Here is a 144,179-nt window from a genome sequence, read left to right on the forward strand (position 1 = left end):
GATCGGTGAAGGATTCGGCATCACTCCCAACCCTACCGTATTATTGGCGATACTTTATATCATGTCAGTGTCGATTTAGTTCTTTGTCAATGCCTCATGATTGAGGAGGCTGAAAGAGTTCTCAATGACTACCACTCCAGGTCATGTGGTGGTCATATGTCTGGCTATGCTACCGCTCAAAAAATCTTTCACGCTCGTTATTTCTGGCCGTCCATTTTCAAGGGTTTCATCCTTGCTGTTCGCAAGTGCCATGAATGCCAAATTTACCAACGCAAGATGCGTGCCCTACCCGCTCACCTACACCCCGTCATTACTATTGGTCCTTTTGCTAAATGGGGCATCAATTATATGACATGTAATCCTCATTCGGCCGAGGGGCATGGCTATATTATTGTCGATGTGGATTATTTCATCAAATGGGGCGAAGTGATGCCTACATGCTCTACAGAAGGTAAGACAACGACTCAATTCCTTTTCAACCATGTTATTTCCAGGTTCGGTGTACCTCAAGCCATTGTCACAGACCATGACTCCCATTTCATAGATTACATGATGGCTGAGCTGACATCTGCATTGGGCTTACGCCATGATGGCTCGACCCCATATTACCCTCAGGCCAATGGCCAAGTTGAAGTCATAAATAAGGTTTTGGTTACAAAGCTTCAATGTACTATTGGGATGCACAAGTCAAATTAGCATCTCATGCTCTTTTCAGCTAGGTGGGCTTATCGAACCTCGACCAAAGATGCACCTGGTTTCACACCATTCCAGCTAGTCTATGGTCTGGAGGCAATATTTCCGATCGAATGCGAGATTCCTTCACTCAAGCTAGTTTTTGAACTTCTCCCCGAAACATAACCTCAAGAAGAACACCTCTTATATTTAGAACGACTGGATGAGACTCGTCATCTTGCCGCATTGGTTATCAAAGCACAAAAGAAATGGGTCAAGTCCCATTTTGATCAGTTGATCTCCCCTCGCGCATTCTCTGAGGGTGATTTGGTCTTACTATACGACCAAGCTAATGATAAGCTAGGTGCAGGCAAGTTCGAGCCCATGTGGCATGGGCCCTACATTGTCAAATGTGTTTTGAAAAAGGGGCATATGAGCTTATTAATTATGAAGGAAATCTCTCTAGATAAGCCTTGGAATGGGCTTTACCTCAAGAAGTACTATGCTTAGGTCATCTTGCATGGTTACTTGTGTACATTATGTTAGAAAATTATATATTACGGAGCAATGGAACACATAAAATATTGCAAAAATATAAACACAGAAAATGCACAAAACAAGAGAGACACAGATATACGTGGTTCACCCAGTTTGGGCTACGTCCACCCCGAACAGCCAGTGCTTCCTTTCTATTATCCAGCAAAATGAAGAGACACAACCTACAGAAAATCCGCTGTAATATCCTCTGTTTTCTCTCACAGTCTCACCTCTCTGTTTCTCGCTCATAGAATACACGTCTATCACACAGCCTCAAATACAATACCCTCATACAAAGAGAGGGGGTTTCCTTCTAGGGAAAAAAACCCTAAACTAAACATAAGTTCTACCGTCAGATCATTCGCCTAATGAACGGCCCAGATTGACTAGAAATTACTATACTTTTACAAGGCAATTTTACAGCTGTTTTTAGCTTCGAGGGTGCTGCCCTCGAAACCCCCCGCCAGGGGGGGCTCCCAAAGGTCGCAGCCACCCCCCCTGGACCCCCCCTGCAACGAATATTTTACGGGCGCCGTTGCCGCCCCCATTTCGAGCTGGGGTCCTATATGGCGATACCTTTGAATAGAGAAGATAATCAGACTCCACACCCAACAATCTCCCACTTGGAGACTGATTGTAGCAACTCCACCGCTGCTCCATTTGCTGGACAATGACTCCTCTTTGGACTTGGTTGTTTCTCATCTTCATCGTCATCCTTGAAGACCAACTGAAACTGAGCATATTCTCAGTTTCTCCCTGGTTACAACTTTTGTTAGCATATCTTCAGGATTCTGGCTAGTGTGTATCTTTTCCAGCTTCAACTCTCCATCTTCCAACACTGATCGTATGAAATGGTACTTGAGCTGTATGTGTTTAGTCCTAGAATGAAATGCTGAGTTCTTTGCAAGATAAATGGCACTTTGGCTATCACTGTATAACGTGCCCATATCATGCTCCTTACCCAATTCACCCATGAACCTTTGTGACCAAATCATTTCTTTACTAGCCTCTGTAGCAGCAACATATTCTGCTTCTGTTGTTGAAAGTGCAACAACACTTTGGATTTTTGAAACCCAACTGGCAGCTGTTCCTCCAACAGTAAATACATATCCTGTAGTGCTCCTCCTATTATCTCTGTCACCTGCCATATCTGCATCAACATATCCTTGTAGGGAGATGTTTGAACCACCAAAGCATAATGCTTGATTTGTGGTACCTTTCAAATATCTGAGAATCCATTTCACTGCCATCCAATGTTCCTTTCCTGGATTGTTCATGTACCTGCTTACAACTCCCACTGCATGTGCAATATCAGGCCTTGTGCAGACCATTGCATACATTAAGCTTCCAACTGCTGATGCATATGGAACTTTAGACATATAATCCATGTCTTCTTGGGTCTTTGGGCACATTTCCTTGCTAAGTTTGAAATGGCTAGCAAAAGGTGTACTAACTGGTTTTGCATTGTGCATGTTAAATCTTTTCAACACCTTTTGTATGTACTCATTCTGAGACAATGTTAATTTACGATTTTTCCTGTCTCTAGTTATTCTCATACCAAGGATTTGTTTTGCAGCTCCCAAATCCTTCATTGCAAATGAATTTGCCAATTTTCTTTTGAGCACATTTATTTTCTGCATGTTAGATCCTGCAACAAGCATGTCATCTACATACAATAACAATATAATATAGCTGCCATCATTTTGATTTTTCAAATAAACACAATGATCAGAGTGACATCTAGTATAACCTTGTTCAGACATAAACTTGTCAAATTTTAGATACCACTGCCTTGGAGCCTGTTTTAAGCCATACAAGCTCTTCTTCAACCTGCACACTAGTTTCTCCTTCCCTTTCACCTCATATCCTTGTGGCTGCTGCATATATATCTCTTCCTCCAAATCCCCATGGAGAAAGGCTGTCTTTACATCTAACTGCTCAAGATGCAAATCTTCAGCTGCTACAAGACTTAGAATAGTTCTGATTGAAGTCATTTTAACAATAGGAGAAAATATTTCATCAAAATCAATACCTTTCTTCTGTGCAAACCCCTTCACCACAAGTCTAGCTTTATACCTATGTTTTCCTCCATCTTCTTCCTTCAGCTTGTAAACCCATTTATTCTTCAATGTAGTTTTTCCTACAGGAAACCTGACTAAATCCCAAGTCTAGTTATGCATTAAGGAGTCCATCTCTTCTTCCATGGCTACCTCCCACTTCTTCCTGCTTTCAACCTGCATTGCTTCTTCATAACTTTTGGGTTCACCGGAATCAGTCAACAATAAATAATATAATGAAGGAGAGTATCGTTCAGGGGGTCTACTTATCCTGGTAGATCTTCTAACACCACTTTCAGGTGTTTGGGGTGCTTGTTGTTGTTGTGGTTGTTGTTGTTGTTGTGGTTGTTGATTATTATTATTTTCAGGCACCTTTCCCTTTTAAGTGATTTCATCAAGAACTGCGTATTCCTTGTTTTCCTTTTCCTGTTTCTTTTCCTGCAACTGATTCTTATACAAGATATTTTCATTGAATATTACATCTCTGCTCCTAATGATTTTGTGATTTTCGTAATCATATAAGCGATAACGAAAATCATTAACACCATATCCAATAAAGGTACATTTCTTTGACTTTTCCTCAAGCTTTGTTCTATTTTCTTTATCAATATGGACAAAGGCCTCACAACCAAAAGGCTTTAAAAGAGATTAGTTTACCTTTTTACCTGTCCATGCTTCCTCTGGAACACCACCATCCAAGGAACTTGAAGGCCCTCTGTTTATTAGATAAACAGCAGTATCTACAGCATCTGCCCAAAACTGTGAAGGCAATCCTGCATGCAATCTCATGCACCTTGCACGCTCCATGATTGTTCTATTCATCCTTTCTGACACACCATTTTCTTGTGGTGTTCTTGGAACTGTCTTCTCTCTGCGAATTCCATGCTCTGAACAGTACCTATCAAACTCTTTGCTGCAATATTCACCTCCATTGTCTGATCTAAGACACTTCAATTTCTTTCCTGTCTCAATCTCAACCAAAGCTTTCCATTTCTTGAAAGTATCAAATACATCAGATTTATTCTTAATACAATAAATCCAAGTTTTTCTAGTTGCATCATCAATAAAAGTAACATAATAACGAGAGCCACTGAGAGATGATACCAGAGAAGGTCCCCATACATCTGTATGCACAAGCTCTAATTTTTCATTCTTCTTTTCTTTCCCAACTCTGAGAAATCTGACTCTCTTCTGTTTTCCATAAATGAAATTCTCACAGAAGTCCAAATCAACATTCTTCAAACCCGGCAACAAATTCCTTGAGTGAAGAATCTTCATCCCCTTTTCACTCATGTGTCTGAGCCTATGATGCCATAATGCTGCATCTGCTCCTTTGGAAGTTAAAGCATTAACAGAGTTAGAAATACCATTGCATAAATACAATGTACCAACCTTTTCGTCTTTTGCTATTACCAAGGCTCCTTTGGTGACCTTCCAAGCTTTATCTGTGAAAGTTGTCACACAACCTTCACTGCCTAACTGCCCTGTTGAAATTAGATTTTTCTTTAGATCTGGAACATGCCTTACCTCCTTTAATAGCCATTGGTTTCCATTTTGCTGTTTTACAAGAACCTTACCCATTCCAACGATTTTACAGGGTTTATAATCACCCAGACGAACTTGTCCAAAATCTCCTTGAACATAGTCATGAAAGTATTTCTTATCAGGTGTGGCATGGAATGAAGCCCCTGAATCTACCACCCAGGAATCAGTAATATTTTCGAAAGAAAGAATCAAAGCATCTTGTAACACCTCACCTGTCACATTTGATTCATGATTGTTTTCTTGCTGTGCATCTCCTTCTTTTCCCTTCCGAGATCTACAGTCTTTCTTTAGGTGTCCTTTCTTTCCACATTTCCAGCACACTATCCCCGATCGGGACTTGGATCTGCCTTTCCTTGATTTACTGCGATATCCTGAGCTCTTTCCTCTTTCCACTTTTCTTCCTCTAGACTCTGCACTCAAAGCATTTCCCGATGTCTCACCAGAGCTTTTTCGTCGCATTTCCTCGCTAAGGATAGCACCGACAACATCATCAAAATTTAAAGTACTAGATCCAGAAACGAAGTTACTAATGGCCATTACCAAACCATTCCAACTTTCTGGTAATGAGCACAAGAATAACAGATCTCTAACTTCATCATCAAAGTTTACCCCTACAGAACTTAACTGACTTGTAACTGTATTAAAATCATTTAAATGGTTTGCAACAGATCCACCTTCCGACATATTCATGTTAAATAACTGTTTCATAAGAAATAGCTTGTTTGAGGCCGAGGGTTTTTCATATAGTTTCGACAACGTCTACATCAAACCCTCTATCGTGGTTTCCTTCGAAATGTTGAAGGCGACTGACGCAGCAAGGCACAACCGTATTGTTCCGAGTGCCTTTCTATCGAGAAGGTTACATTCTTCGTCTTTCATACCCGTCGGCATCTTTGTTTTTCCGCCCAATGGTAGGTATAGATCTTTCTGATACAGATAATCTTCCATCTGCATCTTCCACAGTGAGAAGTTTTGGCCGTTAAATTTCTCGACCCTAAACTTACCATCTTCCACCATTGCTCCCACTCGAACCAGGAACCCTTCTTTCCTGCGAGTTTATCAGCCAAATAGACCTTCGGCTCTGATACCAGTTGTTAGAAAATTATATATTACGGAGCAATGGAACACATAAAATATTGCAGAAATATAAACACAAAAAACGCACAAAACAAGAGAGACACAGATATACGTGGTTCACCCAGTTTGGGCTATGTCCACCCCGAACAGCTAGTCCTTCCTTTCTATTATTCAGCAAAATGAAGAGACACAACCTACAGCAAATCCGCTGTAATATCCTCTGTTTTCTCTCATAGTCTCACCTCTCTGTTTCTCGCTCACAGAATACACGTCTATCACACAGCCTCAAATACAATACCCTCATACAAAGAGAGGGGGTTGCCTTCTAGGGCAAAAAACCCTAAACTAAACATAATTTCTACCGTCAGATCATCCGCCTAATGAACGGCCCAGATTGACTAGAAATTACTATACTTTTACAAGGAAATTTTACAGCTGTTTTTAGCTTCGGAAACCCCCCGCCAGGGGGGGCTCCCAAAGGTCGCAGCCGCCCCCCCCTGGACCCCCCCTGCAGCGAATATTTTACGGGCACCGTTGCCGCCCCCATTTCGAACTGGGGTCCTATGTGGCGATACCTTTGAATATAGAAGATAATCAGGCTCCACACCCAACACATTAGTGTGTCATTCATTTTTGTGAAGTGTGGTTTGGTGTGTTAGTTTTCAAACAAATTTCTTGTTTACTATGTTTTCCTTGTTGTGCAGATGTCTACGACTCCTCACATCGGTTTCACTAATGGTGCTTGCCATAGTACCCGGAACCTATCATCTGCCACATGAGCTATCTATGACCCTCACGGTGAGTTGATTGACCTTGAAGGTATCTGTTTAGGTCGTACAACTAACAACATTGTTGAATACAGTGCGGTCATCAAACTGTTGTCAGAAACCATTACCATATTCTTTTTATTGAATCTAGCCTTTCTCCCATTGAAAGCATGGCTATGTTGAGGTATCTAATGTGCAAGAAGAACCTATACAACATGGAAGCCAAGAGTCTCCCCAAATTTTCTTCTAACTCTAGTAAAAATCCCCACCTCTAGCGCAAGTGAGCTTGGCATAAGGATTTCTAGTCCTAGTTCGATCATTGGAGGATAAAGGAGGAGATCATCTTGGAGAATAAGGATAATATTAAAAATAATATTACTTCCAAATTTAAGGATAAGTTGTTGGATGATAAGGAGTTAGAGGGAAAAAGGAAGCTAAGATATTTTAAGAAGGTAATCAACCCCACTCTTGTTAACCAAAATTATCTTTCTGCTTTGACCAATGCTAAGAAATGAACATTTCAAAGATAAGAACTAATTTGCATGAGCTTCAAAGTGAAACTAGGTATTGGTTTATTCCCAAAATACCTTGGGATGAAAGAATCTGCCCCTTTTGTGATACTAAGAGAGTTGTAGATGAAAAACACTTTCTCTTGGAATGCTCGACCTTTACTCACATTTTTTCTTCTTTTCAAAACATTTACCACACTACCAAACTTCTTGACTTGTTAAGTCAACAAAACTACAATGACCTTAGAACACTTCTCTCCCATATTTTTCATCATAGAAATAAACTATTAAAGAGTCTCAATTAATCACTCACTTTCTTAGGGTTTGATAGAGCATATTGGTCTTAGTGGATGTTAACAATCATCATCATCATCATGATCGTTGTTGACCACTCTGTGTCAAGTACCCTATAGAAATACACTTTTTTGCAAATGGATTCCATCATGTTTGAGCATTCAATTTATCTTGGATTCATCACCATCAGTCGTCAGTTTGTCAGAGTTGTAAGCCCATTCTACATGATTTTAATGTAAATGATGCTAGTAAGACCATATATGTATGTGACAATCTTGGTAAGCCTATTATTTTGGCAACGAATTTCATCCTAGGAGGTTTTTCATCTCACTGATTTATTTGTGTTTCTAAACACGGATGATCGGCAAAGTTTTTCCCTCTAGCCTCACCCCAAAGATAGGGTGAAATTTATCGCCAAAGTTTTAGGTGGGTCCTAGTGTTTTAGTCGAGTCTTTTGTAAAAGTGGTTTGGGAATAATTTAAGCTAAATGGATAAATTATTTTATTACAAATCACTTTCCCAACTAGATCATATTGGGTCGCAAAATTGGGTAATATATTGAGGTTCTATAACAAATGGGTGTTCCCCCTTTGAGGGTTGAAATGTAATTATCCTTTGTAAAAGATAGTTTGGTGCATGGTCCCTCATACTTAGACACCATAGCGAGAATATTAGAGGGTGGAAAATATTATTAATCCCCTCAAGTGTCTATTAATTAAATTTTCTGACAAAATAAATTAAAATCCTAGGTCAAAAATTTAATTAATTAGAGTCAAAATTAAGTCCTAGAGAAATTAAATTCTCCAAGTGGAAAATTTTGTGGGTATCAAATAAATTAATTTTTGGAGGTCCCCCACCAAGGGAATATTGGAAATTTCAAGAAAAATTGGACCCTTGGGCCTTGGTGGTTAACTCAAAGTCAAATGTTTGAGGAAATTAACTTGGGCCTTGGTGGTTATGTCAAAGTCAAATTTTCGAGGAAATTAGTTCAAAATAATTAATTTTGAGCTAATAAAAAGTGGTTTTTATGAGAAATTAGAAAATTTCTCAAAAATAAATATTTTTGATGGTGGAGGTTAAAGGATGATCAAATATTTATCAATGGTCAAGATTAGTTTGACGTGGATCAAGCTAACTAGCCAATATTTTCCACTTGGAGGATTTATCTATAAATTAGAATTCATTTGCTTCTCAAGTTATCGAAAATTTTGTAAAGAAGCTCTGAGTCAAGCTCTGTTGCAATATTTTTCTGGAAATAATAAAGAAGACTTTGGGGTTTACTCATGGTGGTGTTCCTATTCTGTTTCTTATGGTAAATTCTGGATCATGTTCTTAATGCTCTATTGAATAATATTTTAGGAGTTATTTTTTTTTAGCCATTGAATGGATTAACTATTTGCATAGGTATCTTGCATTATTTTATGGGTTTAGAGAAGGCATTATAACTTGATCAATCTAGCATGTATCTATAGATCTTGAGGGTTATGGTGTTTATCTAGCCCATATTGATCTAATAACTTGATCTTAAGTGTGTAGAGATTTCAGGGATTCAAATTTTGGGCGTGAAGGGAAATCTTCGGTTGGACCAACCAACTCCTAAGACAAGAAAGAGTAAGAGCGCACTTTGTTAAACCTTAAGCCTTATCTAACGATTGGTTTTGCAAAGATCTTGGCCATTGTACACCCATTTAAAATATTTCACTCATCTATTTTTATCTATTGTCCATTTAAAGAATACATATGCTTATAAGAGCCACCAATCATTGTGAATATTGTAAAATAATTTTTTACAGATAATTTTATTTTCTAACCCTTGTGGGAAAATGGGTTTTATTTTGTTTTTTTGTATATATTGGGGTTTTGGGCTTTTGAATTTTGAATTTTTGCAAGTGAAGTTCATGCTAGATCTGAAAAATTATTGAAGGTTTCAAGGGTTTCAGACCTTGGAAAAAATTTAGAGGGTTTTTAGAGGTGGATTTAGACCTAGGAAGGTAAGATTTGCTATCTATTTATCCTCCAAGCTCAATGCTCAAGCTCAAGAAGAAAATGTCAGCCTTCAACAAATTTTTTGTGATCATTTTGAAGATCTAGAAATTTTTTTTTGAATTTGTTGAGGGTTTCAAGGAATGTTAGGGCTTCTAAGCCCAACGTGGACCCTAAGACTTGTTTGCAAGCCTCTCCAAACCTGGCCGCGACCCCTCTTAACCCTTCCCAGCCATTCACTAGCCTTTCTCTTCCCTACCGCTTCCTTTTCTAACCTTATTTTCGCTATGGCATCCCTCTTTCTATCTCCTGCTTCTCCATTCATCCCTTTGTCATTAGATGCAAGGCCTTCCCTCCCCTCCTAACCTCTCAACCTTGTCTATCGTGTCCCCTAAGGCCCTCACCTCCATAACACTACCCCTTCTAAGCCCTCTCTTCTCCTTTGCTGCCCTTTGGCAGCCCTCCTTACCTCTGCTGCAAACTTGGGCAAGCCTCAAAACCTCACAACATCCCTCCATTTCCTAGTGGTTGCTCCCAATCAGCCTTTTCCTATCCCACGTTGCATCTTTTAGCCATTGTTATGAAATCAAATCTTGGTGCATCGCAGATTTGTAGGTTTCAAACTTGTGTTGTAGGTGGACCCGCTTTAGGAGAATTTCGTTGACAACTTTGGCAAGCATCTCTAAGCCCTTGGGCTCACTGGTTTTCACCTCCTAAACCTTAACCATCTCACTGTTTGCTACAACTGCATAAGATCTTTCTAACAGTGATTGAATACATATCTAAGGGCATCAAACAAGTTGATAATTTATCTAATACATTGAAGAGTCATTAAACATTGGGGTATTATTTGTTTAACTTAATCATAAGTTCTTTGATGACTGTCATAAGAATTTCAGAGGTCTAAAATACATATGTGATACAAGCACATTTTTTTTCTCTCTGATCCAAGCAAAGACAAATAAGTAAGCAATTTGGAATATTTTGACTAGTTAACAGAAAAAATTGCTCACTATTGTCATAATTGTTCGATAAGATCTAAATACATAAGTGGCTTTAAGTTCTCTCATTAGATAAAAAAGGAGGTGAAATTTTTAGATTGGTTTGACACATTTGGCATTAATTTGGCACTTGAGGTCTTGTTTTTGTCCTAAAGATAGTCTATTTTTTTTAACAACCATTGAAATATAAGTGAAATCAAAGATTTTGCTCATTGTGAAGGGAACTGTTTGTGTTGATTGCATTAATAAGATTGGTGAAGTATTTCATGTGTAAATATTGGCATTGGTGAAGTTGGATAAGAAGACTAACACTTGTTGTCTTATAAGTTCCATAATTTAAATTTGTGCACACATAATCTCACTCCCTAAAGCACATTCATCTGTCATCTTTGGAAGTAAATAAACCTAAGGAGTTATTGGTACCTATTATTCTAATTGGAACATGGTCATTCTTGTTCCATTGATGAATAACCACTTGTGAATGATAATTATGCTAAGATCTAGTTCTCTCTAAACTAATTAGCATTGAAAGTAACTTACTCTAATTGTGCATCATTGAGTAATTTGTGATCTTGGGTATTTGTTTGGTTGTGATCTAATTGAAATATTTTGGCCAATTGATCATCTCTTGGATAATTAGTTGGAAAATCTCTAATTTTTTCAAGTGATTGTCATTGGCATTCTTACATGTAAATTGGATAAGTATTCCATTGTGGATCTGTGGAAAATTGTGCATCTTGTGGGTATCTATTACATCTTGTCAACTTGGTGCATTCTCTTATGGTTAAGATTGTCTTTTGAATATCAATGGCAAGTACTTGTTTCCCTAACTCAATTTTTAATTGTATCCTAAGTAACTAATCATTAAGCAAAATCTTAGCCTAAGACTCACTAAATACCTTTTCATTGCATCCTAAGTTTAGTTGCATTAAAAAACTTACCTCCAAGCATAAGCTTGGTTGATAGAATTCTAGGACCACCCTTCTCATCTAGCTTGAGGGGCTTAGAAACTCTTCGGTGGTTAACATGGAGAGATTGCAGTCATTAGAGCCGCAATCTCTGCAACGTCAGAGGCATTAGGTGATAGGAGCCCAACAAAAGGTATCGTTAACCAAGCCCTTTCCCTCTTCCTGTTGGCCTCCTTCCCACAACCTACCTTGGAGCCTAGATTCAAAACACGTAAGGGAAGGTCATATCTAGATTAGGCATCTAATTAAAACTAACCAAAATCCTTGCATCACACCTAGGTCTTAGGATCTGCATTTCATACATGTTAGAAAAGTGTCAAAGGAGCAGTTTTCCATCTGATCACTTGGTCTTAATTTTATAAAGCAAGAGTGTTGACTCCATAAGGCACTGGTATTAAATACGAATTCAATCTAATCCTCAAAATCTTGCTAGATTTAACCAAGTAACTTGGCCACTCAACTGTGTCTCCTGGACTCTTTGGTTCCCAACTTGTACTGCATCATTTCATTTCCATAGGGTCTACCCCCCATAGCTTGTCGTTGGGAGACAAATAGCGCGAAGAGGTTGGGGATCAAGGTGAAAAGCCTCGACCTGAGTCGTTCTCGTGGTGCCTATACATTTTAAGCGACAACAATCATCACACACACACACACATATTAAATTTGTTGTGTTTTACTTTTGGTTTTTTGGTTTAAATATGTTCTGAAATTTGTTTTAAATTTTTAGTTTTTATCCATATTTTATTGTTTTTGATTTTGGAAAATGCATTTTTGAAGTTATTTTATTTTTTTTTAATTAATTTTTTGTGCTTTTAATTAAAAATGAAAAAAATTGCATCACACACATACACACACATATAAGAGAATGCACACATATAAGAGAATGTTTTTCATGATTTTTTGTAAATTAATGATGATTTTGTAAGATTCTTAAAATTCTTATTGCAATTTTAGTGCCCTATTGAAAATGGATTAAGTTGTCTTAGAATAAGATCCCAAAAGAGCTATTCAAAGTAGCGGCAACTAAGAACAAAATCAAAGGACTTCAATTTTTTGCATCATACTTTCAATTAAATCATCAACAATTTGTTGATGATTCAATGAGCATGGGCAATCCTACCATCCATGAGGCGAGGAGCTTCATGCAAATCCTAGACGAATTCTCCCAAGATTTAACTGTGGAAATCAACAAAACCAAATCTCGAGTATTATTTTTAATACCCCACCTTCTGTCCAAAGACACATAGCAAGAATCCTTGGGTTCCAAATACGCAAACTCCCCTTCAAATACTTGGGCACTCCACTAGTCAATAACTCACTTAAATGGGGTCTATGGGAGGAACCTTTAATCAAGATCAATAACAAGCTGGCATGATGGAAATTGCATTCCCTCAATGTAGCAAAATGATTGGTACATCTATAAGGGGTTCCTCAATCCCTCCCCATTTATTGCTTCTCTGCACTCATGGAACTAACCTCGATTATATAGGAAATCCATTAGCTACAACACTCTTTCCTATAGGGAGGGACCAACTTGGAAAAAAGATAGTCCTTAGTTGCATGGGACAAACTCTGTTTGCAAAAAATGAAAGGAGGATTGGGATTGAATGACACCACCACCATGTTAAAAGTCCTCAGAGATGAAATATGGTGGAGATGGATACAAGGAGGCTCATATCTATGGAAATGCATATGGCATCGTAAATATGCCCCTCACACTCCACCTTAGCATCTCATCTTAATGCATTTCCCCCTTTTTGGTTCATCCATATGGACATTGGCCATAAAAATAATGCACCTAATCCAACAACATTTCATTTGCGAAGTAAGGGATGGACACACAACTTTGTTATAGGAAGATTCATGGCAACATCTCCCTAAGCTCCAAAACCAACAACAACTAGAAAATATACACCTGCAGATGAATGCTCATGGTCTAACAAAGATAACTAACTACTGGAGAAACCTCGACACAAGTCAACAATGGATACAATGGATACCACAGGAAGAATGGAACCCTAAGACAGAGTAGGAATTGTGGAATCAATTTTGTTATAACATCCAACAAATTTTAGTCCCATATTCTTCCCAGATAGACAAACTCATATGGGGCTACAATTCAAAAGGCTTCTTCACCATTTGAGAAGCATATCATCTAGAAGTAGGGCATCAAGAGATACCAAAAGAAGGTATCTAGAAAAACATATGGAAAAAAAAATACTTGGACAAAAATCTTCTTCTTCCCATGACTCCTATCTCAAAATAAAACCTTCACATAGGAAAATATCCAAAAGCGCAACCATGAAGGACCATTTATATTCCCCCTTTCCCTCAACTTTGAAATTCTTGAACATCTATTTAGTAGATGTACCTACCCAACTTCTTATGGCTTTCATTAGAATACTGGTTTGACTTCTTAGATCAGGACCCACTTAGCATTCAAAATACCGTTGCTCAATACATGAATCACACCTTCTCCAATCCAATTCTCAATGACATGTGGACACTCTTTCTTGGCTTCCATCTATGGGTGATATGGAAGGAATGTAACCTCCACATAAAAAATTATTCTCTTCCTCTCGATTCTCTTTAGAGTATTATCTAAAGGAACATCAGAGAAACCATTATCACACTCCCTTGGTCCCCTCAAGATTGGAAAGCACATGTCCATGAAGCCAGGATCCTTAACAACTGAAACCTTGTTCCATCACCCCTTCCTTCATCCTCCCCCTCTGTTTGACCATCTATTATGGCTACCCTAACCTCATGGTCCCCACTTCCCTTCTCATTCTCAAAATGAATATTGATGGTGCATTAAAAGGAAATCCTTATCCAATTAGCTATAGCGAAATATTTAAAAATAATCTTAGCCTTCCACTCTTCATATATTTTGGCATAACTGGGATCAATAGCAAAAATGTTTCAAAACTTACAACTCTCATCAAAGGAATGGAAATAGAACAAAAACAAGGATTCTTTAAGCTCTTCATGGAAGGATACTCCCGAATCATAGTCAATATGCTTTGCAAACTCCAAAATGGTACTCGTGTGAACAAAGTTTGCAAAATATGGTGACTGGAAGAATTACTACACCGAGTCTTCTCTCAAATTACTAATATCCTATTCATTATTCTAACCCACATTCAAATATCGAGGAACAAGGTTGTTGAAATTCTTGTTATCCATGACTATCTGGACTCTTCACCCAGGATATCCTCCACCTAGAATCTTATAACAGACTCTCCTCTCAAGAAGGTAAGTTGGATACTTATTCAGAAGGATATACAATCTCTTGATGGGGTGTTTTGCACTTGAGAGGGTGGGGAGAGGGCCTCTGTAGTACCACCAAATCATGTTACCAGGGTATTTGGCAACATTTACCCTTAGATGGTTATTCAAAGCTTTATATTGACACTAGGAGTATCACCATCCTACAGTTTAGTGCCATGATTGTCGAACACCACCTCCATCGCTTAGATGCTTGTAACATTTGCCTCATTTGGCTCAAAATATCCTTAATTATTCACCCAAGTTTCTCTCATGTGATTGATCATACCCTACAACAACTAAAAATGGAATTTAATGCCTCGGTCATCGTTATTTAGAGCTATAACACCACCGACCACCTTGGATAACAAGTTACCAGGTGTATCAAGGAAATTGAAAAAAAAATTCTAGTTGTCTTATTGGTTCATTCCCCTCTCTAATGTGAAAGTTAATTTGGTGAAGAGCAGCTTACACTGCTTCAATCCCATGGGTTGATCTTGTGGAGTTTTTTAGCTCTACCTATCTAGATAGAATTGAAGAATGTAAAAACTAGTTTTTTAGCAAACTTTTCTTCACAAATATGACATCTACCCTTTGTAGTCTTGTCAGGCATTTAGTTTAACTCATGAATAAGGCTATCTATGTTGAGGTCTATGTCAATAACCAAAAATAGTTAGAGAAATCTATAGAAACGAAGCAACACTGCACCTATTAGGCGACTTCTCTCTGTTACATGTTTACCTTATTCCCCTCTCAGTTTCTTCTCAAGTTTGTTTTTCATGGCATTAGTGCTCGGTCTATTATTTCTAGAAACCACTTGGTCTTCTTTCCATTTCTATTCACTCCCAACTCCTTGTACCTATGGGATATTCCCTTCCCCACATTGCACTCTTTTTCTCACAACACTCCCCTCTATCGGCACTTACCTTTCTGTTGTAGCGGCTACAACCACCCTCCAAAATTTTGGCTCACATGCAAATTTTGGAGCCTACCATGGATCTTATGATAAATCCTTGCTTGGTCACTTATTGGTAATCTAATGATTGCATGCCCCCCTCCTTGATCTTAAGAGTTGTTTACATTCTCATATTAATGTAGCATGTGTCATCTTTGGGCATAGGGATTATTGTTTATGATGCAAAGGGAATGTTGTTCTGCTTCAAGGGGCAATCTTGTGAATATGGTTGTTATCATTATATAGACATGTTTCACACTCACTTCATGCATTCTTGTTATGAAGGTTGTTGCATTAAGAAGATTATTTATTATATGTTATAGAGGGTCTATGTTGTATCACTAAGTGTTCAAGTGTGTGATCATAGTCAAGTTATATCACCGTTTACATCAGTTTCATTGATCTCACACTTAGCTAGTTTCTCGAGCAACCTAACCTCATCCAGCTTTCCAGAACTGCACACATTGCTTCTGCAACCCTCAACCCTTTTCCCTTGCTTGTTGGAATTGCACAATGAACAAAGACCCCAGCCTCCCTTGGCATCCAAAACTGCACAGTGGTTTCCTCTAATGTCCTTCCCCAGCTAGAACCCACTGTCTTCAGAAACTGTGCAGTATTGTCCCTTAGTTGCTCAGTCTGCATTGCATTTAGAAACTAAATAGATGGGCCTCCTAGGGCCTCATCCCAATAGTAGTCACTATCCACTAAAACTTCGTAAATCTATCTCTCAGTGACCATAAGGAAAGATGACATGCTAGATGACTCTCAAGGAGTTGAGGAGGAATACCAAGGAATTAATTTATGACAAGAGATTAGGACTGCATGCAAGATCCGTCGGATGCATAACCACCTAGAGGGTAAGAATGGTACATAAAGTACATCTCTTAGTCTAGCTTGAAGTACCGTTGATCATCGTAATATCATTATGTCTTCAATGGCATGCATGTTTTCAAGCATTGAAATTCATTCCGCATGATTCCTTTACATGTATTGCTCCCTTTCGCTTGTTGGACCAACTCTCATCTTTGGCATGTTGATTTCTATGCCATGCTTGTGATCTGGTTATGGTGATTTCGAAGGTTTGTCTTAGCTATGTGAATACCTGTCGCACTCACACACAAAGTCATAAGCATTGTCGCACAAGTGTCATCATGGTCATCCAAAGGTTTATCCCATGTGTCGCACTTGTCACTTTCACCTATAGAAAATCCCACAGAGGGTCATGCTTTGCTATGTTGTCCCGGTGGTTAGTGTCGTTATGTTGTCAAAATATGCTAAGTGTGTGATTACAATATCGAAGTCATCACCAATTCACTTTCCTCTCACACAACCATTTTCTTGAAAACAATTCGACGGAACAAATTCACTTCCTCAAACCTTGATTGAGATGCCTTCTGCAGTCTCAACCCTCAGTGGTGTTTCTTTGCTATATGGAACTGCGCAATGCTTGAGGCTATCCCCTAGGTCAACTGCACTGTGCAATCCCTGAAATGAGAAGTTGTATTCCTTCCTAGAACTACACATAAATTTCCTCCATGACCAAATTGAATTGTGCATTTCTCAACCATATTCATTAAGCACCCATCTTACCTGTTGAAATCCTGCATGCTTTGAGACCCGGGTCAGAACTGTTCCCAAAAACTGTGTAGACATGCCCAGTTGGTCATCTGCTTCCCTGTCCTGCATTGTTCTTAGAAATTTCACAGAACTATCTAGCTGACTCTTGTTGCCTTGATCTACATTTCTTGCAGAAATTAGACAAACATGTCTAGAAGTCCCCTTGCTGCCTGTCTTGCATTGTCCTGGAAAACTTTTCAATCATGTCTAGACATTCCCCCTTGCAGCCCTATCATGCACTATTCTTGAAAATTGTGTAAAGCTATGGTGTAGGTACCTCTACAACCTTTATCTATCTTCCCTCTGGAAACTATGCAGAACTATCGAGTAGTCCCCTACATTGCTCTCTTTTCTTCCCTCTAGAAACTACGTAGAAGATGCTTCCCTCAGGGTCCCATATTGTAAATGACACTGGTGACTTTCACTTCACAACTCTACCTCACAATGATCTCTGCGCAATTTTTCCTGGTAGTACAGGTTGTCCCCTCATAATGCCTCATTACGGCTTGAGCTACGCTCTGCACTATCTCAGTGAGTTGTCCTCCCTCTCCATCACTTGGAACAAAAGAACAATGCATCATGCTAGACTAGGAGGTTTTGGATTTGATGTCATCTCGCTATGAGTGATTCCAGGAAAAGGTATATTGATGGAACGTGGTGCGACGATGAACAAGATGAAGAAGGAGTGCATGCTAGAAGACTTGCATGCAATTGAATGAACAAACGAAGCACATCAAGTGGTAAGCGAAAGAAACACATGCATGGAATCATCTTGCGAAGACCAAGACCATTGAAGGCCCCACAACACCAAGCTATGCGGAGATGAAGACAATGTACATCCAAAGACACATCCATCACTTAACAACACAACAACTTGATAGAGACACCACAGTCAGCCAATACATGTCAATAGTGTCATGTTGAGTTGTATTATGAGTTGTCTCAGCCACCTCACTACTGTGAGCCACAAATATTGTAATGAAATGTAATGTAAAGTGAAATTCCAAGTGTCATTAGTGCAATGCAAACAATCATATATAATAAAGTTCAAGAGTCATGAGGGTAGTCCAAGAGTCAAAGGGGAATGCCAATGATCACCCCACCCTTTGCTATATATAGAACCTCATAACTCATAGAACAAGATTTTGGGAGCCAAGCTTTTTATAGGCATTTCTTAGAGAGGGCTTGGAGAGTATTGTGACGAGCATTGGCTTCTCCACAGTGCAGAGTGAGTACATCCTTTGGAGGAGCAGGCGACATTGACTGTAACGTTCCACTACTGGGGCTAGTGGCTGTCATGCTGTATGTATAGATGGAAATTTCACTTTATAATATAATAGAGCCAACATGTTTCATGCATATGTTGTTATTGTAGTTCAACTATTTTGGTTACTTTAGTAATTGATCACGTGCTAAAAAATAAAAGTTTCAAAATCTTGTCAAACTCAACTTCAAATTGAAGATCTCATCATTCTAAATCCAACGGTGCAAATGACACTCAAATCTGAGTTCATATGCAAAAGTTAGAGCAAGTCAAAGTTCAAGTTTCACTTGTTTATGTGGCAGGATTGGATGACATGGAAAGGGTCCCAACGAATGGGGAAGATTCAAGTGGCAGGTTTCCGTTGGGTCCCGCATATCGCATATTGGAGGAAAACAAAGGATGCAGGACATGAATTGACCCCCGACATGTTGGGTTGTGAATTGAGATAATCTCATATCGTACCCAAAACCCTAAGGTTATTTGTTACCACTGATAAAGTTCCGATTGTGATGATTGCCCGAACACGATACTTTATTGTGTTATAGTTTAATGACCTAGTGGGTTCGTGATATCACATCACAACATTTTTCTATATTAAGATTCCACAGCCGATTTCGGATTGCGATGAGTGATAAGACCCTTGACACGAGAATTTTATATGACACAATTTAATACCCCAGCAGGTCCGCAATACCACAATCACAGTGTTCCCGTGATTAAAAAAACCTTTGGTTGCTGAAATTCGCTAATTGTGATGAGCGATGGGTTCAGGAAGCATGATTTTATATGTTGCAATTAATTATCACTGACAGGTCTACAATATCGCAATCACAATTTTTTTGTCATTCGATAAGAGCCCGCAACACTTGCTGATTGCGATTTGCAATATGGCTGACAAGATATAGCCTGTTGTGCAGAGAATTTCTCGCTCTGTTACCAGTTTTTGGAGGGGAAATGGGGTTTTGGTTGGTTTTAGAGAATTTTGTGGAACAAATAGTGGAAGAACTGGGAGAAGTCATAACTTCTTTAGATCTTATCCAATTTTGAGTATTCTGAACTCATTGAGACAGGGTTCATAGGCATTTGAGCATTGTAAAGACACTTTTGTTGTAATTAAAGCATAATAGAGAGGCCCAAGCCATTGGAAGTTGGACCAAGGAGATGTAGCTTAAGGGGTGAACTCCTTTATCATGTGCTTTCTTTGTGTTGTATTTGGATGTTCTTTGCTGTTATATTGCCACTGTTCAGCATATGTTTTATGTTAAATTGTTTCTAACATTTGCATAAGAAACTCTCATGGGAATCAATTGATTAAGCAAAAATATCGAATCCTTAAGAAACTGATAAGAAATTGATAAGCATCTTGGGTGTTAATCTGAATGGGGAATTAGCACATAATTACTAATTTGCTCCATTTGAGATCAAGTTGGTATCAAAGCACTGGTTTTTACTTACTAGATTTTCTTTGTGAAATAACGATTTAATTGTTTGCAAGTTTATGTCATGCTTACAAGGTTAAAGCTCAAACGAGGTGAAGGAAAGCTGGTTGAAAGCCGTGAAGTTGGGTCAGGTGGAAGAAGAGAAAGGTTGCCAAAGTATTCTACACGAGTACATCCTCAAGTTGCAGAAGTTGCAGTTGAGATTCCAACACCAGTACAACCTCAAGTTGCAATTGAGACTCCTAAGATAATGTCTCATGGAGGAGAACCTTTTTACATGACATAAGATGAGAAGACCTTTAGAAATGCTTTCTTTGATATGAAATAGATGGTTAAGGCCCTCTATGAAGAGAGGAATAACAGATTGTAAGGAGAAAGTTCCAATCCTCCCAATGGAGAAGGCTCTTCAGGAGGAGGTAATGGAAAAGGAGGTAATGGGAATGGAGGCAAACCTCCACCATCTCCACCATCTTCTTCGAAAGCATCTTCACACTCTTCCACTAATACCACCACTACTCATACTCATCATCATTCTTCAAAAGGGATTGGTAAATCACCTTTTCTAAAGCTTGATGTTAAATTCGAGTTGCCTATGTACAATGGTGAAGTTAATGGAGAGAAGCTGGATATCTGGATACGTCAGTTGGAGGTGTCTTATAGAATTCAGAACCTTCAAGAGGATGATATCAAAATTTAGCTGGCTTCATTGAGAATGGAGGGTACAACACTTGTACGGTGGGAATCAAGGACTCAAGACGAGATCAAAAAACATGGTAAGATCTCTACTACTTGGATGATTTCATTGTTGCTATAAAAAGACAGTTCTACCCTTTAATTCATATGCAAAAATCTGTCATGAATTGGAAAAAAATTAGATAGTTAAAAGGTCAAAATGTGCAAGAGCATACTCAATATTTTAGGAAAAGAGCTCTATGCTAGGAGTAGACTTACATTCACAAGATACTTTGCTAAAATACATAGGAGGGTTGCATAGCTATCTTCGACATACCATTCTTATGTTTAGTCCCATGAATATTGATGAGGTTTGTGTTCAAGCTACACACCTCGAAGCAAGAGGGAAAAATGTGCAAGAAGAAGGTATGAAGAAGCCATTCTAGAGTGGTGAAAAAGGGAAGAAATTAAAAGGAAAGAAGAAGAAAAATGCTTCTATTAAGAAAGAAGGGGAGAAACACGTGTGCAAGAATTGTTCCAAAGAGGGTCATGATGAAGCGCATTGCTAGAAGCTTCATCTTGAATTAAGACCGAAGAAATCTAACAATAAAGGGAAACAGAGGATAAACGTTGCTACACAACAAGATTTGGGTTATGACTCAAGTGATGAAATGAATATTGCAGCCACAGTCACTAAAGGGAAAGCTGTGGAAAAGATAAGAAAAGAGGAAGCTGTGGAAAGCACCAGCACAACAAATAACTCCAATAACATTTCAAATGGGGAAAACATAATAGAGTTGTTCCATATCCGATTTATTTCCATACCCACCAAAATTGATACGTTGTTTGAAGTGGATCCAAGGAAAATTTAATGTCTACATACTTGGTTAAGAAGTTGAATATGGAAATTGTGCCTCGTCATAAACCGTATTTCTTGGGTTGGATAACCAAGGATTCCAATTTGCAGGTCACACGGGAAATGCGTTTTCAGTTTTGTAATCACTGCCGATTGCATTGATGAAGTCGAATTAGACACTGTCCCATTGGATATTTTTGGGATTGTGTTGGGAAGCCCATATCTGTATGATAGGAAAGCTGTTTTCCACCGATTTGAGAAAAAATATCATTTTTTCATAGACGGAGTGGAGTATATTGTGAGATCCCATCGCCAAAAACTTAATCCGCCTTTAGCAAGCGTAGGGCAAAAGAAGCGACTGGTCAATTCCAACAAGAGTCTCGTGCTCCTTATGATCAAGCAGAGGAATGACACAGAGCAAGAATCCTTTGTAGGCTGTGATATGAAGTTGAAATTTGAATTGGTTGATGTGGTCAATCAATATGGAGACATGTTTCAAGAACCAAAAGGATTGCCACCAAAGAGAGGAATTTTGCATGAAATTCAGCTACAACAAGACTTCCCACTCCAAACATAGGTATGTATTGAATGTCAATTCTGGAAAGTTTAGAAATTAAGAAACAGTCCAGGAATTATTAGATAAAGGTGTAATTCATCCCTCGAATTCGCCATGTGGTTCACCAATTGTATTGGTACCCAAGAAAGATGGAACCTGGCACATGCGTGTATATTATCGAGCTTTGAATAAGATTACAATAAAGAATCGATACCCATTACCTAGAATAGATGATTTTCTAGATCAGTTGAAAAATGCAAAATATTTCACTAAATTAGACTTGAGAAGTGGATATCATCAAGTAAGAATAGCTGAGGAGAATATTTGGAAGACTACTTTTAAAACCAAAGAAGAATTGTTTGAGTGGCTGGTTATACCTTTCGGTCTTTACAATGCTCCAGCTACCTTCATGAGAGTTATGAATGATGTTTTAAGATCATTTCTTGATGAGTTTGTAATTGTCTATTTAGATGATATTTTGATATTCAACAAATCAAGAGAAGAGCATGTCAAGCATGTGAGGAAAGTTTTGGATATCATGAGAAAAGAACAATTATTTCTAAAGATGTCTAAATTTGAATTATGGAAACCTTCCTTAATGTATTTGGGCCACATAGTTGGAGGAGGTGAGCAGAAGATTGAACCCTCTAAAGTTTCAGTCATTGTGAATTGGCCAATACCAAAATCAGTCATAGAAGTAAGGAATTTTATAGGAACAATGCAGTACTAGAGGAAATTAATTGCTAATTTATCCTCCATAGCAGATCCACTACATGCTTTGACAAATATGAAGGTTGTCTTCCAGTGGGGAGGCAAACAACAAAAAACATTCGATGCCTTGAAACAAAAGATAAGTTCAGCCCCAGTTTTAGCATTGCCAGATTTGGAACAATCATTTTAAATACAAACTGATGCAAGTGACTATGCCATGGGTGCAGTTCTTTTATAGCATGGTAAGCCCATTTCATTTCATTCTGAAAATTTTAATGGTGTTGTTATTAATTATCCTACGTATGATAAAGAGCTTTATGCATTGGTGCAAAGTGTGAATAAATGGAAGTATTACTTGATGGGAAAAGAAACCATTATTCACACTGATCATCAACCTTTGCAATATCTTCAATCTCAAACAAAATTGCAGAAATCAAGGCACTTTTGTTGGATGGGATTTTTACAACAATTCCACTTGGTAATCAGTTACAAGAAAGGTATTTATAATAGAGTTGCTGATATGCTTTCTAGATCGATTGTTAATGCAACCATTTTACTCAAGAATCATTATGTTTTGCCTGAAAGTTATGTTGAGCAATATGCACATGATGTTGACTTTCAAGAGGTATATTTAAACTTGAGTCAAGGCCACCAAGTTGAGGAATTAGACTACCATGTTCATGATAATCTGTTGTATCATTTGGGAAAACTTTGTGTTCCATAGGGAGAGAGTAAATGTCACAAGGGAAGCACACACTTCTCTTATTGTTGGAAATTTTGGTGTAAGTAAAATAGTGGAAAATTTCCAAAGGTATTTTTATTGGCCTCGTATGCTCTAAAGTGTGTCATGTTTTATCATAGGTTGTTCATTGTGTGCAGTCAGTAAGCCTAGTAATAGGAAACTAGGATTGTACACACCACTTCCAGTGCCTTCACGACCATGGGAAAGTGTTTCTATGGATTTTGTAGGAGGTCTTCCTTTATCAAGGAAAGGTCATGATTATTTGTATGTAGTTGTGGATAGGTTCAACAAGATGTGCATATTAATGCCTTGTAAAAAGAAAATTACAGCTGAACAAACAACTCAACTTTTCTTTCAAAATGTATGGGTTCATTTTGGATTGCCTACTTCTATTGTAAGTGATCGTGATTCTCGATTTGTTGGGAATTTTTGGTCAAGTTTATGGAACTTGATGGACACCAAGTTGAAGAAAAGTACAACCTTTCATCCGCAAATAGATGGTCAAACTGAAGTGGTTAACAAGACAATTATTCATTTTCTAAGAGGATATTGCAACAAACATCCTAAGTTGTGGGATGAACAGTTGCATTATATTCAACATGCTTACAACCGAGAAAAACACTCTTCTACTCTAACTTTGCCTTTTGAGGCATGTCTTGGTTATTTTCCTAAATTGCCTTTGGATTTCATCTTTGAGAAAGATGTAGCTGTAGATGGACATAGTGACATAGACATAGCAAAGAAATTCATTGAGCAAATTCAGTTGATTCACCAAACAGTTCAAGAACAAATAGAAAAGAGTCAAGGAAAGTATAAGGTAAGACGTGATAAGAATCGTGTGGAACATCAATTTCAAGTAGGTGATGAAGTTTGGCTATACATTAGCAAGGAAAGGCTTCAAGGTGAAGGTAAAAAGATGAAACCAATTCGTTATGGCCCATTTAAAATTCTGGAAAAGATTGGTAATAATGCTTTCATTCTTGATTTGACTTCATATATGAAAATCTATTCCATTCTTAATGTTGAAAATTTGAGATTGTATGAACCTCCTTGGATTGAAGATCAAGGAGAGAATGTTCAAATTCCATCTTTTGAATATTTTTCTCCAGAATTCCTTGATGTGCTTCAGCAAGACAGTATACTTGACAGAAGGACAAGGACAACTAAAGGGGAAGTATTGATTATCTTTAGGTGGGTCTCAAAAGGTACAAATCCATCAAAGGCCAAATGGATTGAAGTGGGGAAGGTGAGGGAACAATACCACTCATCTGTTAAATAAATGAATATAAATCTTTTGGGGTCCAAAAGGATTCTAGTGGGGAGGAGTGATCGGGTGCTCAAAATTATGCTAAAAAAATCAAAGTGTCGGAATCTTCTCAAACTCAACTTCAGATTGAAGAGCTTGTCATTCTGAATCCAATGATGTGAATGACACTCAAATCTGAGTTCGTATGCAGAAATTAAAGCAAGTCAAAGTTAAAGTTTGATTTGTATATGTGGCAAGATTGGATGACATGGCAAGGGTCCTAGAGAATGGGGAAGTGCCAAGTGACAGGTTTCCACTGGGTCCGCATATTTCATATCGGGTAAAAACAAAGGATGTAGGACAAGAATCGAACCCCATCAGGTTGGGTTGCGATTTGCGATAATCACATATTGCACCCAAAACCCCGCTGTTATTTTTTACCATTGATAAAGTTCCAATTGTGATGATTTCATGAATGTGATACTTTATTATGTTATAGTTTAATGACCTCTCGGGTCCACGATATCGCATCATAATGTTTTTCTGTGTTAAAAGCCCACAGCTAATTGCCGATTGCAATGAGCGATATGATCCTAGACATGGGAATTTTATATGACACAGTTTAATACCCTGGCGGGTCTGCAATACCACAATCGTAGTGTTCTTGTGATTAACAAAACCTTTGGACGTTGGAATTCACCGATTGTGATGAGCGATGGGTTCCGGATGCGGGATTTTATATGTTCTAGTTAATTACCCCCAAATGGTTTGCAATATTGCAATCATAATGTATTTTGTTCCATAAAAGCCCACAACACTTGCCGATTTCGGTTTGCGATATGGTCGACAAGATATAGCTCGTCATGGGGCGAATTTCTCACTTCATTTGTAGATTTTGGAGCGGAAATGGGGTTTTGGTCTATTTTAGAGAATTTTGTGGAACAAATAGTGGAAGAACTGGGAGAAGTCATAACTTCTTCAATTCTTATCCAAATTGGATGCAAAAAGAGGCTACATTGCCATTTTTGGGTATTTTGAATTCATCGAGACAGGCTTTAGAGGCATTTGAGCATTGTAAACACACTTTTGTTGTAATTTGAGCATAATAGAGAGGCCCAAGCCATTAGAAGTTGGACTAAAGAGACGTAGCCTAGGAGGGGTGAACTCCTTTATCATGTGCTTGTTATGTGTTGTATTTGGATGTTGTTTGATGTTATATTGCTGTTTTTCAGCATATGTTTTATGTTAAATTGTTTCTAACATTTACATAAGAAACTCTCATGGGAATCAGTTGATTAAGAAAAAATATTGAATCCTTAAGGAAATGATAAGCATCTTGGGTTTTAATCTAAATGGGGAATTAGCATAGCATTACTAATATTCTCCATTTCAGATCAACAATGTATGTTGTTTTAGCTTACGAATTTGTGTACAAACTATTTCGTATATGATTACATGAATCTTGTTGAAGCGTATTGTTGGTTTAACCCATCACCTTGGATTGTGGACTACCCCGCTTCCAACCCATGATGTCATTCAGCTTGTTTGTTCCTTTTAGGCTGCGCACTATTATAGGCTTCTAAAGGACTCACTTCCTTTTCCCTCTGTGTGATAGAACCCCCATGCATCTCTCTTGACTTGCTGCAAGGTCACACTCTTGCTTCTGACAAAGATATCCTTCTTACCGCTGCACGCTATCATAGTCAAGGGAATACTGTACTACCCACTACTGGGACTCCTACGCCAAATGGTTTGAGGTCTAGTTGGGACTTCTTATTGGGGAGATCCTCTAACATGTCGGTGGGTCCAGCACTGTCAACATTTTTGGTGCTAGAAGGAGGGCCAAATGACAAGCTGAGTCCTCGAAGTCTGTTTTGAATATCTACACATCTATCATGACTAACTATACAATTTATCCTCCGAGATGTATGTCTTATGGAAATGAGTTTGAAATCTTAGAGAATCTCTAAAATGACTTGTCACAAAACACATACGAAGGTGAATGCGGAACATCCTAGCATAGACACAGAGTTGTCTTTGCAAGTCTCTATTACATGTATGGAATCTATGAGGATTACATGACCTGCTCGCCGTTCGCATTCACGCATCGAGGGAACCCATTGCAATGGTGTATCACACTGCATGATCAATCTATTCACTCTCATAATCATTTGGTTATAGAGTTGGATCATGCTTTCCATCAATTTGACTGTAAAGCACTCAATAAAGAAATTTTGAAATTACGAAATCACCTGATGAATCCGTTAGGAAATTCCACACACATTTTTGTAATCTTTCATTTTGATTTCCTGAAGATTAAATTGATTGGGAATTTATCATTTGAATATTTCAGTAGATTCTTCACATATCCAAAAATCTCCAAATTTTAGAATCCTTTGAACCCCTCCCAGCACACCTTGCTGTTAGAGTTTCCAAATCCAAGATGGACAGGGTCACTGTCACAAGAGAATGTCTCTCATCTTCTCATCAAATAGCTCTGACTCCATAGTGCAAGGTGGGAGAAGGTGCACACCCATATGTTGAACTGTCACATCCTCCCACCCCACCTGCTCTGGATATCTACACAGACTTGGCTTGCAAGCCTTATGGTTGTCACGTGAACTTGTTGTCTCAACCTTCGTCTTTTGGTTCCCTTGGTCCTCTAGATTGTACTATGTTGTTTTCTCCTGTTTGAGACTCCATATCTTATGTTCACGAGGATCAATTTCTCAACGGAGTTGATGTTGTGCAACCAACCTGTGTTGTCATTCATGATGAGTGTGTGTGGGAATCTAAAAAAGAACCCGCGGTGAAGGATGACCTCATTCTATCTGTGCCTCCTCCGCTCTATCGTGACATCTCTTGTGATTCTACCACTTTAGATTTTCCTTGTGAAAACTAACCGCCATATGTTTCTACTTCCGATCATTCACATGACACACCGAATTTCATTCTGCCATTACATTGTGGAGAGGACACATATTTCTCTGAAAATCTATTCAACCTTTCATCTATCATTTCTGGAAATGCAGAGGGTGAACACCCTTGTTTCTCATCAACCCCTTTGTATGATTCGTCAAATCATGAGGATGTCAGTGAACATCTCAAATTATCTGATCGTGGTTTTTGTGATCTCTTTACTCGGACCATTTTATCATGATGCTAACTCACTCATTATTGATCTTTCTAAGCCACTAGTATTTGATGATCTATCTGCTGATGAAGTGAAAATGCCTCAAATTGTCGAGGCACTTTATCCTGTGCTGATGGTTTTGTCAGGCCCTCGCCGTCCTGAGGTAAGCTCCACTTCTGATCATAAATCTGTTGAAACACTCCAGGCTCCTCATCACTCTCATGTTCAAATTAAAGATCAATATAGTTCACAAATTTCATTCCCTCCACTAGAATCATGTGATCCCATTGCTCATGCATTGGAGGTGTCATACATAACAAGCACTCTTGTGAAATGTAAGTTTTCTTCTCTCTTCATGTTTTCTCGTCAGTCAAGGTTAAAAGAGTGTACGTGCTTATCGTCTGTGCACAACGTGTTGCAACACCATGGTACATTTGCATAATGTTTATATTGTCCATTTACTCTTTTCTTTTCTGTGGACTCTTTCAAACTCTGAGCGTGTTGGTCTTTACTGTCTTATCTTTTTTGTTTGCTGATTTACATGCTTATCTTTCTTGTTAACCATGCCTTCACCAGCATGGGCCAACCAATGCACCTGTGACTGCATTGGAAATATCACTTGATATGATCAGGCCCATTTATTGTTTAGTGTAGGAGTAGGAGTAGCGTTTGCTTTCTTCATTTTCTTTGCTTGCATGTTTTGCTTTGTGTGCTTGTTTTTCTTTCGCTTTACTTTTTCCCTTTTCTTTCTGGTTTGTTTGCTTGTTCGCACCCGTAGGTTAGTTTTACATGAAACCATGTTTGGATCTTGAGACAAGACAGACAAATATAAGAGAAATTGTACAACTATCAACATTTGGTTATATTCTGTCCTCTTTCTTTATGAAGGGCTTGTTATCATCCGTCAATGATACCCTGATGGAAAATGCATTTTGTTTAGAGTGAGTCTTGGTGAAAACACAATGCTTGCACTGTTAACTAGTACCACCTACTCTAATCAGTTCTTTTGGGTTAACCCTTGTCAGCTCAGTCAAGTAGAGTAAGGTGAGGGGGAAAACCTTAACAATTATGTCAGAGGTATATATAACATACTTATCTAAAGGGACAACCTCTTCTACTCTCAATAAGTCGGGACCCCTTTTCCTCCTCATGAAAAATAAATAAGTGCCTATACACAGTTCTTTGGAAATGAAAAAAATGAAAAAATGTAAAATGAATAAGGAGAAAGAAGAGAAAGGCTTCATGCGTAGAGAGGTGATGCAAGTAACTCTGTTGGGGTACTGTCCAAGCTCACTAGTAGTGGAGCAATGCTTGTGTTCCTGTGTGACTCTGCCGGGGTACTGTCCAGGCCTATTGGAAACAAAGAAATACCAGAGATGAAACTAAAACTCTGATAGTTATATTACTTGCGCATCAATACACCCTTCATCCCCAATCGAACAACTCAGTTGACTTGGCTTGGTATGCTTGCTAACCGATCAAGAGAATGGTAGGACTTTCACTTAAGCTGGTGAGGAAGCCATAACAATCAAAGAATCGAACAATAATTTCGGAAGGGTTAGACTCGCCTTTCACGAGACAAGGTCCATACAGAGAGTTGGAGTTCTACTAGTGTGTCACCAATGTTGTAGCGGCTACAACCACCCTCCAAAATGTTTTCTCGCATGTAAATTTTAGAGCCTACCGTGGATCATATGATCGATCGTTTCTTGGTCAATTAATGGTAAGATGATGATCTCGTGCTCCCCTCCTTGATCTTAATAGTTGTTCTTTTTCTCATCTTTATGCAGCATGTGTCATATTTGGGCATAGGGATTATTGTTTGTTATGCAAAGGAATTTTTTTCTACTTCAAGGGGAATTATTGTGTGTATGATTGTTCTCATTACATAGACATGTTTCACACTCACTTCACCCACTTTTGTCATGAAGGTTCTTGCATCAAGTAGAGTATGTATTATATGTTATGGATGGTCTATGTTGTATCACTAAGTGGTCAAGTGTGTGATCATAGTCAAGTTCTATCACTACTTACATCAATTTAACTGATCTCACACTTAGCTAGTTTCCCGAGTAAACTAGCCTCATCCAGATTTTTGGAAGTGTACACTTCGCTTCTGCAACACTCAAGATTTTTCCCTTGCCTACTGGAACTACACAATGCACAGAGACCCCAACCTCCCTTGGCATCCAAAATTGCGCAGTGGTTTCCTCTAGTGTCCTTCCCCATCTAGGACCCACTGTCCTCAGAAACTATGCAATATTGTCCCTCAGCTGCCTAGTTTTCCTTGCATTTAGAAACTGCGTAGATGGGACTCCCAGGGCCTCATCCCGCTGCAGTGTCTTGCATCTCAAAACTGCACAATGTTTTCCTAGAAATCCAATATTCCTTGAATTAAGAAACTACGTAGATGGGCCTCCCAAGGCCTCATCTCGATAGCAGTCATTGTCCGTTGAAACTGTGCAGATCTATCTCTCAGTGACCATAAGAAAGATGACATGCCAGATGACTCTCAAGGAGTTGAGGAGAAATACCAAGGAATTGAGTTATGACAAGAGATTGGGTCCGCATGAAAACTCTGGCGGATGCATAACCATTTGGAGGGTAAGTATGGTAAGTAAAGTAAATGTTTTTGAAGTACATCTCTTAGTGTAGCTTGAGGTACTGTTGATCATCATCATATCATTTTGTCTCCAATGACATGCATTTTTGCAAGCAATGAAAGTCATTTCGTGTGTTTCCTTTATAGGTCTTGCTCCCTTTCGCTTGTTGGAGCAACTGTCCTCTTTGGCATGTTGATTGTTATGCCATGCTTGCTATCTGGTTCTGGTGATTTCGAAGGTTTTTCTTTGCATGTTTGGCTTGTCTTAGCTATGTGAACACTCGTCACACTCACACATAAATTCGTAAGAACTGTCACGCAAGTGTTGTCACGATCATTCGAAGGTCTATCCCAAGTGTCACAATTATCACTTTCACCTATAGACTGTCCCACAGAGGGTCATGCTTTGCTATGTTGTCTTGGTGGTTAGTGTCATCATGTTGTCGAAATATGCTATGTGATTACAATGTCGAAGTCATCACAAGTTCAATTGCCTCTCACACTTAGCCATTTTCCTAAAAATATTTCGATGAAAAAACTTCACTTCCCTGGACCCCGACTAAGCTACCCTATGCAATTGTAGCCCATAATGGTGCTACTATGATTTTTGGAACTACACAGTGCCTGAGGCCGTTCCCTGGGCCAGCTGCACTACGCAATCCAAAAATGAGTAGTTGTCTTCCTTCCTAGAACTGCGCAGAAATTTCCTCCCTAACCAAACTGAACTGCTCATTTCTCAAGCATAGTCATCAAGCCTCCCTCTTTCCTGCTGGAAGCCTGCACTGCTCTAATACTTGGGTCTACATTATTCCCCAAAACTGTGCAAACATGCCCAACTGGTCATCTGCTACCCTATCCTACACTATTATCTGAAATTGCAGAAAACTTCCCAACTGACTCTTACTGCCTTACTCTACACTACCTCTAAAATTGCGTAGACATAGCAGTCCCCTTGTTGCTTGTTTTGCATTGTCCTAGAAAACTGTGTAGTCATGTCTAGCATTTCCCCCTTACAACGTTGTTATGCAATGCTCCTAAAAACTACACAGATCTGCCCGACAGGTCCCTTTGCAACCCTTCTCTGTCTTCCTTATGGAAACTATGCAAAACTACCCAACAGTCCTCTGTAGCCCCGTCTTGTCTTCCCTATGGAAACTACTCAGAAGTTGCTCCCCTTAGGGTCCCATCTTGTAGCTGAAACTAGTGACTTTCACTTCACAATTTTTCCTCCCAGTGATCTCTGTGCAGTTTTTCCCGACAGTGTAGGTTGCCTCCTAAGAATACCTCATCCCGGCCTGAGCTATGCTTTGCACTATCTCAGTGAGTTGTCCTCCCTCCTTGTCACCTGGAGCATCAGAACAATACATCATGCTAGACTAGGAGGTTTTGGATTTGATGTCTTATCTTCATGAGTGATGGTAGGAACAGGTACATTGATGGAACATGGCACAACAATGTACGAGGTGAAGAAGGAGTGCATTCTAGAAGACTTTCTTGCAATTGAACAAATGAACGAAGCACATCAAGTGGTAGGTGAAAGAAACACATGCATGGAACCATCTTGCAAAGACAAAGACCAATGAAGACCCCGCAAAACCAAGCTATGCGGAGCTGAATGCAAAGCACATCTAAAGACACATCCATCAGTTAACAACACAACAACTTGACAAAGACACCACAGTCAGCCAGTAGATGTCAATAGTGTCATGTCAATTTGTGTTATGAGTTGTCTCAAACACCTCATTATTGTGAGTCGTAACTCTTGTAATCAAATGCAATATAAAGTGAAATTCCAAGTGTCATTAGTGGAATGCAAACAATCATATGTAATGTAAAGATTTATACGTAATGAAGTTCCAGATTCATGAGGGTAGTCCAAGAGTCAAAGGGGAATGTCAAGGGTCACCCCACCTATTGCTATATATAGAACATCATAACTCATAGTACAAGATTTTTGGAGCCAAGCTTTTGATAGGCATTGCTTAGAGAGAGCTGGAGAGTATTGCTATGAGCCTTGGCTTCTCCATAGTGCAGAGCGAGTACATCTCTTTGGAGGAGCAGGCAATGTTAACTGTAATTTTCCACTACTGGGGCTAGTGGTTGTCATGGTGTATGTATGGATGGAGCTTTCACTTTATAATATAACACCGCCAACACATTTCATGCATATGTTGTTATTGTAGTTCGACTATTCTGGCTACTTTAGAAATTTATGTTGTTTTAACTTACACATTTGTGTATGAACTATTTCATATATGATTGTATGAATCTTTTTGAAGCGTGTTGATGGTTTAACCCATCACCTTGGATTTTTCACTACTCCGCTTCCAGCCCGTGATGTCATTCATCTCGTGTGTTCCTTTCAAGATGCATAATCTTACAGGATTCTAAAGGACACACTTCATTTTCCATCCATGTGATAGAACCCCCATGAATCTCTCTTAAATTGCTTTAAGGTCACACCCTTGCTTCCAACAAAGATATCCTGCTTACTTCTTCGCAGTATCATAGTCAAGCCATTATTGTACTACCCACTGTTGGGAATCCAACTCCAAATGGCCTGAGGTCTAGTAGGGACTTCTTACTGGGGAGATCCCCTAACATGTTGGTGAGTCCAACATCATCAACACTTTCCTAGAACCCCCTTAGCCTCTTCAAGTTGTTTCTGACCACATTCCTCTATTTGGGACACGTACATGGCTCCATCCCTCTTTCTTGGCCCTTTCCGATATACACCTTTTCTCTTTCATGACACACTCCCATATTTTCCTTGGAATTTTCCCATCCCTATGCAACTTGTTGACAAGTTTAATCCTCTTTGCGGATAAAGAAGATCCGTATAGCCCAATGAGTGGGTCTAGAAACTGAAGTGACAATCAACTAGACATCTTCCTAGATTATAATTGAAAAGTATAATGAGAGAGATGACCTACCTTGCTTTGATGCTATTCTAATTTCCTTTATTGAGATCCTCGAACCGCTTGTGTCATGGATTTGTTCCTGCTTCTTTCAGCGCTTATGTACCCACACAAGTGATCAAGAGACAACAAAGCATGCCAAAACCAATATCAAATCCAATAATAACCTACTTAGCTGATTAAGGAATGCCAAGCTAATACATACCTAAACATATATATTTTGGGAAGATGATCCAGCAGTTGTATATTATTTAAAGAATAAAGTGAAGCTTACAACCATAGCCTTGAATTGAAAGGATCTCCTTGAGTGGTAATCCAAGTCCAAGCCAATAAAATCTCCAAACACTCCTTCTCCAAGTCTAATGAATAACCTCTAAGTACAAGCTCAACATAGGGGTGCAAATGGACATAGATCAACCATTTGGGAATGGGAGAGGAGGAATTTATAGGTTGGGAGAGGGAGTTAGGACTCCTCCAAAGATATAATTAGGCCCACCTATCAAGGAGGTAGCTCATAGGGATGAGACTAAGAGGTCAAATTAGGAGGATTCGACCTCATCTATGCGAAACCACCTCCATCTCACCGCTCTAGAAGCTTCTAGATCACGAAGCTTCTCATCCTCTTTGGGAAAAATTCCTTTTTGAGACCATCGCGGGTATGAAAGAGAACAGAGCGATTCCATTGCTGGCTTAACATGATGCAATAGGTAATCATCGTGGTTTTGAGCTTCATAAGGGAGATGACCCTCAATTTAGGGTTTTAAGAGCTATTTCTTCAAGGAAAGCTCCAAAGATTTTCCAAGAAAATTTGGAGGGATATGAACTGTATACATCAGTGAGTATAGTATATAATGATCATGTTTCGAGCACTTCAGGGTATTTCACAGTGAAGTGCAGGAGGCATGACAAAATACTATGTAACAGATGCCCCCTAAAGCATGAAGGCAGAATGAGGAGTGATGGCTGAGATGATTTACGAGTTTTTGGCAAGGACGAGGACACACACTGTCAGGAGACTTGGAAACAAAGGATGCATATACATATACATATATGAGATCAAGACATGAATCCATGACATGGATGCAACCATTCAGATGATAAAGACTATATGAAAAGATCCATGGTATGGGCACAACCATCTAGATAACAAGGATCTTCATAAATATAAAGTCTCATGGTATGGTCACAGCCATCCATATAGTAGAAACATGTGTACAATCATGAATGACATATAAATCCATGCAGCCTGAGCCATAACAAACAAGACTCAGGGTCTTGCGCTCCATCCTGACCCGATCAATGTACGAATCATAACGTGTGAATAAAAGTGTTGAAGTCAAACATGCTAGAAAACCACCTGATTACTGACCAATGATCTGGACCGTTAACAGGTACAAGAGAAAACCAATAATGACAATGGATCTAAAGGTACTATAGTACAATCTGTGAATGTGATAATGAAGATGAGGTCGAACACTTAGAGAATCACTTGATCAAAAGCCAATAATGAAGACTTGTAGTCAGACGTGAAGAACTGGCCATTAGGGCATGCCAGCTCTAAGGTACTGAAAGGGAGTTCCTAAGTGATATTCCTGGATAATGAGCTAGAGTCTACATGAAGTGACCCATCGAAGGAGGGAAATGATGAATCCCCCATCATCAACACAAAACAAGGAATAAAGTGGAATAATATTCAGGACTGTAGCAATGACTCAAATAATGTATAGGTAAATAACTATAGATTGGACTTCTCTTGAACATATTGACAACACGACTCTGGAGTGTGGCAGCATCTAACTCAACATAGGAATAATGTTCATGATGACAGTGTGGAATAGTCAAATGAGAGGCAAAATGGATCACCCAAACCTAGGAGGACAAGTGACTGAATTAGGATATCCCAAACCCGACACGAGAGCAGAAGAGTGTCATGTTCAAGAGCGACATGTTGCCTATAAAAAGTATGTCTCATCTTCATTTTTCCCACTATTTCTAGCGAGTACCCCAATTATTTTTATCAAAATATTGAAGGGGGTAGCATATGCTTGTCATGTAAGTTCATTCTTCGAATGAATACACCCTAGTAAGTTTTACGAGTCCTAGGAAGGAGAAGCTCAGTCTCATCATGGTGATGAGTCTTTCGTCGCAAAGTTTTAACGAGCTCGACGTAAGAATAGCTCGGTATCTTTTTCACATTTAGAGAGTTTGAAAAAGAAATGGAAAATAAAACTCCAACATGTCCCTTTTTGTAATTTGTCCCTCGAACCTGGAAAGGTAGAAAACAATATCAGAGGGAACCTCTTGACCATGTCAACCAAGGTGCACCTTTTTCGTAAATAGTCAATCTCAGCCCGAAAAAGGGGTAAACTTATGCTAAGGTGACGATGATTCATTTACATTAACGAGTTCAAAACAATAAGTACTCGACAATATTTTCAGTTTTCGAGAGTCAAAAAAGAGCTAAAATATGCCTCTAGGGGGTTCCTTGTTCGTTTGTTTAATGATTCTGAAAAAAATATAAAATAAAACTCCCAGAATTAGTCAATAATGATCACTGTTCACATTGAAGGCACCTGTAATTGCACAAGAAACACACCCATCACTGATATCGAGAGAAAATATTAAAATATTACGAAAAATATTGACAACATGACTTTCAAAACTTTTAAATAGGTAAAAGTAATTTCATTTTTTACCATTTTACCACACTGAGCTCTAAAAGTGCCTTTTGTGCCCTAATTCTCTTGATTTTCCAATGGCTACTATGGGAGATCCAGGGTACCATTTCACAAACTGTCTGCGATAGGTAAGAGCCTCATCCTTGCTTTTGCATTTTATTATTATTTTTTTTCATTTTAAATGGTTATTTTTATGCTAGAAAGGAGGATTTCTAAAAATTTAGGGTGTCGGCGACCATTGCAGGTATGGTCATTGGACCCGCGATGGTCACGCTGGAGCCTGAAGGCTCGCATGATGCCATCACACTATTTGTAAAAATAGGCACGATGGCGGCAAGGGTGATTTTTAAAGAAATAAAACTCTCTTTTAAGCAAAAAATGATGATTTTGATCCATGAAGAAGGCATTAATAAGTGTTTAAATGTTGTTTTGTAGGAGAATATGATATTGGAGTGGAAAGAAAGAGGCCATGAGGCCGATGATAATCAAGAAGCTCAAGATCCTGCATGCATAAACGCTTTGAGTGATTGTGGGCTGCTAAATGTTTTCAGGACTATAGGGTTAAGGGCTTAGATGGATTTGCTGCCCTATCTGATCAGTCTCTAGGATGTAGATAGAGAGATATTCATCATAAAAGACCAGGAACTAGAACTGGAGGAGATGGATATCTACTTCATCATGAGATTGTCCTGATGAGGGGAAGAAGTTCAACTCTTTGGATCTCGCCAATGAGGGGAGAGTACGAGGGTTTTAGTCTAGAGGTATTGTCTTGGTGCCAAAATAACCAATGGAGGTAAGGTGAAGATTGCGAAAATCACCAACAACCTTGTTCTGAGAATGATTTTGTCCACTATGGCATGTGTCTAGCATGCAAGCCTTGCATGAGGCTTCAAAATCCTAGTTCCAATATGTTATCACATGCTTGACCCCCACTGTCTTCAATAGGTGTGGAGGCCTTTTGGCAAACATGAAACATCAATTGACCAAGGGGAAGCATGGACACCTGAAGAAATTCAGGTTCGTCTCTATACTGGTGACCTTATTTTTGGAGCGAGTTCCCCTATTCTGGTATTAGTGGGCAGAGGTACCAGATCCTACCCCTCGAGATCCGAGACTCGTGAGATGGAGCCAGCTCATGCATCGAGGAGGCATGGGTCAACATATGCATTATCCACCATAGTTCTTCGCTTGGCTAGAACACAAACTACTTGTAGTGGATGACTATGCTTATGCTGGCATAGATTTCAGGAGGGATCCAGATCTACCTCTGCCACCAGGCGAATAGTGGACCGATGTAGGTAAAAACTTTTTTTCTGGATTTTTTCAAGTTTTATGATTTTTTTAGAAAATGTAAACTGAGACTCAAATTACGATAAATGTGCAGATGTGGGACTAGAGAGACCACCAGGCATGTCGCAAATAGCAAGGCGAGCTTCTCATCCGATAGTGGGTGTGGACTACAAAGAAGGGGTTGACCCCTTAGCTGAGATGGAGTGCAATATGGAGGCAATAACTCGAGGGGTTCCAGATTATGCCACTATCGATGATGTTCCACTGCATTGTGAGAGACACACTGTGGGAGTCTCTGCAAGAATGCGTCGACTTCTAGGCCGAGTGATAATAGTGGTCTCGTGCTATCATGAGCATCGTGCAGTTTGATAGTTTATCTAGGTCTTTTACACATTTTGTAGGCTTTGAAAGCCAAGTGTCTTAGAACACCTTATTTTTTGACATTTTGATGTAACACTCTGGTAGACGTGATATATAACTATATATATATATATATATATATATATATATATATATATATATATATATGTGTATATATATGTGTATATATATATATATATATATATATATATATATATATATATATATATATATATATATACATATATATATATATATACACATATATATACAGATATATATATATATATATATATATATATATATATATATATATATATATATATATATATATATATATATATATATATATATGTGTATATATATGTATATATATGTGTATATATATGTATATATATATATATATATATATATATATATATATATATATACATATATATACACATATATATATATATATATATATATATATATATATATATATATATATATATATATATATATATTGTTTTATTTCTACTTATGTGTTCATAACATGATTCAGTTTTATAAAAAAAAAATGTCTATCAAGAACAAAATTTGCTAATGCATTGGTTAATGTATTTAAATTACGTGGAATATGTTGATATGTAATGTAATCAAAATTTATTTCCAACAATCTAACACGTAGATAAATACACAAAATTTGTGGATTTCTCACTGAGTAATGATTGTTTAATTGTAACACAAGGAGCTATGTATCCAACTTGACAACTAAATCCCTAAAGCCAAGAGCAACTGCTTCTGACAAGAGTTCAATAAATGTACTATATTCAACAATATTATTGGTTTTTCAACCAAGATAGATACCTTGTAAGTTAATTAGCTCACCATTAGGGTCATAGAGTAACCATGCTGCGGAAGAGAGGTTCCATGTGCTACGACAAGCACCATCAACAAAACCAACGTAATGGCTTGATGACATCTGCAAACCAAGTGGAACACAGGGTAAGCAGAAAAAAAACATGTCTACAAAGCAAACAAACACACCGAAAATAAAACAACACACATTAATGAATTAACACACTAATGTACAAAAGTTATTACACGAATTTCACGTATAATACTTTTTGAAATACAACCCATTACGGGGCTGTGAAAATACATTTCCCTCATACTCACATAGCTCATAGGCACCTTTCTATAAGACACACTTGACAATGTGGGGCCCATGCCACATGGGTTCGAACTTGCCTGCCCCCAATTTATCATTGGCTTGATCATAAAGAAGGACCAAGTCACCTTCAAAAAAAGTGCAAGGAGGAATGGTTTGGTCAAAATGAGCTTTGAATCGCTTCTTTTGAGCTTCAATGACCATCGCAATAATGCGACGAATCTCTTCAAGTCTCTCAAGATAGAGTATTCACTCCTCTTTAGGCGAGGTATTCAGAAGAAGTTCAATAGCTAGCTTAAGCGAAGGGATTTTGCATTAGATTAGAAGAGTTGCCTCTAAACTGTACACCAATTAGAATGGAGTGAATCTAGTGGCCGTCTTAGCAGAAGTTATATAAGCCCAAAAAGCTGAGAATAGCATTAAATGCCAATCCTTTTTGTGCTTCAAAATAGTACGATGAAGCATAGTAATCAAAACTTTATTGACTACTTCAGCGTAGCCATTGGCCTGTGGATAATAAGGAGTTGAGCTATCATGTCGAAGGCCCAACTGAGCAATTAGCTCTGCCATCATTTTCTGATGAAAATGTGATCCATGGTCAGTCATGATAGATTGAGGGACACCAAAACGTGCTATGACATGGTTAAAAAGGAATTGAGCAGCAGTAATACTATCAACATTATATGTAGGCATCGCTTCAGCCCATTTCGTAAAATAGTCGACGATGACGATGATATAACCATGCCCACGAGACGAGCGAGGGTTACATGTCATGAAATCAATGCCCCATTTGGAAAATGGGCCAATGGTAATTACTGGATGTACGTGTGCGAGTGGGGCGCGCTGCTTCCGTTAGAAAATCTGGCATTGATGACATTTTTGGACAACTAGAATGCATTATTTGAAGATAGAAGGCCAGAAATAACCGACACAAAGGATTTTTTGAGTAGTGGCATATCTAGACATATGACCACCACATGAAACATAGTGGAAATCATTTAGGACCTGCTCAGCCTCTTCAAGGGTGAGACATATGCGAAGAATAGAGTCCACACCGACCCCATAAAATGTATCACTGAGGATCCGATAGGGTTGGTATTGATGCCAAATGCGGCATCGGTCGGATCGGGACAACTCAGATCAGAAAGTTTGGGTTTGGAGATAAACAATAATGTCTCCATACCATGTGTCAAGAGTATTGATCAGAAACAAAGTTTTGTCAGGTATCTGTTCAGTAAAATCAGTTGGAGTGCTTGAAGATGGAAGAGCACATATTAACTTAGCAAAAACGCGCAATTTCTTTGATTTGGCAGCAGTAAATTTCAAATCAAACTCTTGTAGGATCATGATCCGTTTGGAGTATTTCCCCCCCTGTAACTGACGAGTGAGTATATATGTCATGGGGTTACAATTAGAAATCACGATGGTTTTTCTTAAAAGGATATAGTGTCGAAATCTTTGAACGACATGCACTGCCACCAAGGCAAGCTTCTTGAAATGAGAATGTCGGGACTTAGTATCAAGAAGATTCCGACTCAAATAATAAATCACATGCTTGTTGCCATTTTCATCGTCCCAAACTAACACCATAGCAATAGTGGTATCAGTTGCAGCCAAATACTGGAAGTAATCACGATGATAATCGGGGGGAAGTAGTAAGGGAGCACTAATCAGTGCGTTCTTTAAAGCATCGAAGGATGCATGGGCAACTTCATCCCAAATAAAATGGATCCCCTTCTTGAGTAAGAGAGTAAAACCCATGGCAAGTTTGGTGTAATTAGGGACAAATCAACAAAGAAAATTAGCTTTTCCCTATAGGCTCTGAAATTTGCAATAATGATGTGGTGGGGGGGGGTAAATTGACTATGGCCTCAACTTTTAAAGGATAAATCCTGATACCTTCATAAGACACCACAAAACCTAATATCCAGCCAAACTTAATTCAAAACACACACTTGTGTGGATTGAGACTGATATTGTAATGCTGACATCATAAAAAGATGGCTCTTAAGTGATTTGGATGGTCACAATGTTTATACGAATGAGCTACTAAGTTGTCGAGGTATGGCTGAACAATGTGTCGAATGTCGTGAAATGCATAAGGAATTTCTCATTGGAAGGTAGCGCCAGCATTCTTCAAACCAAAAGGAAATGTTTTGTAAGCGAAAGTACCCCAGGGACAGATAAAGGTCGTTTTATGCTGATTGACAGGTGAAATGTTAATATGGCTATAGCCAGAAAAATCATCCATGAACGAAAAAATATCACTCCTAGCGCATTCGTCGATGATTTGGTCAATAAAGGGAGTAGGATAATTGTCCTTAGGACATACGAGATTGATATCACGGTAATAAACACAAACACATATCATGCCCTAATTTTTGCCAACAGGGACAATATTGGATACCAAATCCGTCAATGGAATAGGATAAATGAAACTCACTTTCAAAAGCTTCTCTACTTCTGCTTTGATAGCCGTAGCCTTTCAAGGGTGCACAGGGTGAAGCCATTGTCGAACAGGCTTAGCACCCAGATAAGTCAGAATCTAATGCACCACTATGGTTGGATCAATACTAGAAATTTCCTTGTATGACCAATTGAAAATATCTCAGAATTCTTTAAAACGCTGAGTATAAATCCTGGTCTCATATGGAGAATAGGAAACCCCAATATGAATGTTCTCAACAATTCCCGGTTTAATGGAAATTTCAAGAGGCATTGTAGTAGTGATGTTTCCCATGTTACCCTCCAACAAGACTTCATGCACCAAGACAGGTGTCTGAAGTGGAGGTGTAGGAGAATAAGAAAAAGACACTTCAAGATAGGAACGCATCTCATAAAGGCTAGGAAGAAAAGAAGAACGATGATGTATACTTTTCCATGGAATTTCATCCACATACATGACCTCAATGATACTCTCTTCAATGGGGAATGTCTCATTCAAAGGATCCAGAGAATCCCAAGAACCCATCCAGGGAGATGGCACGTAAGTGTCTAGGTTCATACTGAAGACAATATGACTTTCTGAAGTGGCCATTGAAGCTAAGACAATTTCTTGATAATTTATCTCCAATGGACTTAAAAACATCGCCAAATGAGTCAATTTGATCGTCGGTATGGATAATCCAAGGATCCATAGAGTCTGCTATCATATTAACCGAATGAACATTCGGAGGTGGGAGAGAAAAGGTACCCATTAAATCATAATCTTTGAAGAGACCTGCCCCACACTCTCGTAAGGAATCTAAGTATTTCCCACGTAAGGAACATTGTCATTTGATGAACCAGAAGAAAATAAGGACAATTGATAAACCATGACAATTTTTCCTTCATGAGGAAAACGAAGTACGCAGAACAAAGAATACAACACACAAAACATGGCGTGACTCCAGCTTCGCTTGAGAAGAAGGTTGCAGTTGAGATTGGCATCTACAGCTTCTACTTCTAATTCAATAGTATTTCCTTCTAATGTAATCAGAAATTTTGTGAGAATACCGTATGGACGTGAACCTCTAGCATCAAAGGCTTCCAAGGTAGACTGGTTAAGAGAAGGAGAGCCAATGGATTTCCAACAAAAACTGACATGATGCAGGTAGAGGAACCTTCATCAATAACCGTTCGATGAATCATCTTTCCTTTAATAAGGACCTGTATCAGAAATGCAATCTGACAAGGAAGATGAAGCACATGATTTTGTAGATCAAAAGTAATCAATATCGAATTAGAAGGATCGATAACACCTATAACAAACAACATTGACTTATGTTGCATTGGATAGGATTGAAGAACCTCCAAGGCAGACATCTCCAAAGGTGCCTGAGCTAAATCCTCAACAATATTGTAATGTTGTGCAGCTCTAACATTCAGATTAAAAGATGACTTCCGAAGAACACCTTTGGGAGGTGGCTGGATGACAGACTCACTTTTAAGATGCTCGGTATGGAGCGGACCAGAACTGGATGGAGTAGAAGTAGAAGGAGTATTAGTGGCTTCTTTCTCCATCGTCTGCTTAGACATGGCTTTATGGTCCTTAGTTTGAGTAGCGTTCAAGATAGGTGATGAACCTTGCATCATGAACACTTGGGAACCTGAGGAAGAAGAAGACTGAGGTTGGTCTACCAACTGGGTTTGCTGTGATGGAAAGGGTTCTCTTAAGACAGTCGGAGTCCCTTTTAGTAAGTGACTAACTTCAGATCGTCAGGGACAATACTTAGTGTAATGATCCTCCTCACAGATGAGGCAAGGATATTTCGGCTTTCTTCTAGAAACATCATCAACAGAGGATTTAGGAGGGTCCTATTTTGGGGCATCGACTTTGGCCTTAACTTTTCCCTTATTTTTACCTTTAGAGGTCTTATCTACTACGGTAGACTAGACAACATGTACGTCAGAGGTTTTACCAAGACTGGATAAATTTTTGGAGGGATTATTGGAACCAGTGTTTGAGATAGATTTCTGCTTCGAAGAAGCTTTTGTGGAAGTATGAGACACAGAACTAATCACGCCGTCAGCAGGTGGTGTATCCTGAGAATTTGATGTTGTCATATATGATGATGGTCTTGGAGCATCAGGTAACATCTCATACAATGTGCCAGATTGTGAATAGACCAAGTCTAAATACTGGGCACGAGCGATAGACTACTCTTTAGTAACACATCCACCCATAGCTATATCCTTAGCAATTTCGATGACAAATGATTTTGTGAACCATTCTGTCAACAACTCATCAGCAATATCAAACTTGATGAGGTGACATCAACGTCTCCATTCATGGATATGATTGGAAATGTGGGTCGCGGTGTCTTTCTTAGGGGATGTAAGCAAATTAGTGTCAGTTTCATACCAAACTGCCAATTGGAAATGAGTGAGGAAAGCCATAGCGAGAGAGTTGAAATCACCATATGTACCTCGAGGCAATTCGATGTACCACTTAGCAGCAACACCCATGAGAGTTCTTTGAAAGAGTCGAAGACAGATATAATCATTGACATATGAATTGGAAGAGCACCAGAGGTGATATGTCATCACGTGGGCTTGTGGATCCTCCTCTTTTCCCTCAAATTTGGGGCAATTGGTTAGAATTTTCATCGAAATTGGAGGTGAGTAAGGTGAATGAAGAATGGGATAATTTGTGAGCCTTGAGACATTAGGAAATTCCAACGTAGCCAAGAAAGGAAATTGTGTGTTAAACGACATATAGGGCCTTTGAGGAGACCCAAATTGCGGAGCCCATCCTTGTTGGTAAGGATTTTTCCCCCACAATGGAGGATTTTGTCCATATGGAACCTTGTTTTGTCCCCACTGAGGGTTACCTTTCCCGTAAGGTGGGTTCAGTCCAGGGTACGCTTGATACTTCCCTGCCATAGGCTGCTAATAAGCATTGTACGTGATGTACAGGTTATAAGGTTGTTGAACCTGTTGACCCTGAATGTAAGGAGATTAACCCTGCTACTACAGGGGCTGACCCTGACCTTGCAAAGGCTAACCTTTATAATACACATATAAAGCTTGTTGCTGCCAAGGCTAACCTTGTTGCTACAAAGGCTGACTTTGATGCTACAAAGGTGGACTTTGCTGCTGTAAAGGTTGACCTTGTTGCTGCAAAGTTTGGTCTTGCGAGGACAAAGGTTGGGAGGACTGTTGAACAAACTGAGTTTGCGGCTACAAAGGTTGCTACGACTGTGGCAAAGGTTTCCCTTGCTGTTGTAGCAGTTTCCCTTGCTGTTGCAATGCTTTCCCTTCTGTTTGCAAAGATTGCCCTTGTTACTGCAAAGGTTGTCCTTGTTGCTGCAAGGGTAGCTGGATAGTTCCTGGGGTTATACCCTGAGGGTATTGATAGTTCCCAAATTGGATCTAGCCCTATCCACCAGGAATAATGGATTGACCATGCTAAACATATGGTCCATCTTGAGGAATGTAAGGCGGATTAACCAAAGATTGTGAACCATTTGGGACATAAGCCTGTCGGAATGGGACCTGAGCCATATACGGCTGTTGATATTGGACGTTACCTGACCCAGAAGGACCAACAGGGTTAGGAATAACGACATAAAAAGGTTGATTCATTCCAACCATGTGAATTTGTAATCCACTCACATTGGTTTCACCTGACATGAGAGGAATATTTAGATCTTGCCCCCCAGGAAGTGGCACAGTTTGTCCACTCGATGGAGGGATAAAAGAACTTACCAAGACTTGACCTGAGACAGTCGGTTGAACCGAAAGAGAGTTGAAATGATGAAACAAGTTGAGATGGAATGGTATGTTGAACATGAACTGAAGTGACTATTGTTTGTACAGTGGTTCGAGAGGTCGTGTTCGAAATGAACGAACCTGATGTAGGCATAGCATTGGAAGACCAGATGGGGTTGATACATTGATGAGGCACTAGGAGTACTCGAGACTAATTGAGCTAAAGTGGTATAACCATGTGGCAACATGGGTCCACTAGTTTTAGGATAGGAGAGAGATGAGACTCTTCCTGAATAAGGAAAGCCTTCTGGAGGGAATTCATATCCTTGCTCATCATCCACGTGAGGAGTATGGGTAGCGGAAACTTCCGAATGACCCTGAGAAGAGATTGGTATTTCACCTTCTAACTCCATAGACGGAAACAAGTGGTGATGAGGAACTCAAGATGTACGAGGAGATAACTCCAAAGGAATACCAGGCCGATCATATGGACTGTAAGGGCACAGAGGAGATTTCATAACAAGATCGAACAATGGATTCGATGAATAGACAATAAGCCTCTGTAGAATTTCAGGAGTCTGCGGACTCTCAAAGGTATGAGTAGAATTGTTAGAGGAATTTGGATCAGATTCTTGAGGTGACTAGGAATCTGATGGAGGCAGATGAGAAGACAAGGTTGGATACTCGGAACAATTCCAAGTTCAAAACCTTGATCCTCAAGCAACTGAGGAAGATCCGGATGAACTCCTTGGGAGGACCCTTTAGTATCAGACAATGAAGGGGAACTATGAGATGGATTCAATGGTTCAGCCACAGTGACTTCCTCTCAACAGAAAAAGGAAAGGAAAATTCGCTTAGGGCTTTAACAATCTTGAAATTAACATGGAATTACTCAATATTGATCTAAGAAGCAATTGCTTGGGTTTGACATGTTTATCACGGGAAGTTATTTTTTAGAAACAAAAACATTGCCTTTTCATCTTTTAAGAGTTGAGAAAAGGGTGAAAAGATGACTCAAGTCACTTTCAATATTTTTACGAGCTTGAAAGGACAAGTTTCTCGATGATCTTTTCAAATTTAAAGAGTCAGAAAAGATCAAATGACTGCTTAGGTGAATCTAGGTAAAAGGAGTACCAAGTAACTGTGAACTGCAATATACACCTCAACAAATAAATTTACCAAGGACTTGACATACGTGCAGGAAATCTCCTTGAATGTTGTGTTCGGTGTATTACATTTACAAGGCGGCAAACTCAGCTTCCTATGGATAAAGGTTTGCAACCTATGGGGGTATCCCTTTCTATACACGATGGTACGGGGAGCACAAGTCCATGCTAGTGTTGTCTAATGATGAAGCGAACGATAACTATTAAGTTTTAAAGATGTCGGAACACGTCTCTAACCTAGACCACTAGATATGAACGTTAATGTTTCAAATACTCCTTAAATTAATTGATAGATTTTAAAGTTAATCCTATAATTATGTTTCAATTTCAAGTCCTTAACGATGTTGCGTGTTCCTAAAATGAAAAATATACGATGAAATGAAATCCTTCAATTTGATGAAATCTATCTATGTAGGGAAAAATATCACTCAAATCGTGCACCAAACCAAATGTAAAAATGTACCCATGAAAATATCCAGACACTAAATGCAAAATATGAAATCTAATCTTTCATATGATAAGCAAATGCAATGCTAAACAATCTTAAAGAAAAATTTCTTTAACATATGATGACGATTTTTTCTCTTTTTCAAAATGCAACTAATATAATCTAGTGCAAAGTAAAAGAGAATGCAAGCAACCCAACAAATATGAAAATTTATTTCACATGAATGATTTGAATGAAACTCAAAATTCTTCGAAAACTATGAAAATAATAACACTTTCACTTTCACTTTGAAACACAAAAACTTCAAAGAAAACACTTCCTTTTGATTCCAACAAGACAATAGATTTTTAAGCTATTGTTCGTCAAATGAAGCTTAAGTAACTTGCACAATATCCACTAATGAAAACAACTTAAGGCACAAGAACCAAAAATTGATCTGCAAAGTATGTCTGAACACACAAAGACTCTTTAACGCAGGCAATGGATATGTGATCTCTGATGGGAAGACCAACCAGTGGACGAAGGTTAACCTAGAAGACCTAGAACCCTAAAAGGATAATCAAACTTCAAACACACTGAAACCAAGTTAAAAGAAAATTGAAATCAGATAATGATAGAGTCAATGAAGAGCACACAAGTAAATCACTGGGAGAAGTAAAATAGAATTAAAAATAAGAAAGAAAACCCTAAATTTTTTAATTTTCTGCAATCATCGCAAAGTAGCAATCATCGCTACTATAACTATAAAACCCACGATATCATCGTGACTGTCAGGGTCAAACCCACGATGATCAAGGAAACTCAAAATATTCAAGAACAATTCAAATTAACAACCTTCAGAGATCTACTATAAAGTGACATTGTCTCTAGACAAGCAATGAAGTCCAAAAATGAATCGTTGATCAAACTCGTCAAAAGAAAAGGTGAAGAAAGGGACGGAAAGGGTCATAGGCTCCCCAGTGGAGTCGACATTTTGTTGACAAGGTTAATCCTCTATGTGGACATAGATGATCCCTCTAGCCCAATAAGTGGGTCTAGCAACTAAAGTGACAATCAACTAGACATCTTCCTAGATTATAATTGAAAATAAGAATGAGAGAGATGACCTACCTCGCTCTAATGCTATTCTAATTTCCTTTATTGAGATCCTTGAACCGCTTGTGTCACATACTTGTTCCTTATTCTTTCAGTGCTTATGTACCTACACAAGTGATCAAGAGACAACAAAGTATGCCAAAACCAATAGCAAATCCAATAATCACCTACTTTGCTGATCAAGGAATGCCAAGCTAATACATACATAAACATATATATTTTTGGAAGATGAACCAGCAGTTGTATATTATTTAAAGAATAAAGGGAAACTTACAACCATAGCTTTGATGTTGAAAGGATCTCCTTGAGTGGTAATCCAAGTCCAAGCCATGAAACTCTCCAAACACTCCTTCTCCAAGTCTAATGAATAGCCTCTAATCACAAGCTCAGTATAGGGGTGCAAATGGACATAGATCAACCATTTGGGAATGGGAGAGGGAGTTAGGACTCCTCTAAGATCTATTTCTTCAGGGAAAGCTCCAGATATTTTCCAAGCAAAGTTAAAGGAGGGATCTGAATTGTATACATGGATGAGTATACTGTATAATGATCATGTTTTGGGCACTTCAGGGTATGTCGTAGGGAAGTGTAGGAGGCATAACAAAATACTGTGTAACAAACCACCATGCCACATTTGCAAGCCTGGATTTGTAGGGGCAGAATATATCAAATAATGGGCTAATTTTGGTAACATACAAACTCACCACAGATTTGAGGAAACAACTACTCATTTTTGGGAGCTTATATCAACCCTCATTAAGGAAGAATTCGTTCATGCTCAGCAGGAATGGACCTCCTTGAGGCACCTCCTCTTGGTACCGAGGTACTTGAAAAATTGGTTGATTGGGTGCTTGACATTAGGCACTCTTGTGGGCACTTCAATCAATATATGCACATGGTGGACCTGTAGTGGCACATGAAATTCCTTTTAGGTTGGATTATCCTAGATCGACATGAGCATAGAAAGGACATCCTCCTCTCCATGGATAATTTAGATCGGCGCATGAAACACTTGGATCAATGATTGGAGTACACCAAGAAGCACCTTGGCACTCCCCCCTCATCCTAGTCTCTTGTTATGTCCTTGGTTTTCAAATTATTGTTTACTTAGTTTGCTTTGATGGCCTTGAAGGATCATATGCATGGTAAATTTTTAACTATGAGGAAATTTTTTGTCTTCTGCCTCTCTTAGCAGGGTACCTTTCTTGATATGGTCGGGTTTTCCTAGCAACTGACCATTCTAAAAACTTCAATATTTTCATGTAATTTCTTGTTTTGAAGGCAATATACATTTTATTCCACCAAAAAAAGACCTCAAAAGAGCTATCTTTTAGCCTTTAGAAAAAGAAATGTTCTTGATAGAATGACTCTTTAATTTATGCGTTGATTTTTAGGATTATAATGCCATGGTTAAAAATTGTTGAAATTTTAAGGTTTTTTGTACTTTTTGTATTTGGTTTCATTTACAAGGTTGGAAAATGTTAATTTTAATGTTTTTCATAGTCATGTTATTTGGCCTTTAATTCCATGGTTGAAATATTTTGGAATTTTAAAGTTTTCCATGATCATGATTTTGGTTGTGCCATGGTTGAAAAATGTTGGAATTTTAACCTTAAAACAAGGTGATGCAACATCAACAATTTTTTATTTCAGGGTGTTTTTTCATTTTATGTGAAAAAATAGCGGTTTTTTGGGCTATAGTTCTCGTTTTGAGGTTATAATTTTCATTACGTTGGTAACATTGTTGAGGAAGTGACTAAGGATGATTGGAAACGATGAATTATATAATTTTAAAGTGTTAAGATGAGAAGTTATGAATACTTGTAATTGGTGAGGAATGACAAATGATAAATTGGGGAAAGTGTTTAAAGGTTCCATATTCAAGGGTGACAATTGTCTGTTTTTGACAAAGGAAATAGACTATGTGATAGGTTGACTTTTAGACATGATGATCCAACACCTAATATGAAGAGTAAGAAGCTTATCTACCCATAATGAGTTATGTAATTGGATTAGACAAACCAATATGCCTAGGAGAACAATGTTATCTTAAACAAAGATGACCTAGTGTTTACATGTTATTAGGTATAATGGTCAAATGATATAAAAACCACGGGTAATTAACAAAATATCTTCAAGGCCAAGAATATGAAATTTTGATGATAATAAGGAAATTCATCAAATTTCATTATGGTAGAAGAATATATACTTAGAGATTATAGCTCTAGATAATGTTGACCCACTTGATAGTTAACAATGTACTTAAATGAGCAAATATATGAAAGCATTAACATTTTATTGAAAGGGGGACTATACCTACCATATAAATTGTCAACTTCTTAAAATAATACGAAATGATTATCGATGAGAAATTTGTATCTTATAACAACATAACACTAATAATATTGATGATCTAGATGAAATCCTAGAGGGATGTTAAATAATATTACTCATTAAATATAATATTTGGTATTCGTTATTTATACAAGCTAATGAATTTGATTTTTCTGATGAAGAATGATAAGAGTACTTATGTTGTATTATTACATTACATCTTATATGTGTTGATATGATTAGCTATGATGTTTGATATGATGTTATATTAACATGTGGTTCCATTTTATATGTGACATAATGATATATCTTTTATACATATATGTTGATGTTCAAATTTATGATAACATTTCATGATGTGATGACATGTGGTAATTGGATGAAGCTTTTATAATGAGATGTATACAAATGGGATGCATAAGTATGTGGTCCCTTACTATTCAAGATGTGATGATAAAAATCATTTTGTATTCATGCTGGCATGTGGATACTTTTTATGAGACGATGATGCTATAACTAATGCATTGGTTGCATGTTGTGCGGTCATGATTGACAATAAATCTACCATTGGGATGAGAGGGTTGATTTATTTAATGATCTTGTGGAAGCCCATAACTATGAGGGAGGATATGTGACACCTTAGGCGATGGGGAAAACCTCAATCAACTACTCATGCTAGTGTTTCTTTTGCCTTGTATAAATCTCAATGGGATATGAGACTATCTTGAGAAGGTCAAGTGCATGATATTGGAGTTATAATCTCAAAGTATAGAAGTAGGATGGAATTATGTGTGGGACATTGATTCCTAGGATGTACCTAGTTGGATTTTTGGAGGGAGTTTGGGTCAGCCTTTTAAGATGACTGAGGTACATGAGTACCAAAATGGGTGCTTTCCTTGAGGAAAATGAGGTTTGATCCTTAGGGCTCTGGTATAGACCGATGAGGCTTTAAATTAGGTTATGAAAGTTGGGAAATAAGAGCTTGAAAGTACTTGAACTTACCCCTGCGTTGTGATGTAACTTTTGATACTTGTTGTGGTCACTTGGGTGGCCCTTATACTAGTTATGACAGAGGGTGTTGGATAAGAGATGAGAAATAAATAAATAATTTATAAGTTATATCATTAAACCTAAATTTGGGACAAAGTTCCTTGAAGAGGGAAATATGTAATGACCTATATTATCAAATTAATAATAATAATAATAATAAAGTGGAGTCCATAATAAACAAATAAAAGAAACTATTTTATTAAAAAAAAAATAAAAGCATAAAAATAGTAAGAATAAATTAATGGAAAAAAGTAAAATTAATAAAAACTAGAAGAATAAAATAAGTAAGAGTAAATTATGGAAAAAAGGAAAGAGTTAAGAAAAACTTAAGATAAAAATAGAAATATCATGATGACATATTTATTATGTGCATGAAGAATTTCCTTCCATTTTTGGAAAAAAAAGTTCTATTTAATAGATGAGAAAGAGAATGTAAGGCATTATTTTTCCAAGGATAATTCTAGAAAAAGAAGATTCACTGGGTAAGGTAGTTTATTGATGGTTTGGAGGTAGGTAGTTGTAGAAGGACATAGTACAACTCAGCCTATGCTCAGGTCAAAATTCACCCCCAAATGTTTATTGCAATTAAAAGGATCATAATTACAATATTCATAAGTTGTAAGTAACTTGGGTTTGCTAACTCCCAGGTATGATTCTTCCCACTCATTTGTCATGTGGATTATGTAATTATTAACTAATTTCGTTCTTCATGTTGTTAATTAATGGTCTTGAAATGTTGTAATTAATTTCGTATTCTATTATATTTTTAATTTCATGCCATTACTTGTAAGGTAATAAGGGCGAGGGTGGTCATCTAGCATGCTCAAATTTTTAAACGATCAAGAACTCATTTCACCTATAACAATGATAATGGATCTACATGGATGTGAATGGGACTATATTAACATGCCTTTCCTAATATTGATTTCTAAAAGAGCTTCTACAAATGCTTGGCCAAAATAGTATGTGAAAATCCATCATGCAATGGCTTATATGGTTATTATTTTGGTTTCGTTAGGAAATCGCTTAGTTTCCTTTGAGGTCTGGAAAAGAGGATTAGGATTAGTGCCCTTTGTCCTTGCTCTATATAGTTATGGTTATAGATATTAAGATAGTCAAACTCTAGAATAATTCCTAGCATTAAATGGTTTTGAGTCTCTAATATCACAAAGCCATATGTAAAATAAGGAGTCGATGAATGTTGTGGTTCTTCCTCTTGAAGAAAATTGTCCTCCGCTAGCTCTAGTTATTGATTGAGACTAGGTTTTAAGAGAAAAATAACTGATACAAGCCCCTCAAGGATCCTTTATCTATCTATAAGTGATAGGGGGAATTAATGACCTATGTCTTCTAGTATGAATGATAGGCTTGACAAATATAAATCAATGATAGGAAACAATAATTCCTCTAAACTGATTAGAAGAGGATGACCTAGATCCTGCAAAAAGGAACCCAAATATCTAATGGAGGTAGAAAAGCAGTTTAGATATGTAACCATGCATTACCATAGGTGGTTTCTTGCCAATATTAAAGCTAAGGTGGAAACAATTGAGTAGGAGAAATGAAATTCTAAACCTTCTTAGGGTATTGATTCTGAACTTGTGCATTGGATCGTTGACACAAGCATTTTCACACAATACAAACATAAAATACTTTAAAAAAATTGTCAAATGCATTGTAGCATAGTATATTAGAAACTAGGGAGCTTAACGAAGGGCCATTCTGAAGAAACTATAGTTTTTGGACAAGAAATGCAAGATCCTAGTTGAATCCTTCTAGAATATACAAGCTTGGGGTGAGCACGTGACAACGATTTTTTATGTCTATTTAGTTGCATCAATAAACATGTTTATTTTGGAATAAAGTTTTATAATTTTAATTTGATTTACTAATTAATAGATGGATGGTGTTAGCACTTTGTAGTTTTCCTAGGCTGAAAAGGAAACTGCAGAGGTAACCACAAACCACTTTTAAAGCTAGGATCTAGCCCTTCTAGCTTCAAAGAGGGCTCTCTCTGTATGATTTTAATTTTACTGTTTAGATCTTAGGCTAGATATGAAAGGTCAAGATAGGTTTTTTCAAAGTTTTGGTTGTAGAATGAAATAAAAGTCCATTGGGCATGGAGTCATAAAAATATTCAGTAATCAATCACAAATAAACAGAGTAGTTGAATAGGGTGAGGTAGGAAAACTCTTAGATCTCATGAATTATGTGTGGTATGGATAAGATGAATATAAGGTGAGAATAAATTAAATATAAAGCATACTTAAATGAATTTTATATTTAATCTCAGAAGGAAAACATTAAGATTGTTTAAACAAGCCAGAGTAGAGTACTACAAGTAAATTCAACTCATAATCTTCTTGTAACAATCAGGAAAGAACATTCATGTCAAAACCTAGAAAGAAAAGCACATTAATAGAGAGGAAAATATCACCATTTATTTGACACAAGATTCCTGAAGCAATACTGCCTCAGTGTTTCTGAATTGATTACTTCAAAATAAAATTCACAACTTACAATCAAAGAAATATCTTCTCTTTTACATAATCCAACCCTTTCTAATTATTTTAAAAAAATACTTATAGAGTATATCTTGAACTAATTTGGACTTCAAATAAATTATTTACAAAATAATATCTACTAGAAAATGTAGATATTTCAAAAATAAAACTAAATGATAACAATGTTGGACTAATTTGGATGTTCTGTTCACGATTTGAGGAGTGTTTTTGTTGACTGTAGCTACATTTCTATTGCTTTTGTTTGACTACTCCTAATCTGTAGGATTTCTGTTTGATTTTACTAAATGAGCTCCAATCGTTTATCCCATCTTTCTTCACTAGGAATAGAGAACTTTACCATATTTCGAAATCTTTCATCCACTTTTGTGTATGTTTGAAAAGTTGGTTTATTGAGGAACATATGATGAATTTCATGTTGAATGAAGAGGTCATATTGTAGCTCTTCCATGAAATCTTCTCCACTTATTATTCCTATCACTTTGGAAAATTTGGGTGTATTTCCAGCTATATTTCACAACTGGTCTTGGTAGTTCTCTAATCGAATCAATTTTCCATTCAAAGTTCTCAAAGATGGAAGCCCTTTATCCTGCAAAAAAATAAATTTTAGGTTAAATATTTTCATTGTTAGTTCTAACTCTTTCCATTTGTTTTCAAGTTGTATCGTCAGGTTCATCTTTGTTAGCTCTATCCTTCTATGACTATGCATGTTCTATCTTGTATTTGAAGTTCTTCGAGCTCATCTATAGTCCTGGAGTTCAACATCTTGATAATTATGTGTGCTTCTGCAAGCCTGTGTTCAATTTCAACCTTTTTTCTTTCAATTGTTGCTTTGACAATATGTATTTTATCCTCCTGCTCAAATATAATTTGGAATTATGACCACAAATCTGTGATGTTTGCATTAATGTTATGCCATATGCTTTTCTTAGCTTCTGCCAACATTTTTGTTGTCAATGACTGATTTTCATAATTTCTAATCTGTTGAGTAAGCTTTAAATTTTTCTGCACTTCTGTTAAATAAGCATTGCCAGCTTTGATCTTATTCTCCTCCATTCTTTTCAATGATGCTAACAATCTTTCATTTTCTTAGTTGGTTAATGATAAATCTCCCATAGCTTTTACTAGATTTTCAAAAGAATCTGCAGTGGATGTTTCTGTCCTTTTTGTTGAGGTTGTTTCTGCTATTTGTTGTACTATCTGCTACGTTTATGTACCTGTCACTGCTAACAATTCTTTTTCTTTCAAAAGTGCCTCCACGCTAGTCTCCATTTTTTGAATTTGAATGTTTTGTTCAACTATCAACCTGAACAATTTTTCTTTCTTTACCTCCAGCTGAGTGATTTCTTTGGTCTATGGGTACTATGTGGCTGGAAGCCCTAACTTCTTTCTCAGAGCTTGAATATCAACAATCTTATTTTTTATCATTTCCTCAGTTGCTTTGATATCACTAGGATCATTTCCTGGTTTAATTACCAAATCTTCAAGAGCTTTGGTTCTAGTGTCTTTGGCCAAGGATGAAATTCGCTCTATCTTTAGTTGTGAATGCATGTTGTTTAGAGAGGCCTGTAGCTTGGAGGCTGCCATGCCTGAACTTATTAATGTTGAGTATATCAATTCACTAGTCTGTTTATGCAAGTCAATTTGGTCGACTGCATGAATATTGTTGGTATCAAAAGAAAATACAAAGGATTTGTAGTCTTTTGTACCTTTAGGGATTGGAATTATAGATTCCAAGAGGGCTAATTGAAACTTTCCCTTCTCTGTGTCAAGTGCATACAACAATCTGTGCTTAGTAGTAGAAGTCTACTTCTAAAGTTCTGAGTATGTATTGGCTTTCAATGCTTCATTCTTCTTCTTAATCTCTCTATATATGGAAAAAATGTTATGTTGTGTTGCAATTTGGGATGTAGAAGATACAAGGGACTATGTTGTCTCTTCAATGTGTGAAAAGGAAGTGGTGGGAAGATCTATTAAAACAATTGTAGCTTGATCCTATGAGCCCTTTTCGTCAGATGATTCTTCTTGAGTATTTGTATAAGTATAATTTTTAGTATCAGTCTTAGTATTTTTCTTAGGATCTATCTTATTTCTTCTTTTGAAAACTCAAAAGTCTGCAGCTTGAGACCGTGAATTTGTAGGAGACATACTTTCCCTTGTTCCCTTATCTTCTTTTTCCTTTGAAATAAGAGTCTGTAGAGAAGTATGACTGGAAATTTTCTCTTCAGCCTCTTGCAGTGTATTTTCTATCCACTCTTCTTGATTAACATACTACTCTATTTTTGGTCTAGGTGTATGTGCATACGGTGTGGTCTTCTGCTCAACTCTCAATTTTGAAATTATCCCTAATGGATCATAAGACCATGTGAAAATCAGCTTGAAATTCATCTTCTTTAGTAACTCATATGCTTCCTTTGTTGCTGCTCTGGTGTTGACGATGTAAGGACCAATATGTGCCTTCAGTTTAAACTGTTCTTTCTGATTTCTTGACACAAGCTGCAAGTCATCCATATTTAACATTTTCCTTATATATATCAAGGTAAATATTTTTAGTGGTACAAAAACTAACAACTTGTAGGGAGGGAGTTCACATCCATAGATTCGAATTTCTATATAATTCTAGTAAAGATACCAGCCGTCAACCTTGGCTTGTTCTATAAGATGTAAAACTCTTTTGATTTCTAGTTAAATCCTTAGTATAACATTGTCGCTAAGAAAACACAAGGATACATGCGAAAACGAATCTATAAAACTACTAAATGAATATTCCTCCGTATACTTTTTAACCAAGGAAGTCCAGTGAATAACTAATAGTGGTCTTCCTTGTTCATCCATTTTCTGCAACTGAAATTTGAACCTGTCTGTTTGATAGAACATCATCAAATACACAAGGATTGACTAGTGTTTGAATGCACCTTCAATAGTAAACTTCAGAAACTGGTCATGAATGACATTTGATAGATATTGACTATAGTTAAAAATGACTAATGGCTTCTGACCAATTGAAAATACTGACAAAAATCCTAACACTACTTCATCTACCCATTGATATGTGCGATAACCTAATAGGCAAGTAACCATAGAAATAACTTGCCTTGACATTTTAGGGAAAATAGAAGTAGAATACAAGGGATTATGTCTGGGTAACTAAAAATTTTCAGGCATAAAATATTCAAAAATATAGGCTCGTTGAGAGAAAGTAAGCTTTTGGTATATTTACACGAGTGAATCAGTGGAAAATGGATGTAAGGGAGCTTGAATATTAATCTAAAGATCTTGACAGATAGATTCTCGTGTAATTAGGAATAAGATTTCATTATTTTGGGCAATTACAACCTGTTGGATAGGGAGATACCTAAGATGACACCATGTAACAAATTCCTAGAAAACATGAGTTTGGGGAAAAATAAATTGAGGTAAGAATGACTCCCAGATACTCAACTCATCACTGTTATCTAAATATTTTTTATTTGCCTAGTTATGAAGCTCATATAAGTCAAACTCACAGTATGTTTCTACTATTTTATACTAAATGTTGACCAGAGGGAATTCATCTAGGTTATGAATAGGAGGTAACACAAGACTTTCAACAACCATTTTCTCCTTTCCTTTATGAGATGACATCTTCGATTGTAATGGAGGATAAGGAAATAGAGTTACCAGACTGAAATTGCTCGATTATAGATGGGAATGATGCTGCAGAGGGTGCTGATGCACTTGAAAATATTCGGGTAAAAAATCTACACATATCAAATGAATGGCAAAAGGGACTAATGCACAGTGATGTAGGGTTTTTAAAATAGGAGGGGGATTTATCGAAAATATTACCATTTTTGGAGTGTTGCATTAAAAGAAATAATCATTGGCGGGAGTCATTAATGGTCAATGTCCATATGACTATTGGTAGGAATATTTAATGGTTAACAATAATATGACATGGAAGGGTAATGTGACATGGAAAGATGAATGGATGACGGATGGCGTGAGGTGAATGGAGCGAAAGTAGGCCGAGCATAGGCGGGAGCGGGCGATGGTTTCTTGTGGGATGCAAGCGATAAGAGGTAAAGGAGGGGAGGCCCACGAAATCATCGTTAAGTCCCGAAAGCTCGGGGGAGGCGGGGCGGGAACATCGTCCTCCACCGTTGATCCGGGCAGAGATGATATTGTCCACTCAATCTTACAAGTAATTTATCAAAAGTGACAAAACCTCAGATCCACTTTTTATTTACAAATTAAATGAAATATTTTTCTAATTAAGCAAGCTTAACATAATCAAAACTTAAGGCAACATTTTAACTCGCGCGCCCCTTTGGGGATTTTTTATTATTATTTATTTTTCACGTATTTTCTTTTATTCCCTTTTTATTTTTCCTTTATTTTTCTTTCTTTTTTCTATTTTTCTTTTTTCTTTTCTTTTCTTTTCTTTTTCTTTCCCTTTTCTATTTTTCTTATTTTTTTCTTTTCAAAAGCTAAAAACAACTTAAAGTAAAAAATAAGTTTACATCATCCCATTGGGATAAATATCCAGACTAACATACCTTGATTACTATATTTATAGGACCCTAGCAGATGGTAGATATTTAATCTTTAAAAAATATTTATCGAATATTTTTAATAATATTTTTATGCCAACATTTCAAATCCCAACTGGGATCCATCATCAGGACTTATGAATGATGATAAAAGAAGAGCTGCTTAGAAGGACATAAATAATAATGAGGATAATAAATTATTAGGATCAGCAGAATGTCAGCTGAATATTTATTTTTAATTTATTTATTAATTAATTATTCATTCAATTATTTATTTTTAATAAATTATTTTTATTTTATTGTTGAGTTTTATATATTAATTTTACAGGTGAGATAATATATTAATTTAAAATTCAAAACCTAAATGGTAATAATGATTAAACTTTTATTTTATTTTTATTTATTTATTTATTTTTATTTTTTATGATTTTTGTTAAGAAATGTTTATTTATTTTATATATATTAGAATTTGAAGAATAGAGAAATAAGTAAATTGTATTAATATTTAAAAGTTCTTTGATTTAAAATTATATTAATATTAATAATAATTAATATATTAATTTAATGCTATAAATTAATTAATATATTAAATTAATTAATTTATAGCAATTAATTTATTCTTAATAATTAATATCAATAAATAAATGAATAAATTAAGTAATAATTCATATCGAAAAATAAAATAGTAACTTTTATTAAGATTTATTTATTCATTTATTATGATTTATTTATAAATAAATCATAATAGATGAATTAATTAATTAATAAATTAATAATTAATTAATAAATTAATAATTAATTAATTAATAATTAATTAATTAATTTATAATAAATAAAATAGTAACTTTTATTAATTAATAAAAGTTACTATTTTATTTATTATAAATAAATAAATAAATAAATTATTAATTAATAAACTAATAAATTATTAATTAATTAATTAATTTATTCATCTATTATGATTTATTTATAAATAAATCATAATAAATGAATAAATAAATCTTAATAAAAAGTTACTATTTTATTTTTCGATATTAATTATTACTTAATTTATTCATTTATTTATTGATATTAATTATTAAGAATAAATTAATTGCTATAAATTAATTAATTTAATATATTAATTAATTTATAGCATTAAATTAATATATTAATTATTATTAATATTAATATAATTTTAAATCAAAGAACTTTTAAATATTAATACAATTTACTTATTTCTCTATTCTTCAAATTCTAATATATATAAAAATAAATAAACATTTTTAGAGAAGATTCTTCGGCGAAAATCACATGGAATCTCATTTGTCGGCGCGTTTCGAACCAACTAGTGTGGTTTCGAACCAACTAGTGTGGTTCAACTTGTCCTGACGATGAACCACACTAGTTGGTTCGAAACGCGCCGACAAATGAGATTCCATGTGATTTTCGCCGAAGAATCTTCTCTAAAACTGATATGGATCACAGAAGCCTTAACTCAAATAAACATTTCTTAACAAAAATCATAAAAAAAAATAAAAATAAATAAATAAATAAAACAAAAATAAAAATAAAATAAAATTTTAATCATTATTACCATTTAGGTTTTGAATTTTAAATTAATATATTCTCTCACCTGTAAAATTAATATATAAAACTCAACAATAAAATAAAAATAATTTATTAAAAATAAATAATTGAATGAATAATTAATTAATAAATAAATTAAAAATAAATATTCAGCCGACATTCTGCTGATCCTAATAATTTATTATCCTCATTATTATTTATGTCCTTCTAAGCAGCTCTTCTTTTATGATCATTCATAAGTCCTAATGATGGATCCCAGTTGGGATTTGAAACGTTGGCATAAAAATGTTCATACTGTGGATTCTCCAGTAACTGATTCAAAAGATACAAACCACAGATCTCTTAAATCCAGGATTTTTAATAATAGTTAGAATAGAAAGCTGAGATTTGACTCAAAGTAATTATGCCCTTTTTTATTTAATTAGAAAAGGTCTCTCTCTCTCTCTCTCTCTCTCTCTCTCTATATATATATATATATATATATTATATACTATGAAATGAATTATGATTCTTTGGGCATGTGGTATTGATAAGCCATGAAATTGGCCCACGATATTATAATAAAGTCTATTTGCAAGTTAAGAAACTCCACGACAAAGTGGAGATGAATCACCATAGTTAAAAATTTTGTTACATGTTTTTAAATGTATGTATATTTAACTCATATATTAATTATTTTTATAATTAATAAAATAATAATATATTCGATTTCTTAACTCGATTATCATGATGTAAGTATTATATGTTTATCATGAATTGATGCCTACAAACCTTTACTTACCATTTAATTTATATAGTTTCACTAGTTTTATTTTTGGATATTTAAGATTTCACTCTTTTATTGAAGGATTATATTTACTTTCTCCTTTGATTTGTTTACATTACATCAAGGAGTGCTTGTGTCCCTATGGCATGCTAGTGCAATGGGTCACAACAATCAATGCTGTATAGGTATAAGGTTTGAGAATCACGACTTTGGGTTACACCGATTCTGATCAATGCTTGTATAAGTATAATGTTTGAGGATCATAGATTTAAGGGTAGATTGAAATGAGTTAATAGACATAAAGACACTTACCTTATAATACATCTCATATTCCTAAGACCAACTTAGATCCATCTTAACTCTAGATCTACCAAGCAACGAGAGGGATGAAATCTCTCAAGGTGAAAATGTCTTTTAGAATGAAAAGATATTTGATCTCTCTTGAAACTTGGTAGATCTATAGTTAAGATGGATCTAGGCTAGTTTAATTATTAAGTACAATTATAATTAAAAAAAATCAAGTTTGTTTTTTTATTTTATTTTTAATGTAATTTAACCAAGTTAAAATGTTTAATAGGAGAGGACATGACATCACAACATCTCTTCCATACTAGGCTAGAGAGCACTGTTGTAGGGAAAAGTATCCAATACGGAATGACCCTATCCCACTCTAAGGGTGATAGTACCTCAGCAACAACTGAATACAAAGCTATTCAAGATTACTTCTTTATGAGATGTAAGAGAGAGGAGAAAGGGATCCACTAACCGTTGTCTTCCGCTAATGGTTGATCCAATCTTCCCTCTTTGCTGCTTGCTCCCAGCTCCTTGCTCTTTCACTGGCCCAGCTACACAAAGATCCTGCAAAAGCACAAGAAAGGGAAACTACAAGAAGCATACATCCATAATCGATTCAAGGATTAGAATAAATCAAATATACAAGCATCAATACACCATTAAGACACATGCATATAGAAGAACCTCAAATGCTTTATTAATGGAAGAAGTAAAGTTCTAAGAGTGTTACAACCATAAGAGGCCCAATCCAGCAACACCTCCCAGCAGAAAGAAATCTCCTCTTCACCTCCTTCAAAGCAATCACCCAATAGTTCTATGCACAAACCAACAGCACTTCCTTACATTCCCAAAATTCCAGCCTCCTTAGACCTCATGAGAGAGCTCTATATAAAGGAGATTTGGAGAAAGGATGAGTCAGCTTGAGGCTGGCATGAAGCTGACTAGTGTCCTCTCCCACTTCAGTTATACTTCAAATCTTGAGTCCACTTGGAGATTCTTGCTTCCACTTGGAGATCAAGACCCTCTTACTCATCACAAGGCGAATTCCTTGACCCAAGTGTCAGTTTGGAAGCTTCCTGGGCAATTGACACCTTGCAGAATGACTGTGCCACTTGGCCAATCTCGCCCAGCGCAGGTAGCCTTCATTAGATTTGACATTCAGTGCAGGTACAGAGTGGAGCAGTTGACATTCAGTGCAGATGCTTAGTGGAGCAGTTGACATGATCCAGAAATAGCTTGTTTTTGAGTGTTTTCAGGTGGAGAACTGATTTTTAGTGCTGTGGTTTGCTGACCTTGTTCCTCTAGGGGTAGGAACAACATGTTTAGGGACTTTGGATCCCTTAGATTATTGACATTTCATGCTTCATGCTGTAAGGCACAAAAATGTCTATAACAGTTGCCCCCTAAAGTATGAGGTCGTTTATCGGGTGAAATGCTTTATCAGGAGGATCCGAAGTTCATTCAATCGCTGAGAGGTGCCCTGTAATAAGATACAATACAATACATTATTTTTCATTCTGCTTTCATGATCTAGCTGAGGTGGGCATTCCCATGCTCAACTTTATAAATTCATTTTGGTACATAGAACAGACGATCATCTGATGGTAGACTGATAATTCTCTGCTGAAATTATCATCCTTTGAGTAGGATGGTCATCTGCTGCAATGATGTACATAACAAATGTCTTTATATTTCCTGAATATATATCGCAACCCGGATGGATGAAACTAGATCCGGGGTCTTCAAACTCGTTCGATCTTCACTCTAAGTACAAGTCGATCCATGTGAGAATTGCGCTGAAGTCGAACACGGAAAGACATCACTTGATTACCGGTCAATAATGTAAACCGTTAACAAGCGCGAGAGGAATCATCAATAATGACAATGACCCTCAAGGTACTGCAGTACAATTCACGTGGTGTGAATAAAGGACTTGGCGTCGAACACCACGCAAAATCTTCTGGTCGAAGGTCATTGATGTATACCTGTCGCCAGAAGTGAGAAACTTGCCATTGAGGCATGCAAGCTTCAAAGTACTGAGGGGTTGTTCCTAGATCAACTTCTTGGATAATGAGCTGAAGTCGACAAGAAGCGGTCCGTCAAAGGAGGGCCTTAATGAATCCCACATCAGTGACACGGAACGGAGCTAATGATTTTAGTGGAGGTGAAAACAATCTGTGAAATATGATTCAGGGTTGCGATCATGGGTGGATGAAGGATAATGTATGGCAGTGGATGGGACACGGTTGACTCTTTCTGAACAACATCTCTTGAACATATAACGACACTGATGTGATGGATCGGTAGCATTACCCCAAATGTGGATGGTTTGGCGAGGACCATGGTGATGAGACCGGTGAATGAAACAACCCAACCCGATGTGATATGGAGGACAAAGTGTCATGTTCAAGAGCGACTTGCTACCATTAAAGCTTTGAGGTTCTCCCAATTTTTCCCCAGTCATTTCTGACCAGTACCTCTTTATTTTTGTCAAGCTTGAGGAGGATAACATATGCTTGTTCTATAACCTGCCCTTCGGGCAAGCCCATCGCTATGTTTTAACGAGCTTAGCGATAGGGAAACTCGTTCTCGTCTAAAGACAAGTTTGTCGCTATTTAATCATTTTAACGAGTCTAACGACAAAGAAAACTCGGTCCTTTTCATTTTTAGAGAGTCTGAAAAGGTACAGAAAGTCAACTCCAAAATTCCTTTTTCGCCATCTAATCCCTTAAGTCCGAAAAAGTATAAAACACTACAGAAGGGATGAATTTTCGATAACTTTAACGAGCCGAATAAGACAAGCGCTCGACCTTTTTGTGCAATAATCCCTCAGGTCCAAAAGATTAAAATCTAGAGGAGGTGATAGCTCTTCGGTCACTTTAACGAGCTGGAAGGCCAAAACTTGGCAAACTTTTCATATTTTACGAGTCAGGAGAAAAGAGCTCAAAGAAGATCGTCTTTTGAGGAAAGAGTGATGAACAGGGATAGCCGCAGATTCCAGGTACGGTTGTGAATTTTCCAATCACGGCAGTGTCACAAGGATGGCTAAGTGAAATCACTCTTCGCAGCTGTTCCTCAAAATGGGTAAACAATCATATGGAGGTGAACGATTGGCCAAATGAAATGGAGGTGGCAAGTGCAAAAACACGACCAAGGCTTTTATGGCTAATAAATTTACGATCACAATGGTTATTTACCGTACTACTGGGTTCATTTTTTAAAGAGCTTGAATGCGCCAAAACACTGCTCAAGAGCTTATGTTTATTTTTTAACGAGCATGAACTATGACGCTAAAACTGCTCGGATCTCACTTTTCTATTTTTTAACGAGCATAAATTCCGCGGTAAAACTGCTCGATATACCAGTCATAAGATAGGAAATGTCTCCTGTGAGATAGCTATTTTTTATGGAGCTTTATCTCACGAAGCTATGCTCCTCATTTGGCAATTTTTGACCTTTAACACATATTTCATTAAATTTGGAATTAAACAGTTGATGTGGAATTTCAAAGTAACCATAAAAATCAATTCCAGTAATCTTCTTGTAATATAAATTTTCCAATTTTAATGAAATATGTGTTCTTTGCCCCACATCCTTTCTTTATGTAAGTTAGGAAACGATCAATGACCGCTCTTTGCTTACACTCTGAAAGGTTTGCATGCCCCCAGGTATAAAGTACAATTTCAAGGCTGCCCCTACTTATCCGATAAAACATTTGTTTTAAAGGGTGAGGCTTGCCTCTTTCAGGTTATCCAAAAAATGGTTTTATTTGCTGCCGCAAATGAAACTCTTTCTTCGGCGATGTCTATCATTAGGTTACTCAAAGATGGTTACTATTTGTTGCAGCAAAGGAATCTCTTTCTTTGGAGGCTGCCCCTACTTATCCTCTAAAACATTAGTTTTAATGGGTGAGGCTTGCCTTTTACCCAAAGATGGTTACAATTTGCTGCCGCAAAAGAATCTCTTTCTTTGGTAGCCTACCTGTTTAGATAAAGGTGAATGACTAGAAATCATCAAACACATAACTTTGACAAAAGAATCCTGTTCTAGAACAACCCCTCTTCCTTCCACGGACGGGGTACGGACTAGTCATATTCCTTCGCGGAAATTCTACTTCATACCCAAGGTTTCCTCTGCCCGAAGCAGACCAGGATGCATGCCCCCTGGGTTCCAGTCCCATCTTTCCGAATCACTCGCACTCATCGGGAAGGAGGACTGGGGGTGGAGACATTTCTTGGGTGAATAGACCATTGAGGGTTGGTATTTGACTATTTGCGATGCGTGATCCTAGAAATGAAAGTTGGTCTACGAGCTTGACCACCTTTCCTTCGTGTGGAAAACACATTACTCTAAAGAGTGAGGAGACTATAGCTCCCATGCAATATATATAGTCTCGTCCAAGGAGTAGGTTATAATCCAAGGGTCCTTGAACGACCATCACATTCATTTGAACGGTCTTCCCTTTCAATGTAACAGGCACATTGGGGAGGATCCCTAATGGTCGACTGGTTCCTTTATCAAAACCCGAGAGATTTCTTATCTCAGGTAAAAGCTCCGGGGAACCCAATGCTTTCCAAGCAATAGAGGAAAGGATACTCACAGATGCCCCTTCATCAATGATAGTTCCAGCCATTACCATTCTGTAAATTTGGACTATGATTCTGAATGGTACACTGGCTGGTAACCGGGGTCTGCCTAGTTGGTTCCAATCAAAGGACACAACCAGGTTGCTTGGCGGTGGGACCAAATACACGGCCGGATACGATCCTGACGATGTTCCTTCCTGCGATAAAGGAATGGGCGCATTGCCCTGATGCTCATCAGAATCTGTGTTGATGAAAAGAATCCGGATGGTGTCATCCTTATTCTCTTCAGTGAGGGTGTCATTTGAAGATGAATCTTCAGTGACGGTGTCATTTGAGGATGAAACCTCTGAAGGAAGAACTGGGTCAACTGCCGTATCGACCTTTAGACTCTCGTCTGGTCTGGATTCAGTAGGTTCATTTTCAATGACTGACGCTTCAGCTGACCACTTGAGCAGGCCAACTGTATTTTCAACCAACGAAGGACTCGGCACGAGTTTTTTGTATCCAGGAGGAAGCATTACCGGTGAAACCGGACGATCTTCCAAAACTCTCTTCGCTTCGTCTAAGAAGGGACAACGATGGATGGCGTGACCGCCTTCACACAGTTTGCAGGGGGATCTTACTCCCCCTCTTCGTCTTGAACCTTCACTTTCGCTGGTTGACGGTAAGCATTCAACCTGACTATCAGAGGTTGACGCTCCCGAATTGTGCAACCGAGGGGACCAGTCCCTTAGTATCCGGGGAATACAGGGACAATCTCTATGGAACTGGTCTCCTCTACATATGACACATGGCGATTTAGGCCCGGTCTGTGCTGTGTGTGGATTTTTGTCAGATGTCTTTTGCTTGCCCCCAGGCGCCTTAGGCTCCTTCTTCTTCTTCTCCTTCTTCTTCTTCTCCTTCTTCTCCATGGGAGCTTGGCTTTTGCCAGCCCCACCTTGTGAAGATGAAGGATTAGAGGAAGAGTTATAAGAAGTAGAAGGCTGGTGGGCAGCTCTAGACTGATCTAACTGTTGACTCGACTGCTCAGGAACCATGGTGGTCTGAACTACATTAGTTGAGAATAGCCAAATAGGCAGGCCAATTGTCAGTCCTGGAAGCGACAATGTGGCCATGTGGGGCGCACCAACTTCTCCCCAAGAGGAGAAAGGACTAGGATTTCCATCATGTGGAGTTCCTTGGTTGGGGCGTTCCATGTTCTCAACCTAAAGATCAACGTAGGAATAAGAGGTGATTATGTTCCGTTTAAAATGAATTTTATAACGACGCTTTAGACACAACTTGCTTTTTCACTTTTTAAGAGTCGAGAAAAAGCTAAAGATGACTCTAGTCTCCTTCGATGTTTTAACGAGCCCGAAGTGACAAATTCTCGGATGGACTTTTTCAGTTATAGAGTTTGAAAAAGGCCAAAAGAAACTGCTCTGGAGTTCTAGGCAGAGGGTGTGCCAAACTTTTCGCAAAACCACAGAATACGTTTTACGGTACGGGTGGTCGATCTTCGTGAATGCTGTGTTCACTGCATTGCGATCAGTAGGGCGGCCGACACGGTTTCCTATTGGATAAAGGATTTGATCCTATAGGGTCTCCCAATATATACGCGACGGTACGTGGGAGCACAAGTCCGTATTGATACTTATCGCTTCACCGTGGAGGAATCACCCAACCACTCAACGCTAAGATATCACGTTTAACGACGCCGGAACACGTCTCTAGCTTAGACCTCTATGTGTTTGCGTTATGTTTCAATGCGTTGTTATGTAAATTCAATTCATTTTAATGTTGATCTTGTTTAGCAGTTTGCCGTTATGGATCACCACGAGATGTATAGTAACACTCCTAAATGCAGTCTAAGATGATAAGCAAGCTTTTCAATCTTTCAACTTTGAAAATCTTAACTACTGAGGGAAAAGAAAGACAACATCTTTTCACACAGATCATAGAGCACACACTAATGCACTTTTTCCTAAACCAACATGCAAACTGTCATAATGCACATGCACAATGCAAGTATTTCTTTTCTCTTTCTTAATGTTGGTGAAATGCAAAAAGAAAGCTGTTGTATAATTTTGAACTCAATTTCAAGTGAAAACAAACAAGCTTGTCCAAAATCAAAAGACACCTTAAGATTTACTTGTTTCGACACTAGAAATATATAAATTCAAACCATATGATGAAAGCAAAAGCTCAATCAGCTATGAACAGCAAACAAACTAACTCTTAAGATCAATACGACACTTTATCACAGGTCTAGATCTAAGAGGCCACAACAAGACTAGTTCACTTTCGTTATGGGAAACTGTAAATGCATAAGAAATACACAAAGAACAAACACAGTTTCTTTATACAACCGAGGTGGAATAGTGACAAGGAAAGTTGGTTTCAGATAGGCCCACTGACTGGTAACAAACAACAAAAACAAGAGTGAAAACAGGGTAAGAAACAGCAGGAAACCCCAGCAGCACAAGGCAGGACTGGTCCAGCGCAGGTGGAACACTGCCTGTTTGACCTTCAGCGTAGGTAGCCCCTTCGGGAACTGCGCTGAAATGCAAACAACCTTTGTACAGCCTGCACTGAAGAACGAAACTTTCGTTTCTGGTGGTTTCCGGGTCACAGATTACTAAAAAATTCACAGTTTTTGCTCAAATCAGAAGCTATCAGTCAAGGACACACTAAGGGATGACAAGGAGGATGAAAAGCTATCACTAAGAGCTTATTAGAGTCCTTGTGGATCAGCTCTTCAAATCATAAACTTGCCCAGAAACTGAGCTAGAGTAGCTGCCCTCTACTTTGTATTTGAAGGATTCAAACACAGTTCGATTCGGTACTCCCTTTGTTTATGAAATGAATAGCAAAAAACACAAACAACCAACAAGATACGATCCCCAGCGGAGTCGCCAATTTGTTGTAGGGAAAAGTATCCAATACGGAATGACCCTATCCCACTCTAAGGGTGATAGTACCTCAGCAACAACTGAATACAAAGCTATTCAAGATTACTTCTTTATGAGATGTAAGAGAGAGGAGAAAGGGATCCACTAACCGTTGTCTTCCGCTAATGGTTGATCCAATCTTCCCTCTTTGCTGCTTGCTCCCAGCTCCTTGCTCTTTCACTGGCCCAGCTACACAAAGATCCTGCAAAAGCACAAGAAAGGGAAACTACAAGAAGCATACATCCATAATCGATTCAAGGATTAGAATAAATCAAATATACAAGCATCAATACACCATTAAGACACATGCATATAGAAGAACCTCAAATGCTTTATTAATGGAAGAAGTAAAGTTCTGAGAGTGTTACAACCATAAGAGGCCCAATCCAGCAACACCTCCCAGCAGAAAGAAATCTCCTCTTCACCTCCTTCAAAGCAATCACCCAATAGTTCTATGCACAAACCAACAACACTTCCTTACATTCCCAAAATTCCAGCCTCCTTAGACCTCATGAGAGAGCTCTATATAAAGGAGATTTGGAGAAAGGATGAGTCAGCTTGAGGCTGGCATGAAGCTGACTAGTGTCCTCTCCCACTTCAGTTATACTTCAGTTCTTGAGTCCACTTGGAGATTCTTGCTTCCACTTGGAGATCAAGACCCTCTTACTCATCACAAGGCGAATTCCTTGACCCAAGTGTCAGTTTGGAAGCTTCCTGGGCAATTGACACCTTGCAGAATGACTGTGCCACTTGGCCAATCTCGCCCAGCGCAGGTAGCCTTCATTAGATTTGACATTCAGCGCAGGTACAGAGTGGAGCAGTTGACATTCAGCGCAGATGCTCAGTGGAGCAGTTGACATGATCCAGAAATAGCTTGGTTTTTAGTGTTTTCAGGTGGAGAACTGATTTTTAGTGCTGTGGTTTGCTGACCTTGTTCCTCTAGGTAGCAACATGTTTAGGGACTTTGGATCCCTTAGATTATTGACATTTCATGCTTCATGCTGTAAGGCACAAAAATGTCTATAACAAGCACCTCACATCATAATTAAAACCATCCTAGATCCATCGTAACTCCAGATCTACCAAGTGTCGAGAGGGATAAAATATGTTTTCAGTCTAAAAGAGGTTTGTGCCTCAAGAGCTTTGATTCCTCTTGATGCATGGTAGCTCTAGAGTTAAGATGGATCTAGGTTGGTCTTTCCCATTTCAAATAGGCCATATTCCACATGAATATTGTGGTTCAATACATTATTTTTATTTTAATGTATGTTTTTTTTTTAGATAACACGAAAAGATAAGACAAGACATAACAACATCTCTTCAATCTTCCATAATTGGCTGGAGAGCGCTTCTCGACTCAAAAAATATAAAAAGTAACTAAATTATAACTTTATTATTATTAATCCTAAAAAGAATTAATATATGAGCTAAGCATATATACATTTAAAAGAACATGTAACAAGAAAAACATGAAAAAACAACAATAAGTAATAAGAGTTCAATGACATTTGTGGATAAGACATTTATTTTAGTAAATTGAAAAGTAAAAAGGGCATAAATACCTTTAATATGAAGCTTAATCCTATGACATAGTCTAACTAATAGACTAAATAATTTTTTTGGCCAGAATTCAGAAATACAATTTTGAGCAAGATTGTGATTTCATGTTGCTTAAAATGCACTTTTGAATGCATAAATGGATTCAACACCCTAAAATTACTAAAACTGTTCCATGAATATATCGGGTAGTTAAATCCCTTCCATCCACCTAATAATTATTGATAATTGAATTAAAATTCTCTCAGTCATATTCAAAAATTGACACATTGATTGCCATTATTAAGAAAATTTATATTATCATTTTTGTTGAATTTGACATAACACAATTTATTGTTTTAATGGCCACGTGGTGTAGAGTAGACCATGAAGGTGTTCTATTAAGGCACTTCGTGATGTAAATGTCACTGGTTCGAAACTCTGTGAGAAAAAATACACCCATGTTAGGGGTTGTGTGGCCTAGGTCAGGTGCAATCTTCGAGTGATTTTGATGGCTTAGATGCCCTAGATTGTAGCTACTCAAAACACATGTTAGTCACAATCATCTCAAGACTCACATGAACTATTAAACAAACAAAATAAATAAATAGATACTGTTTTTATGATTTTTCATGTTGTAATAATGATATGTAGGTTTAAATTAATGGAAAACCCATCCAATACACTAAAATTTAGCGGTCTTACATTTTTAAGGCCCCTCTCACCCAACTTAAATTTTTATTTTACTAGCATTACATTGACATAAATTACCAAATTCCATGATAACATTTTCTTTGTTAGACCATTACATATTAAATGGCATCTTTATTACCAAATAGGATAACATGTCTCTTGTTTTATCATATATTTATTTGGTTCTAATAAGCATATGATTGAAGAGGATAAAAAATGTTTATCTCTCATCTCTTAGGAGATGTTAAATCTTTGTCAATGTTGTAAAGAAGTTTCCCAATGTATTATGTATTTAATTGATAATCTCTTAGTTTAATTTAGTAACAATATATTCAATATTTTTCCCACTCCTATCCCATATATATGACGGTGTGAGTGGGGAGAACTAGAATATAACTTGTTATGATTCACCTAATATTCCCCCCCACTCCCACCAACAATTTACTCGATATTTTCCCCCTAACTTACACAATATTTTCCCCTACCTCCACCAACAATCTACCAAATATCCCCCCATTATCGCCATCCTCACATTTATATATACAATTTATGATCTAGGAGGATCCCTAAAGGCCTAAAAATCAAAGTCCATGAATCTCATTGAAATCAAAACCAAATCAAATGTCTCGCTACAAGAAATTCGATGTTAGCCTCACTCTCTTAAAAATCAATAATAAATCCAAATATTAAATTAAATAAATAAAATCATGAGAACTCCTCAAACTAAGGAGTCTAGTTTTGGATGAGAGATTCTCTCCAACTAGCTCTCCTAAATTAGTGTGTAAGTTGAGAAATTGTTTCAACCAAGTGAGTCTAAGATAGACACACTATCTTAACACCACTTGCTCATGTATTTAAATGTATTACTAAATTATTTGAATAAGAGAGAATTACATGAGCATGAGAGACCACATGATGGTTCTCTGCCCTTTCAGCCATTTATTTTTTAGTGTGTTAATTTGCTGTGCATATGGTTATATGGTTGTGTGATTCTTCTACATGTGGTATAAAAGCCTTCTATGTGTGGTGGAGGGAATGGGAGAGTAGAGGGTGAAGGAGCCATAAATGGTGATGTTGCAAGCTGCATTGGAGTTATAACTTTAGGAACCTGAAGTGAAGATGCTGCTAGAATTTGTTGATCTATCTATGGGGTAGAGTTTCATTGTATTTTGTTGGACCGTGATTCATATCATGCAGCCAAGACAAGGGTCAAATTAAAAAAAAGGGCCAACTATTTTCAAAGAGTCGACTCTAATTATCTCACACATGTCCACGCTATAAGTGCCAGATCAACCGAATTACTCCATCTGCATAAGCAACCAAAGCGGCTACTAATCATTGATGGGTGGCATCAATTTTATTTTGATGACCATCACATTGGTTCCCCATCACAATTGATGAAGAGTTAACATCCGGTGTGAGATCCGTTTGGTTTAAAACGATATATGCACAACCATACAAGAATTAAACGGCCGCAAGTTGGTCCCATAAGAACAAGACAGAGCCACATGTGGAGGATGCGATCTATCAACCGTTGACTGAGTCAAATAAAATGACTGAGATTGCTCAAGGGAAATTAGGTCTCGGTTTGTTCCTGCTGCCACTGTTGCCCCAAAACCACAAGCCCCGTCAATGCAGCGATAATAGCAATCAGCCACAGCACATTTGCTTCTCAAGCTTGGGATAGCAAAGAAGTTGCATAATGTTTCCACCAAGCTTCACAAGGAAGGTCCTTCCCACTGCTTTTCTTAGCTTTGGAAGCTACAGGAGAATCTGGCGAGATATCATAATTTTTTTGTTTATCCTCGTTCATAGAGAATGGTTTTGAAAGACTAAAAGATTGTTCTAGTACTCCCTTCTGCGATTCACAGATAACTTTATTATCGTCGGAGGTATTTGAGCTGCTCACACCACCAGCATCACTGTGAAAAATACTAAATTTCGCAGCAAGAACAACAATTTCATCATCCTCAATAGGAGCATGTTGATGACGAGGCTCAATCTAGTCCAGTCCTTTATTGGAATAGACTATGGGTTTGTGGAAACAGAAACTGTTGGGTATTTACTGTGTTGGGAGTCGAATTAATTGTGGATTTCTGGCCACAACCTTTCCCATCGAAGATTAGAACTAATGATGTATTTTATCGCTAGAGACTATCTCATTATTCAACTTCATCAAAAATATGATGAGCTTCATGCTTGCAGAGCCTTGAGCGCCCACGTGGAATATGTTTTGGAGTGGATGCGTGTCTCTCTCAAAAATGATGGTGCCTAATTTCTGCAATGAAGTATCACGCATGGTTTTTATATGCTTAAAGTTAAAGCTTGAAATCTTCACTTTTTAAAAGTGATTTCATTGATTTTTTTTTAAGTGACTTTATTTTAGTGGAACTTTAAAAAAGGAGTGATTGGTAATATGGAGTGATTTTTTTCTTAAGGGCAGCTTATTGTTGAAATACAAAAGTAGTATTTTACTTTGAGGTAGCTTCAAGTTAAATTGTAATGGAGAAGTCACAATGACAAGTGAGAAAAGTGAGGGTTGATGTGAAAGAGAGGTAAAACAGATATTAAAGTTAACTTTGATGCTAGAGCTTGGCATTATCATTGTTTTAGAGTCAGTTTTTGAAGACAATTTGACGCCAAGGAGTTCTTAGTCTGTGCTTGAGATGCCTCACTGAAGACATTGTCATGATGATGTATCTTGAAGGTTAATAAAAACATATCTTTTTGTGGTGATCGTGTCCTAGATCCGCCCGAAATTGAATAAGGGGATCATAGGAACGCTATATGTCATGAATGTGCTTGCATGATTTGAGTCGAATTTGTAAAACACTCTCTTTATTATGCTTAAACAAAACAAGTCATCGATCAAGCTCCTGAAATCAAAGCTCCCATAATCAATTAAGTTCATAAGCACAAAGTGTCACATCATCGACTTGATAAAATTAATATTCTGCAACAACATTTCACAATAGCTAATTCATGCCATCAAGTTAAGGACGCTACAACATCAAGCATTTCAAGCCAAGACGGCATCAACATCCAATCAAGCTGTCTTCTACATCAACAAATTTTTTGCTGCCATTCACCAACAATTTTTTGGCAATTGCACTTGCACCATTTTTAAATAAAATACCAAATTGTAACTTGCAAATCATAATTTTCAAGTTGGATTGTAATCAAAGACAAATTGATTTGAATTGTAAGGGTGCATTCTCGGTTGTAACCAGCACTGTAATTTGAACTGTTAAGGTGAATACATTGAGTCAAGATTGAACTTGTCATTTGTATCTTGGGTGCATTTTCGATAGTGTTTGACACCCTTTCCTTTTTTACAGATCATCACATTCAGTGAGTACATTCAAGAAATCACAAGTGTCAGTAATCAATCAAGAAAGTTCAAGTGAGCATCAAATCAAGCCAGTGTTTAAAGTGAGTGTGTCATTCAAACAACAAAGCAAGCGAGCATGTCATTCAAACAACCAAGCAAGCGAGCATGTCAAAATCAAGTGAAAAAGTTCAAAGCATGACATCTACAACAAACAAGCCAGTGTGAAGTTGATTGAAGCATTCACAAAGTGTCAGTGAAGCATTCAAGCAAATCGATCGTAATCAAGCGAGCGTGAAATCAAGAGTTCAAGCAACCAAGTTATAAAACTCAAGTGTTTAAGGCATCAGCATTCAGCGACAGTACAAGCAAGCTTGAATTCGAAGTGAGCAAGCCAACATGGTGACACACATTCAGTTGTCCCAAATTATTAACAATTTTGTGTTATCATCAGCCAGTGACATGGTGCGCATCAGCAAAACCACTCTTGTTGACATTCAAGTGCATATTCAACATGCACATGAAACGATTAAGTTCCTTCAACTGGAGTCGCAACTGCAAAGAAATGAGTTGCAAGAGAAGCATATTGCTTCCAAGTCTTTGACAAATCTAGAGACAGCTGATCAATCGACTTCATTCATCCAACTAGCTTCAAGTGTTGAAGTTGTTCTAGTTCAACTTTCTTCCAAACCCATCATCAAGCCATGTGAAGAAATTCAAAGTAATCAAAATCAACGTGGCTTAGGATATGTCAAAGATAATGAAAACTTACATATCCCTGATTATTCAAAACCCATTCAGTTCGTCAGTGCTAGATTACTTGAACAAATCACCTCAGCAAGTTCTAAACCACTAGCATACCGATGTCAATGCACAAAAATTGAAGTTGCAAACAAATAGAAATTCACACAAACTCAAGTTGCAGACAAACCGAAATTTTCTCATTGCCAAAGAACCGGTCATCTGGAAGATCAGTGTTTTGATATCCATCCTTGTCACCATTGTGGCCAGTCAAATCATACATCAGAGAAATGCTCAATGACAGTTAGCCAAATTGAAGACAAATTATTCATGGATTGATCCCTGGGAATGGTCATCCACATCCAAAAGATTGTACAAGTTTTACAATCGGATTCACTCACACATATTGTAGCCAATAGTCAAATGAAGATGGTACTCTCATGCACCTGAAAGCGGGAGTACCACAGTGAAACTCTCCTACACCTAACAAAAGGGGGAAATGTCAATGAAATTGACAATTGGTTGTTAGACTGAAAGTCTCGACAATGTCAGCGAAGTAGCCAGTGGGCATCTTCATCAGCCAGTGGGCGATCATCGTCAGCAAATATGCCAGTGGGCATTCATCAAATTGTGTCAATGGACACCAGATGCTGATTTCAAGAAAAGGACAGTTGGATCCTTTTGCAACTTGGCACATGATGGAGTTCTCAAGCGACATTCAAAGATGAATCAGACATGCAGTTGATTCATGTTCTCTTTAGATTTGAGTTTTTTTTTAGCATCCAGCTTTGGTGGTTTTTCAGGAAACTGTTTTTTTGGATCAACTTGAGAACTTGGAAGATGGTTCCTTGTTCGTTTTGGATTTATCATTGAGGGGGGGAATTTTAACCTTACTCTCTTAAAAATCAATAATAAATCCAAATATTAAATTAAATAAATAAAATCATGAGAACTCCTCAAACTAAGGAGTCTAGTTTTGGATGAGAGATTCTCTCCAATTATCTCTCCTAACTTAGTGTGTAAGTTGAGAAATTGTCTCAACCAAGTGAGTCTAATATAGACACACTATCTTAAGACCACTTGCTCATGTATTTAAATGTATTATTAAATTATTTGAATAAGAGAGAATTACATGAGCATGAGATACCACATGATGTCTCTCTGCGTTTTCCACCAGTTAATTTTTTAGTGTGTTAATTTGTTGTGCATATGGTTATATGGCTGTGTGATTCTTCTACATTCGATGGTGAAAATGATGCTTCAATACAAGTTTGTATGCGAAAGTTATACTCAGTCAAAGTTCTAGCCAAACTTGGAAAAAATACATAATTTAGTGGTGGCAGATAAGTTTGGGGCATCACCAAATTGGCGGTCTGGCCAAACTAGCATCTAAATTTGGTAGATCTTGGACAAATTTGGCAACTGTTTTAGTTGTGACTAAATTTGGCGGAACTGCCAAATATCAAGGCATCCATTAAAATTTGGGGAAGATTAGTGGCCCAATATAATGGAGCCATGTGGCCCAATCAAATGGCACCATTTGGCACCTAGTTGGTGGAAAAATGGGCCCCCACCTGACCTAATTGGTGACCAAATTTAGCTTTCGATTATTTGGTGGACAGTTAACAGGGGTTAACATATGTTGTAACGACGACATTTAAAATTTAACAATATATAACCAACGGATATATATAATAAAAACAATGGTTAATATATATTGTTTGGAATATAAAATGGGTTGATGGGGGGTTTAAACTTGTGATGCTGCCAGACCCAACACCTTTAATTAAACGTTCCAACCAATTGCCCAAAGGGAGGAACGTTGTAAAGTCTGCCACCTAAACACCATTTAAACTCACCCTCATTTCATTTGACCAGAGGCCGATGAAACACAGAGGGCTAAGGGAACCATGAGCAGAACCTTGCAGGTGATTTTCCCAAGAGAATATTCATGTGGTATATTACCTAAAATATTCTCCATAATATTCCCTTTAGATTCTACTATGGATTCTTGAATATTTTCCAAGGGGTCTAGAGTTGACAATGGCATAATATAGGTAAGTTTATACTCATTTTACTCAGAATTTCACAAGGGTTTTACTGGTGTAGTAATTTTTGGGATTTGAGAAGCCCATTTTCAGTACACTCTCTGAAATTGTGTTATAATGATGTATTTTTCCATGTACTTTCTTTTTTTTGAGTTGAAATAAGAGGCCTCTTGACTTTGAAGTTGGGTCTAGACATGTATCCCACATTGGATGAAAACCATTATCAAAAATTGGGTGCATTGTCCTTATGGTCTCCTTTTATGTTACTTCTTATTTAAGTGTTTGCATATATGGTTTTTACATGCTCTTTTATGTAATTCTATAAACATCAACCAAAATAAAGATCCTGGATCATGTTGGTATCAAAGTCGTCTTCTTGTTGATGTGAATTGTGAGTGTGGATGATAAGTATGGCCGAACTCAAAGAGGGTGAAGGAAAACTCACATATTTTAACCTAGAGATTGAATGTGCAACATGAATAAGGAAAATGGCGAATGACGATGTTCACATTGAGAATGAAAAAGCTTTCCACAAGATGGTAGACATGGTAGATAAATTGTTTACAGATTATGAGAAGTGAATAACAAAGAAGGAAAATAATAAGAAAGAGAAACCAAAGGACAATGCTTCGATAAATCATGGAAATGGAGGAGAACATCCTAAAACTCTATCTCCATCTTCAAGTGAATGCTCTTCATTCTCTTTATCTCATTTTCATCATTCAAATAGTCATCAAGCAAATGCTTCTAAAAGCCATTTTTTAAGTTAGATGTGAATTTTGATTTGCACATGTTTATGTAGAAAATTTAAAATATTGGATAACGTAGAATGAAGTGTATTGTCGAATACATAGATCGAAGAGGATGACGTGAATATCCAATTAACATCCCTTCAGATGGAAGGAAAAAATCTTGTATGGTGGGAGAGCAAAGTTCAGAAAGGTATTCAACATACTGGTAAACTCATTTCTTCATGGTCTAATTTTGTTTCCGCATTAAGAGGGAAATTTTATCTTTTGGGTTACCAATAGAAAGCCGTGATGGAATAGAAAAATTTGAGATAAGGAAAAGGTCAAAATGTTCAAAATTTTATAGAAGAGTTTAGGAAGCAAGCATTGGCATTGGACATTACTTTAGACTCACCAGCTACTTTGATGAATTATGTTGGAATTTTGCACAATTATCTTCGACATTCATTGTTGTTGTTTGATCCCACTACCCTTGATCAAGTTAATGTGAAATACATTCATCCTGAAAGCAGGGGAAAGCATGAACAATACAATGACGCAAAGAAGACAACAATAATAATGAAAAAGGGAGAACATACATCTTGTGCTTATTCCAAGAAAGTAGGGCACGATGAGGAGCATTGTTAGGAATTACATCCTGAGTTAAATCCTAAGAAGTATGGTGGCAAAGGGAAGCAAAAAAATGTGGCTACAGTGCAAAATCAACTTTTTTTATTTAGGTGATGAGATGAAGATCAAAACTATTGGGATTGAAGGTGTTGGACCAATCATAGGCAGAACATCAAAGAGTGTATGGCTCCATGAACTTGAAGAGATCAACTAGAGCATTCAGGTAGATAATGTTGAACTGAGAATATTGTTACAAGAAGTAGAAGAGGAGAAGAAGGGATTGTAGGTTCAACTACAAGCCACAAAAGAGGCCTTGGAAAAGTTGAAGTGCAGTGAAGGCTTAGAAAAGCCATCATCACTCGCTTTAGAGTTAGAAACTGAGGTAAAAAAATGTCAATGATTCTTTAGTTTCATGTTCTCATTATAGTGATGATTTTGGTGCTTTTTAAAAACACACTATATACATCGGTTCGAAGCAAATGAAGAAGATTGGATATGCAGGAAAGGGCCTAAGAGTTAAGGGCCAGGGAATTGTAAATACCATATAAGTGGTGGAACTACCTTGGTATGTAGGATTGGGCTATGTCAGATAGGAAGTTGAAGAAAGACACTCACAATCCATGGAGACAATAAAGTCTTCAATTGACAAGTAGAAGTCAGTGTAGGATGTTGAAAGAACATCACAACCTTCCATTTATAGTGAGCACTTCAAAGGAAGAACTAAGTCCAGTTTTCCTCACCAAAGCCACACCAAAGACAATTGTTCAAGGAAGGACATACCGACCAAGAAGGATACATAAAAGAAGGTCAATAAAGTTTGTAGGAATAAAAACAATTGTAACCATTGCAACAATGGTGGCCATTAAAAATCCACATGTTGGAAGCTCCATCTAGAGCTACACCTAAAGAAGGACCAGGAGCATATGAAAGCACTTGTGAAGGAATCGACCAATGAAGGATTTCAATAAGGAAGCCAGATACATGAAGAAATCCCATTAGCCTAGTTCGGTAAGAGATGGGTAGCCTTTTTAAGTAGTTGAGCATGGCCATCATTGTAAACCACATGTTTCTTTTTAAACACCCCATATATGGGGAAAAAATTGTAAAAGTGATGAATTGTATAACATCACTTGAATATGCAACACAACAATATTTTGGTCTTTAGTTGGATATAAAAAAGATATGGGTTCTATTGTAAACCTTGACCATGAGTGTTTTATAAACTATTTGCAAGTAAGGTCTTGCTTGGAATCTTGCAAGTTGTGAGACATGCATTAGAAGCTACAAATTTGCATATGGATACAAGTGTATGCTTCATAATTATGGTTCTGAAGTAGAAAGGCAAAGGAAAGGAAATTGTGGCCTACCAAATATATTTGTTATGCAGATTGAGAAATGGGGAGGTACATAAGATTGCAGTTCCTCTTTATACTTTTGGAGGAGAAAAAGATTCTCTGTGGGCAGGAATGATCCAAGAGGATCCTTAAACGCCCAAAAATCAAAGTCCTTGAATCTCAGTGAAACCAAGACCAAATCAAATATCTCATTGCAAGGAATCCAACGGTGTAAACAATGCCTCAATCCAAGTTTGCATGTGAAAGTTATGCTTAGTCAAAGTTCAGTCAAATCTGACAAAATGATAGAATTTACCTAGCAACAGATACATTTGGGGCATCAACAAATTGGAGGTTCAACCAAATTGACAACCAAATACGGTGGAACATGGAAAAATTTGGAAACTATTTTGGTTTTGACTAAATTTGGAAGAACTGCCAAATATGGCGACATCTGCTAAACCTGGGGGAAGGTTAGTGGCCCAATAGAATGGGGCCACGTGGCCCAATTGAATGGGGCCACGTGGCCCAATAAACTAGTACCACATGGCACCCATTTGGTAATGGGCAATAACATTAGTTGTAATGATGGTAGTTTTACGGTTTAACAATATATAACCAATGGTTATATATAATACAAACAACGGTTAATATATATTGTTTGAAATATAACATGGGTCGGCAGAGGGTTTGAACCCACAACCCCGACGAACCCAACACCTTTAATTAAACATACCATCCAATCACCCAACGAGTGGAATGTTATAAATTTCGTCACCTAAATTCCATTTAAACTCACCCTCATTCCATTCGACCAAGGGAACAAAGTTGAGAGTGGAGTGGAACCAAGTGGAAGCTCACAGAATGTGGAGGGCCAAGGGAACCAGGAGTAAAACCTTATGGGTGCAATTCCCAAAAGAATATTCCTAGGGTATATCCTGAGAAAATTGTTTAGAATATTACCTTTAAATTCTATTGTGGAATCTTAAATATTCTTTGGGGGTCCAGAGTTGACGGTGGTGGAATATAACTGATTTTATACTCATTTTACTCAGAATTTTGTAAGTATTTCACTTGTGTAGTTAGATTTTGGATTTGAGCAACCCATTTTCAGATCAATCTCAGAAATAGAGGTATAATGATGTATTTTTCCATGTATTTTTGCTAATATGAATGAGAAATCCTCTCCACTTTAAAGTTGGGCCCAAAGACATAGCCCACATTGGGTGAACTCTATTATCAAACATTGGGTGCATTGTCTTTATGGTTTCATTTATGTTACTTCTTCTTTAAGTGTTTTCATATATGGTTTTTTACGTGCTCATTTATGTGATTATGCTAACATCAACTGAAGTAAAGAGCCTGGATCAATTTAACCAATATTTTCCCCCATCCCAACTAACAATTTACTCAAAATTTCTCCCCACCCCACCAATTTACCCAATATTTCCCCTTACCCCCACCCTCATATACTAGTGAGTTGGGGCTGGTAGGAAATATTAATTACAAGGCGGTGGTGGGCGGAAATATCGGGTAAGTTATTACACTTTATCCAAATTTTCCCTCCATCCCACCCCATTTTTACCCATTTCCTTAGTTAAACTACCACAAACCACACATTAGCCACACATTAGCACATGTGGTTGATATACATTGGCATCATTTGTTATTTCATCATTTGTATAATGATAATTTCCAACATTTCCATCATTTATTATTTGATAATTTGCATGGTAATTTTTATATTTATATTAGTTAAATTAAAAAATATAAACATGAATTTAAAGATGCAAGATAGTTAATATTTGAAATCCCATATGCAGAGAAGGTAGAAAGAATATGCCAACATCTTTCTTTTATGGTCATAAGAGAAAGGTTTGGATTGAAAAATAAATACTTGTAAAATATTTTAAACTAAATATTTTCTTGACCTTATACCCATCTAACATTTCTTCTCATTTAAATGTTAAAAATATCTTTCAAAATGTCTGGATTAAACTAAAAGTCTTTTTTTATAAACTATTTTATTATTCCCATTTTATTACACCACTATTGATTTCCAATTTTGTTTTAATATTTTTTTCTCTTTATCTCTTTTTTAAGATATATTTCAACATTTATTTCCCACAATTCATAAACCAATCATGACTTTTAAGAAATGATGATGATGATTAATATCCACTAAGACCAATGTGGTCTATCGGAGCTTGAGAAAGTAAGATATTAATTGAGGCTCTTTAATATTTTATTTCTATGATAAAAAAGAAGGGAAAGAAGCATTCTAAGATCATTGTAATTTTGTTGACTTAACAAGTCAAGAAGGTTGGTAGTGTGGAAAATGTTTTGGAAATGAGAACAGATCTGAGTAAGAGTGGGATAAACCAAGAGAAATTAATTTTCATCTTCAACACTCTTTGTATCGCAAAGGTGAAAAATTATTTCATCCCAAGGTGTTTTGGGAATGGACCAATGTTGATTTCACTTTGAAGCGCATGAGAATCAATTCTTATCTTCATAATGTTCATCTTCTTCATAGCACTAGTCAAGACATAAAGATAATTCTAGTTAGCAAGAGTAAGGTTGATCACCTCCTTATAATACCTTAGCTTCCTTTTCCCCTCTAGATCCTTATCATGCCACAACTTATCCTTAAATTTGGAAGTAAGTATTTTTATTATTATCCTTCTTCTCCAAGATGATTTCCTCATTTATCCCCCAACAGTCAATCCAAGACTGACCATCCTTGTGTCATCCTTTCTTGTGCTAGACATGGGGGTTTTGGCTATAGTTAGAAGCAATTTCAGGGAACCTCTTTGCTTACATTTAAAGCTTATTATTATGCATAAGATATGTAAACATATCCATGCTTTCAATGGAGGAAAAGCTATCTTCAATCAAGAGGATATGATAGGGAGTCTTTCCTTTAATCTTGAGCCTATAGTTATAAATTATTTTGGATCAACTCATTCTTCCTCCAAGATTCTATAGATATACTGCAACCCAAAACCTCACAATCATATAAAATAATAGGGGTGTAAAGAGTCTCAAAGAGGAATTTTTTTTACTCCAAACCCAAATATTAGTCAAGTTACAACTATTTTCAATCTTATAATAAACTTTCTAACCTCCAATAATTCTTTTCTCAAAGCTATAATTCCAATTGAGTTGATGATGAATGTCAATACCTAAATATTTGTATGAGAAAACCTTCTCAAAGTAATCGTCATCATAGATAAAATTATCATGGTTGATATTTTTGGATTTAATTATCATGACTTTACTATTGTCTATATTAACATTCATAATAGTCATACCCATCTTGGAGTAGTAATCATGGAGGATTTTAAGTTGCTTGTCGAGATTATCAGGGATTTTGGCTAGAAGAATGATATTGCGAGCATAAAGGAAAAGAGTAATGACTGTACTAGCGAGGTTGGGGCCATTGCATCTCACAACTTCTGAACACTCTTCTAGCTTATCAATGTAAATGCCAAAAAGGGTAGGGGAAAGGGGACACCCTTGCTTAACGCCAATATTGCATTTAATATCTTTAGACCAACCCTTGGTGGTCTTAAGCTTGGTGAAAAAATTCATATATATAGTCAAATTGCAATAGACCTCAAATCCAAAGGAACCATCCTCTCTACGAGTCTTTGCCATAACTATCTCGAGGAACAATGTCGAAATATTTTCTGAAGACAACAAAACAACATAAGAGATTCATTTTACTATTGAGACATTCCTTTGTAATGATCCTAAGAGTGACAAGATGGTAAATAGTTGAGTGATGTATCCTAAACCTAGCTTTCTGTTTAGCTCTTTTACTATGGCTCTCAAGCTAGAGGATAATCTTATTTTCCAAAGTGAGCCCATACAATTTGGCTAAAATGTGGCTAATCATAATGGTCCTATAGTTAGAGAGAATGCTTTTATCCCCAACTTTAAAGAGAGAAACAATAAGGCTTTGCATCCACGGCTCAGGGAGTTGCGTTTTACTGCCAATTTGAGAAGTTTGTGAATATGAGGGATGGGGATAGATCTTCCCATTTTGAAAATTTCAGATTGGTAGTCTTCAATATCACTAGATTTCCCATTAGTGAGCTTCTTGATCCTTAATCCCAATTCTTCCAAGGAGAAGATATCCTCCTCTATAGAAGTATTTAAGATGAGTTCCATTGTGTTTGGGGAGTCATATAGATTTTTAAGATAAATATTCCATTTTTTTAAGGGGATCAAATTATTTTCTTTAGATTTATGAACAATTATATTCCTCCAAAAATTTCTAGGAAAAACTTTAGAAAGGCGAAGAAGACACTCTTTTCTCTTATTAATATAGGTCATTTTATTCCTTTTGAGAAGAGCTTCGTGGTTTCTTGGTAGTGGGCAAGGTGGTTGCTTCCTGGAAGTGCTAGGGTTTTCAGGCATTCACGGGTGTAGAACTCCATGGATGCAGGCAAAGGAGGGAGTCCCACTCCCTCCTATAGGCAGGCAGTGGATAGCCGAGGAAAGAAACCAATAGAGAGCGTCAGAGGTCCTTCAGGTGAAGGGGTAAGAAATACAGAAGAGGAATAAGATTTAAACAAGTCAAGGGAGAATAAGATCAATAAAGAAAATGAGGAAGAAGACAAGGAACAGGTAGTGAAAAAAAAAGCACAAAAGGGGCCATGTAAACCCAAAGTTGAGGTAACACGCAGAGTAGTTTTAAATTATCTTGCTCTGCAGGCACACGAGGATCACATGTAGACATATGCTATCATTTGTAAATTCATGGGATTATGGCCCACTGAAAAGGCTTTGCAGACATGGATTAAATACATCTGGAAACCAAAAGGAAGCATTGACCTACATCTTGGCTCAAAGGGTTTCTTCACTGTGGTCTTCACAACTATTGAGGATAAAGACAGGGTGTTTGAAGGAGGGCCATACTTCTATGCAATAGTAGGCCTCTACATGCGACCGTGGATGATGAATTTTGTTCCTGAGCGAGAAACCTTCACTTTGGTCTCGGTCTAGTTAAGACTCTACTCTCTACCTCTTGATTACTGGCAAATAGAATCGTTATCTGCCATAGGAAACAAATTAGGCCACTTTTTCAAAGCTTTTGAGGCCACCAAAAGGGGAAAGTACACTTCCTTTGCACGAATATGTGTGGAGATGGATATATGTGGGGCTCTACCAGATGAGGTCATCTTGGAAGTTTTTGATGAAGAATGGGTGCAAACAGTAGACTATAAACATATACCTTTCAGATGTCGGAGGTGCCATGAGCATGGGCACCTATTCAGAGACTGCCCTCTCAGTAAAATAGAGAATAGAAGTAAAGCGAACATAATGAAAGATACTGAAGGATTTCACAAAGTGGTACATAGAGGAAAATGGGGCAAGAGGGGGCCAAAGCAACATCAAACAAAAGGGCAACAGGCTAACCTAAACAAGTTCCAAGTACTCGAAGAAGAAGAAGAGATAACAAAAGTAGATCAGGTTATGGAAGGGAGCCTAGTGGAGAAGGAGAAAGAAGAAGCCAAAGCACAAACACAGGATTGTTACAAACAGAAAGAGACTATGTTGAGCGAAGCAAAACTGGAGATGGGCCTAGAAATGACCCAGAGTGAGATGGAAGTGGAGGATCATGAACTGTAGGAGATTCTTGACATGGAACACCTAGATCTAGAAGGGTTCTTGAAACAGGGGACCATGAGTGGGGTAGACTCATTACCGCAAGAAGAGTTCAATAGAGTACAACAGCTGTTCCTATGGAAAAGTCAAGATAAAGGGCTGGATAGACAAAGTAAAAATGAAAGGCAGGGCAACGAAGGTGTAAAAACTATGAAAATCACACCTGGATTAGCACCCAGAAATCCAGGAAAGAAAAGAGGCAGGAAAAAGTAGAACGAGTTATTGATGGAATGTGGAAAGCTAATGATAGATTCAGGTAAGATGAAAGATCTAACCAGCTACTCCTTTACAAATCTTTAATAATGAAGTTTACATCTTGGAATATCAGAGGTCTAGGTAGTAAAAGAAAGCAAAGAATTCTTAGTAATAGAATGAAACACGAAGCTCCGGGTATGATCTTTATCCAGGAAACTAAATGTTCCATTCAAAAAATAAGAGAAATTCATAATAAAATGGCTCAATAGATTTGAGTTTCGAGAAGTCAAAGAAGATAATACAGTAGGGAGCACACTTACTCTTTGGAACCCGCAAAATATTGGCATAATATATGTTGAGGCATGTAGAAATTATTTATCAGTGGTTATACAATTGATGGGAGATAGGGAGACCTATCTAGTCACGAATGTTTATGGCCCTCAAAGAATGGATGATAAACTCAGGTTTCTAGATTCTCTTATGGAGCTTAGAGACAGACATGTAGATGTACCATGGATCTTGTGTGGGGACTTCAACATGATCAGATCACTTTCAGAGAAAAAAGGGGGAACCAGAACTTTAAGTAGAGACTCTTCAACATTTAAAACTTTTATAGAAAATATGAAGCTTGTTGATACTGACATGAGTAATGGTCTCTTTACTTGGAACAATAAAAGAGGAGGAGAGTCGCAAGTAGCCTCGAAGTTAGATAGATTCATAATCTCATAGGACCTTATGCTTACCAACAAGGAAATGATAGTGATAATTCTCCCCTTTGGAGGCTCGGACCACTGGCCTGTTCAACTTGAGGTTCAGGGCATTGGTACCCTCAAGAACAGATTGTTCAAATTTGAGAATATCTGGCTCACCCACCCAGACTTCATCAGCAAAATTACAAAATGGTGGATAGAAGATCTACATATTCAGGGTGCAAGAATGTTCCAGATACACAAAAGACTAGCACATCAAGCTCAGACTTAAAGATTAGAACAAGAATGAATTTGGCAATATTTTTGTAGTGAAAAAAGCCGTTGAAGATAAAATGAGGGAACTCAATCAAACCCTTATCACGAATGGCTTTGATAAAGATAGAAATGACCTAGTCAACAAACACCATCAAGACTGGGAGAATTTATGTAAACAAGAGGAAACATTTTGGAGACAAAAATCCAGAGTTCAATGGCTGAAAGAAGGGGAGTGTAACACTAGATTTTTCCACAGATCTACCATAGCAAATAGATCTCATAACAGGATCTCTTCGATCAAGGACGAGGGCGGTCATCTTCATAATTCCCATGAGGATATAGAAGATGTGTTAGTTCAACACTTTCATGGAATAGCACAGGAAACCTTTTCCGACAGAGAGCATTTTATCAGGGATTTAACAGGACATATTCCTAGACTGGTTACTAGAGAGGATAATTTCAATCTCAATAGGCCAGTGACAAAAGAGGAGGTTAGTGAGGTTATCAAAGAAATGTAGAATGGTAAAGCACTAGGCCTTGATGGTTTCAATGTGGATTTCTTTAAAGCTTGCTGGAATATTGTTAAACAGGACATTCTGAACGTAGTGGAAGATTCCAGGTTGAATAGAACTATTTTGAAGGTGCTCAACACTTCCTTCATCTCCCTGATCCCCAAACAGGACAATGCTCAGACTCCAGACAGGTTTAGACCCATAGCCTTGTGCAATGTGGTATATAAGATAATATCCAAGGTTGTTGCTAACAGACTCAAACCACTTCTTCCTACTCTAGTTTCTGTGGAGCAATCTGGTTATGTGGAGGGCAAACAAATTCTTAATAACATCATTCAAGCACATGAGGTGGTGCACTCTTTGACAAGAAATAGGAAGGCTGGTATGATTATGCAATTGGACCTAGCCAAAGCTTATGATAAGTTGAATTGGATCTATATAAGGAGGGTCCTTATTGCTTTTGGGTTTGATCATAACTGGGTAAGATGGGTAATGGCCCTAGTAACTTCTTCCAACTTTTCAATTCTGGTTAATGGTTCTCCTTCCAAGACTTTTACTCCTTCCAGAGGCCTCAGGCAGGGTGATCCGCTCTCTCCCTTTCTCTTCATCCTCATGATGGAAGGACTGGGTTGGTCTATCAAGCATGCGAAAGAAGTTGGTGATTTCAAAGGCCTCCAAATTTCGGAGAATGGTTAGGCTTTGACCCATCAACAATTTGTTGATGATACTATGCTACAGGGAATCCCCACAGTCAAAGAAGCTCTAGCATATAAACATATCCTATCTGACTTTGCCATGGCTACAGGTATGGAAGTTAATCTCTCCAAATCTAAGGATTTTTTCTTTAATACCAATATTGCTATTCAGAAAAATATCTCCAGGATTCTAGGCTTTCAAAGGGATGTTCTTCCCTCCAAATATTTGGGAGTTCCTCTTACTGATAAACCTTTGCACAAGGGCATTTGGGAGCCAGTGATTAATAAGATGCAGGATAAAATCAGGAAATGGACCTTTAGATCTTTAAACTTGGCTGGTCGGTTGGTGCTCACAAAAGTTGTTCTCCAATCAATCCCCGTTTTCATGCTATCAACCCTTCTAGCTCCAAAAGGAGTTTTGCAACATTTTAGAACCATTCAAAGAGACTTTATTTGGGGGAAGGGGGAGGAAAGAAATAAATGGGCCTTGGTAGCCTGGGAGAAGATTTGCAAACCTAAAAAATATGGGGGTCTTGGACTGGATGATCCGGAAGCACTAAGTCAAGTTTTAGGGGCGAAATTATGGTGGCACCGGGTAAAAGACCCTAAGGCGCAGTGGGCTAGCATCTGGAAATAAAAATATGCCAGCACTTGGCAAGATAATGATCTCATAAGGATGTCTAGCACCATAAAGGGCTCACACATCTGAAATAAGGCCTGGGGGAATAGAGGATTAATACAAAAAAACAACTTCTAGGAGATCAGAGATGGTGATCTTGCTTTGTTTTGGGAGGATAAATGGCAACAAGAACCTACACTGTTAAGAGAGGACTTGCTGGACCTCAAGGAAGATACAGGTACCCAAAGGTTATTTAAGGTAAAATATTTTTGGGATCAAACCAATAGTGAAGGAAAATGGAGAACCTGGAAGAATTTGGATAACAGGGAAGACAACCCACTGAAAGCCAAAGCAAAGGCACTCCTTACAATGTTGGAACAAAGGAAAATATTAGTGACAGGGGGGCATGATCAACTTAGATGGGGCAACAATAATGCAGGTACCTTCAATCTTAAGGAAGCAAAACGCATTCTCCTTGAGCTGGATTCCAATGAACCGGACAGGGTTTGGCAGAACATATGGAGACATCAAGGATGGATGAAGATTAAACTCTTCATGTGGTTGGTTCATCATAGGAAAATTTTGACTTGGGATAACATTCAGAAGAGGGGTGTTCTAGGCCCTTCCAGATGCCAGCTCTGTGAAGCCCAAGAGGAAACAATGGAGCACCCTCTCAATAACTGCATTTTCACCTCTTGTTTGTGGGATACTTTTGCCACTATCTTCCAATAGACAGACAAGGACAAAGGAAGCATCATCAACACCCTAAACAATTAGAGTCACAACTTCTCTGACTTTGAACTTCTAGGCTCTGCCTGGGCTTTAACACCAAGCTTCATAATATGGATCGTCTGGAACGAAAGGAACAACAAAATCTTTAAGAATGTAAAATGTTCCTCCCATCACCTTTTTGAGAAAATCTTAAGACAATTTAAGGAGACGGTAAGTACCATGGTACGAACTTACCCTAAGAATCCACCATCTGAAGTTGAAACGCAGATTCTTCTTAAGTTTGGTATGCAGGGGATTATACCACAGGGCCTGGTCAGGAAGGGTTTGAAATTTGATACTAAGCAGGATCATTGGCATCCTCCCCCTCAGGTTTTTTGAAATACAACATTGATGGGGCTTCCAAAGATAACCCAAGTATTACTAGCTTTGGAGGGGTGTTAAGGGATGAAAACGGTAGTCTCCTTTTCATTTTCCATTGCCATTTGGGAAGAGCCACTAACAATACGACATAATTAATGGCTCTGGAACAATGTTTAGAATTCATGAAGCAGGATAATCTCCATAATGTTATTGTCGAAGCTGATACAGATTTAATCATAAGCTCGATCAAAAGAATTAGCTGTGGCACGAAGCCAGAAAAAATCTCGAAACAATGGAGGCTGCTCCAGGTCTTTCAAAGGATTCAGCTTCATCTTCGAGGCTTACATACCGTGAGTTTTAACTATGTGTGAAGGATAGAAAATAAATTGGCAGACATCTTGGCCAGTCAAGGAGTGCTCTGTACCAAAAGCAGGGTTGCGCTAAGTTGGCCTAAGATGCCTCTGAATAGATTAGGGACGCAATGTCATGACCAGGCAGATGAGGACATAATGGTGTTCCGAAACAAAGACATAGAGTCGGGGTCTAGCTGATGTGGATTCTTTATGCAAAGTTTTTTCCGAAGTAAGAACATTCTGGGGATGCAGGTTACTATCGACCTCCCCAACCCTCGATAGTACGAACACAAAAGTTTCAGTTGGAAGTTGCTGGGCAGGCTCAGATCTGCGGATGGTCGGCCGAATAGATGGATTTTCATTGTGCACTGGTTCATGAGCCCACAGAGATGGGATGATGAGTGGGGTCAGAATTCCGGCTTTTCCGGCAGCCTTAAACCCCCCGTGCTTTTCTTTGTAGCTCCGATACCGCTCACGAATTGGTTTAACGTCCATCGCATGCCCTTCACGCGGGAAGCGGTTTTGTGGAGTTGGGAGTGATTCCATTCACCTTGCTCCACGTGGCATAGTACGGGGAAGGAATACTGCCCTCATCACGCGGTAATGTTTAATATGTTAAGCTCGTGCGATATGTTCCTCGGCCATCAGATCTTGCAGGATCGAGTTGCAGTCAAGAACAAGCGAGCATGTTGGTGGGTCCAGGATGGCTATCGTGTGGTTAATCATTGGGCTACTAGGTATAGCGATATTATCCTCTGTCGTTGGATCTGGCATGGAGGATCTACGGTCAGGAACAAGCGAGCAGGTTGGTGGGTCCAGGATGGCTATCGCGTGGTTAATCGCTGGGCTACTAGGTATAGCGATATTATCCTCCACCGTTGGATCTAGCATGGAGGATCGACGGTCAAGGAAAATGGTGCTGATCTAGGGAAGAATATCTTCCGGGCAGGTTTCGCGTCTTGGTGGAAATTGATGGCTTTTGCATGCTCTTCATGCTCGAGGGTTATCCCCCACTCGAAACCGAAATCCTTTTAGTTGGGTCCCTAATTCCTCATTGGGTACGACTCTAAATTTTACTTGTTTGATTGTTTGAGGGACTGAGGCTCAGTGTTTAAGCCTTTAGCTCGGGGCCCACAGTTCCTTGGGGACTGTTGTATTTTATGTAAGTTGCTTTTAGATTTAATGAAATAGAAGGTATGACTCTTGCTTCAACAAAAAAAAGAGAAGAGCTTCGTACACACTTATTTTTTCACGTTGTACAGTTTCATTATGAGAATTTCTAATCACGCTTTTGGTAGTTTTACAATTATCATACCAGCGTTTGGAAGTTCTATTCTTGTTTTTATACGACATCTCGATAGATAATTTGTTAATGGTAGTGGAAAGAGTTGTAGTAAATTTTTAGTAGATGTGATCGATCTTATCATTATACGTTAACAAACCTAAATCTCAATTTAAATCCTATAAGAAGAGATCCATTTTACTTTTTTCAAAATGAATGTGCCTTTGACTCTCATAATTCTTTTGTATGTGGTTGGTGTGCATGTCAAGATGTAGGGTTTAGGATAAAATTTTGTGGTCATAATGAGGCTCATGGTCATTTAGGAGGTCAAAACTTACAATACATTTGAGAAAATAGGTGTCATATATTGCATAATACACAACACTACTACCTATGAATACAAGTCCTCTAGCCAGAGGTTGGCCACTTATTAATACCATTACAAATTATCAGGTTTTGGGAACTGAAAAGCTTGATAAGATTGGTGCCAAATAGGTTCTTGATTGTGTCTTCAAAATTTCTTTTGAATCTATTAGCTAAGTCGCACTCCTCATCTAGCCAGAGGGGGTTAGGGTTAGATTTATTAATTAAGAGAGTAGCTTGGTTAGTAGTGGTTTTAGCATTGAAATCCCCAAGAAAAAGGACATTACCTTCACTCTTTAGACTGTGGATATCTTGCTCTAATTTATTGAAGGGGAAACTCTTATCCAAGTTTTTATTCTTATAAGAGGTAGATTTAATAAGGGTGAAATAACATATTGCGAGAAAAATCACATTGGTGTTAGAATACGAAATTTTGATCCACACATACTAATTGAGGGGGTCACTCTTATGAAGCCGGATGTGAAAAGAAATATTATTTTTATATAGCAAGCTATACCACAAAAACCGCTATGAGAGGATTTCTTGTTCCAAGTTGACCAGAGAATGAATCCATCTATGTGGGGCACCCTAGATTCATCATGCTCCCAAGTTTCAACTAAGAAAATAAGATCAATATCACTCACATAGGACCTTTATACCATGGAAAACCATGAAAGTTTCAGAAGAGGACCCAAAGTGTTCCTATTTCCTATTTATCGCTTTTCTTTCGGACTCTATCTCTAATAATAGCTTTCTTATTTCTAATGATTTCTCATTTCCCTTCCTTTCTTGTCCCCTTCACCTTTTAAACCTATTTGCTTAATTCGACTTGGTCTTTTGGAATAAGCTCTTCATTTATAAAGATTATTGATCCTTTTAGGCTGAGAGATTTACAAAGTATATCTAATGTATGATAATTACAACTTACCTTAACACATATCCATTTATGTTTATTCTCAAGTATCTTTCCCACCCATTTTGTTTCTGTTAGATAAGTTGTTTGAATTCATGATTTAGTTTTCAATTGTTCTTTTACTATTTCTAATGTGTCCTCATCATTTTTCTCTTTTATGCCAACAATTATAAGGTTTAGGTATCTTTTGTGGTGTTTGTGATCGAGTTCAATTAGTTTGTTCATTTCCTCTTTTATGGGTTTGATATCTATTTTTTTCTATGTTCTATTTAGGGCTAAATTATTATTTAGTTTTTCTTTTAATTCTTTAATGTCATCTCTCAAGGTGCAATTTTATTCAACCAATGATTGTTTTTTGTGTTCAATATCTTGCATCCTATCTTTCTTTCCTCTGATGCCAGTCTAAAGTGCTATCATTTTATTTTCTAATTATTTGTAGTTGTTTTCAACCATTGTATATTGTTCGACTTTATATTCCATGAGCATTGTAGATAGTTCTTGTTTAAGTTGTCTCTCTCTTTCTTCTTTTCGCTTTTCTACAGATTTAATGTAATCGTAAAGACTCTCTATGGTAATTTTTCTTGGCCTCCTTTTGATAGGGGGAGGTTTATAAATATGGGGAGAAGAAATCATAGTTTTAACAAATAAAACTTAATAAGAAGAAAGAAAAATAGGTAAAAAGGAAAGTATAAACCTGGGATATTTGAACCCATGGAGATTGCAATTGGTTAAATTCAGACTGCATAAGTATATTCAATGAATACCTTTAGCTTCCCGAGCGAGATCCTCAAAGTCGCATACAATATAATAGAGGCTTAAATGTTCTTCAACCTCAGATCATAGACTCGCAGTGTCATATTGCACCGCAAAGACTTTGGTTCAATACTGAAATTCAAGATAATTTCTTCAGCCTCAAATATCACTACAAAGAATATAGTTTCTTCGACATCAGACCACATCACCTAAAATTTCTTCGACCTTAGACCATAGACTCACATTTTAACTATCGACATAAATAATACCATTTTTTCATCCATAATTTTATATTCTTTTAATGACCAACATAGTTAATGCTTGTTTGTTGTTCATAGTCTTATTTTGTTTTCTAATGTCATTGGATTCTTGGTTTTATTTTTTCATTTTTACATCCAATAATCATTTAAGAAGGCAACAAAATGGATAATGTGAATAAGGTGTGGTATGATAAACATGTAAACAAAAGAACACCAACATTCTGGGTATGCCTTAACAACCAACTAATTGTAGCTCATAACACAAAAACTAAAATATTTATTCACGAATTAACTAGGACAACCACATTAATATATTAATGTGGTCGATACAGCCAAAGGCTTCATTTATATATACCATTGATAAATATATAACAATAAAAATAATAATACAAAAAAATTATTGTAATAAAAATATTATTCTTATAAAAAAATATTGAAATAAATAAAAATAAAAAATTAATATTAAATATTATTTTTTATTATTTACTTTTAAATTATGTAATATAAATTAATTATTTAATAATATTATTATTAAACCATAGGAATATGAACCCTTAGATTAATAAACCCAAAGAATTGATATTATACACCCAAGGGAATAATAAACCCAAAGGATTTATACTAAAACCCCAAGGGATAATGAACCCAAGGGAATAAATATTATAAACCCTAAAATAAATCATGTTGACCATAGTTGACGATGGTTGATTTTCATATTGAGACAATCATTGTCACAATGCGACATTGGACAATGGTTGTCCATGGTTGACCAAGATTTATTTTCATATCAACACATTCTTTATCACAATGTGACATTGGACCATGGTTCAACAAGGTTCATTTTCATATTGAGACAATCTTTGTCACAATGCGAAGTTGGACCATGGTTGGCCATGATTGACCATGGTTTACCATGATTGATTTTATAAAAAATGGTTGACCATGGTTGAGCATGTTTGACCATGATTGACCATGGTTTGCCATGATTGATATTATAAACCCAAGTGAATAATATTAAACCCAAGGGAATAACATAAACCCAAGGTATATAAACCCTAAGACAAAAATTATAAACCCTTAAATAAACATGGTTGACCATGGTTGATTTTCATATTGAGACAATATTTGTCGCAATGCGACGTTGTACCATGGTCGACCATGGGTCAACCCTTAGGTTAATAAAACCAAGGGATTAATATTATAAACCCAAGGAAATAATAAACCCAAGATATTAATACCAAAACCTCAAGTGATTATGAACTGAAGGGAATAATATTAAACCCAAGGGATTAATATTATAAACCCAAGGTATATAAACCCCAAGATAAAAATTATAAATCCTAAAATAAACATGGTTGGCCATGGTTGACATTGGTTGATTTTCATATTGAGACAATCATTGTCACAATGTGACGTTGGGTCATGATTGATTTTATAAAACATGGTTAAAAATTGTTGGACATGATTAACCATGGTTGATCATGGTTTTCCATGATTGATCATGGTTGACCATGATTGATATTATAAACCCAAGAGATTAATACTAAAAACCCAAGGAAAACATTTTAAATCCAAAGGAATAATATCAAACCCTAGGAATATGAACCCTTAGATTAATAAAACCAAGGGAATAATATTAAACCCTAGGAATATAAACCATTAGATTAATAAACCCAAGGGATTGATATTATAGACCCAAGGGAATAATAAATCCAAAATATTTATACTAAAACCCCAAGGGATGATGAACCCAAGGCAATAATAATAAACCCAAGGGAATAATATTAAACCATAAAATAAATAATGTTGAGCATAGTTGACAATGATTGATTTTCATATTGAGACAATCATTGTCACAGTGCGATGTTGGACCATGGTTGTCCATGGTTTACCAAGATTGATTTTCATATCGGCACATTCTTTCCCACAATGCGACATTGGACCATGGTTGACCAAGGTTGATTTTCATATTGAGACAATATTTGTCACAATACAGCATTGGATCATGGTTGGCCATGATTGACCATGGTTGGCCATGATTGACCATGGTTGGCCATGATTGACCATGTTTTATCATGATTGATTTTATAAAAAATGGGTCAACCATGGCTGACCATGATTGACCATGGTTGACCATGATTGATCATGACTAATCATGGTTGGCCATGATTGATATTATAAACCCAAGGGAATAATATTAAACCCAAGTGAATAACATAAACCCAAGGTATACAAATCTTAAGACAAAAATTATAAACCCTTAAATAAACTTGGTTGATTTTCATACTAAGACAATCTTTGTCGCAAATGCGACATTGTACCATGGTCGACTATGGTTGAATCCTTAGATTAATAAACCCAAGGGATTAATACTAAAACCCCAAGGTATTATGGACCCAAGGGACTAATATTAAACCCAAGGGATTAACATTATAAACCTAGGTTATATAAACCATAAGATAAATATTGTAAACCCTAAAATAAACATGGGTGGCCATGGTTGACATTGGTTGATTTTCATATTAAGACATTTGTTGTCACAATGCGACATTGGGCTATGATCAATTTTATAAAACATGGTTAATCATGGTTGACCATGATTGAACATGGTTGACCATGATTGGTATTATAAACCCAAGGGATTAATACTAAAAACCCAAGGGAATAAAATTTAACCTAAGAGAATAACATAAACCCAACGTATATAAACCCCAAGATAAATGTTATAAACCCTTAAATAAACATGGTTGACCATGGTATGTTTTTAGTAGAACAATCTTTGTCACAATGTGGCATTGGACCATGGATGACCATGTTTAACCATGATTGTCGATGGGTGATTTTCATATTGACCATGATTGATTTCCACATTGAGACAATCGTTGTCACAATGTGGAGTTGGCCATGGTTGACTATGATTGAGATTATAAACTCAATGGATTAATAAACCTAAGGGATTATTACTAAAAACCGAAAGGATTATAAAACCAAGTGAATAATATTAAATCCAAGGTAATAACATAAACCAAAGGTATGTAAACCCCAAGATAAATGATATAAACCCTTAAATAAACATGGTTGACCATGGTTGAATTTCATATTGAGACAATAGCTGTCAAAATGTGACATGAGACCATGGTTGACCATGGTATATTTTCATACTGGGAAAATCTTTGTCACAATCTGACAATAGACCATATTTGACCATGTTTAACCATGATTGACCATGGTTGATTTTCATATTGACCATGATTGACCAACCCAAGGTATATAAACCCTAAGATAAATATTATAAACCCTAAAATAAATATGGTTGACCATGATCGATTTTCATATTGAGACAATCAATGTCACAATGCAACATAGGACCATGGTTTACCATGATTTAACATGACTCATTTTCATATCAAGACAATATTTGTCACAATGCGACATTGGAGCATGATTGACCATGGTTTATTTTCATATTGAGATAATCTTTGTCACAACGTGATGTTTGAGCATGGTTGACCATGATTGATTTTATAAAACATGGTTGACCTCTGTTGACCATGATTCACCATGGTTGACTATGATATTATAAACCCAATGGAATAATAAACCCAAGAGATTAATGCTAAAAACCCAAGTGATTATAAACACAAGGAAAAAATATTAAACCCAAAGGAATAATATTAAACCCTAGAAATATGAACCCTTAGATTAATAAAACCACTATATTGATATTATAGACCCAAGGGAATAATAAACCCAAAGGATTTATATTAAAAACCCAAGGAAATAAATATTATAAACCCTAAAATAAATAATGTTGACCATAGTTGACGATGGTTGATTTTCATATTGATACAATCATTGTCACAATGCGATGTTGGACCATGGTTGTCCATGGATGACTAATATTGATTTTCATATCAACACATTCTTTATCACAATGCGACATTGGACCATGGTTCAACAAGGTTCATTTTCATATTGAGACAATCTTTGTCATAATGCGAAGTTGGACCATGGTTGGCCATGATTGACCATGGTTTACCATGACTGATTTTATAAAAAATGGTTAATCGTTGTTGAGCATGTTTAACCATGATTGACCATGGTTGACTATGATTGACCATGGTTTTCCATCACTAATATTATAAACCCAAGTGAATAATATTAAACCCAAGGGAATAACATAAACCCAAGGTATATAAACCCTTAAATAAACATGGTTGACTGTGATTGATTTCATAATGATACAATATTTGTTGCAATTCAATATTGTACCATAGTCGACCATGGGTCAACCCTTAGATTAATAAACCAAAGGGATTGATATTATAAACTAAAGGGAATTATTAACCCAAGGGATTAATACTAAAACCCCAAGGGATTATGAACCGAAGGGAATAATATTAAACCCAAGGGATTAATATTATAAACCCAAGGTATATAAAGCCCAAGATAAATATTGTAAATCCTAAAATAAACATGGTTGACCATGGTTGACTTTGGTTGATTTTCATATTGAGATAATCATTATCGCAATGTGACGCTGGGCCACGATTGATTTTATAAAAAATGGTTGGCCATGATTGACCATGGTTGACCATTTTTGTCCATGATTGATCATGATTTACCATGATTGGTATTATAAACCCAAGAGATTAATACTAAAAACCCAAGGAAAAAATATTAAACCCAAAGGAATAATATTAAAACCCTAGGAATATGAACCCTTAAATTAATAAAACCAAAGGAATAATATTAAACCCTAGGAATATGAACCCTTAGATTAATAAACCCAAGGGATTGATATTATAGACCCAAGGGAATAATAAACCCAAAATATTTATACTAAAACCCCAAGGGATTATGAACCCAAGGGAATAATATTCAACCCTCAAATAAACAATGTTGACCATAGTTGGAGATGATTGATTTTCATATTGAGACAATCATTGTCACAATGTGACATTAGACCATGGTTGACCAAGGTTTATTTCCATATTGAGACAATCTTTGTCACAATGCGACATTGTACCATGGTTGAATCCTTAGATTAATAAACCCAAGGGATTTATATTATAAACCCAAGGGTTAAATACTAAAACCCCAAGGGATTATGAACCTAAGGGAATAATATTAAACCCAATGTATTAACATTATAAACCCAAGGTATATAAACCCTAAGATAAATATTGTAAACCCTAAAATAAACATGGTTGACAATGGTTGATTTTCCTTTTGAGACAATCGTTATCACAATGCGACGTTGAGCCATGATTGATTTTATAAAACATGGTTAACCATGGTTGACCATGATTGACCATGGTTGACCATGATTGACCATGGTTGACCATGATTGATCATGGTTGACCATGATTTATATTATAAACCCAAGGGATTAATACTAAAAACCCAAGGGAATAATACTAAAAACCCAAGGGAATAGTATGTAACCTAAGGGAATAACATAAACCCAACATATATAAACCCAAATAAAAATGTTATAAACCCTTACATAAACATGGTTGACCATGGTTTATTTTCATATTCAGACAATCTTTGTCAAAATGTGACATGAGACCATGGTTGACCATGGTAGATTTTCATACTGGGACAATTTTTGTCACAATGTGATGTTGGACCATGGATGACCATGTTTAACCATGATTGACCATAGTTGATTTTCATATTGACCATGATTAATTTGCAAATTGAGACAATATTTGTCACAATGCGACGTTGGACCATGCTTGACATTAGTTAAACCCTTGGAATAATAAGTCAAAAAGAAAACGTTGCATATTATATAACAAAGGCAAAATGCGAGAGAATTTTTTTCGTATTAAACATGTCAAAATATGTTTCATAAAAAATAATGTCTAAAAAATCATTACATCAAATAAAATGAAAAAAAACATATTCAACCAAATTATTATCCAACCATCTTATATTAATTCAATACTAATAAGATATATACTTTAATTTTGTGCTATAGTTTTTTTTATCTCCCCGTTTCTAATGTTGATTACATAATAAGTGTAAATTTTCTAATGTTAATTACATAATTAGTGTCAATTTTCTAATGGTGATTACATCATTAGTGTAAATTTTACACTGTTATTTTTCTTATGTTTTATTACTTAAATTTATTTTAATAAAATTTTATATAATTTATTATTATATAATATTATATTATATCAATTATTTATAATTTTAGTTTTGCAAAAATAGACAATGAAAATGAAAATAAAGTTTATGAGTACATGGGCGATTAAGAAAAAGGAACTTTATGACTGGATAGGCAAAAACTATCACAATTCCATTAAAGGAAATATGAAACTTGATGAACAAAACAAAAAAAAACCTCCTTTCTCCATGCCTTGTTAAGTTTCAACAATCGACCTATAAGATTTTCTACATGTACATGGCCTCAATTTCGAGATACTTGCTTTTAACATGGTGGAGAATTTATGTTAGTTAAACCTATTTAGTGTGGTTGTTCTTGGCATAATATTGTAATGTACTTCAATCAATATTTTCAATCTATTTTTTAATAAGTTAATTTTTTTCACATGTTTACTTAAATAAAATGTTAAGTAAAAAGTTATTATAAACTTTTTAATAAATTTAAAATATGAAACAACTTAAATTTCATTTAAATTTACCCATTATTAAGCCGTTACATATTATAAATTTTATGGTAAATTTAAAATTAGAGAATCAATATATAGAAATTTTGATTATAAACATTTCAAAATAACATATTAATTATTTATTTTATAAAATAAAATAACATAAAAAGAATTTTAAAAACATTAAATATTTATTTCAACATTTTAAAAAACATTTTAATATTTATTTTAACATAATATAATAAAATACTATATAATTAAATTACTGAACTAAAAAGGATTGGTTGGATTTAGGGGTTTTAATATTTCTAAATATTTATATAATTAAATCACTGAATTATATCAAGACTTTTGAAAGAATCACTTCTCTTATTGTTGTAATGTTTCCAGAAAAATTGTAAATATTTTATTTACCACTGTAAGAAAACAAACTCGATAATATTGTTATTCTCTATTTGGTTGAATAATATTGTTAATTTTTGAAGTTAGAAAATGATTGAGTAATAACAGATTTTGTAACTTCTCATGAAAGAAGTTGGAAAGAGGCAATTGTCGGAAAAATCCTTCACTGCCTCCCCTAACTGAGAAACGCCCCAAGGAAAAGGGGCTGAGGGGAGGAAAAACCGTGCTGTAATGTCAGACAGTAAGGGGGAAAGTGCTAAGTCTAGTGATGACCAAATAGCATCAACACTAAGTGCAAAAATTTGCTGAAGACAATAGTCTTGCATTAGGCTTGGGGGTAAATTTGGTCTTGAGGACGAATCTCATGGTCGGGAGGATTGATAAGAAAATAATGAAAAGGTGACTATGATCATTGGGATTTACTGTTTAGAAAATACAGGTAAGCAGTACTTTCTACATCCACACTGTGATCAGGTACTGATGTGCTTTAAATAATGGTTAATGGTGTAGAGGGAGTGAGCTCCCAAACTTATAAATATCTGAAAAAACAATGTCAGTAGGGTTCTATAATTCTATGTGTACTAGATACTTTCTATAACAAAAATAATTAACCGTAGAAGTACATTAGTTCTTAACTGAACAACATAGATTATTTATTTGTTGTGGACATTAATGGTAGATAATGACTATCTGACCAGAACAGGTGAGATAGACAGGCTGGCACTATCTATAGCCTTGAGACTGTGCAAAGCCGTCATATATTTGTTAAAAGATTAGTGGTATGGTCTGTAACTTTGGAATCAAACTGGTTAAGTCTTTTAGATAATTTGTGTGAATACAAGAACCTATTTAAACTTCAAAATTTTGTGTAATATAGGTGCATGAACTTAACCTAAGCATTCTGTGTAATATAAGTGTATGAACTTAACATAAGAATTCTATGTAATTATAAGAACCTGTATAAACTTAAGAACCCATGTAATTTCTGAACCAGGTGTACTAAGAACCAAGAAATACAAGAATCCAGAGGAAACTACTAAAGTTGCTTGCGCAAACAGTAGAGAGAATCATTAATACATGAGCGAAATTGTTAGCAAGCTCGAACAAGAAATAGGGAACGAGCTATCAAGAACAATAACAGGGTCTACTTCTGTAGCCGTAATGGGTAGCAATATTTTAGGCGGAACTACTAAACTTAGAATCCTAGAACCCTGTACTCCAAACTATTCACAGGAATATGAGACCCTAAAGTGACAAACAATAACAAAGTTAACTTTCGCGCATCGGTTCTTGGAAGTTTCAAGAATCATAACTGTAGCGGAGAAACCCTGATACTTTGTGCATTTCCGCAAAGTAATAGTGAACCCATACTCAAGACCAGAACTTCTGCTATAGAATTAAACAAGGAAATTTAAGTAGTGGACAAATACACCCAGAATAATAATTTCTCATGAAACCTGTACAGACAAATTGAATAATAGCAGTGCTGTTAATACGACTGGAAAAAGAATATGTAATTTCCAGCTATAAAAGAAAAACAATTACACAATCGCATTTCAAGGAAATTAGAGTTGCGTTGAATCAACAACAAGTAAAACTTAAACGACCTCTGTCCTTTATTACAAAACTTAACAGGTCTTGACCCGAGTTAAAATGGAACCAATCTACAATGCAGCCTCATATAGAGGACCACAGCCGGTCGACAACCATATATAGTTACAACTTAAACAAAAGAGAATATCTCCACTAGGAAAATACAAGAAGACTGGTGTATAGCTTGACATGGAGATTTCATCTAGTTCCAAAACAAAAATTAAACCTGAGCTAGCTCCCCTGGAAGGTTTGATGCTAAACCCTCAAACTTAAACCCGAGAGACTTTACTTCTCGATTAAAAGCCCAGGCAGGGTGCCAATGGTGCTTACCCGGAAAGCCACGTACGCCCAAGCTAGGTATAGAAGTTGCAATACCATTGTTAGCAGCTCGTAACCCACGGTTTCGCTTCCACCATACCTGCAGAGGATTGTGAGGAAAACCATAATCAGCAAACAAACCCTGTAGACAGTTAAAGAAATATGTCGCAGAAACCTTAGTGGAGAATTTCTCACCTGGGTAACTGGTTGAGAAACATGCTTTCCACGGTCAAGAACCCCTCGGCCCGACTTCTGATACATGCCAACTGCATTGTGATCAAAGGTTGCAAGTCGAGCCATTTGCAGGAGTAGAAGCAGAGCTGAGCATGGCACAAGGAAGGAGAAAGTGAAATTAGCCACGAAACCCAACAAGAGAGAATGAATAGCCTTCTGGAAAGCACCTAGCCGTAGGATCAAGATCCTATGTCTAGTACCGTCGATGCGGCGAAGGATCCCGAGAAGCTCTAACGAGTCTACAATGCTCATTAATATGACATAGCAAGGAGATTAATTGCCAAGATAACTAGAGTGTGATAAGCTCGATGTGCGAGTTTATGTGTGTCCAATTCTGGGGTGCATGTCAATTTATTGAGACTGATATGGGACTGTCAGTATTACGAATATCATTAACTTAGCTGTACAATAGAAAATCGTTGAATCGAATGATGTAATAGCCATTAGAATTGTTACCATAGTAAAGGTAATGCTTTAACGTTTAATATAGACAGGGTAATGTTAATGTTTACTTTTAAATTTTTGTATTTTTGTATTTTTGTATAGTTTGAAATGGATACATGGCATGTGGTATCAGAGCCAAGGTTACAAAACTGTGTGACCTCTAGCAAATGAATTGTACAATCAGTTATTGTTTCTTTTGGGTCTCTAACTGTTATTGATTTATTAACTTGTTAAGTACAGAGAAACAGGACAACAACAGTTTATAAGAAGAATGGACAGTGTGCCACATAGGAATATCGCTGGCCTAGGACCTGCAACATTCCCTGAACATAACCCTGAAATATGGGTGCAGTTAGGAGAGGAGGCTCCTAATACAAATCATATAATACTAGAAACAGTTCAGGAACTAAAGAGTGAGACGACCCGCCTACGGGAGGACAATGCAAGATTAACCTTAGAATAAGAAAAAATTATGAAGAGCCTGTCTGATAAGCAGAATCAGCGCCAGACAGTTCCTAGCCCTGAACAAGAATGAATGTTTGAAGAACAGGGTTATCACACAGAGCATGAAGGAACAGTAGGAGGGGAAGAGAATCAAGAGGAGAAGTCGGATAATGCCTCTGAGCACCCAACATCAAAAAGGTAGCAGATAGAATTGCAAGGGGAGTTTCAGAAAATAAAACTGCCACTCTTCGATGGAGAGTTGGAAGAAGCAGCCGAAGCCTGGCTTATTAACATGAATAAATACTTCCAATTATATGAGTACGATCACAATCTAAAAGCCCAATTGGCTATCTTCCAACTGCAAGGGAAGGCCACTTTGTGGTGGGAAGAGGTCAAGATTGTAAGAGGGGTAAGTGAACAAAATATAACTTGGGAGAAGTGCCAAAAATATTTCAAGGAGAGATATTTGACGAAATGATTTTAAGATGAGAATTTCACAACCTGCGGCTTGGACAACAAACCATGGATGAGTTTATCACTCGATTTACCTCTTTGCTCTCATATGTACCTTAAATACATGAGGAAAAGGCTAAGGTACAATGGTTCATCAGCAGTTTACCCGTGGCAATGAGGGAGATAATTGAGTTCAATAACCCAAAAATGATGGACGAGGTTATACAAAAGGCCAGGATATGCTACCAGCAAAGCAAGCAGAAGGGTGAAATTCTGGGCGGGAAGTGAATTGACAAGAAAGGTAATAGGATTGCTATGGTCAATAAAGGAAATCAGGGCAACACTGGCAAAGGGTTCCCCAAGGGGAAAAATAACATAAATCTGCCCAAGGTCCAGCTCGGAATTAAGCCACCATATGAACCAAGAATCAACGAGCAATCTGGTAGATTTGATAATGAAGGTATAGCGAGACCCCCAGTACAATTCTGCTGATGTGGGGGGCCACATTACGTTAAAAAATGTCCTCATCGTAAAGGCAACGAATAGGTTTCACAAATCTACAAAGCATCAACAGTAGGCGATGTGTCCCAGAGAATTCTGAAAATTAATGCTGCTCTCGAAGACCATCAGGTAGAATACCAGCCGACTATGGTGGAGTTTGAAGGTAAGATTTTTAATCATACCATATCTGTTTTAATTGATCCTAGAGCTACATTAAGTTATGTTAGTCCTAAGGTTGTGGAACAATGTAAATTACAGTCTGTCAAATTTAAAAACCCTTGGCTAGTACAACTGGCAACAGGGGCAAAGAGACGAGTGTTGGCCAAGGTCAATAACTGCCTCTAGAAATAGCAGGTCAGCCTTTTATGGCAGATATAAACATACTTCCCCTTGGATTATATGACGTGTTGATAGGCATGGACTGGTTGGAAAAACGTTGGTCCATTATAAACTATAAAACAAAAACTATATGCTACAAGGATGAGTTGGGAGAAGTGAAGGAGATGCAAGGCATCTTGAATCCCGACCAAGTTCAGCCAATAACCGCCTCTCAGCTGGAAAAGTGCATCAGGAAAGGGTGTCAAGTTTATGCTATTCAGGTTGGGTATGCCAACTCAAAGGACAAGACAACCACCCTGGATAGTACTCCTGTTGTTCAAGAATTTGCAAATGTATTCTCGGAAGAGATACCAGGGCTGCCACCCAAGAGAGACATAGATTTCACTATTGAATTGATTCCAGGAGTAGTTTCGGTGTCCCGAGCCCCTTACTGTATGGGCATACCAGAACTTACAAAACTGAAAATGCAATTGCAGGAATTTTTGGATAAAAATTACATCCACCCCAGTGTGTCGCCTTGGGGAGCCCCCATGCTGTTTGTCAAAAATAAGGATGGAAGCCCCCATGAAGAATAAGTACCCTTTACCCCAGATTGATGAATTATTTGACCAAGTAAAAGGGGCAACCATATTTTCAAAGATTGATTTACGATCGAGATATCACCAAATCAGAATCAGAGAGGAGGATATAGCCAAAATTGCTTTTAGGACTCGCTATGGTCACTATGAGTTTGTGGTATTACCCTTTGGGTTAACCAATGCTCCTGCGACCTTTATGTGTTTAATGAATATCATATTTCATCAGTATTTAGATAAATTTGTATTAATATTTATTGACAATATATTGATATATTACCGAAATATTGAGGAGCACAAGGAACACCTTAGACTGGTGATGCAAACCCTCTGAAAACATCAATTGTAGGCCAAATATAGCGAGTGTGATTTCTTTAAGGAGCAGATTCAGTACTTAGGACATATTATTACTAAGGATGGAATCACGATGGATCCCGAGAAGATAAGGACCATAATGGAATGGTCAGTACCAAAGGATGTAGCGGATATAAGATCTTTTATGGGATTAGCAGGTTACTATAGATGGTTCATGGAAGGATTCTCTAGAGTGGCCTAACCTATGACCTCCCTACAAAAGAAAGGGAAAACTTTTAAATGGACCGCAGAATGCCAAAAACGTTTTGAACAACTCAAGCAACTACTCACCACAATGCCTATATTAAGCATAACAGATCTAGTTAAGGACTATGTGGTGTGTACAGATGCGAGTAAGGAAGGGGTAGGAGGGGTACTAATGCAAGAAGGTAAGGTAATCACCTATGAGTCTAGGAAATTAAAGGAACATGAGCAGAAATATTCCGCGTACGATCTGGAGCTGGTAGCTATTATTCATGCCTTAAACATGTGGCGCCACTACCTGATGGGTAAAAAGTTTATGTTAATGGCAGACCATCACATCTTGACTAGTTATTTGAGTCAGCGTACCTTAAATGCTAGACAGGCATGGTGGGTAGATTTCCTAACTGGTTTTGATTTCTATCTAAAAGGGAAAGAGAACTGAGTAGCGGATGCTTTGAGTCGAAAGGTACATTGTCTCTATGAAATGGCTTGCAATGAGGGGCAGACTACCTTCGATGAAATGATTAAAAAGGCAGCAGAACAAGATTCAAAATATCAACAAATAGGACAACAAGTTCAGAATCCAACCAGTAAAGAAAATCAGCAAGGATATGCTATGGATGCTGCTGGCATGCTGAATTATAAAAAAAGGTTGTATGTGCCCAACCAAAATGACATTAAAAACTTGATTTTAGATGAATTTCATAAAAGTCATTATGTTGGACACCCGGGTATCAAAAGCTGATTACTGCACTCCAGAAGGAGTATTATTGGCCGGGCATGAAAAAGGATGTAACAGAATATTTGACACGTTGCCTGGAATGCCAACAAGTTAAAGCAGAACATTAGCACCCTACTGGGTTATTGCATCCACTACCAATTCTAGAGTAGAAATGGGAAACCATCTCTATGGATTTCATAACAGGATTATCCAAGTAAAAAAGAAACAGCGATTCCATAATGGTGGTGGTCGACAAATTAAGAAAATCAACTCATTTTATCCCAGTACAATCCACTTATAGAGCAGTGCAGATTGCCCATATTTTTATACAAAAGCTTTTCAGGCTGCATGGGCTACCAAAAACTATAATTTCTAACCGTGATGTGAAATTTACCTCAGCTTTTTGGAAAACTCTGTTTGAAGGGTTAGGGACTCAATTAAACTTTAGTACTGCCTATCATCCTCAAATAGACGGACAAACCGAACGGGTGAATCAGGTAGTAGAAGATATGCTGAGGTCATATGTAATGCAACAACCATCTAAATGGGAGGACTATCTGCACTTGGTCGAATTTGCATATAACAACGGTTATCACACTTCCTTGCAGATGAGCCCGTTTGAAGTTCTGTACAGACGAAAATTCCGCACACCCTCCAGCTGGGGGGCCAAGAGGACAAGTTAATGCTAGGGCCAAAAATGCTAAAAGAGATGGAAGAAATGGTTAAGAAGGTACGATCCAACTTGAAGGCAAACCAAGATAGGCAAAAGAGTTTCACCGATAAGAAGAGAAATTTTAAAGAGTATCAAGTGGGGGATCATGAGTATGTGAGAATTCAAACAAAAAGGAGTACGTTACAATGGAGTGGATGCAACAAGCTAGCACCTCGGTTTTGTGGACCATTTCAAATCTTAGTGAGGGTTGGGCCAGTGGCATACCAGCTCACCCTACCAAGCCATATTCAGGTCCAGAATGTCTTCCATGTGTTAGTATTAAAAAGATACGTTTATGATCCTAAGCACATACTCAGTTGGCAAGATGTACAGGTAAAGAAGAATCTTAAGTAGACCAATTAATTGTGATGTTAAAGGCAAAACTGACTTTAAATTATGTTGTTTCAGGTCGAACTGGAAGGAGAATTCTTGGTCGAACCGCTGAATAGACTCGAATGGAGAGAAGTAACGCTACAGAAACGAGCCATCACCCAGGTTAAAGTGCAATGACAGCATTTTGGGCCATACGAGGCCACCTAGGAGGATGAACAACTCTTGAAAGAAGCTTATCCAAAGCTGTTTGAGGCTGGAAAACATCGGGACGATGTTTGATATCAGGGGGGGAAGATGTAATGTTCCCAGAAAAACTATAAATATTTTATTTACCACTGTAAGAAAACAAATTGGATAATATTGTTAATATTCTCTGTTTGGTTGAATAATATTGTTAATTTTTGAAGCTAGAAAATGATTGAGTAATAATAGATTTTGTAACTTCTCATGAAAGACGTTGGAAAGATGAAGTTGCCGGAAAAAACACTAACTGCCTCCCCTAACTAAGAAATGCTCCAAGGAAAAGGGGGTGAGGGGAGGAAAAATCATGCTATAATGTCAGACGGTAAGGGGGAAAATGCTAACTCTGGTGATGACCAGATAGCATCAGCATTGAGAACGAAAATTTGTTGAAGACAGTAGTCTTGCAGCAGGCTTGGGGGGAGATTTGGTCTTGAAGACGAATCTCATGGTCGCGAGGATTGACAAGCAGATGATGAAAAGGTGACTATGATCGTTGGGATTTACTATTTAGAAAATAAAGGTAAGCAGTACTTTCTACATCCACACTGTGATAAAGTACTGATGTGCTTTAAATAATGGTTAATGGTGTAGAGGGAGCGAGCTCCCAAACTTATAAATATTTGAAAAAAAATGTCAGTAGGGTTTTATAATTCTATGTGTATTGGATACTTTCTATACCAAAAATTATTAACCATAGAAGTACATTAGTTCTTAACTGAACAACACAAATTATTTATTTGTTGTAGACATTAATGGTAGAGAATGACTATCTGACCAGAATAGGTGAGATAGATAGGTTGGCACTATCTATAGCCTTGAGACTGTGCAAATCAGTCATATATTTGTTAAAAGATTAGTGGTATGGTCTGTAACTTTGGAATCAAACTGGTTAAGTCTTTTAGATAATCTATGTGAATACAAGAACCTATTTAAACTTCAGAATTTTGTGTAATATAGGTGCATGAACTTAACCTAAGCATACTGTGTAATATAAGTGTATGAACTTAACATAAGAATTCTGTGTAATTATAAGAACCTGTATAAACTTAAGAACCCATGTAATTTTCGAACTAGGTGTACTAAGAACCAAGAAATACAAGAATCCAGAGGAAACTACTAAAGTTGCTAGCACAAACAGTAGAGAGAATAATTCATACATAAGCGAAACTATCAGCAAGCTCGAACGAGAAATAGGGAATGAGCTATCGAGAACAATAACAGGGTCTACTTCTGTAGCCATAATGGGTAGCAATATTTTAGGCGAAACTACTAAACTTAGAAGCCTAGAACCCTGTACTCCAACCTATTCACAGGAATATGAGACCCTAAAGTGACAAACAATAACAGAGTTAACTTTCATGCCTCGGTTCTTGGAAGTTTCAAGAATCATAACCGTAGCGTAGAAACCCTGATACTTTGTGCATTTCCGCAAAGTAATAGTGAACCCATGCTCAAGACCAGAAATTCTACTACAGAATTAAACAAGGAAATTTAAAGTGGCGGACAAATACACCCAGAATAATCATTTCTCATGAAAATTTTACAGACAAATTGAATAATAGTAGTGCTGTTAATAAGATGAAGAAAGCATATGTAATTTCCAGCTACAAAAGAAAATTAATTACAAAATCACATTTCAAGGAAATTAGAGCTGCATTGAATCGAAAACAAGTAAAAATTAAACGATCTCTGTCCTTTATTACAAAACTTAACAAGTCTTGACCCGAGTTAAAATGGAACCAATCTATAGCGCAGCCTTAGATATAGGACCACAGCCGGTCAACAACCATATATAGTTACAACTTAAACAAAAGAGAAGATCTCCACCAGGAAAATACAAGAAGACTGGTGTATAACTTGACATGGAGATTTCATCTAGTTGCAGAACAAAAATTAAACCCGAGCTAGCTCCCCTGGAAGGGTTGATGCTAAACCCTCAATCTTAAACCCGAGAGACTTTACTTCTCGATCAAAAGCCTAGGTAGGGTGCCAATGGTGCTTACCCAAAAACCCTCAAGCGCTCAAGCCAGGTATGGAAGTTGCAATACCATTGTTAGCAGCTCGTAACCCGCGGTTCCGCTTCCACCATACCTGCAGAGAATTGCGAGGAAAATTGTAATCAACAAACAAACCCTGTAGATAATTAAAGAAATACGTCGCAAAAACCTCAGTGGAGAATTTCTCACCTAGGTAACCGGTTGAGAAACACGCTTTCCACGATCAAGAACCCCTCGACCCCACTTCTGAGACATGCCAACCACATCGTGATCAAAGGTTGCAAGTCAAGCCATTCGTAGGAGGAGAAGGAGAGCCGAGCATGGCGCAAGGAAGGAGAAAGTGAAATGAGCCGTGAAACCCAACAAGAGAGAACAAATAGCCTTCTAGAAAGCGCCCAGCCGTAGGATCAAGATCCTATGTCCACTACCGTCGATGCGGCAAAGGATCCCGAGAAGCTCTGACGAGTCTGCAATGCTCATTAACATGACATAGCATGGAGATTAATTGCCAAGATAACCAGAGTGTGATAAGCTCGATGCACAAGCTGATGTGTCCAGTTCTAGTGTGTATGTCAATTTATTGAGACTAATATGGGACTGTCAGTATTACGGATATCATTAACTTAGCTCTACAGTAGAAAATCAAATCATTGAATCGAATGATGTAATAGTCATTAGAATTGTTACCATAATAAAGGTAATGATTTAACGTTTAATATAGACAGGGTAATGTTAATGTTTACTTTTAATTTTTTATTTTATTTTTTATTTTGGTATTTTTGTATAGTTTGAAATGGAGACATGAAAATTGTGATATAGCCCCTCGGATCCTAACCACTTTTCGCATGCCATGACAACTCTTTAACAAATATTGCAAATAAAATTCTACTTCTCCCCTGTGCCATGACAACTCTTTAACCAACATTGCTGATATAAAGGGATTAGTTGGATTTAGGAGTTATGCATTAAATTGTTTGGGAATAATAATAATGGTGAGATGAAGTGAAATTATCAGTAACCGACAATCTATATTCAAAGCACTTTAATCCTTTCCAGGGTTGATAAACGATTAGATGTTTTGCTGTGTGGATGAATGAGAAAAGTGTAGAGATGGAGATAATGTGGTTGATGGGACTTTTCGTTACATATTGGTGCAACTGAGGAGAAACAAGGTGAATTGGCCCATCTTTGGCATGTTGTTGTCATTGCTGTGGAATGTGAGAAACAGATATGAGTGGGCGATGGGAACAATGAGCCGAACTAACGGAACATTCAGATTCAAAGGAAGCAATTCTCAGTTCTAAATTGCAAAATTTAGAGTACATTCTGAAAACCGAGTTCCCTAGTTTCACCAAGGGATGTTATTTCAATTCTGTCTACAGTTTATTCACTGTGGATGGAGAGCTCTAGAAGTGTTAGAGGAAGGCGGTGGCCAGAGGGAATTCAGGAGGGCATAACATAAATAAAATGGAAACCCTAATCCTCCTCAAAAGACTAATTTCAGTCCTGGAAGACTCGTGCATGAAATTAGCAACTTCATTAGATCTGCAGGATGTGTTTCTGCGGTTGAGTTTTGATAATGTCATATCTGGCAGAGACCTCGAGTCTGGGTTTCCTAGAGGTACCCTTCATAACGGCCTTTGATAAAGCCATTGAATTTAATCATATTTTATGGAAACTTATGAATAAAAAGAACATGGATTTGAATGAATCCAAGCAATCATGAAATGCAGTAGGTTGTTTGCAAACAAGTATGGATGAAGCGCATCCTAAAAATTTACAAGCGCAAATTTCTCTATATTTAAAATTATAAAAATAAAATTAATAATTATAATTTTAACTAAACATTATTAAGTTAAATTTGACAAGCTCATGTTATTGCATGTCCCATGTTATTTGTTCATGATATTTGTCCATGGAATTTGTTATGATGAAGTCTATATAAAGGCTTGAGGAAATCCATTATGGAATGCAAGAGTATTAGGTTATCCCTCTTCACTCTTGGTAGATCCATATTTAAAATGGATTTAGGTTAATTTATCTTTTAACACAAAGAAGTATGCAATGGTCTCTAATGCAGGAGCATTGAAGGAAGACTATGCTTTTAATAATAGAGTATTAATTTTAGAGAGATATTTTTAATTTTTTTTGAGAATATGAGATATATTATATGTATCATATTATATTATATTATATTTATAATAATTTAAATATTTATTTTTATTCATATATGTTAAATTGAAAAATAAATAAAATTAGCAAAAAAAATATTTTTAAAATATTTAAAATTAAGTGTGCAAATTGTATGAGAAACTTGAAGCATTCAAGAATTTATTTGGACAAATTGCAAGAGACAAGATAGCCTAATTGAATAGTCAAAAATATTTTCCTCCATCCATTCTTTTATCTTTGGCATAATAACTAAATCTAGAAAGTTAAAAGTATGATTTATATTGATGTATAGAGAATGGATGAAGCTTTGAAAACCCTTGCGCAGCTAGGGTTTCACCCTAGCCAAGTGATATATGCTTAGATTACATAAATCTTTTGCATATTCTTTTTGTATTTCGTTCAATTGGTAATCTCAGTGATCTGGTGAAAAAGGTAGTTTCTTTTACAAATATGGTTGTCAATGAAGCAAGAACTTCTTCAGTTTCGTACAGTTCCATGCTGAAATTTGGTTCTGATCTTCTGGTGGCACAACAATTTCCTTTCCTCAATGTTCTTGTGGATGAGGGAGATTTTAGTTGTGAAAAATGTTTTTTGGAGCAAGGTTTGGTTTTTAGGTTTAATGGGTATTTCTCATGGCTAACTAATTTTCACAAATGGATCTCTGAGACATGGAAACCTCTTTTAACTAATGAACTGAACATTTACCCTATGGAATGGGATTTTTTCGTTGTGCTTTTTTACAATATTGAGGACAATAAGGTAATTTGCAAAGCCAGTCCATGGTTTTGGGGTATTGTTAGTCTCTTCATGCAACCTCAGACTCCCATTCTTAATCTTATAACAACATCAATCTCTATGGCTCTAGTTTGGGTAAGGCTTCCAAACCTTGCCCTGCATCTTTGGAATCTTCCATCACTATCATGTATTAAGAATGTGTTCGGAAAGTTTTATTGTCGTTGTCTTGAAACTTAAAATTTTTACAAGATTACTTATGTCAGAATATGTGTGGAGATGGAATTCAACAAGGATTTTCTCGTTGAGATTAATTTGATGGCTCAAAACTATGTTTGGGTCCAAAATCTTGACTATGAAAATATTTAATTCCAGTGTAGAACATGCTATGAAATAGGGTATATAATTAAAACCTGCCCCAAGCATTTATGAAACAACAAAGATCAGGAAAAATCAAAGGCCCAAATGGTGGGAAAGAGCACAGGGTGATCATTATATGGTATACAAAGAGGAATAGCTCCAAGATAAGAAAAATCTAGAAGATAAGAAGGAAGTTGATATTACCAAAGAAAATGCATCAGAGGAAACATAAACCAAGTAGGGAAAAACACATGCCACTAATGATCCTCTCGACTCAACGAAAGTGGAAAAGCAACAAACCCTTGTGGAAAATGGATCCTCTCTTGAATCCACAAGAACACTTGCTGGAAAAGTGTCTTCTTGGGCAGATTGGACAGATGAGGAAGAATTCAAAAATCATTTGTCAAAAAATGATTCGGGAGAAACAGAAGAAAACACAAGTTGGACTCAAGTTGCGAAGAAAGGAAAAGTCATTTTTCCAAGGAAAACAAGAAGTCAAACTAAATCAAAACAAAAGTAGTGAATAATGGAATGTAAATGTATTTGGATATTAGGAGTTTTTTGGAAAAAATTTAGTTGGAAATGGATTGAAATTTTTGTGTCATGGGGAACTCACTTGAGGGTTTGGATTGAGCTTTCGTGCTCAATTTATAACCTCCAAGGAAGATTGGAATATGTAAAGGTTATGGCTTGATAACCATTTTTTTTAATAATACAAATTCCTACCCATTTCTTTGTAATATATATAATATATATTATATATATATATATATATTATATATATATATATATATATATATATATATATATATATATATATATATATATATATATATACATATATATATATATATATAAACCATAGTGTTATGATAATGATTTAATTCAAATTAAAAATATTATTTAAATGTGTATATATTAAAAATGCTTATACATATGATAATTTTTTTCCTATATTAATTTATTAATATTAATTTCTAGCCTAAATCCATCTTAACTTCAAATCTACCAAGCACCGAGAGGGATCAAATCTCTTTTCACTCTAAAATAGGTTTTCTTATCAAGAAATTTGATCCCTCTTGACGCTTGGTAGATCTAGAGTTAAGATGGATCAAGGCTAGTTTTATTATTAATTATAATTATAACATTAATTATTAATTATTGATTTTTATTTTTATTTTTTGTTTTATGTAATTTGACCAAGTAAAAATGTTTTTATTGCTAATTATCGTTATTAATCATTTCATTTTCTTTTATTTTTTATTTTATTTTATTTTGACCGAGTCAAAATCTTTATAGGACATTATAACATTTCTACATATTTGGCTAGAGAGTGCCTCTCTAGGTAATTAATTTTAATCTTTTATTATTTTTCTATTGACCCCACAAGTATATGTTTACGAATATTTACACCACTACAACATCTTCCCCATACCTTTTTGCTTTTAGATTTAAGTTAAAAAAATGTTATAAAATAAAATATTTTGATTTTGAAATGAATTATGGTTTTTGAGAAACTGGTATTGATAAGCCATTGTATTTACAAGTTAATAATATCCATGGTTAAAAATCTTGTTATATTGGGGGAGGCAGGAGTGGGAGGGGCATTATTTAGCCCCGATGAAAAAATTGTGGCACAATTTGCATGGGATCTTACTCATGTGAAAAACAACCAAGCGAAGTTTATGACTCTGTGGAAAGGTTCAGAAACTACTTTGGCAATAAATGTTAAAAATATTCTAGTCTTTGGCAATTCAATGACAATAATTTGTCAGGTGGTCAAGGTCATGATGGAGTCATGCACTAATATCCTTCCCATTCTCTGAAGGATTCTATCAGTTTCCTCTCAATTCATGCATTTGAAAATTTTCCATGTTTAGAGATGTCTAAATTCAGTGGATGATGCTTTGGAAAAAAGGGGTCCACATTGAGCTAAGGCAGATTATAGTTGGATCAAGTAAGATTCAAAATCAACCATATACTTTATTCATGATGAGAGTTCCAAGACAAATGTGTTTGAATTTAAATTTTGATACATATGGAAATCTGTTTCGATGCAAGGATGAGACATTTTCCTTGCACTCTGAATGGTATTTGGCTCATGTGATAATGCTAACTGGTATCAGGATCTAGAGAGTTATTATTTTATGGTGTCAGGCTTCATTATTCTCCTCCAAGTGCCCCATGAATCTTATTATGTGTCTTGAAATATTTCCTCTCCTATGCTTAATGAAGCATAAGAATTTAATTCATATTAAGTGAGAGCAGCTAGAATTCTCTATGACTATGGTGCTTCTTTCTTCGAGTAGTGGGTTGGAGTTAATTTCATCATCATGTGGTTTCAATCATCAATCTATTCATTGTCCTTCGAAGAATTTTGGGTGGGATATAAAAATTTCCCTAAGTCTAGCACGTGGCAATGTTTCAATCTCGATTATATAGCGGATTATGTGGTTCTCCAAAAAATTCATGGGAAGCCTTTCCTTGTCGGTCTTGTGGTGTGGGTGAAGCTTGCTAGTGTTATTGTGAGTTGGGTCCAATAGTCCTTTCTTGAAATGGTGGATCCTCCCTCTCCTTTATAGATCCTTGATGCTAGTTCATTGTTTAATAAATTTTTGGATTCGATAGAGGCATTAAGGGTGGCCAAGCAACAACAAGATGACATAGTTGAGAGACAATGTTAGTCTTCACAACTCCTATTGGAAGCCAAGTTCCTATGACTTTTGAGTAGTCTAGAAATTTCCATAAATGAATTGTACGAGGAATTTATAGCTCTTAGTGCTCAGGTTATTGTTCTAAAGAATTTTATGGCTGGTGGCTCTCAACTTACTCTTTGAGGTATTGGTTCTAGTGTAGTTCCTGATAAGAAGAAGCCTCATCGCTTGCAGAGGAACACAAATCCTGGTGTTGGACATTGTTGGTGGGAAAAATTATGATCGGGTCTATTGGCTTTTGTTAAATCATTTTGCAGATATATGTTGCAATGTAAATACCTTCTTATACTTGGGATATTTTGTAGAGTCATAAGAAAATATATATTTAGAATATGGAAGAAATGCAACCCCAGAATTGACATTAATTTTGTATGGTCTAGTGAAAATTTACTTTATCAGAGAACAAAAGGATCTTGTAAGGGTTTTGGACCGCAATCCCCATTTATTAATACAAAAATCTTACGTGTTTCTTAAAAGACAAAAAATATTGTTATATTGTAAGCATTAAGTTATAGTTTAAAAAATGTTATAAAATTAAATTAAAATATTTTTTTTAATAAAATGTTTTGATTTTGAAATGAGTTATGGTTTTTGGGCATGTGGTTTTGATAAACCATGGTATTGTAACAAATCCTATTTAGAAGTCAATAATATCTACAGTAAAATGGGAGTGAATATTCATGGTTAATAAAAATAAAATTACAATATAAAAAAAATGGATTTAAAAAATGTTTACATCAAATATCTAATATGTAACATATAAAGCCTACACATCTCCCCTATACTGGGTTGTAGAGTGCTTCTTCATGCAATAAAGATGAAATATTTTGTGTTTTTGAATGAATCTACTACATTAAATCTAACAAAAAAAATTATCATCTTTATCTAATTAAAATTATTTATTAATTGATATAACGTGGTGGAAAAATTCTTACTTAAAAATAATAATAATTTTATTTTTTTAATCATTTTAATAATTAATAAATATGAAAGTTTAAAAAAAGGGTTTATTATTATACCAAACTGCTAACTTCAAAGTAAATAAATAACATATTGACTTCTTTTTTTGTTCAGGCATTTCTGGATTACTCACATCAAAAAATTTATTGTCGATGTTTCGAGCTAGCAAGTGTGGCTTATCCTTAGGACAAAGATATGAAATCTAATCAAGGGTTGAGAGATAAATAGGTGAGATATGCGGGGTCAAAAATGTTATGTTATTTGAATGTTAGGAGGTCAAATATGATTTATTTTTTTTAAGATTAACCAGATTAAAATATTCACAATAGAATGAAATTATTAGTATTATTATTATTTAAAGAAACAAGTAGCATTTTTATAGTCATAACTAGAAACGGGTGAGGTCCCTTACATTCAATTTTTTCTCTGTCTCATAATTTTGCAAAGATAAGTCCATAGAGTACCTAATGCTACCTCTTTTATTTCTAATTATTCTTCTTACAACATTTAAACTATAGACTTTTCAAAAGACACCACATAACTTAATAATACGAAAAAACATATAAAATGAGATGACATACTACATGCTGCTTTCCATTGTTTCCAGTGCTTTATCCTCCTCGGCTGCTTCAAAAGATTGGCTAGGTTCCACGTTCAACTCAGTTCCAAGATCAGGTCCACAATGCTCTTGTTCTACTCGCCCCTCAACCATTGGAGTGGGTGTATTGCTCAACCCGAAGACCTCCTTAAGCACACCAACAACAATTGCTTCCACTCTAATCTCAATATTATCCACCTTGAATTTCAAATTAATTATTCAAGTATTAAAATGATCCATAGATTTATGGAGAAACTCCATATCTTTGCCAATTCCAACCAGGTGAGCCACAACCACTACCATTTGATCCTGAATTTCCTTCATGACTTACTTCCTTGAATTTTCAATCAGGGCCTCCAAATTTCCATTGCTCAAGGTTCCTTGTTCCTCTGCACCGTTTCCACTTTAATTATGGCTTGTTAAATCCATGTTACACACTATCCTTCCCTACACATGAATAATTTTGTGATTAAGCTACATCACCCAAATCCTATATATAATTCCTCTCCTCATGTCAATTGAGGTGTCCATTCTTTCAAATTTAATTTCCTTCTCTGTCTGCAACTCATCCAAGACACGATCCTCAATCCTCATCACCACCAATTTACCTTCAAAATGAAATGTTACCACTCATATCTGTTGGATGAATGTACCATGATTTCCTTCACCTGCCTTCACAATTAATAGTGAATGGGAGGGATTCCACCTGTTTGTCATCATGGGTATGAGGATCATTATCTTACAACTGTTAATAAATTCTCCCAATTGCTGACTGTGCCTCCCAAGAAGTTCCTTCCCATCCTTGAGACAAATATTGAGCTTATTTGCTTGATATTCTTTAAATGTTTCCATGATCCAACTATTTCCCAACATGACATAAATTAATCGTTCCATTAAGAGACGTGACATATACTACTGGAGTGATGAACGGTTAAGACACCTTTCTCTAATGCAACACCTAGATTAGCTTGATAATCAACCTCGTGGTTATTTTCCCATTTAGCATGATAAAGATTGAATTCTTCTAAGTTGCTGAGAAGAGTCACAATCCTTATAATTAAAGGAGAGGATTCAGATTCAATGAGATACCTATTCCTAGAGAGCCTTGAGCACTTTTGAATAAACACAATTGAATCACTGATAATAATCAATTTCCTTATGCCTTTGGAGATACTGATCTTCATATATTTCCATAGCGATAGAGCTTCAACTTGATTATTCGAATCTTTCCCTAGTCCCTCGGTGAACCTTGTTTCAAATTTTCCTTCAAGTTTATAAAGCACCTCTCCCACTCCAGCCTCCTCGAATAATCAATGAAATTATTAACATAAGGAAGGAAGTAAAAAAGAATTTAAAATGTCTTAAATGCTAATAAGATTAAAAATGGAAAAATATAAAATAAAATACACTGACTGATCTTTAAGCAAAGGATTCAAGTGCATATCGCTGACATTGAACATTATTGGTCCCATTCCTTTCTTGTTGCGGAGCAATGTCGAGAAAACCAAGCACCATATTTGCATTGAAGACTTCAAGATCCTGGCTAAGATAGATCACTATCATAACACGAAGTTTAGAGAAGCCATTGAGATTGAAAAACACTAGCAATTTGAACAGAGACAATGGTTGGAAGATTAGTAGGAATTGGATTCCTACCCTTTCTTCTGGTTTTGCTTCCTCCTGAATCCTATCACCCCCTTCTTTTTCTACTTTTGATTTTTTTTTTTCCTTTGTATTTTTTTTTAATATGGATATAATTATATTTAGGGTTATTATTATCACTATTAATTTCTATCTTTTTTCTTGATATATTAATAATATATTAATATTTCTTTAGATAACATTATATAATATCTTTTTTTTTCTCGATAAAGACTAATTCTATTAAGTAAAATATAGTACAATCAGGAGAAGCAAGAGACCGGCAGACCGGAAATGATGGATCCATCAACCTCGGTCCCGAGGAAAGATTCAAACTCAGAGCTACAACAGATGACTTGAGATCACAGACTGACTAACTGACTTTACCCCATAGGGGCAGAAACTACAACACATTGTTTTTTCCCTTTCTTTTTGTTGACTTTTGTCCAGCCATCATGGGGAGGATGAGCTAAGACAACTTGAAGACCGGAATTCTCTATCATTGGGAATTCCTTTTCTGATTCAGAGGAGGTATCATGGGCGCGTTTTTGGGAGACTGCTGTGTCATGGGTGTGCCCCATAGTATCCATGGGCGGATCCATCGGTTGAGGCGCCTGGTCTGGTTCTAAATCGCTTTCCCCAACCTCCGAACTTGGGGAGCTGGAGCTTCCAGCTGGCGGCGGAGGACAGGGAGCCCAACGCTTGGGTTTGGTTTTTGCGAAGATTCCCTTTTTCGATCTTGCTGTCAGCGATGGGCAGGAGTTCTGTAGGTGCCCTGTTAGGTGACAATGACGGCATCGGAAGGCAGTGTTTTCATAATCTAGAAACTGGGTCCAAACAGTGTCATTGATCTTGAGATTGATTTGCTCTGGCAATCCCTTGCTTAAATCTAGCTCCACACAAATTCTAGCATATGTGTAGAGACCTTGCCGTTCCCTCTGGTAATCTCCCATTAAAAAGCAACCCAAAGTGTTGCCTATTTGGCTGTATACTTCTGTGCTCCACAGGTATATTGGGAGATTTGGAAGTCTGATCCAGACAGAGGCTTTAGTGATAACTGCTGAAGCTGGGTCAAAGACTGGGAACCATGGAGTTAAGAAGAGACCTGCCGAACCCATGAACCAAGGGCCTTCTTCTAAGGCCTTTTCGTAGTACTCGAGATTATCGAACAGCACTATAAAATATCCCTTTGCACAGAAGTAAATCTTGCAACGGTGAGTCCAGTTGTCCTTGATCCAGTCATAAAGATCCTTTGAGCGTGGCCAGAGCCCATTGAATCTGCAGATGATGGCCCTTTCAGCAAATTTTTGGGTGCCGTCTGCCATATCAGAGTAAGAGATCTCAACAGAGGGAACCTCCTCCAATTTTTCAACCAAAAAAGGCTTGGGTGGAGCCTGAACCGGTGGAATTGTCTTTTCAGGCTTCTTAGCATGGACTGCATCTTTATATGAAAATGCCTTAGCTAAGGATGACTCTCCAGCAGCTCCTCCTCTCGAACGAAGGGTTAAAATAATGGATGCATCTTTCTTAATGCCGTAAAAAGAAATAGGATGGAGATCCTCCAGTTGTTTACCTTCGTGGAGAAGCCGTTGAGCTGCAGAGGGGATCCCCAGTTTGATGTTCAGTGTATGCTTGAGATTCTGCACAAGATCCGTCTGGCTTACCCATTGTAGCATAGTTTTGCCTGTAATGAGCTTGATTTGTATCTGGAATGAGGAAGAAAAGTCTGAATGCCTCTTTCCCCTGCAGATCTGTGAAGAGAGGAGGCATACGCGTTGATTGGTTTTCGTTTCCTGGATTTGCCCCATGGGCAGAAGAGGCGTACAGCCAATCGGTGCAAACCCTTCCTTCCCGAAAGCCACGATCCGAGGAGAAGCAGCGAAGGGTTCCGCGTGATCGTCCTTGGCCGCTGCGCCGGCATTCTGAAGAGGGCCACATAGGCGCGTTGTGGAAGCAGGGGGCTGAGGCCATACTACCCCAGAGCTCTCGGCAAAGAGATCTGCGCGAGCATCCGTGTCTGCGGCGCCGACTTTCATGGTATGGACATCTTGCGAATCTGCAGAGAGGATAAAGACCCTTAACCTGTGCATGAATCTCTTGAAACCATCCGCAGCAGGGGCGTTTAAAGACCCGATGGCGGCCGAGGGCAAGGAGGCGGCAAATCTAGGGTTCATCCTTCCAAAACTGATTCTCTATTGAGTGTAGACTTACTCATCAACATTATATAATATCTTAGTATATATATATATTAATATATATAATTTATATTTATATAAATTATAATATTACATATATATTTAGGGTTATTATATTATTATTATTATTATTAATTTCTATTTTTTTCCTGATATATCAATAATTATAGAGAGAGAGAGAGCGCGCTTTGATGTTTAACTCAATTGATTGAGGTCCTATTGTTAAAGCACCTCGTTCGTGTGAGGTCAAGGGTCAATTCTCTTCAATGCCTTTGGTGTTAGCCTCTGACTAGTTTGGTCGCTGAGATTTGGGTAGATTTGCTAGGCTTTTCCTCAGAAATATATATACATATATATATATATATATATATATATATATATATATAGATATATATATATATATATATATATATATATATATATATATATATATATATATATATATATATATATATATATATATATATTCCATCTTATTAGCAGAGCCTAACCCCGAGGGCGTCGAGGATAATTGACCTTATGTCCTCTCATTATCGAGGTGCTTTAGCAATGGGAACTCAACCAATTGAGCTAAACCTCAGGGCTAATATATATATGTGTGTGTGTGTGTGTGTTTTTCTCATTTCCTTTTATTAACATATGCATTTATATGTTTAATATATTTACATTTGTTATTAGATTATTTATTTAAATTTATTTGACCATCAGTTTAATTTATTTTGTATATTTTTTATTCTTTATATTTTTTTGTCATCTTGGCAAGACTACATCTTCATCATATCCAATATATCACCCCGACTAGGGTGGGGAATTGAATCTATGGCTTCACATCAAGGAGTGCCTTAATAGATCACCCAATCACCATCTATCAAAGACCCCGTGGAATTTTAATTCTTTATATTATTTAATAATTCTTTATTTATTTTTCCTTTTTAAATACTATTAGCATTTAAAATCTTCTAAATTTTTTGATTTCAAACTTTTGTGATCCATAATGATTTTGAGAACGTCTTTCAGATTAATCATATCGTTAATTGTTAGTTGACATTTCGAACCATCTAATGTGGTTCATCCTTAGGATAAATTTTTTCTAACAACTAATGGTGTGATTAATCTGAAACACATTCTTAAAACCTTCTAAATTCTTTTTGACTTCCTTCCTTATGCTAATAATTTCATTAATTATTATGAACGTTTTAATGTAATTAATCCTTTTTCTTCAATCTTTTTCATATTTAACCTCCTAATGTTCAACTAACATAATGTCTCTTCTCCATTTATGACCCCACATCTCTCACCTATTTATTTCTCAGCGCTGGATCGAATTTCATATCTCTATCCTGAGGATGAGTCACACTTGCTAGCTCGAAATATCAACAATACAAATTTTGATGTAAGTAATCTGAAAATTCTTGAACAAAATTACTCCTCACAAAAGCCTCCACTTTGAGATATTGACTTCTTTTCAAGTTTCTGATCCAAAATTTTTATCACACTTTTCTTAAAATATGCTTCTTATCAAAACAATAAATCATAATCTTTAAAACTTTGTACTAGCAAAAAGATTTTAAAGTTGTGATCAGGCCTACTATCTCCTTTGTGTGAAGTAGCAAAAGCAAGTTGAGGAGGACTATGTGGCTTTATGCTCATACTAAAAGGGCCCCACGCCATTCTCCAGAATATGATGGAGTGGTTCTATCTCAACTTGAACCTTTTGACCTTGGAAAAACTTGCGATGAGACACCCAAATTAAAATAAAACATCTTCAAAGTGAAACTAAATATTCCAAGGTTGGTTGGTTAAAAAGGCTACTTTCTAGCTGGGAGAGGAAGGAAGATATTATTGATTCATAGACTTGAATCATTACCAAGTAGGATCTCGTTGCAGGGAAAAACTAGAAATATATCTATAAGGGGTTTCGTTTACCCATAACGACACGACCCTTGCACTTCTAGGGATAATTTCTTATCTACAGGGGGTCCCCCATAACAAGGTACCATACAACCCTACAATGTGATAAGTTTTTGGATCTTAGGAGGTGTCTGTGTTACAAATACTTTTCTTCAAAAATACGATGTGGGTGTCTCTGTAAATATAACAGAATCAAAATAAATAAGATCAAATTTCGAGCAACAATTTTCTTTAACATGTGATTCTGGGGAAGGGGATCAAAAATTTTGCCTCACAAACTAAGGCACCCCTCTTATTGCTTCCAACAAGACTAATTACATTATCCTCCCCTTTTAATTGTCTCGTCGATTTAACAAGTCATCAATTAAGTCACACATGACAAGGATACAAGATATATAGGACATGTGGATATGAGTGTCCATCCTAGGATAATTTAACCCTTGAAATGTGACTTGAAGAAAATTTTATATATATCTCTATTAAAATGTTACAAATTAAAAACAAAATATAGGAATTAAGATCCAAAATATTTAGAGCATCCACAAAATATTGATACAACTAATCACTACATTAAACACATAAGAAATTAAAATATTCATTAAACATAACATAGAGGTTAGAAATTAAAACCATAAATTGCAGTTTTCTCATTGAGTTATTTAATGTCATCAAATCAAAGTATATGGCATATATTCTCCTGACACTATAGATGGCAATGCCAATGGAAAATACAAAATAGGGTAGATACTAGAACCGTAGATGGAAAAATCCAAAATTCATTTTTCGTCCTCCTCGATGTCAAAATCATCAAGCTCACCACCATTGTTATTTCTCTCTACTCCATCCTCCTACCCTCCCCCCCACTACATATTATCCAATACTTGCATCTAGTGGTGTGGAGAATGACCCCTAAAGAGGACCGTCATCATTAAAAGTGATTGGATGTGGCATTGGTTCAGTGAGATCCAAATTGGCTCATGCTAACTCCATGTTGTTGTAGAAACCCATATTGTTAAGAAATGCATCCCATATATTTGTCTTTCCCTTTATCTCACATCTTACATTGGTATGTCGAGGGCACCTCCTTCTACATTGAGTATGCATGGAATTTTATATGTGCAAACTCATACCGGCCTCTTTCTACATTGAATAGGCATGCAAGGACATAAAAATATGGAATGTTAATTTTGGTAGTAGTAGCACGGATGACAACCCATGGAACTTTCTTCAAGCGATACATTTCAATAAGTTCAGAGATTGTTTTTGTTTTTAGGGGTTTATTAGAGACGTTTATGTATTTTCGATTTTGTTAAACACACATGGGCAGCAAGAACAATATGAAAGATAAAACATGCAAGTACAATTTTTATTGACAAATGATATACATTTATAGTACATTATGTGACTGTTGGGTTTCAAATCCCAAGGTCTCTTGGACTACTTAGTCTATTCAGCTTCCACACTAACCCGGATTAGGTGTCCAACATTCCCCCCTTAATCCGAAGGGTTATGTATGAGTCCAAGAAGAGAGCTGTAATACAAAATGTGCAAAAAATGCATGGCAGCACTAGGCTGAATGTGCTCTATGAAATGTTGGTATAAAGGGCGGTGGTTTAAGGATGACCACCAACACTGGAATGCTTAGTGCAATTCCCGGAACTCTTCCAAAACTGGCAAGAAATTGAAGTCTTCTGCTAGAGGAAGTGATCCTATTGTTTTAAAGAGGGAAACCTTCAACCATGAAAGGGAGGCTTCACCTCACATAAAAGGGAGAACTTCAACCTGAAAAGGGAAGTATCAACCTGTGATGGTTTAAGGATGACCAACAACTCTTGAATGCTTAATGCAATTCCTGGAACTCTTCCAAATCTGGAAAGAAGCTGGTGTCTTCTGCTAGAGGAAGTGTTCTCAATTTTGTTCCTGGAATTCTTCCAAAACTGGCAAGAAGCTGAAGTCTTCTGCTAGAGGAAGTGTCCCAAATTGCCAACTGAAGGCATGTTCAGGGGCATCTTTGTCTCTGGCTACAACTCTGAAACTGGTGTGGCAGGTTGTGGCTCAGGCTTGCTTGATGTGACTTTGAAGCTTGTAGATGACCATCATTTCCCCCCTGTCAGATACAAGGTGAGATGATGGAGAAAACTCAACTGCAAGATTGTTCAATACTATAGAACAAGTTCTGACATGTGTTTGGAATATCTTCTTCGCTGTTGATGCCCATTGCCAAGAAGCGATCCATCCAAGATGAATCTTTGTTCTTGCAGGATGTTTGTTTTTGAAGCATCTGTGTGAAGAATGGCTGGTTTGATGACAATGCTTAGATGGATGAAGATCAAAACAATGATCTTTCAAATGGCCAACTCGGTCACAGTGTTGGCATTTTACAATCTGTTGTTGTTGTTGTTGTTGTGGAAGAGGGGAAGAGTCTGGAACAGCTGGAGGTGAACTGTCATGAAGAGCAGATGAACTGTCATGAATGAATCCAGCACTATGAAACTGAATGGGCTTGGCATAGTCTGGAATATGAAAGGACAAGTCCTTTTCATATCCAAGACCAGTTTTGTGCCTGTTGTGGACAAGCTGTTCCCAAGATCTGATGATGGGCTTGGGATGTGCAGACTGAACTTCTGCATCTGCATGTACAACTGCTGCTTTATGGGGTACTAAATCTGAATGAACTGTAACATTATTGTCTTGCTGTTTATGGGAGTCTGTTTCAATCTTCTGAACAGAAACAGGTTCAGAATGATGACTCCACTGCTGTATTTCTTCCTGTTGTAGCTGAGATTCGAGCTGCAAAAAATCAACTTTGTCTTGTACATTTTGCAAGCAAGTTTGAATGTTAAAAAGAGTTTCCTTACTGACTTTTACCATCCCATCAACAGTGGAAAAGATTAAACTATTCAATAACTGTAATGCATCATCAATTTTCTCCATTTAATGACAATGTTGCACAGATATCTCACACAATGCCAAATAACCGCAACTTTAAAGAATATAAACAACCCCCAATGCTTATGAACATTGAACTCTGTCATTCCAATTAATCCTCCAATTGATGAGGGTGCCCTTTTAATAGCTCATACCACATTAATAGAAATGTCTCAGTTCTTTGATGGAATGGATGAGGATAGAAATCTTCGAAATACCAATGGACATGTCAAAGATGGAGATGCTGGTTATTTTGAAAAAGAATGCATAGTGGCACCTTCTAGTAATGGCAAGCAGTCTATTCAACAGAGCAATGCTATAAGGGAAGGTGAAATCAGTGGTAAACAAGGAACCCCAGGAGATAAAAAAAGGTAATGGGAGACACAAAATCACATATTAAAAAGCAGAAGAATATTGATCATAGACATTCAATTACTATTCCAAATGATTGAGCTGCCACTTCTATGCATGTTAAGAATACAAGTGGAATGCCTTAGGGACAATGTCCATTGGTTTCATTGGTAGTGCAAGCGATATTGTGTCTCGTTTTGCCTACTGTGCGTACAGTTTAGCACTTTGGAGGCCGGTAGAGACCGAATTCGGGCGTCAGGATGAAGGTTTCCGAGTGAACAACAGCTGCTGATTTATCAAGGCAAGGTGCTGAAGGATGAAACCACTATTGAAGAAAACAAAGTTAGTGAGAATACATTCCTTGTGGTTATGCTGTCTAAGACTAACGCAACAAGGGCTGGTGCTGGGGCTCTTGACTTTTTTTTACGAAACAACCCACAGTACTAGGCTCTACGTACAATGGTCCAGGCTAACCCTCAAATATTGTAGCCAATGCTTTAGGAGTTGAGCAAACAAAATCCTCAATTGATGCGGCTTATCCAAGACCACCAGGCTGATTTTCTGATAGTGGAAATCCTTTAAACGCTAGCTTTATAAAACCTGCAAGTTTTACTCAACAAACCCCTGTAAACTCTCCGTTGAACTCTATACCAAAGACTTCTTTATCTCTTCAGACTTCTGGTGGGGCTTCTGAGGTGGCTACTACTCCCATACCCTTGGCAGGTGGTCCAAATCACCAACCAATTTGTAAGTTACAAGCTGACCTTCCGATTGTAAGAAAACATTCCCTTCAGCGATTTCTTGAGAAACGCAAAGACAGGCTGATGACCAAGGCTCCCTACCCGGCCTCGCTTACACCTATGAAGTCTGAACGCTATTCATTTCCGATGCGCTAAAGATTTTGGATATGGCATTTTACAAGCCTCTTGGAATAGACCGTAGAAGGCCTGTGCTGCGGATTCCTTTCGACTTACACGCCGCCTTAATGGACTCTGTTGGCACTGATCGTAACTTCAGGAGAACTTGTGCTCTGCCTTTCAATTTATTCTCCAATTCTGCATTCTTGAGCTCTTCTGTTTCCAAACCATCAGCCAGGGTGGACGCCACCACTTCCAGTTCAGTAATACGCTGCACAAGCTCCTGGTCTCTCACAGTTGAAGCGGTGTCATATTCTTCTATAGCGTTCATGCGCTGCAACAACAATTCCCGTTGCGTGTCGATGGATGTGAACAGTCATTCATACCATGACCAGTCATTCATGTGAAAAACGGCAGCATTGATACACATTCATTTGAAATGCATTGAAATAGTCATCCATTTGAAATCATTCGAATTGATACGCTGAGGTTACACCATTCATTTGAAACCATTCGAATTGATACGAATTGATACCATTACATTTGATATCATGAGCAGCATTTATTTGAAAAACGCATTGATACACATTGATACCATTCATTTGAAAAACGACATTCATTTGTACAAATACTCAAAGCAGCAAATGTATTTCAGACAGCATGAAAAATAGTTATGTTACCAGTGGTATGTCGATTCAATAGAGGCGTTCTTCTGCCTTCCACTCTGGACCAAGTAATCATTCACCAAATTAATCCTTCAGAGGATAGAGGCGTTGAGGTGCTCAATGAATTAGTGCTCAGACCAGCATACAACGTATGCAAACAATGTTAGTCCTCACACAATGCACAATAGCAACCAATTGACCAGCATATTCAACACAGATTCCTTCAGCATCCATGTTCTTCCATCAAATGAGTAACAGGGTTCAACATACACCACTCATGGCATTCATGGCCCTTCAAATGCACAACACACTAGCATCGTTTCAACGCACCATAGACATTGACCAACGCAGTAATCCAAGGAAACATCGATTGCTAAGGAATCAAAGTAATGCAGAGATCATTGAACGCAGAATATACCATGTCAGTCATGACAGCACTATTCACAAAAAGATTTAACGTACAGTGCTTATGTTTGGACAGAATGGACAGATGCGTTATGAGGCAGCGCTGGAAAGGAACATGGCAGAGTTAGGTTATTTCAGGACAGAGAGGAATAAGGCAGAGGCAGAGCAACGCTGGACTTTGACTTTCCACTCCTTCTTTTGACTTTCCTTTGCACCTATCGGTGCAATTTCTAGTATACATCTTAATCAACCCTTACATTTAATCAACCATGATGATACTTGAATTATTTAATGTATCTCCTAATAGTATGTATATTTAAAAGTATTTTTTCAATTTAAAGTTTAGACCCTTACATTCAATCAACCATGATGATACTTGAGTTATTAAATGGATCTCCCCATAGTGTGTATGTTTAAAAATCTTCTTCCAGTTTAAAGAATTTTTTTTTAGAAAGACAAGGAAGAGTTTTTTTAATAAATAAATATATATATATATATATATATATATTTTAATATATATTTTTATAATTAAAAAATAAATTTATATTTTGTGAAATTTTAATAAATAGCATTTAATTTTAAGATCATGTATAATTTATTAAAGAAAGTGATAATATAATTTCTTTTTACTCAGATATGTTTTTATTTATTATTAATATTATTATTAACTTAATTTTTATTTTTTTTAATTATTTTTCTATTTTAATTTATTAATATTATATTTAGCTACACATGTAATCTATATTGAACTAAAAATATATTTCACTTCTATACATATAATAATAATCATAATTAAAAAAAAATTATCTCTCATTAAAAAATGTTTCACGTTACCATACTCATAATTAGATTCTATATATCAATTTTATAGTTTAGCATAATTACTTCATCCAACCTAATTTGATACAGATATTGCTGTTGGACAATATGAGCCCCAGTGGAAATTTGTATAAGGTGTAAAGGAGGCAATATTTGAAGGTATTGGAATGTGATGGAACATTACAAGTGGCATTTAATTAATAGGATGATGATATGTGGGAGTAAAGAAAGAAGGATGCGGGTGGAAATCTAGTTAGGCTCAATATTTTCGGCACTCATTCCACCTATAATAATGAAAATGACTCTACATGGGCATTAATGGGACTACATCAAGCTATCTTTCCCAGCAATGATTTCTATAATAACTTCTACAAATGCTTGACCAAAATAGTATGTGAAAAGAAATCATGCACTAGTTTATATGGTTATTCCTTTGGTTTAGTAGTTTCCTTTGAGGTTTGGAAAAGAGGATTAAGTGAGTGCCCTTCATCCTTGCTCTCCTCAATGATGGCTTTGGCTATGAGGATAGTCAAATTCTATAATAATTCCTAGCATTAGATGGTTTTGAGTCTCACATATCCAAAAGCCACATGTAAAATAAGAAGCAGGTGAATGTTGCATTGCTTCCCCTTCCCCTTGAAGAAACTTGTGCTCTACTAGCTCTAATTATTGATTGCCACTAGGTTTGAGGAGCAAAAAAGAGTAAGCCAAGAATCTAAACATCCTTTAGATATCTACAAGTGATAGGGGGAACATAAGACTTATGTATTCAAGCATGAATGATAGGTTTAACAAAAGTAAATTGATGATAGGAAACAATAACACCTCTAAACCTATTAGAAGAGGCTAACCTAGATCTCGCTAAAAGGAACCCAACAAGCCTACAAAAGGAGCAAATGCAACCATGCATTACCACAACTAGTTTCTTGCCAACATTAAAGCTAAGGCGGAAATATTTGAACAAAAGGTGAGGAAGAAAATAGATTCTACATCCACTTAAGATATTGATTCTAAGCTTGTGAATTGGATCCTTGATACAATATTTTCATGTAATATGTCCATCAAATGTTTTAAGAAAATTGACTCCCACTGGTAGTTCAAATCAATTGTTGCATAGATTGTAGAATTTTCTTGTAGATTGAAACTGCATATTGTGATATGCTAAAACAATTGACTTGAATCTACTCTACTCATCAACGGAAACAAAAATTGATCGATGAAATAAAGAAGAAGAAAAAGGAAGAATTTCAATCACACATAACACAATAATTTTATGTGGAAAGCAATAGCTAAAAACCCCTCCTATTTGTATATTGCATTAACCAGAAGATCTGAGAAGAAAATACAATGCTTGTTCAACTCAAACAATCTCTACACAAGTACAATCTGCCTCACTACTTCACAAACTAGCTCAAGCCAATACTTAGCCAAATTTGTTGCCTGCCAAGTTCCTACTTCCTTGCGCTCACGAGCGCCATGCACAAACTTTTGCTTCCTATTGCTTGGTCTCACCAACTCTTGCTCACAAAAATAATGATTAAACTTATGCCTTCATTCCTCCTTTTAAAGGGAATTCTAATGGTTAAAAGTAGTGACTTCTCTAATTAAGGAATGATTTATTTTAGGCCTTCTTCTGACTCTATGCACCACCTATACAATTTGATGATTATACAATTGATAGTACACTTCTCTTTAACTCCAATTTCAACTGGGTCTTCCTCATAATTGACATGCAACAAGTATTTATACTGAATTATAATTTATATGATTAATTACTGCATGTGAATTAAATATATTTTAATTCACTAAACCTCTCACTAGTTCCTCCATCAGTTATAACTAGTTAAACAGATTTTAACTCAAATAATTAAGTTAAATAATTAGAATTCAAAATAAACTGCAATTAGACCCCCTAAAACTTAGGGAGAACTCTACACGACTCTAGTTTGAACCTCAAATCAAACTGACTAAGCTAACTAAGTCTTCCCGACTTAGTTAACTCGTACAAGCTATCATACGATGTGGAATTATAATATACTTCTAATTTAATTATGGGAAAATTAAATTAGAAGCCTCTTCTTGTTGCCATTTTCAATATTTCCTATTGCAAATTTCAACACTCCCTCTCAACAAGAAAGGAATTCAACTCTATCCCAATTTGGTACCTTTGGAATGTTTTGCATGTAACACTTCTCTCTAGTGTTGTTGCTACTGCAACTTCTGAAACTGAAAAAGCATCCAAACTGAATCAGTATGATGCATCTGTCACCTAAGTCTTTGACTGCTACTAGATACTGCACTGTCTATTGAAAGCTTTGCGTTGCTGCTGACTTTTCACAATGCCATCTGCATGGTTGCCAATGCTACTCTATGCTCCCTAGTATTAGACTGCTGCTAGTATCTGTATTTATCACTCTGACATCTGATTGCATCAACCACCACTAATCCATCCTACTACTGTGTATTGTGGGCTCTCGTAGCAAGGTAATAATCCTTGAGACAAAACATATCAATGGTCCCTGCCCAAATTTCTGCACTCATAGGACTATTACTTCACATCGCCCCACCTCTCACTTGGAGGTATGACTGCATGTGCTCCCTCTGCCCACTTGGCTCGAAATTTCCCCCTACTAGAGGTCTCTGCTTGAGTGGATGTTTCCACTTAGTCTCCTCTCTACTTCTCAAATTGTGGCTGCTCCAAAACTTTCTAAGGTTGAATGTTGAGAGGTAATTCATGCTCCCTCTTAACCACCAAGTCTTTAACCTTTGCCTTGCTCCTCAAAGATTTTCATGCATATTCAACCTCGAGAGAATACAAGTTCTTGACTCACACACTGATCTATTTCATCTATCTTGTGGCGATGTGTCTAAGGAAAACTTTCCCTTTGCTAAATATCACATTTTATGGGCACTCTAGAAACTCAGATCCACGTTGTAACTGTTCCGCCGTCACAAAATTTTCTGAAAAAAAGAGTTGATTTTAAATCGGCGATATCTCCCTCATACGAACTCTGATTCGGCCAATTTTGTTTTTGAATTTGGGTATTTTTTTCGCAAGGAATCCAGATCTACTATTTTTTTTTGAAAATTTTGCACAAAAAAAGTAGATCTTCTTTGCAAACTTGCCACCCAAAAAATTCCTGCTCCGATACCATGTATATTGAAACTACAACTTGTGATATGCTAAAACAATTGACTTGAATCTAATCTACTCATAAGCGGAAACAAAAATTGATCGATGAAATCACGAAGTAAAAAAAGGAAGAATTTCAATCACACATAACACAATATTTTTTTGGGGAAAGCAACAACTAAAAACCCCTCCTATATGTATATTGCATTAACCAAAAGATCTGAGAAGAAAATACAATGATTGTTCAACCCGAACAATCTCTCCACAAGAAAATTCTACCTCACTACTTCACAACCCAACTCAAGCCAATACTTAGCCAAATCTACTGCTGTCAAACTCCTACTTCCTTGCGCTCACAAGCTCCACGCACAAACTTCTGCTTCCTGTTGTTTGGTCTCACCAACTCATGCTCACCAAAACAATGATTAAATTTGTGCATTCATTCCTCTTTTTAAAGGAATTTTTAATGGTTAAAATTAGTGAGTTCTCTAATTAAGGAATGATTTATTTTAGGCCTTCTTCTGACTACATGCACCACTTGTACAATTTGATGATTATACAACTGATAATACACTTCCCTTTAACTCCAATCTCCACTGGGTCTTCCTCAAAACTAACATGCAGCAACTATTTATAGTGAATTATCGGTTATCTGATTGATCACTGCATGTGAATTAAATCTAATTTAATTCACTGGACCTCTCACTAGTTCCTCCATTAGTTAGAACTAGTTAAACTTTTTTTAACTCAAATAATTAAGTGAAATAATTACAACTCAAAATAAACTGCAACTGGACCCCCTAAAACTTAAGGATAACTCTACATGACTCTAGTTTGATCCTCAACTGGAATTGACTAAGCTAACTAAATCTTCTCGACTTATTTAACTCGTACAAGCTGTCATGTGATGTGGAATTACAATTTACTTCTAAATTAATTAAGGGGAAATTTAATTAGAAGTCTCTTCTTGTTTCCATTTTCAATATTTCTTGTTGAAAATTTCAACATAGATTATTAAAAAAAAAGGGAGTTAATAAAAGATCATTCTTGAGAAACCAGAGTTTCTGGACAAGAAATAAAAAACCCTAGTCAAAACCGTCTAGAATATAGAAATTTTTGAGTGAGCACAACAACAAGACAATCAATCCCTTATTATGGAGGAGCTTGAAGATACCAATTTTGAATTTATTTATATAAATACAGTCTAAAGGGAGGGTTACATTGTAGTGCCCCGTAGTAGTAGTAATAATAATAAATAAATAAAATAATATTAATATATAAGTAAATAAATAATAAAGAAAATATAATAAATAATAAATAATGAAGAAAATATAATAATAGTAAATGGTAAACTGGAGTTTTAAATAAATATATATAAAAGTAAACTATAAAAACATTAAGAATAAGTAAAGTTAACAAAAAGTTAAAAAAAAAAGAATAAAATTAGAAGTTAAATTAAGAGAAACACTGAATTAAGTAAAACTTAAAATAAAGAAATAAAAATTGACATGTTGAAACATGGACTGTGTGCATGCAAATCCTTTTCTATTTTGGAACCGTTTGTTCTATTTAATGGACGAAGAGGAAGATGTGATTTATTCATTCTTCTAGAGAAAAGTGTTGAGAGGCAAATGAAACATTGGCAGTAATATATTGATTGAGGGCTCGGGGGTGACCAACTGTAAAAAGATTATGTGTAGCCAATCCTATGGTTGGGTGGAGAGTTGTCCCAAAATTTTGTTGCGGTTAGCAGAATTCAAATAGGTTCAACTCTGAAATCACAAGTAAGGAATATTGTCACTACAAGTAAGTTGTCTTTTCTCATGTTTTTGGAAATTCTATGCTAAGTAGTTGTTTCGTGGTGAGTTGATTATGAATCACATAGGTGAATGAAATTAGTTGTATATTTTAATTGTGGGTTATCATATACATGTCTTTATGATTGCTTACAATTCTTTCTTTTTATCTTTTATCCTATGCTAAATACCAAAGTGAAAACAAATATGTACTCTTTGTTAGGAATGATATATCCTATATCTACATCCTTTTCATAGGCTTAGAGAAATATAGGGCATTAATGCACATACATAAGGTTTCATATTTTGCATTTCATAACATCACTAGTATTCCCCTCCACAAACCCAATTTCCCTGGTAACATGTTATAGTGGAGATTAGATATATCTTGTACTATATATTATTAATAAAATTGTGCTTCTAAATTCTTATGTAAAAAATTCATGTGGACCTTAACTATTATGAAATCATATGACACAAAGATAAACAAAACAATATAAATGAAATGGTTCAATCTCTCTATGCACAATGAACTCACATGATAAAAATGATGTAAACATAGAATTTTATTTATAAAAGGGCTATACGAGACTACACTACATAGCCAAATTATAGTCTTCCAAGACATAAAGAGACTAGCAAGCCATAAAGATTAGCTTAATGATGACCTAACAACATTTACATACTAAGAATTGCATCATGATAATTGTTTGACACAAATTCAATCTATTATGTTTGTAGATTTTACATCTTACGCATTGTGCTTGGATGTCACAAACTTCCTTGGAAATCTAAACAAGGTGTAATAGACATAAAGTTTTAAAACATTGCAAGACCATGAAACATTAGAAATTGCATTGGATAGCCAAATTATAGTCTTCCAAGACATAAAGAGACTAGCAAGCCATAAAGACTAGCTTAATGATCACCTAACAACATTTACATACTAAGCATTGTATCATGATAATTGTTTGACACAAATTCAATCTATTATGTTTGTAGATTTTACATCTTATGCATTATGCTTGGATTTCATGAACTTCCTTGGAAATCTGAATAAGGTGTAATAAACATAAAGTTTTAAAGTGTTGCAAGACCATGAAACATTAAAAGTGGCATTTTATTAATAGAATGATGATTTGTGATTATAATATAATGCTCCATATTATTAAAATAATAATTTAAAATAGTAATAAAATAATAAATAAATAAAATTTGTAATAAATTAATTAATTAATTAAAAAAACTATTTTATAAAAAAATAAAAATAAAATTAGGGGAAAAAAATAAAAATTACAAATTATGTTTTGGCACATTCCAATTCCACTTCCTAGCGGCTTGCTCTCAATTTAATGCTTCCCCATTATATGATGTATACTTTATGTATAAGGAATCAATTCCAAACTTTGATGAGACCATACAATTATTTAATTATTATTGGTATATATGAAAAAAAACATATAAATATATTAAATATTATGATGATGATGATGATGGTGGTTAATGTCCACTGAGACCAAACTTTGGTCTATCAGACCTAAAGAAACGAATTATTTAGTTTGATTTAAGATTTTATTCCTATGCTCAAAAAGCTTGGAGAGAAACCTCCCAAGCTCACTGTAATTTTGACAACGTAAAAGGCTAGGAAGGTCAGTATTGCAACAAAGATTTTGAAACTAAGGTCTAATGTGGTTGTATGTGGGGCACTCTAAGAGGAAGTGATTTTTATCCTCGATGTTCGTATTCTCATAGAGATGGAAGAACCTTTCCATCCATGGTGTTTTAGGAACTGCCCAATGAATCGTTTCACTATGGAGCTCATGAGAGTTCATTCTAATCTTGGCTATATTAATTTTCTTATTTGAGCTAGTTAAAACAAAGAGATACTTTTAATCTTCTAGGGTGGGGTTGATGACCTCCTTATAATATCTTAATTTTCTTTTAGCTGCTAAATCTTTCTCACACCACATTTTTTCTTTGAACTTAGAAGTAACAATATTTTTAATGTTATTAATGTTTTACAATGCAACATACTTGTCGATCTCCCAATAGTTTAACCAGGCCCTGGTGTCTTATACCAACCTCATTTGAGCCTTAGGTGGTTTTGGCTGGAATTTAAAGCTAGCTTAGGAAGTCTATGGTCTCCTATGTTATTGAGTTTGTGCTTGTACAACAGAAGCCTAATCATAGCTAGGCTCTCGATAGGGGAAAGACCCACTTCTATAAGGAGAATAGGATAGGGTGTGTTGCTTTTAATTTTGAGGTTATACGTAATAAAACACTTCTGGATTTGCTTAATCTTTGTCCAAGATTCTCTAGAGATGTTACAACCCCAAACCTCACATCCATATAAGATAACCAAAGTGACTAAAGTTTCAAAGAGGAACTTCTTTCTATCCCACATTATGAGGTTTTCCATTTTACAATTATTTTCAAGACCAAAATAATCTTTCCATCCCCCATTAATCATTTTCTCAATGCTATAGTTCCATTTGAGCTTGTGATGAATATCAATTCCTAGGTAATTTTAGGAAGACACTTCCTCCAAGTTACTATTGTCATACATAAAATTAGCGTAAGTGTCCTTCTTGGATTTGATAATCATAAATTTTGTTTTGTCAGTGTTAATAATCATACCCATGGTAGAGAAGAAATCCTTAAGAAGTATAAGTTGCTTATCAAGATCAAATGAGTACCTTGCGAGAAGAACAATATCGTCAGCGTAGAGAAGGAGGATGATGAATATCCCATCTAAGATCGTGCCAACACATCCTGCTTCCTCTAAACAACCTTCTAGCTTGTCGATCTAAATGCCAAATAAGGTAGGGGAGAGGGGACAACCTTGTTTAACTCTGATATTACACTTAATATCTTTCAACCACCCCTCATTGCTCTTTAACTTGGCAATTACGTTCTCGTATAACCTTATAGCGACAGCTCTTAACTCAAAAGGAACCTTTAGCTCTTCTAATCTGTTCCAAAGGTTGTTTTTAAAAACCATATCGGAAGCCTTTCTAAAGCCCACAAAGCAACAAAAGGGATTGGATTTATCATTGCGGCATTCCTCCACAATGATCCTAAGCATAATGAGGTGGTCTGTTGTCGAGTGTTGCTTTCTAAAACCCGCTTGGAATTTAGCCCGCTTACCTTCACTTTCAATTCATATGCTCAACTTCCTTTCCAAAATAATACCATATAACTTGGCTAGAAAAGGGTTGATCATAATTTTCCAACAATTAGAGGGGTTATTTATATCCCCACTTTTAAAAATAGGGATAATGAGGCTTTGACTCCATGGTTTAGGGAACCCTTGCTTGACCGCTTGATTGAAAAGCTTGTAAATGTGGGGGATGAGGACAGAACCTCCAATTTTTAAGATTTCCGCCTGGTAACCTTTAATGTCCTTAGATTTCCGATTAGGAAAGTGATTAACCCCAAAATCAATGTCTTCTAATGAGAAAATGTCTTTCGTTGTGAGAAGGGTTTCAAAGTTATCCATGACATTTAGAGATTCATAAAGATTTTTAAGATAGGAATTCCAGTCGTGTAAAGCAATTTTATTATTATCTTTAGTTTTCCTAGTTAGAATCTGCCTCCAGAATTTCTTAGGAGCTACCTTAGAGAGGTGTAAGAGCTTCTCTTGTCTTTTACGAATATACTATTTTTTTTTCCTTTTAGTTAGGGCTTTGTACATTTTTATCTTGCCAATTTTAGGAGATTTGTCAACAACTTCCTTAATTGCTCTCCTCACACTTTTACAATCTTTGTCATACCATGGTTTGGTTTTGCTATTTCTTTTATTACTTGAAACTTCAATTGAGAACTTGTTAATAGAGTATGAGAGGGTTGTAGTAAAATTATGATAGAGATCTTCTATGTTGTCTATACTAGATAAAGAAAGCAAATTAGTTTTTAATTCATTTAGAAAGAGATATTTTTTATTTCTATCAAAGATTAACATCTTTTGGCTATAAGGATTATCTTCTATGGGATCTCTATGCATGACAAAATTGAGAGTTATAAGTAAAGGCCTATGATCAAAGTCAGGCTCGTGGTCGTTTAAGATGTCAAAATTTGTTATTTTGTTGTATAGAGGGAGATCAGAGATAACATAGTCTACCACGCTACTACCAAGCCTATGGATGCAGGTCATATGGCTAGAATTGGGTCACTTGTTTAGACCATTGCAAATTATGAGATCCTGAGCACTACAGAGCTTGACTAGCTCTGACCCAAACAAATTCTCCCCGAGGTCTTCAGAGCTCTTTTTGTGCCGGCTAGCCAGAGGAAGGTCTTCATTTAACCAAAGAGGATTAGGGTTGGAATGATTGCTTAGAAGAATAGTTTGGTTGCTTGAAGTTTGAGCATTAAAGTCACCAATTAAAAGGATATTGCCTTCATTCCTTAGACTAGAAATATCATTCTCTAAACCATTGTAAGGACTATTTTTATCTAGACTCTTTTTCTTATAGAAGTTAGAATTGATGGGGAGGAATAACATATTGTTATGTAGGTCTTTTCATCATAAATGTCAGTAATTTCTATCCAACTATATTGGTTGTAAGAGTCGTTTTTATAAATCCTGTTGGCATTATGATTCTGGTATGGCTCTATGTTACAGGTGTTGTACTTGATGGCAACTCACTCTAGTGGAAATGTTTTGTTCATGCTCTCAAAATGTTGGAAATTAAGAGGTTCGCAGGTGAATGGTTCAAAAGGTGCGGACCCACAGGCACGCCGTGCAAGAAATGCGGTCATACCTGCAGGTTACCCGTTCAGAAGGTGCGGTCCCCTAGTTCACTCACTTCAAGGCAGAGAAGCGCGCTCACGTGGGTTTTCTTATGTTTGGCCCGTGGTATTTGGCCCGTCGTTCATGATCCTATGGTTTTGGCCCGTGGTATAGGATCTAATTTAGCCCCGGTTTGGATCCCTTGTTTTGGTTATTTGATGGTTTTTCCCCATGGTGTGAATGAGGGCTTGACTATAAATAGGGAAGGAGATCACTTGGCCAGAGCATCTTTGCAAATTGAATATCTTAAGATCTTAAATATTGGGTTATCGGTTTAAATTCTTGATCTATATAAAAGTGAAGTTGAAAGCGAATCTATAAAGTGTGATCTCTCGGGCGCATGATCTGATCTGGGCATCTGACTTTCAGTGGCAGTTTTGAGGGTTGTTAATTTGGTTCAAATCAAAGGTCCGCAGGTATTTCACGGTTCAGGTGCAGAGGACCGCAGCTCGGTGAAAGGTCCAGTGCGGTGGTACGCGGTTCACAGAAAGGCACAGTGCGGGGAGACGCAGTGTGGAGATACAGTAGAGGTACACTGTTGGGTCCCTATAATACTAGTGATTACCCCATTACTATTGTAGTTATACCCCTTATTTATATTGTTGTGCCCCTATTACCCGCATATTGTTATTTCTGTGCCCCATAGAATCCCTCTATTATTATTTTTGTGGCTTTATATTATTATTGTTAGGTCGGCTGGATTATATTGTGACTCCTTAGACTCCTATATATAGAAAGGAGGTTTTGTCATTTGTATCATCCAAGAATTGTTCATTTATGTAATGTAAAGGAGGTTTCCCCCTCGAAGAGGCTGAATTCTAAGGCGTTGATCTTTCTTTTCTATCTTTTCTTGAGCTGGTTTCATAACATTTGGTAGCAGAGCTTTGGATTCTAGGGTTTCGCTGCTCCAAACAGGTCATCGTGGAATTTTCGCTATAAATTTCTTTCTGTGACGTTTCAGAAGTCGCAAAAAAAACTCATTTGAGAAGAAATCGCGCTGAACCTTGGGTCCGAATTTCAGAGTTTTTCGCGCGATATTTGCGGAGATATGATCTGAGGAAGTTGGTCTTTTTGCAGACTCCTGAATTACACTCAAAACAGGTGACCTGGGGAAAATCGTCATAACTTTCTTTCTGAGCATCGGATTGAAATTTCGTAAGAAGTTACAGAAAGAGGACGGACTGCAGTTTTCTTTTATATATTTTTTAGAGTCAAAGGTTGAAACAGTGACACGTGGCACGTCGTACAAGTTCACTCTACTGAACTATTCTATAATCAAGTCACTGTGGGAGATTTCGCATAACTCTTCCTTGGAGAATCCAATTTGGGTCAGACTTGTGGCATTGGAAAGAGGACATAGAGGGCTACTACAGGTCACAAATTCAGAACTAGATAATCAGAAAGTACAGAGATACATCGGAGGCAATATCGAGCTCCTACAAAGTGAAAAAAGGTGTGTAGATTTTCTTTAATTTTTGCTTAAGCTTGGTTTGAAAATTTATTTTGAAGGAATTCAAAGGGCATATTAGAGAATTATTATCGGTAACTGATGCCCCGAGGAAAGAAAATGCAAACACCTAGTAAGGAGCCTGAAAGCTCTAGCATGACTCATGAAGAAGAAGAAGAAATGCTATATGATATATCAAAATTACAAGAACAAGTGCAACGAGTGTCACTTGCACAAAAAGCAACAGAATCTAAAATGGATGGTTTAAGAAAAGATGTATAAGCTAAGATGGATGGTTTAAAGAAAGGTGTAGAAGCTAAGATGGATGGCATGGAAGCTAAGGTGAATGGCATGGACGCTAAAATTGATGGCATGGATGATAAGATGGATAAGTTGCTACAAGAAATAGTCACTAAGGGTGAAAGAGTACTAAAGGAAACTCATGATGAGAACAAAAGAAATGTTAATCATGATTCCATAGACTCTAATGTTGGATCGAAGACTCACCATGTTCCAAAAATTGATATGAGGAAGTTTGATGGCAAGGATCCCGCCACATGGATATTACAGATGGAGCAATTCTTCGATCTCAATAATGTGCAAAACACACAAAAGGTACGTATGGCAACTTTATATTTGGAACCAAATCAGTTTGTATGGTATCAATGGCTTTGTTCTCGTAAACAGTTTATCACTTGGGCAATTTTTACGGAAGAATTGATAGCACATTATGAGGATACAAAAAGCAACACTTTTTTTAGCCAATTGATAAGTCTCAAACAAAAGGGTTCAATAATGGAGCACATTGAGGAGTTCCAAAAATTGAACATAAGGGTAAAAGATATTCCAGAGGAGCATAGGATTGATGTGTTCATAGGGTCTTTAAAGGATAATATCCAACATGATGTGCGCCTTTGGGAACCTGATTCATTAGAAAAGGCATTCAGGTTAGCAAGAAAAATGGAAAGCAAAATTATGGCAACTAGGAAGCATACCATTCACAACTATAAAGACGGAAGTGTTGTTGCCCATAGTCTTCCACAACCTACAAGGTTGACACCACAACAATTGGAAGAAAAAAGAGCAAAGGGCTTTGTTACAATTGTGATAGCAAATACACAAAAGGTCATAAGTGTGCTGAGAAGAAATTATTCTACATAGATTGTGAAGAGGAAGAAGAAAAGGAGCAAGAAAGGTCAAAAGAAGAGGATATATTCCAGGAACAAAGCCTAGATGAAGAACAAATAAATCCGACCATATCTTGTAATGCATTGGCGGGAATTACCACTCCTCAAACCATCAAGATAGAAGGACAAATCAAGAAGAAAAAGGTAATAGTGTTGATTGATTCAGGAAGCACCCACAATTTTATTCATTGTAGGGTAGCAAAAGAATTGAATTGCTTCCTATATCCAGCACCAGAGTGTCAAGTGATGATTGCAAATGGAGGAACAATAAATTGTTCTGGAAAGTGCCATAATATCAAGCTATCCATGGGAGAATATGTATTGACTAGCCCAATGCTTTCCATTCCAATGGGAGGTGCTGATGTTGTACTAGGAGTCCAATGGCTACAATCCTTGGGTACAATAGCTTTTAATTTTCAAGAACTTTTCATGAAATTTTCTGTGGAAGGAAAGGAAGTTGAATTAAGGGGTATTGCAGGGAAACCAGGAAAGATAATCAGCTCTAATGGCATGACAAAGCTTCTAAAAAAGGAGCAAAGAGGTGTAATTGCACAATTATGTTCGCTAGATGTTTCCACATTGGAATCATCTATTTCTCCAGATCTCCAAAAAGTCCTGGACAATCATTCCAAGGTATTTGAGACTCCCAAAGGTCTCCCACCTATGCGTGATCATGATCATGCTATTCATCTGATTCCAGGAAGTGTTCCTCCAAACATCAGGCCGTACAGATATCCATATGTCCAAAAAAGTGAAATTGAACGTATGGTTGCAGAAATGCTAGAGGCTGGTATAATTCAACCGAGTCAAAGTTCTTTCTCAGCTCCAGTAGTATTGGTGCACAAGAAGGATGGATCATGGTGCATGTGTCCATATTATAGGGAGCTCAACAAGCTCACTATTAAAGATAAGTTCCCCATTCCTGTCATTGATGAATTACTGGATGAATTGCATGGATCAATTTACTTCACCAAGTTGGATCTTCGTTCGGGATATCATCAAATCAGAATGAAGATTGAAGACATTCCGAAAACGACATTTAGAACTCATGAGGGTCATTATGAATTTTTGGTCATGCCTTTTGGCCTTACCAATGCACCTTCAACATTTCAAGGTTTGATGAATTCAATTTTCAAACCATTCCTTAGAAAATTTGTGTTAGTATTTTTTGATGATATACTAATCTACAGCAAGTCTTGGAAGGATCATGTTGAACATGTTGACAAGGTGCTACAACTATTGGAGGAGAAACAATTATATGCAAAAAGATCCAAATGTTTCTTTGGAGTCCAGGAGGTGGAATATTTGGGTCATATTGTATCTCATGAAGGAGTTAAGGTAGACCCTAGCAAAATTAAAGCCATTAAGGAATGGAAAATCCCCACATCCATAAAGCATCTGCGAGGATTTCTTGGGTTGACAGGGTATTATCGCAAGTTTGTTAAGAATTATGGGAGAATAGCAGCACCTCTAACAACATTATTGAAGAAAGATTCATTTTCATGGACTCCGGAAGCAACAAAGGCCTTTAAACATCTTAAGGAGGCAATGTGCCAAGCACCGTCTTAGCTACACCGGACTTCACAAAAACCTTTATTGTGGAATGTGATGCTTCAGGAAATGGAATTGGTGCTGTTCTAATGCAAGATGAAAGACCCATTGCTTTTGAAAGTCGTCCAATCAAGGGAAAGTTTTTAAGCAAAGCTATTTATGAGAAGGAAATGTTGGCAATACTCCATGCACTTAAGAAATGGCGACCCTACCTAATGGGAAGACACTTCAAGGTAAAAACGGATCATGATAGCCTTAAATACTTTTTAGAACAAAGATTATCCTCTGAAGAGCAACAAAAGTGGGTCACAAAGATGTTGGGTTACGACTTTGAAATCATCTACAAAAAAGGGAAGCAAAATGTGGTGGCAGATGCACTCTCAAGAAAGGATGAGGATATGGAAGCATTGTTGTGTGCCATTTCTATTATCCAACCAGATTGGATAAATGAAGCAAAGGAGGAATGGAAGAATGACGAAGAAGTGTGGGCACTTATTCGAAAGCTACAACAAGATTCAAGTACTTCTGATACATTTAGCTGGCAAAATGATTCGTTATGGTACAAAGATCGCTTATACCTCTGTAAGAATTCCCAGCTAAAACAAAAGATTCTTATGGAATTGCACACTTCTCCCTTAGGAGGGCACTCAGGATTTTTAAAAACTTACCACAGGGTTAAGAAGGAATTTTTTTGGGATGGCCTTAAATCAGATATTCAAAAGTTTGTGGCGGAATGTTTGGTTTGCCAACAAAATAAAGTTGAAACAATTAAGACACCGAGTCTATTACAACCTTTATCCATTCCAAGCCAACGTTGGGAGGAGGTTTCAATGGATTTTATCACAGGTTTACCCAAGTCTGAGGGAAAGAGTGTCATCATGGTGGTAGTTGACAGACTTACCAAGTATGCACACTTTTGTGCATTATCACATCCATTTAAAGCCAGTACAATTTCTACTGCATTTATGGAAACAGTTCAAAAGCTACATGGAAACCCAAAGATTATTGTAAGTGACAGAGATCCCATTTTCACTGGAAATTTTTGGACAGAATTATTTTCTTGTCTTGGTACTCAGTTAGCTCATAGCTCATCTTATCATCCTCAATCTGATGGGCAAACTGAGATAGTAAACAAATGTTTAGAAGGATATCTTCGTTGCTTTGTATCTGATAAACAGACACAATGGGTCAAATGGTTGCCTCTGGCTGAATGGTGGTATAACACTTCCTTCCATACAGCAACAAAAATGACCCCATTTATGGCACTTTATGGGTACCAACCACCATCAATCACATCATATTTAAGAGAAAATTCTAAGGTTTAGGCAGTGGAACATCACATCGAACATCAACAACAAGTCCTCCAACTCTTAAAGGATAACCTCGTGTTGGCACAAAATAGAATG

At 36.7% G+C, this 144,179-nt stretch overlaps 1 protein-coding gene across 1 annotated transcript; it reads left to right on the forward strand.

The window, feature by feature from the left end:
* Positions 1 to 104,500: 104,500 nt before the first annotated feature.
* Positions 104,501 to 104,998, forward strand: LOC149142031 (uncharacterized). The gene has a single exon (XM_089451384.1). It carries the CDS (start codon positions 104,501 to 104,503, stop codon positions 104,996 to 104,998), a length of 498 nt encoding a protein of 165 aa, XP_089307510.1.
* Positions 104,999 to 144,179: the final 39,181 nt, after the last annotated feature.

This window comes from Pinus tabuliformis, chromosome X (assembly GCF_031772625.1).
Source record: "Pinus tabuliformis cultivar Carrire ecotype Pingquan chromosome X, CPIR1, whole genome shotgun sequence".
In the NCBI taxonomy this organism is placed as follows: domain Eukaryota; kingdom Viridiplantae; phylum Streptophyta; class Pinopsida; order Pinales; family Pinaceae; genus Pinus; species Pinus tabuliformis.

Excerpts from the sequence above, each read along its gene's own strand:
- LOC149142031 (XM_089451384.1), top strand. The coding sequence starts at position 104,501 with ATGGACTGGTTGGAAAAACGTTGGTCCATTATAAACTATAAAACAAAA.